The sequence below is a fragment of the Grus americana genome, chromosome 2 (assembly GCF_028858705.1).
Source record: "Grus americana isolate bGruAme1 chromosome 2, bGruAme1.mat, whole genome shotgun sequence".
Classification (NCBI taxonomy): domain Eukaryota; kingdom Metazoa; phylum Chordata; class Aves; order Gruiformes; family Gruidae; genus Grus; species Grus americana.
The window spans coordinates 70375981-70519700 of NC_072853.1; the positions used below are offsets into that span (position 1 = coordinate 70375981).

At 45.8% G+C, this 143720-nt stretch overlaps 3 protein-coding genes and 2 long non-coding RNA genes across 9 annotated transcripts; 2 read left to right on the forward strand and 3 right to left on the reverse strand.

Moving 5' to 3' along the window:
* Positions 1-13437: 13437 nt before the first annotated feature.
* On the forward strand, positions 13438-25178 carry IRX4 (iroquois homeobox 4). Of its 4 annotated transcripts, XM_054817909.1 has the most exons (7): positions 13438-13693; positions 14181-14288; positions 19138-19296; positions 20165-20416; positions 21097-21203; positions 22190-22512; positions 22703-25178. In XM_054817909.1, exons 3-7 carry the CDS (start codon positions 19252-19254, stop codon positions 23467-23469), a joined length of 1494 nt encoding a protein of 497 aa, XP_054673884.1. In that variant the 5' UTR covers positions 13438-13693; positions 14181-14288; positions 19138-19251; the 3' UTR covers positions 23470-25178. The 4 variants fall into 4 exon arrangements, with proteins under 4 accessions (XP_054673884.1, XP_054673883.1, XP_054673885.1 ...); XM_054817908.1 differs by lacking the exon at positions 13438-13693 and having other exon boundaries at positions 14005-14288; XM_054817910.1 differs by lacking the exon at positions 13438-13693 and having other exon boundaries at positions 14159-14288; positions 19231-19296.
* Positions 15032-19247, reverse strand: LOC129203435 (uncharacterized). Its single transcript, XR_008576031.1, has 2 exons — positions 18218-19247; positions 15032-17585 (listed from the first exon to the last, which is right to left on the reverse strand). It is a non-coding gene; the product is annotated as an uncharacterized LOC129203435 (long non-coding RNA).
* Positions 25179-31325: 6147 nt separating the features above from the next.
* Positions 31326-109545, reverse strand: LOC129203436 (uncharacterized). Its single transcript, XR_008576032.1, has 3 exons — positions 109422-109545; positions 47898-48013; positions 31326-32813 (listed from the first exon to the last, which is right to left on the reverse strand). It is a non-coding gene; the product is annotated as an uncharacterized LOC129203436 (long non-coding RNA).
* A 15084-nt stretch (positions 109546-124629) lies between these two features.
* Positions 124630-132076, reverse strand: NDUFS6 (NADH:ubiquinone oxidoreductase subunit S6). Its single transcript, XM_054817633.1, has 4 exons — positions 131889-132076; positions 131028-131081; positions 127000-127122; positions 124630-125073 (listed from the first exon to the last, which is right to left on the reverse strand). Exons 1-4 carry the CDS (start codon positions 132030-132032, stop codon positions 125008-125010), a joined length of 387 nt encoding a protein of 128 aa, XP_054673608.1. The 5' UTR covers positions 132033-132076; the 3' UTR covers positions 124630-125007.
* A 15-nt stretch (positions 132077-132091) lies between these two features.
* MRPL36 (mitochondrial ribosomal protein L36) lies at positions 132092-133080 on the forward strand. Of its 2 annotated transcripts, none has more exons than XM_054817634.1 (2): positions 132092-132211; positions 132306-133080. In XM_054817634.1, exon 2 carries the CDS (start codon positions 132316-132318, stop codon positions 132649-132651), a length of 336 nt encoding a protein of 111 aa, XP_054673609.1. In that variant the 5' UTR covers positions 132092-132211; positions 132306-132315; the 3' UTR covers positions 132652-133080. The 2 variants fall into 2 exon arrangements, with proteins under 2 accessions (XP_054673609.1, XP_054673610.1); XM_054817635.1 differs by having other exon boundaries at positions 132141-132165.
* The last annotated feature ends 10640 nt before the right edge of the window (positions 133081-143720 follow it).

A 143720-nucleotide genomic window follows, 5' to 3' on the forward strand; every position in this document is an offset into this window, starting at 1 on the left:
AAACAGGAGGTAATGACAACAACAAGATGATTAGCAAGCACCGCCTTTTTCAAAAGTTTCTCTTACCTTTCATATTTCAAAAAAACCACAAGTCATGTCTTTCCCATAGCCTGAAACACACATCCAAATAAATTAAAAAAAAATATATATATATCCTTCACATTAAGCTAATACAGCAGTAAGCAGCAAGGCAGTCATATAGAAAGCAAATATCCCCATTATGTAATTAAAAAACGAATTATCTGTAGTATTCCAAACATTTGCTTGAGTGTAAAGCCTTATTCCTCAAATAAAATGTGTATGTTTATAATGTTTATACACATTTTAGCAGCCACCTCGTAAAAGGCTTCACAGAAAGTCTCCTTGGGAGAGAAAAGAAATTTCTCAAAAATATTCTGAAGCAATCATGAAAAAATAAATCTTGTGCTTCAGAACTGTTCCCAGAGAAAGTGAATCCAGGGCAATTTCTAAATGTATTTCACTCTGCTGTTTCGTAACCTAAAATGCAGTATCCTTCATTGAAAAGGAGAAGGGCGTACTCTGAGTCCAACCTAATCCTGACACCTTCAGGCTAAGCAAATGCACATCGTTTGAGCAACTATTGGAGCTTTCACATAGAAGGGAAACTGTCGTCCTTTGTTATTGAGAGGTTGCTGGTCCACAGTGGATTGAAACTCTTGTACATTCTGCTGCAAAGTAAAGTAGCCAAGGCAGAGGCATCACCCCTGTGCTTCCAAGTTGATAATGACAGTGTCTCACTTGTCTAAAAATGCCAGTATCTCAAAATCTGCTTCTTGGTACTCAAAAGACAAGAAGGGACCATAACACATGCTCAACCAAGTGGCCGAAATGCTAGGAAACAGTTTCCAGACTAGTCTTTTCAAATGACGGTAAGAACCTCAGAATTACGACTGAGCCTTCAAAAGAAAGGCCAGATACTGCCTGACCAGGAAGAGAAGGTTACTTCAATGGTTCTTTAGGATTGTAAAGAATCTACAGACCCTGATGAAAGTGAAGTCTTAATTGCAGAGTCTGGTCTGATTGTCAGAGGAGGCAATCTACAGTAACAAAATAGTCCTTAACTGCATGGGGTACAATGTATTGTTCCTATCACAATGGAGAGGGCAGGTTTGGGAACTGTTTATGTCACCCAATGAACAGAGAATTAGTGCCAAAAATTCTGTGGGTTGCTTATCAAAGAATTATTGAACAACTTTCTACTTTTGGTGGTGACATCTCTGGACAAGATAGTAAGCTATATTGCAGTGGTGGAACTGAATGTGCTTTTGCCCAAAAAGGACTGTGTATCCAGCCCAATCCTCAGCTAGATTCTTAGGAGTCAGATATTCTTGGTGTTGAAATGTTGTAAATATAGATGCCATCTGATATTAGGTATCATTAATGAGAATTTCCAAAAAGCAATTATTCATATTTAAATGGATTTAAAGCTACTCAAAGGCTTTTCTTTTCTCTTGCAATTTTAAAGTAAAGTACAGTCTTGCTTTTTGCAAAAGCATTTTAATGCAGCTATTAATAAACTTGCAAAAGATGAAATAGTATGAAAATTACATATGCTGTAATGTAATACATAAAGTTGAAACATATCAGAGTATACAAGAAGGAAATTAAAGAAACAGATAGCCCTGGAAATAAGAATTTCTCTATCTAAAGAAACTGAAATCTGTAAAATGGTATATCTGTGTCTAGAGAAATTAATGTCTAATAGCTACAGACTACATAACCAAATGATCCATAACATGCCTGGGTCAGCAATTGACAGTAAACCTCTACTCCGTTTATACAAATCCTGGGTCAAAGAATATGAGTGTAAGTGAAAGTAGTCAGAAGTGTCCTTTACCTGGTCTATTTGCCAGATTGGCATAGATATATTACATACAGTAATATGACTGATTAAAAAAACCCAAACTAACAAAACAAAAACCCCCAAACTAAATTGCAGTAAGCATTCAAGAGATTTTCTTAACCTCCCTTTTAGGAGTTCTCTGTTATGTCTGAAGTGGGTAAATAGATCTTTGTCTAAAGTATTGGATTCAGATTAACAACAAAGATTTAGAGGATTTAACCGTGGAGGCATCAAGTGTTAGAAGAGACAAGAATCCAATTTCTATTTTTTGGTCTTCTAGTTAGGTGCATATCATTAATCTAATGTAATTTGTTCCCATTCCCAGTTGCTACCAGTAAGTCGTCATTAGGCACTTAAAGATGCAACAGAAGTTTTTATTATTTTTTTTCTTATGGCTACTTACCAGATATTTCTGAGTTTTGAAGCATTTTCAGCTAAATAATGTCAGTTTTTTTAGTAACTGTAAACCAGGTTTGCATCTCTCTTTTTTCAGTTTAGGTCAGACTATATTTTCAAAGAAAGACTAAAATTTTCTGAGAATTTCCATTAAAACTTAATTAATTTAAATTGGTTTTGAATCAGTTACATTCTAAAACTTTTGGACTAGTATTTTCAAAGACGGTGATGAAAAATAGTCTTTCCCTCATATATATATAAAAAGTATATATATATGTGCATATGTACTTATATTTGTTTGAAATCTCTCAATTATGTCTGGATTTGAGAAAGAGAACCTTTCTGCCACACACATCTCCACTCCACCTTTCTTCTGTCTTTGTTCAGGCCCTGTAGATGTCTACAGACTGCTCGTGTGCTCAATATAACTGTTATAAATCGGACATGATTATGCGTATATGTGGATTTAAGTGAAAAGTTCCCTGGAGGGACCAGTTCTGTTCTATTCTCAAGGCTTCTGATATGTTTAAAAAAAAAAATAAAATAAAGGAAATACTGTCAGAATTTCCAATTTGGAATTGAAATCTGAATGTTTTGACTGAGGGACATCATTGACACGTTCAGTCTGACTGACAGAAGGCTTGAGTTCAGGTTCCTATCGTGCTCCTTTAGAGCTGAATCTTTCATCATAAATTGCTCTGACTTAAATGCATCAGGGAACATACTGCAAGAGTTTATTGCTTCTAAATCTACTGCCTTAGTCACAAGATAAGACCAATTCTTACTTTACTTTTTTATCTGTTAAATCTCGAAATGAAATTTCCTTCCTAAACGTGACTTTATGCACCCCTTTCTGCAAATGTTGGCATGAGGAAATGAGTTCCATCCCTTGATACATAAAAGAGTTAAGAGCTTTCTCCAAAAAGTGACCTAGTCGGAGAGATGCTGAGCATCAGCTGTTACTGACCAGAGTGGAAACTGCTGATGCTCAGAAACTCTGAAAAATTTATTTAGGTTCCTAAATATGTATTTTGACTCCTGGTTTGGTTCAACAGCTAAAGAAAGAATTAACACTGACAGATTCCCAAAGAGATATTGCTGCCAGAAGGACAATTTCCTCTAAACTGGTTAACAGAAGTCCACATAAATCTGTCTTCAATGAAAGTTTTAAAAACAAGACCGTGAGTGGTGTGTTGGGGTAAATATCCTCGATAATCTCGGCAGTCAAGAAAGGAGAAAGAAAAACTGAATCTGGAAGAAATATGGGAATGGCTATTCTGAAACAGAACTACAGCCTATCCATCAAGCATCCTATTTCTTACATTGAGCAGTACCATCTGCTGCAGAGAAAGACGAAAAAACCCTCTCTTAAAGCAGCTCAAGTTCAGCAGTTGGCTTATGCCCTAAGACATGATGGTTTATCTCTTTACAAATCTCGGGAAAAGGACGGGATTGAGAGGAAAGATTCTGGGCATTTTATTTACCCGTTGAATTACCCTTTTTTTCTGGAACCCTGCTAAATTAAGCTTCTGAGTACTTAGGTATAACAGCTAGACTGCTATTTATGTGTTTAAAAGTGTTTGGGGACAGGCAGTTTTACCACATCATTTTATTTATTTCACCCATTGCAAACACTATTTATGAAGTTAAATCCAGTAGAGGAAACAAAATCAAATTGGTTGCATACACAGAACCTGTACCACTTCCACAGATCTATATAGTACCAGCATAAACCTTTCCTTCCAAAGGAAAGAAAAATATCAGGCTTACACAGGACCTTTGATGGGATTCAGCTGCGCTGGGACACGGTTCTGCAATGCACATGTAAAAGTGGAAGAGAGAAGTATTTGGTGTGAACGTCCTAGGCCTTCATCTGCCTTGCTTGTTTTCAACATAACCTTTTTTTTTTTTAATCATCTTCTGGGAAACTCCTTCCAAGTTTTATTTCAGCCAAGCTTCTATATTAGACTGCTTTAAGTTTAGTTCCCCTTAGCATTTACTCTGTAGCGTGATCACTACTTGGGAATGCCGTCATTTGCTCGAAGGTAAGTTCTTTGAACTTGATTTTGAAGATAAACAATATTCTTCTCATTCAACTTTCCAGAGCATTTCAAAATAGCTCCCAGATCTGAATTAATGAACAATTACTATCCTTAGTGGAATTCACTAATTGCATGATTCATATGTAACACAAGATTCATTCTTTATTTGTATTGTTACAACTGACTTTATTTTTCCTAGTTCTATCTATAAAATTTTCAATTGTAAATTGTACTATTGAACAAATTTACCTTGGCACATGTACTTCCACGTGAATAAAAAAACTACAAAAAAAGGCAAAGTGTCATTCAAAATAGAAAAATTTTTTATCATTATCCCATTTCTCGATGAGTTTCATGTGGATTTTTTAATGTGACCGAGGCAAGACAAGAGTAAACTCATATGGCTCAGCGAAAGAAAGAAATAAAATGAAAAGGGAATTGGGACTGGGCTCCTGAACTGCAGTTTTAATGACTGCATTTTTATAAATTCATAAAGGTCCCCCCTGCCTGTCTCTTTTGGTAATTCTGAAGTGCCTTCACAAAGCTGGTCTGAGTGATTTTAAGTTCTCTAAACTGCAGGTGAGCAATGCTGGGGTTTATTTAGCTAGCAAGCCACAGCACTTCGTAATTCCAGGGAAAAGACAGGTTAGAGATAAAGGTTAGAGAGCCTTATAAATTTATCAGTGATCACTGAAATACAGATTAAGCTAGGTTTCTTGAAAGCAAATATTTAGCATTAAGCAGGCAAAAAAAAAAAAATTGCCTTTGGTTTTGTTTCTTCTCTCACACAAAGCTCAACCATTACAGTCACATGACTCACAATTTGCTCCAAAAAGGCTATTTAGGGTCATATATCTCAAGGGCCGGCATAACATCAACCAGAGGAACAAGCTGCCCTCCCAGTCTTCCTGCAACCCTCTCTGCTTTCAGGAGTGACTGCGGTATTCCCATCTGCCTTTTCCCAGCGTTGTAATTCACATAAAATATTTTAAATAGGAAAAATTCAGATTCAGAAGTCTTACTTACATTTATGGAGTCTTCTACATCTATCTATAGCTTTTTCTTTTTCAGATCATCTCAGGTTTTACTCCACTCTGCTTTCTGTTTCAAATCATTAAGTTTCATGAACGAGCAGTCAGCTGGGATCGCTGCTTCCAGCAAGTCCTCCTCCCAAATGCTCAGCGAGACTAGAAGGCATTGTCTGAGGCCCAGGAGCTGACAGGGTTAGGAGATCTTTCTTTACATGTTAGTGTGAAGTGGCTAGCTGCCTTTTGGTAAGAAAACCTGATGAAAAACTGCAAGCCAACAACAGTCCCACAGGGAACCACAAAATAGATTTGGCAGCTCAAGGTTTTAATTAGAGGTTAAAGCCTAGAAGTGACAGTGGGGAAAAAGCAAGGGTCCAGCTGAGCTCCTGCTACTGAGCGTGGACAAGCCCAGGGGTTGCCTGCATTTTGGTAATACTGGAAAGCAACAGATTTTCTCATGCTTGTCCCACTCAGACTTCTTTTGGCTGACAGCGGGAATCATGACCGCCTGGCCAAACTTGCAATAGGCGTCCTTCTGCAGCTTGGGTGAGAGCCGGAGTATCTGGAAATGGTTGTGGTGCCACAGGCTGACGTTGACCTTTGGCTCCGTCGTGTCGTTTCAGCTGAAATTTCCTCTAGGTGATGCACAGTCAGACACAGCAACCAGCTTCACCGATGTCATCGCTGGCTCTGCTGCATCCCCGGCCACCCTGGGTTTGAGCGTGGTACTGACATTTTCTTGGTTCCTGGATAAGCAGCTCTTGTCCTGTTCTGCTCCGCTTCCACCTGAAAAATAGGCTGGCATGGGAACGGAGCACAGCTGGGAGCCTTGTGCGAGGCTTGAAATGTCAAACAGGACACGCTCTCTGCGGACACGTGTGGCTGCAGGTGTCTGCTCCTTACCTTTTACCTCCCACGGCTGTCTCTGGATACGGGCAAAGACAAGGAACGGAGTCATCCTCCCAAGAAGGCTCTTCCTTCAACATCAGTGAGGATTTTGCAGAAATCCCTCAGCTCCCACTGACTGTGTCCTTAGGACTGATAGCTTTACCTGCTGTGAAATGAGATGCTTGGGAGAGGAGGAGGAGGAGGAGTGTTAGCTGGAAAATACAATGCAGATGAAACATAGAACCTTATGACAAACATGACTACATTTCATGTCTTGACTGCACGGACTTTTTGCAAACCTAAATATTAGACATGTGAGCATACCTTTTACCATTGTTAATCATATTTAACCTTGCCTTACACGTATTTTCAACGAAATTATTCTACTTTCTAGACAAGTTATCCCAGGTTTACCCAGCTTTAATCTGAAGCCAATATTCTGACTTGTTTTTTACTTCAGCTCTTCTATATTACTGCAGTTCAACCATTTCACCACAGGTTAAAAAAAAAAAAAAATAAGCGTTCAAATATTTATTGATTTTCAAAACAGGAGGGAGAAGAGGGGGAAATGTAGGAATGTCCTACAGTTTCTCAGAATTTATGGGGATATTATATACTCATAAATCCATGTGTTGCTATATTAGACAAACAACCTTTCTGAGATAAATAACCTAACTATTCTGGAAAAAGATTTTTTGACTGCAAAGTCTTCAGAAAAGAAAAGCTTTTAAATGCGTGTGAACAGTGGATTGGAGCAATTGGTGGAATAAACATTTAATAGAAAGCTCAGGCTTTTTTATGCAGAATTGATTTGAACTTGGCTGCAGGTCACAGGTGCTAATTTGGTAGATATGAGTTGGTTGTGAATATTATGGGTATTTGCCCATCAAAATAAATGTATCACACTGTCTTCTACAGTCCGCAGTCCCTGATTAAAAGAGTGTCATGCTTATACTATTGCCCTTATTAAACAGAGTTCTTTGACAAAACCAGAGTCATTGGTGGGTTTAGTCTTGTATTACATTTATTACATGCAATTTAAAAATAACTATTATAGAACATGTGTATTGTCAGCAACTGTATTTTTGCAACTGCAATCTACTGTGGATGTTTCCACTGGCCAGTGACCCTCCCACCCACCTCGTACCTGCGGGGTGCAGAATTACTGCGTGGAGCTATACAAAATTGTTACATTTTCATGACATAACATCAATATCAAATGCTCAAAGATTCTTATGATGTTTATGATTTTGAATGACCAAGGAAAAGAAACAAAAGGGATAAAGATGCATTCATCTCTGCAGCATTATTGTCATTTTTTTTACTGTCTCAATTTAACACATTTTAAACAGAGAAAATGTGAACGTGCTACTAAGAAAATTATCAGTGAGTACTGAAAATAAGTACCTATTGAAAAATATTGTAATTAGTCTTCTATAGAGTATTTTCAGTCTTCTCTTGGAATACAGTCCCTTCATACAGTACAGACACCTCTCTGCATCCTTTCCCCCTGTGTGTGTGTGCGCGTGTGCATGTGTACGTACAAGCACACAGACACAGATGTACATGAATGTGCATCTGCACATAATTCTGGTTCCACTGTTTCTAAACTTTCTGCACTGAGGAATAATATGTATGCAGTTTAATTATTTCTCACCAGTGAATATTTATAATAAGCGGCCATTTTGCAAAGGTTAGAAGTTAACGCTTATCTCCATGGTATGATGACTGTGGGTCTATGATCTGCTTTCATGGCCCGGGTACAATCAGGAGCGTGGGTACAGATTGAGGTTACAGAGGGGAAGGAAGAGCTGCTCGGAACAGAGCACCCCTGCTAGAAAAAAAAATAAAAATGTCTGGTAGCGACAGTTCAGCTTCTACATATTTCTTAACACTTTCCTGCTGTTGAGTCATAAAATCACCTGCGTTATAAAATCACCTTGCAAATCAGAAAATTGTGATGGTTTAAACACTTTTATTTTAAAACATCCTCTGTTACTCATAAACTACAGGCCACATGCCAAGGTGTTTATTCGTAGAGTCGGATCCTACTGAGCACTAGCTGGTATGCTACCTCAGACTACTACCCACAAAAGCTGAAGGCATGCTGTGACTGTTTGAGATGTTCAGCACCTTGCAAAGCCAAGTGGGTGTTCAAATTAGTAAGGTTAGTCCAAGGAGGGGGAAAAAAAAAAAAAAGAAAGAAAGAAACCTGATTTGGCCCACAATCAGATAGCTGGTCCGGTACACAGTTATACACAATACAGGGTGATGTTCTGGTTTGATTGAATTTGATAGAAAAATGCTTACTGGCTTTAAAAAGGACAGATTAAATTCCAGAACCTGAAATATCTCCACAAACCAGTTAAATTTCAGTATAAAATGTCTAAATGTATGTTTTATCAAGCCACTTTTATGTTTTGCTGGCCCCTTTATCTTGTGTCAACCAAAAATTCATAATACCAATTTTGACTGAAGGCTGGCTTTAATTACAATTTCTTTTACAGGTCTCAACTGCTTTTTGTATCCTGGGAAATGAGAGCAATTCTTTCTATCATATTCAGAAAGAAAATGAAAAGGTTGGTAAATGTATAAGTAATTTTAACTGATTCATTGATCTGAATACTTTTAAAGTAATACAGTAAGTATTTCTGTCACACTTTGAAGTTAAGCTTGGAGCTCAGTTACATCCCTTAGGGTTATTTTATAGCCATTAAGAATGTGTACCTTTTATCTGGTGCCTTCAATTAATTGAATTTCAAAAATATTCTCAAATGTTTTTAGAAAATCATTTAGTTCCTGGAGGACATTCCTATGTGATTTATTGTTACAGTAATTAAAAGCAGTGAGTATTACACTGGTCACTGTTGGAACTCCTGTCTGCCTTTGGCTATATTTTGGTTTAAGTTAAAACATATAGTGCACTTGAGAGACTTATGAAGGGAGGCAAGAAAAAAATTAATTCTTTTCAGATTGCTTCAGAATTTTGGCACACTTAGAAATAACCTCTTAAAGTGATCACAGTGATATTTACATGATAATTATATGCAAGCACAATTAAACTTCTATATTAAACAATTAAATAATGCTTTTCCTGCTATGGTAAATTATTCCTGACTACCCATATTAGTATTCTGTAGTTCTAATCAGCGCCATAAATAATTTTCAGTTTTACACATTCTGCTCTGAAGCAATTATTAAGAGCTCTCAGGAAAAGTTAAAACAGCTAATGAAAATAATTAGCAGAAAAAAATGATGGTTCATCCTGCATTGAAAGATAGCCCTAACTGAAAACTACAAACGCTGCTTTAATTGCATCTTTGTTTTCTGAGGCACACACAGTTCTCTTCTGTAATCCCTCTTGTGCAAGAAGTGATCGCTCATTAGTAGCATTTCACGGAACTACTCACTCATGGGAAGATCGGTGAGATTAGACCCGAGGTCTATGTCTCCTTAGTTGTACAACACGGAGGAAGGAGTTTATTCCTGCATGGCTTCCTTGGGGCTGCACCTCAGTAACATTGCTCACCTGGGCAAGGTCTGCAGGCTCAGGCTGCCCTCCCCGCTCAGGCGAAGCTGCACTGCAGGAAGGAGAACTTGGTGCTACTGACTCACTCGGTGTCTTCTGTCTTTTCGGAGTCTTCAAGGAGGGTTCAAACAGCTAAGCTTTTAAGCATTCGAAATTATGCTCTTTTCCTACTAAAAATAATTCTCTCCACCCATCCATATGTTGAGTACCCTAAGAGAGCCTTAGCTGTCTTAGCTGCTCTAACCACATCAACATTTTTTTTCTGCCACAGAGTAAGTATCTTCTCAAAATCATGGGCTCACAAATGGAATTATGGTAACACTTGCTTAGGAAATGATTGAAAAAATAATTATGAGCCTATATCTTTGAGGACTGGAAAAGACCCAGAAAAGACCACACAGAATCTGAAAAGAAATGTTTTATTATATTAGGTGCGCATTTATGAATAAAAGTATAGTTGTACAGATTCTGACCAATGCAGGTCAGTACCACATAAACATTTCACATTTAAATGTACACACTGAAGTCATTGTTCAAAGTAATAACCTATCCTTTTAATAAACCATCCCTTTTACACTGAAATGCCTAAAGGTTTTCTAATGTGTATCAGTCTTTTGAACATCACATAATGAATTTAATGTGAGGAAAGGAAAAGAAATGTGCCTGTATGGATCCCTGCACATTAAGATAAACCTTGCTGCTCTGAGGCTAGTGTAAAACTTGGCACCCAAACCAGATGAGGACAAAAATAGTTTCAGTTAAAATCTGATTTCTATCCATGTATTTACTACATTCTGAATTATATTGGCTTTCCTGTGAAATTATTCCTGTTACGTAAATTGTCTCAGAGGTTTCATAATTAAGCTAATGTGTTTCTAGGACCTTCATTGTGTGCATGAGTTATGAGACAAGCATTACTATATTATTCCTTGACTAGGTGTGATTTAGTAACCTCTACAGGAAAACAAAGGCCAAAAAAGTAAGAGATCAAGTTAGTGTTTTCTCCCATCTGGTCTCTTAGAAAGTAGGTCCTCAAGGAATAGCCATGGTGCTGCAGGAATTGACACTGGCTATTAAATGATATTCCCTTTCTCAGTGGAAATATGTGGTGCTTTCACCAGTGCTGTTTGTCTAATGACATGGAAAATTAAGGGTTTTAACCACTTGGTATCATTTAATGATGGCCTTTTCACAGCAGAGAGGGCATTGATCTAGCTACAAAAATGGGAAAAAAATGCCAAAGAATGCCAGGTTAGACAGGGCCAACACCATTTCTACAGTGACAAGAACACCTTTTAATAGTTTAAACATTTAAAAAGGTTGAAACCTTAGAACTATTGGTCATGTAAAAAAAGACAGGGAGAAGGAGAATCTATAACAACGTTATGAACAACATCAAGCAAAATCTACAAATGCCCTTCCAGCCATTGACTCTGGCCCATGTTCTTTTGCGAGTGCTTCCCAAAAGCTTTTTCTCTGGTTGCAAGCACCTTCACAGATTTACTGGTGACCAGTGTTCCCTCAGTGGTTGTGTCCATCATGCCACTCTGGTTGCCCTGCATACAAGTCTACTGGGATTTCAGCTCTGCTCAGTTTGATTGCCCTCCTGCCTGGCCAGGCCAGCGTTTGTCAGAGAGTCACCGTGCGTTCGGGTGTGTAGGTCAAAGTGGCAATGGGTGGCAAGTTCCAAGGTGTGCAGGTTGGCATGAGCAAACTGGAAAAGACAGACTCAAGAGTCTGCTCGCTTCCTTTAACCACCACTGAAATAAATAAAAAAAAAAGTTGATCTCGAGGAACTGAAGCTGTTATATCACAAAAGATACATATCAATCTACTGTTACTGGTGGTAGGTGTTAATATAAAAAATGATTTTTTTTTTTTTTGTACGATGCGTCCTGCCCTTGAACATTGCAGCAAATTTCAAGGGGGGGACGACGACAGCTGCATCCAGCAGCCCCCCCCCCGCGCCAGCACCTCACCACAGTAGCTCCCCCGCTGCTGCTGCTCTGCCGCCGGGAAAGGCGGGGGCGGCAGCTCCCGGGCACCCCGGGCCGTGGGCACCCCTCGCTCCCGCCGTGCTCCCGGGCTCCGCCGGCAGCGGCTCCGGACCGGGGGGGGGCGACCTGCGAGGTCCCGGTCCCACGAAGCACATTTGGATCGGAGGGGAGATGTCACCTCCGGGGGAGGATGGTGTCACCCCACCCTGCAAAAACACGGGCTCGGCCGGGCGGGCGGCGGGACGGGGTCGGCGGAGAGGTCCCCCCCCCGGGGGGCAGCTCCCCCCGCAGGCACGGCGCTGCCCCCGGGAGCCTCGGCCCCGCTTGGCGCTGGGGCTGCCTGCAGCCGAGCAGCCGGGCTGGGAGGCAGCCCGGGGCAGGAGCCCGGGGGCAGCGCCAGCGGGACAGGCCTCCCCGGGGGAAGGAAGGGCAAGCCCAGATCCGCAGGGACGGGGGCAGCGCACACGCCTCCCGGGCTCCCGGGTGATTTGGGGAGAGCGTAAGAGTCCCACGGGGTGGCTGGGAAGAGGAGCGATGTCCCTGTCCCGAGCCACATACCCCTCGTCTTCCCGGCAAGCAGGCCAGCCCTGGGCGGGCAACCCAGGCATCCACGTCGCTGTGGGTTTGTTACTCTGCTTTAAAATGCAAAGGCTCGCTGCATGATTGGCTTTCTGTTTACAAGTGCAGATGGGGAGAAGGCTCACGTTTTCTTTCTCCGTGTGGTTTCCCCGCCTTGGAAGCTGCAAGGGCAATCCGAGGAGGGAGAAAGGGGAAAGAGAAGAGGATTTCCCAGTTTCAACATTCATCAGATTTACCCTGTCATTGCACTACAAGGTGCAGCGTGTGTCGAACATTACGAGCACGGGTCCATGCAAATGACACAGGCATGAAAGAGCCCTGGCAAGAATAAATCTGTCGATGTACAGATGTTCCCTATTAACGTTATTGTTCAGCCTTGGTGGTTACGGTGGGAAGACACCGGATTAAAAATTCCCATTGCCACCCCACCTCTCCTGAACCTTTCTCCTCACACCTCTTTGTCTTCGCTTAATTAGGTAGGATATAATATTCTCTTTTTCTCCTCCTCTGTCTTATTGAGACGTCTGCCCAGGCTTACGCCTTTAAACAGGAATGATATTGATCCCTCCTCCCCCTTCTGTCAATCCCGATTTGTCCCTTTTCCTGCTGAACAAACAATTAAGAAAAGAAAGTACCGGCTGCTCTGTAAAACTTAGCATACGATAGGCCCCCGCGGGGCTGCCCGGGCGCTGCGAGGTCCCTGGGCAGCGGGCAGGAGCCTGCGGCGGGTCTGGGCGCCCGGGGGGGGGGGGGGGGGAAGCGGGTGGAGGGGGACTGCACACCACGAAAGACATTTTAAGACCGGGAGCTCGCTGCCAGCTCGCCCAGGCTCGGGCCCGAATAACTTCGCAGGAGAGAGAGGCGGCGGCAGCAGCCTGCGGCTGAGACCGGGCGGGACGGACGGACGGACGGGCGGACGCAGGAGGACGGAGAGGATAAGCGGGAGCAAGCGCTCCTGCCCCGACCCCCCTGCGGCTGCCGCCGGCGCCCGGCCCCCCCCGCTCCGCTGCCCCCCTCCCCCCGCCCCCCCGAGGAAGCCCCCGGTGCTCGGTCAGCCCCGGCGGGCTGCGCCCTGGGCGGGCGGTGACGGCGGGGCCGGGCCGGGAGCGGGTCCCCGGAGCCGGGCGCCGCCGCGCCGCCCCCGCTTCGCCCCCTCCCCGCGCCCGGGGGGCGCTGGCCCGCGCAGCCCCCGGCGGCTCCGCGGCGGCCGGCTCCGCCGCGCTGCCCCAGGGCTATGAATAAAGCTAAGGCCGATGGGTGGACAGGTACAGGTGCCCATCTCCTGCGCGCAGGGCTAGCGCTGGCGTCCCAGCCCACCTCCTCAAACGGGAGGGAAACAAAGACGGCGAGAGAGGCAGGGAGAGTTGCCTGTAAGTTTAGCGCCTTTCAGTCGTGACTCGCAGAGATAAATGATAGTTTGGAGGTGCGCGCAGTTAATCAACGCTACGGCTGCCTTACAGCGTGTGCAACCCGCAGATCATTAGGTTAAATGGAGGACATTCGTGTCCTTCCAGAATCAATGCAATTATTGTTGGCAACAAGGACAACAATTGGAGTGGCAGCACTGATTTTACTAACCTGCTATTAATTATGGTGTCCCCCACGCCCCAGACGGCGTTTATAACCCGCGGGAGCAAGCGGTGCTGGCTGCTTCTGTTTTAAAACGGGAAAAGTTGGAAGTGGAGTGCCTGGTCGTGTTGGAAAGTGTTAATCAGTAGGAAAGAGTGTGATCAGTGGAGCTATTCACTTGAACGTCACTCTGGTACAGGGGGTTAGTGAAGTGGTTGTGGCGCCTGGGGACCGAAGGCACTGTACCGCTCCGCTCAGGTATTACACACTGAGAAATGTCTGCGTTAGTTCTTCGTAGCTCCCTGCAAAGTCAGCCAGCGCAGACGAGACGAGAGAAGCCCTGCCATGGCACAGCCATCGCTACGAGGTTTTAGCCGAAGCCTGGCGTGATCGCAGGTAAAAATTTTCTTCTTGTTTTGGTGGTGATGCTTGAGTGTGTCTCTCTCTACGGAAGCAGGGGGTGGGGGGGAGCGGTGGGGATTATTCCCCCCCCCCTTCAGAGTCTGCTTTAGCAGCAAGGCAGCTGAAAACGAACTGCTGGAGGGAAGAGAAACTATCTGTGATGAATCATTTGGCTTTGTGCAATCTTTACCTAGGACAGAGGGCAAATGTATTTTAACATATGTGTGTTATTTCTTGGGAAGGGGGTGTGGATATGATATTCAGCGAGCGCTAAGGTAAGGTATCGAGTCAAACTTTCTGGATTTTAAGGCAAACTTTAAAAGGCGTAGAATTTGACCTTGCAAGTAGGAAAGTTTTATCTTCGCAGGGAAGTATGTTCAAGCTGTCGGCTGCCAGGCAGCTTAAAGGCAGTGGCGTTTGAATGCCTACGAGTCTGCGGCACTGGGGGTACAGGAGCTGGAAAGGGAAACCTTACACAGTCTTTGCTTTGCTAGTGAAAGCGTAGTTGCGATGCTCTGCACCGGGCAGGTAAATGTGGATATGTTGTAGGGTCCATCTAGCCATACAGCAGCTGCCCACGTCGCAGCGTTTGCTTCTCTCGCTGAAAAGTTTTGTGTGTGTGTGCGTGTACGCGCTTGTGTGTGTGTGTGTGCGTGTGTGAGAGAGAGAGCGCGCGTGTGTTGGCTCTAGCTCTTAAGTGTGAAAAGTTAATAAATACAAAGAACAGAATGAGCATGTGAGGCCTTTCTGCTTTAATCTAGATTGTTTGCCAAGAGGATTGAAGCCTTACAAAATGAAAGCATTCAAACGGATAACTTTGAACAACTGATTTTACGTGTAGTTGTAATCTGAGTAAATTAATTAGCGGCTCCTTCTTATGCAACTGTTATGTTTGTCATCATAGCTCTACCGATCACAAGCCATTGCATAGGTTTGTTGCAGGTCGGCAGCATCAGCTTGCTGTCCCTCGATTCAGAATGCAGGAGATGCAATTACACCTCAGATGGGCTCAGGAAAAAAAAAAAAAAAACCACAACAATCGTATTTACTGTCGATAGCGACTTTATGGGAGCTAATCTACTTGAAAATGTTGTAGGCTGCCCTCGGTTCCATGTCAGATCCCAAATGGGCAACATGTAGAGCTTCACAGCGTTTGTCAGGCGGTGTCAAGGTTGCTTTAAATCTGTAACGTGAAAACAAAGCAAAGTCGACTGAAAGAGCGCGGTAAAGTCTGTTTAGCCCATAAGCAAATTCCGTCGCTGAAATATTTCCAGGAGTGGCAATAACCCCTCCAAAAGAGGAGGCGATGAAAATGCAGATAGTAAAAGTGTAGCTGCATTAACTGCCTCTAGATCATGTCCCTGAAGACGTCCATCAAAGCGTTAGTCCTGAAGAGGTTCTCTGTTTTACCTGCTGTGGCCTGTTCCAGCATCACAGCGTTTCCTTCTCGTTTCATGCTTTTATGATAAAACTTGTATGAACGTTGGCTCCAGGTTCTCGGAGAAGAAACACATAAACCCTCGGAGGGGGACTTGCTTGGGCTTTGGCTGTAAAATACCTGCTCGCATGGGTGTGCAGGCTGACTCTTACAAGAGGGGAACTCTCCAGCGTTTCCTATTGATCGCGATGGGTTTACTTGCTCAAACTTTGGCGAAAGCAGCGTGGGTTTCTCTTTCTCGAAAGCTGTTAACTGCTTTGTACGGGAAAGGGGCTTTGACAAGGATCAATTTTTATTGCACAGCAAAGACTTGCATTTTCCAAATGCTTAAGGATATAGCCTGCAGCATTAAGCGTCTTTGCTTGGATTTGAACAGTGTTACGTTGTTTATGTGCAAGAACCACAAAGGTTATTTTAAATCATGATGGGGCTTATTGCATGTTTGTGCGCTGGCACCAAAAATTCAAAATGAAATATAATTGTGTTGAGTTTCTTATCAACAAAGGGCCATTATTTGTAGATTGTAAGTGAAACAAGACATGAACGCTGGAGGAAGATGTAATGTCAGCTTTTGGCGTTCAAGGCTATTAAGTGTTTAAGGTTATTAAGTTTTTTGTTGGTTTGTTTTGGTGGGCTTTTTTTGGTGTTGGTTTGGTTTGTTGGTTTTTTTTCTAATGACTGCTTTCCAGGGAATACATATTGGAACTGGCACAAAGCTGACCGAGGGTGAAGTAGTAGAGCACGCAGGCTGTAAAGAAAAATGACAAATAATTATCATGATTAATACAGGAAAGTTCAGTGCAAAAATGGGCACCAGAGTATTTGCACGGTGCAGTGAAAGACAACTGTGATATATAAATAGACAAGGACTATAAATATTGAATTTCACCTTGTATTTTAAAGTTTAATAGACTCATCTAAATATCAAAACCCGTAGTGTTCTGTGGGCCACTGCGGAGTTGACATCTGCAGTATTATCAAAAGAGGGAAAGGAAGAAAAAAAAAAAGAGAGCGGGGAGGGGGGACACGACACACAAACCCAAACCACAGAACACCAGGACATCTCCCAAACTGTAGTCTGGAAAACTGGGAGGACTTCTCGAGGCAGTTCTCTAGCTCGCCCAGCTAATTATAGTGCTTTACACCGAGCTGCTCTTGAGATAAGTGCAACTGTTTTCTTCCCTAGCACCGGTGAGTTATACTCCAGGGCTTAAATAAACATCCCCCAGCGCAATCAGCGCAGGAGGCAGAGCGAGCAGCACCAAACGCTGCGTGCAGACCATTGTGTAAACACCGGGTGTCTTTTCTTCCCAAACAATGCAATAGCCCGTCAGCACGTCTCATAGAGGGAAGCTGCTTGTAAATAGTAGCTAAAAGTATCATTATATCCTGGCAGCACCGGGGTAGCAGAAGGAATAAAGGCGCGTTTCTGGAACAGAGACCCAATGGCTAAGTTATTAATATTCCCAGAAAGAAGAAGGTATTAGCATTTCAGGTGAGGAAAGAATAGGCACTTTCTTCCCCCCAAAAATCAATACAGAATTCAAACCCTATTATTAATGTCATTTGATTCCTGTCCTTTATACCTTTCTCCCGGCTACAGATACTGAGCTGTCAGGATAATTTGCATGTACTGTATCTGATATCTTTTTATTTGCAAACACTCTAAAGCGCCATAAAACGCCGCTCGTTGTAGTCTAACTCAATCCGAGAACTAGTATTTTCATCTGTAAATTAAAGCAATTACGCAGCAGATATTATATTATGTGTACTGTGGTCTCCAGATAGTCATCAATCACCCTCAATCGAGCTGTCAGTGTGGGCAGATTCGTTTCTGGGAGGCAGTCTTCCAGCTGGGGAGAAGAAGAGAACATCATCATTAATTAGAGTGTGACCCTGGGGCTATTCACATGTCTGAACCCAGGAATCTCTCTGAGCAAGTCTGCACACCACGGAGCAGCGTTCAACTGCACCAGCAGCCGAGCTTCAGCCTCGGAGCTGACTCCTCCGCTTCCTCCACCCGCCCGGCGGCTGCCTGCCCGCCCTACCCCGGTGGTAGCTGGCCGTCGCGGGGGAGATGCTGGGGCTACCGGGTGGCGGAGGGGCCACCTCCTCCGGCCGGTAGCCCCAGCATCTCCCCGCTCGACGGCCGCTACCTCCGGGAGACAGAACGGAGCCCGGTCCCTCCAAAGAGGGATGCTGCCTGCTTGTATGGGGGGGTCCCAAGGTGCCAACCCCCAGAGAGTAGGGAGACTGATGGCAGCGGTGGGTTGGGTTGGAGAGAAGGGGGTGATGGAGTCGAGACTCCTTCCCAGGCCCTCCCTTCACTCAGGGGGTCCAGCCGTAGCCCCGGGGAACCACCTAACCACCGGGAAAAAGATGTTTGCTCTTCGGTGAGAAATAGCACTTGGCACATCTGAGTTGCACCCCCTTCCTAATTCCGCCCCCCCCCCTTCTTTTACCCCCCCACCCCAGCTGTGCGCACCTCGGAGCACAGGCAGGCTGGCTATGGCCCTCCGCCCCGCGAAAGGCTGGCTTTTCCAGCCGAGGTTTGCCATGGGATCAAAGTGGTTTTAACGTGAAAAGTCACGTCCTTTCAATCATTCCCCGCAATACGCTTGTAGGGTTTTCTACCTGTAATCACACGTCTGGAATAAAAGCCGAAAAGAAAAGCAGGATTGCATGTCATGTGCTTTATTGTCAGCGTTAGCGCTAATTTTAACTGTTGATTAAATCTTAAATGAAGATTCAGTCGTGTGTCCCTTCATATGTCTTGTTTGTAATTGAGACTAATTATTACTGTGGGGTGGGAAGAAGCAGCTGCTCATTAATTAATTTCTAATTAAAAGTGCTTACCAGCCTTTCAGTGACGAAGGAGGGTGGGGGGAAATCTTAGCTAATACAACATTGATCCTTCAGATTAAAACCATTCATTTCCTTCCCTTCCCCGCAGAAATATATAGAAATGTTGCAAGCAGGCGTAGCCGCTGCCGGTGAGCTTTCCAAACTTTCACTGAGAGGGATGCTGGACAGTCTATTTTCCATGTCAGGGGAAAGGGTCCCGAAAATGAATGTTAAACTTACAGGCAGGTTAATTTGAATAGGTTTTGCGTGACGTCAGAGACTCGGTTCTTTGAAAACAACGTGCTTCTGAACTGATGTATTTGCATCACTTTTCTTCTCCCCCCCCCCGCTTTATTTTTCCGTGGGTGCAAAGCATGTATTTCTGCCGTCACGTTTGCCAACCTTGGAGCCCACATGCAACAATTATTTCTGTTTGGTAGCTGTAGAGGGGAAGGTGCTAAAATCAGTATACATTCTCTTTTTTTTTCTCGGTTAAAAAAAAAAAAAGTTTAAGATTTCATGTAAACAAATTAAATGTGGTTTTCTGCTTCGTCCTATAAGCATCTAGGGACCTGTGGTTACCAATCAATTGGTACAATAGAGCAGAGCCAGGCTGCAATAGCGTGCAGATCAGACGTCTCGCCTTGTTTCTAGATAACTGGGAGCCTCTGTACCATGTCATATCCTCAGTTTGGCTACCCTTACTCCTCTGCACCCCAGGTAAGACTTTTTGCCTACCAACGTTAATTGATTGAATTTCAGTCCTTATTGATTACTTCCGTCCAGGGCTAAGAGCGGCAGCGATCCTTTCTAGCATGCGGGAGCGGCAAATCGGCTGCTCGCTCCGCATCTTTGCAAGATGCTCAAGTTATATCTCTCGCACATATTTTAAAATGGGAAGGAACACCCGGGATTTAGGGTGTTCGGGGCTGATAACGACGCGTGGAGGAGGATTACAGAGATGAGGGAGTTGAGGAAGGGAGCTAGAGATCCCCCACCCCCCACCCGCTCTCTCCCTTTCAGCGCTTTTTTCTCTTTCCCGATTAAATTCACAGTTTACCAATTAAACACGAAAGTATTGAGGTCCGGACCGTAGAAACATAACGGGATATTCTAAACCAGCAGGTTAATAACGGACGCGTGTGTAGCTGCTACAAAACTGCAGTCAAAATAAATATGCATGAGTGATTTAGAAAAAAGGTTCAAAAACGCAGATGGGAAGCATTGTGCCGCAAGAGGGGAAAACCAGTGTAAACCCAGTCTTGTGAGAACACACCAGAAAAGTTAGGTTTTAAATGCAAAGGGCTGGAACAACGTATTACGGAGGATTAAACGCCCACAGTCACGGGGCGTTTGTTTGTTGTTGTTGTTGTATTGGGGTTTTTTTTAACTGCTAAAATACTTGCACCTTTGGGTTTCTCCAGAGCGTTTTTACCCAGATTGAAGTAAAATACAGAAGGGGAGGGAAGGGGGTGACACCCCAAAGCTGCGACCTGATTAAAAAAAATCCCCCAAACTTGGTTACAGTTTGGGAAGTTTCCCCCCCGCCCCCCGCCCCGGCCCTCAGCGCCGCTCTCTTTCCCCCCAGTTCCTGATGAGCACCAACTCCCTGACGACCTGCTGCGAGTCCAGCGGCCGGACGCTGGCCGAGACGGGGGCGGCCGCCTCCGCCCAGACCCCCGTCTATTGCCCGGTGTACGAGAGCCGCCTGCTCGCCACCGCCCGACACGAACTCAACTCCGCCGCCGCCCTGGGGGTCTACGGCGGCCCCTACGCCGGGCCCCAGGGCTATGGAAACTACGTGACCTACGGCACCGAGGCTCCCGCCTTCTACTCCTTGGTAAGCCGCCCCAGCGGCGGGGGATGCTCCCTCCCTCCCTCCCGTCCGTCCGTCCGTCCGTCCGTCCGTCCTCCGCGCCGCCCGCCGGACCCGCGCTCCCCCCGCGGGCGGTGGCCGGTTGGCGGGACCCCTCCGCGGCGGGGCAGCCCCGGGCGCTGCTGCTGCTCCTCCTCCCGCAGGCCGCTCCCCCGCGCCAGCCCGCTTTTGGTGACCAGCGCGGAGGCGCGGCGCGTCCAACCCCGCGGTCATTAAATATCAATCCCGGCACGGTTCTCACGGTAACGCAATTAAAAGTCGCGCCTGACGAGGTGAAGGCTGAGAGCGGAGGGCCCGGCCGGGGGGGGGGGGTAGTTGGGTAGTTTGGGGTGGCCGAGATCCCAGCTTGCAAAAAATGATGCTCTCTTCCCAGCCAGCCTTTTTTTTTTTTTTTTCTCCCCTCCCCTCTCCCTCCTTTTTTTTCCTCTGGCACCGTAACAGCGCGAGTTAATGTCTCTATTGATCTCGCTGGCCGCCGCGGCCGAGGGGCCTCCGGGAAGGTCCATCGTGCCCCGTCTCCCCCCCGTCCCCCCCCCCCGTCCGCCCCCGCCGAGACCCGGGGGAGCCGGGCGGCGGGGCCGGGTCGGGGGCCCGAGGTCTCCGGGCGGCGGGGGCTGAGGGCGGCGGCGCGGTGTCTCTTGCAGAACAGTTTGGAGGCGAAGGACGGGAGCGGGTCTGCGCATGCGGGCATCGCCCCGGCGGCTGCCTACTACCCCTACGATCACACCCTCAGCCAGTACCAGTACGACAGGTAAGCGCACCCCCCTTCCCCGGACTCGCTCGCCTCTCCCTCCCCCCCCCCCCCCCCGCGTTCCCCCCCCTCCCCCTTCCCGCCCGCCCCGCTGCGGGGCCGAGACGCAGAGCTGCCTCCTCGCCGCCCCGCATCTCCCTCCCGGCCCCAGCGATGCCGCCTCCCCTTCCCCACCGAAACGTCCACCCCCCCCGCAGGCAGACCGGCACGGGGTCCTCTGCCCCCCAGACGGGCGGTGGGAGGGACGGTCCCTCTCGACGGCGGCGGTAATTATCTTTTCCTCCGCGAAGTCAGGCTTAGGCACTCGGGCATCCCTGGTATGTTTATTAGTTTTAAACCAGAGCAAAACCACTTACACACCGGTTCAAGCTTTGAGGCCCATTGGGCGCCGGTGACCTTTCCTGCAGGATGTACATTAAATATTCAGTTGCAGCCCAGTGTCATCTGCGTGAGGTTTCTACAATTTCAGGAACAAAAGGGTAGGAGAGATTACTAATAAAAGGCGTAAGTGGAAATATATTTCTATTAACAGTTACACCCTGGGGTCACCCAGATGTATTCTGTTTGGGGAGGACTAATCAAACAACAGGGAAGCGGGATTTCTGTGCATTTGCAAGCTGCTAGGATTTCCCAGCTGCCCGAAACGTTGACATTGACTGTACCGCAAATAAAGGCAGGCAGTTTCTTCCCCCTTTCCGCCACCACCGCCCCGGCACAGCGGGGATTTGCATTGCCCGGTGCTGCTGCTAGCCGAACCCTTCCTCCTTGCTTTCTTCTTCGGCCTGAATTCTCGAGGCAGGTTGCCCTCTTAAAGCCGAAGTGTCCTCGCCCATCTGCCCGCTCCCTGGTCCAGCCCCCCCCCTCCCCGGAGGGTGCCGCACGCAAGCAGCCGGGCCCAGGGCCGGGGCCCTGGGATCCCGCGTCGGGCAGGTCCGTGGGGGGCGAGGGCGCCGTGTCACGCTGCGGGTGCTCCCCTGTGCCCGCAGGTACGGCACGATGGACGGCGGGACGCGGAGGAAAAACGCCACCCGGGAGACGACCAGCACGCTGAAGGCCTGGCTGCAGGAGCACCGCAAGAACCCCTACCCCACCAAGGGTGAGAAGATCATGCTGGCCATCATCACCAAGATGACCCTCACCCAGGTGTCCACCTGGTTCGCCAACGCCCGCCGGCGGCTCAAGAAGGAGAACAAGATGACGTGGCCCCCGCGGAACAAGTGCTCGGACGAGAAGCGGCCCTACGAGGAAGAGGAGGAGGAGGAAGAGGAGGGTTCGCAGGAAGAGGCGATGAAGAGCGGGAAAGCCGAGGGTACCCTGTTAAAAACAGGCACTTAGTGGTTCGGCCGCGGGGGCTCGGCCGCCAGCTCGCCCCCGGGGCGGACCTCGCTAGTGGGGGCGGCCGCGGGCCTCACTCGTGGGGGCGGCCGCCGGGCAGCGCGGCGCCGCCAGTGACCGTGTGTCTTGTTTTTGCTGTCCCTTCCCCCGCCCCCACCCCGCAGAGCCCACGGGCAAGGAGGAGAAGGAGCTGGAGCTCAGCGACCTGGAGGACTTGGACGCCGCCGAGTCGGAGAGCTCGGAATGCGAGCTGAGGCGGCCCTTCCCGCACCCGCATCCGCTCCCGCACCCGCTCCCGCACCCGGGCGGCAGCCACCCGCCGCGGGCCGCCGAGCCCCCCGCCAAGATGCCGCCGCCGCCCGCCGCCGCCGGGGATGAGGAGGAGGAGGAGGCGGCGGCGGAGCGGGCGCGGAGCTGCCTGAAGACGGCGGCGGCGGAGTGCGGCCCCGACCTGCTCAGCGCCCGGCAGCGCGGCTGCGAGTCCAAAATGTGCTTCCAGCAGGGGCAGCAGCTGCTGGAGGCGAAGCCCAGGATTTGGTCCCTGGCGCACACCGCCACCTCCCTCAACCAGGCCGAGTACCCCTCCTGCATGCTGAAACGGCAGGGGGGCTCGGCCGCCGCCGCCGTCTCCGCCCCGGTCAGTGTCATCGACAGGCACCAGGATTCGCCGGTCACCAACCTCAGGAACTGGGTGGACGGGGTGTTTCACGACCCCCTGTTCAGGCACAGTACTTTGAACCAAGCCCTGAGCAACACGACAGTTTCCTGGGCTACCACCAAAGGAGCCATTCTGGAAACGGGCGCCTTGGGACGCGCGGTGGGGAACGGCGCCAACGTGCTCAAGGGGCAGCTCTCAACCTTGGCCCACCATGACTCTAACAAAGAGTTTCTGGCGTTTCCCAAATCAGGAAGCAAAATGTTTTGTTCCTAACAGGCCCGCCGATGGGGCGAAGGACTTGCTAACGCTTGAAGAGTCAGCTACACTGAAAAGAGACTTGCGAGAGTTTAAATTTAAATATAAAACTTTTTCTTTTCCTTTTTTTGTTTTTTAAACAACAGAAACGAGGATTTAAAGTTCAGTTTGCTCAGTTCAACGGACAGACTTTGCTCACTGCTGTTCTGAAGAATTTCTCCTGGTTGCGACTTTAAGGGATCAATGTCGTGAAAGTTATTTAATTCCATGTCCAAAAAGCACGTGCTATAGCGTAGACCTACTTAAAAAGTTTACATCCGAAAGTTTACAAACGGGAAATTTTAATTCAGATTTAATTTAAGGCATGCCGACATTAGTTATAAAGACTTTTCAAGAGTTTTTCCTCCTGATTTCCTTGTTAGCATATAATTCACAAACAGCACTTCTACTAAGTTTACACCTACTGCACAAATTTATCTTGACAAAATAATAAAAAAAAAGAGAATATGTTAAAAGGTATGTTCACTCCAATAAATTGTCTGTTTCAGAGGTAACACAAGTGGTGGCGTTTTGCATTGCGCAACAAACACGTTTTAAGTTTCAAAATTCCCCCTCTGAGCCGGTCCCGGTAATTCCAAGGACTGTCAACAGGCTACTGGGAGAGCGGAAAAGAGTCTCAGCGGAGCGCTGCCGCGGGAGGATGGATCCGCGGGAGGGATGCTCGGCTGCTCTCCGCGCTTTACCGTGCCCCCCGCGGCTCAGCGCTTGCGGCCCGGCAGCCTCCCGGGACGGCGGGGCGGCAGCGGGGGCGCCGGCTGCCCGCTGAGGCGAGGCGGAGGGGGAGCATTCCCCCCCCTTCATTCCCCCCCCCGACCTGCGGGCGGGCGGGGGTCGGCCCCCAAGGGTCGGGCTCGGCCGCGGCGTCGCCTCCGCAGTGCGCGGAGCAACTGATTCACATGGAAAATTTGATCTTTTAAAGAACCGTTTTAGCTTTCCAGCTCCTCTGCCAGTATGGAGAATCGCTGATCCTCCATGAATATTTCAGCACTTCAGGACAGATGCTTTACCGTTTTGACATTAAATAGAGTGCAGCCAACAAAAAGAGAAAGAGAAAGAGAGCGAGCGCACTCGACGTGTGATTCAGGAGCACTCGCAGCCAATTTACCACTTAGGTAACAGGCGTTTAAAAGATTTCCTTTCTTTCCCCGGAACGGGAACAAACTTTACTGAGCCCCGGACCGGGAGAGAGGCAGAACTGCTGGAAAAGAAACTGCGAGGCAGTAACAGACCTCGGCTTACCCAGACCGGCCTAAAGCCCCGGGCTGCGGCACCCGGCGCTGCGGGGGGAAGAGCAAAAGCGCCCGAAGGACCGAGCTGACACAGGACAAGCAGAAGACTCTTTCTTGCCCATCCCACTCCTGCGGCTCCCCGCCAGCCCCCCACTCTAAATAAATAAATAAACAACTAAGACTACAACGCGGAATATATAGATATATAAAGGCAACAATAAACGCAACCGAGACAGCACCCAGCCAAATGTAACGTACTCCACCCCGCAAAGTTTCTAGCGAGACCTGTTAGTGCAAAGACTGAATAAAGGAATCCGGGTGCGGAGATCAGATCAAGCCCTTCCCCTCTCTGCGAGCAGCCGTAATTGGATTGTATCCAGTCATATTCCCTGTCATTGTATTGACTTTCGCTCTCTTGGATGATATTATCGAGATCACTGAACCCCTCTGCTGATCTGGCTGTCAAAAGGCTCAGACAGGAGCCCCCGGCCTGGAAAACGTGCATCAGCCAAGATAATTTGAAGTGAAATTTTCATTTTGACAGTAAACCCCTCAATTTCTAAAGGCTCTGCACCCGGAGAGCTCGGTGGCAGGGGGAGGCTTTACAGAAAGCCCACGTCTTAAACTGAAAAGGGCAAAAGAACTCGAATTAGTTGTAATAGATAAAAGGGCAAAAATAAAGAGTCAAGGGTACTTGACAGTAATAGCGAAAGTGGAGTCTCCGGGGAGCCGCGATCTCAGCTAAAGGCTGGGCCGGCAGGAATTTTAATGCAGCCGGGGCGGCCGGCGAGCTTTGCCTCTGAAACCCTTTAGACAAAGCAAATTATTTTCAGCCAAACTAAGGAGGTGGGGATGAAGGAGGCGAGAAAGAGGGAAGGGAGCAAAGGCGAGTGTTTAAGCTGCCCTCAAACCATTGGCGGAGGCAAGCGGGATGGGGGGGGGGGGGACACGACACGACCCGCTGCCTGCTGCGATGGTAATTTTAAAGCCGGGAGGTTTGTGTGTGCAAAGCCGGGCTGTGTGTGCAGGGACCGGGAGGGGTGGCACCGGGTCTCCCGGCGGGCTTCAGCTTCCGTGCCACAGAGGCTCTGTGGGGTAGAAGGGGACTTCACTCTTGCCGCCCATACAGCGACAGCCGAGTGTGTGTGTGTGTGACCGTGTGTGTGCAAGGAGAGGGCTCCTCCGCTCAGCAGCCAAAAATGTCCCTCAGCCTTAGAAGTGCCCTGACTTCTGCGGAGCGCCGAGCGGGCGTTTGACAGGTTACACCGCACCCAGCTAGAAATCATCCCTGAGCGGCGTTGGCTCGGTCAGTGGTGCGATTTGGTCAGCTCGTCATTTGGGAAGCAACCCCCTCCGCCCCCTCTCCACCCCCCCCTTCCCGGACTTAGAATGAAGGTGATAAAACCGTGGGCAAAACACAGGCGCACTGAAATATCATAAGCCAAAAGAAAAGCGGATCAAACCTTTATGCCTTCATTTTCGTGTCATTGTCGTTATAAACCAAGTTTGAGTAAGTTTCTGTCATCTAACAAGCCCAGATCCCTCCGGACCGCGGGCCGGGCCGTATATTAAACCCGGTAGGTATGCGGGTGTCTGTATGCCCTCACACACATCAAAACATTACCGATCCGGAGATCAGACTATATAAATTATGGGGGAGGGAAAAATAGTTTCTTGCTTTCGTACACGAACCAAATCTCTAGGTCAGCCATCAAATGCAGTGGTCTTTCAAAAAGGTTGGGTTTGTTGTGGGGGTTTTTTTGTGGTTTGTTTTGGGGGGGGGGGTTGTTTGTTTTTTTAAGGATGAACAAAAGAGTGCGAGAAATTAATTTTGCCATTTGATTCAATGACACAAGTCAAAGATCAGGTTCAGCTGCTTCAGAGGAGGCTACGGGGCTGAAAGGGAAAGCCGTGCAGCTCGTATGGCTGTACAAAGCAGAAATATAAAGGCAGACTGAGAAAGAAAGAGGGGGGGGGGGAAATCATAGAGAAACGGCTTGAAACTGAGAGACTCTAAATCATTCAGCCATGGCAAATTCAAACACACAAAGGAGGGGATGCTAAATTAACAGTGCTTTTTACATAGAGCCCAAATAAAACTGTAATCAGCGACGCGTTACTTTTCATTAAGCGAGTTTGACAGCAGCATATTCAGCCTCGACAAGGGAACAGGAGCGAAGAAATATACGGCTCTCCCAGCCCGAGTCATAAGATAATTCCTTAAGCTCCATTAACAACTCTTAGCCGCAGGAAATGGGCTCCCTGAAAACATCTCCAAATCTAAAAGCTTTATCGACCTCTCAAACCTCTGCTGATGGTTCTATTTTTTTAAAAAAAACTTAGAGGCGAGACGTCCAGCAAGGTAATAGACTTTGACACAACACCTTCTTAACTAGAGAGAGAGAGGCAGGGAAAACGAGACCTTAAATGATATTTAAAAGGCAGCCAATTAAGATTTAAAATGATTGTCTCCTGAGATTATGCATGCGATTTATGTCATCTACTTTTTTTCCCAGACATGCATGCAAAATTGCAATGGGGCATATTGTCTGTTCCTTTAATAATAATAATAATAATAATAATAATAATAATAATAGAAGAAACAGTAGCAATTAACAATCTCAATTGTAAATGCTAATTTAGGAAAGGGCTGGTGTTTAAGTAACGTGATTATAGAGCACCTTGCAACAGCCAGCTTATTTATAGGTGCCTAATTAAAAGACAGACAGGTGAAACGATACACACACTTTCTATTAATGTTTAGGAGCACATTTCTTTTTATCCTGAGTGCATATTTGACTATGAAAGTCATGTAATCAGTTCATAGTCACAGAACCCAGTGTAGCAGCTCCTTCCCATCAGCCACATGAAGAGAGGTGTCCAAGAAGACTTTGTCTTGGCAAGAGTTTGAACATTACGATTTTAAAGATATAATGGTTGAGAAGGAGACTCTGACTTACTACAGTCTTTTTGATACACATTTACCTTTTCCATTTAAATCTGACCTTCAAATAATACGAAGGCTTGAGTGTGCGAAAGTGTATCCAGTTAAATGCCAAGAAAAGAGTTAATGCTCACGTTGTACCATTTCATGCAGAAATCCTGGAAAATACAAGAAAGGATTATAACTCGCTGATTTTGTGACAGATCAGAAACTGTTTCAATGAGTGTGATTTGTAGATGAATGGGGAGGAAAAGGATCATTCAAACACCATTGTGTTTTGGCCAAAGTGTTTAGGTCTGCCCTTAGATGAAGTTAGTACTGGCTACAAAGCGATGAGTTTGGGTCCGAGTCCTCTGTCTCTTGAGGTTTGTGCATGTCACTTTGTACATAAAAAAATGAAGAGTGGAGGGATGTTGTTGGTCAGTTTTTACATTTTTATTTGCCTGATAAAAAATGTAGTAATTGTGCTTCCCCTTAAACAGAAAGCTATTTTTAATGGAATAGGTAATGGCCAAAACACTGAAAAGTGTGACATCTTGCATATGTTACCTCACATTTACTGCCAAAGAGGCTGTGAGGTGCTTAGGACTTGTGGGAAGGGTTCTCTTCACGGTCCTTGTGAAATGGCATCACTGCAGAAAATAATTCCAGATTTGTAGGTCCCCCCAAAAAACAGTTTTAATATACACACAGGTCTGGGGGCAGTTTAATACACAAGCCACCAGTCTCTCATACCATATGACTATATAGAAAAATCTGAATTTGGCTGAGAACTTGAAGATACATTTAACATAACATGAAGAACCGAGGGAAGAGGAAATGTTTGGGAGCAATTCAAAAGCAAAGAATGATAATTGCTTCCCAGTGTCCCCCCACCTCATGGAGAAATGGGACTGGGTTCAGGGAGGAAAGAAAGAAGCCTCCATGCAACCTAGAGAGAACACATATATGCAAGCCCTGCTGATATCCTGCCTTCCACAATGGGGAACGTGGTCCGGGCATAAGAACTGCAGTTGACCTACTTACAAGGCTCAAGAGCTATTTCTTGTCCATCCCATTTTAAGGAGAGCATGAAAATGAAGGAAATATCTTGAAGGAAAGTGTTCTTTCTTAATGTTCTTTTTTTTTCCCTGACACGAATACATGAAAAAAAAATTCTCATTGATTTGACTAGACAAAAATGAGGGCATAAAAATCTTTTTCTTCTCAGTTTTACCTCTATTTCTTTTCTCCAAATCAGCATGTCATTATTTAAATTTTGAAATGGATGGATTTCAGTTGCAGTTGGTGAGTATTTTGTCAGTGGTTTCCATGGGATCATAATCAGGTCATTTTTCAAAGAATACCTCGGAAATCCTTTCTGAAATACTGCCAAGGATGATGGTGGCGATGAAATGGAACCGAGGAAACACCTCCCTCCAACATTATTTCTTTGATTTATATGACTCCTATGGAATGTCAAAAATCAAACAATTAAACAAAAATATAATTGAGATCTCATCAAATACTTTCTTCCATGTATTCTATTGTGAAACAGGATTAAAACACTTGCTAGAAAATAGAACAAAGCTGAATAACCAACACTTAAGCTATGTCCTTATGACGGGAGATGTATTACATCAAAGGCTGATGAGTCTTCCAAGGCTTTGTCCTCTATCATGGTATCTATTGATACCGGCCTTGTAATAATCTGACAAGTTACTCAGACTAAGTTCTGTTGTCCTCAATCTGAAGGTGCTCAGCTAACTGACAGGTTCACTATATTAGTATTTTTGCCATGGAGAAAATAATTGGAAAGGCAGGATAGCGCCCAGGGAATGAGCTGAGGGGAACACTTCCAGGGTAGGAGAAGTGGCCATGAAATGAGTAAAGGGCGGAGTGCTTGGGAACCCTTTGTGAGCAGGGTTCTTCCTTCCTTCCTTCCTTCCTTCCTTCCTTCCTTCCTTCCTTCCTTCCTTCCTGGGAACGGGCAAAATGACCAGGCAGACCCTTACAGAAGGTATACAAAACACGGCATAATGTTTTTCCTTCTGGCCTGGTCAGGTTACAGCACACAAACAAGTGTGCTGTATGTGACAGTGATGTCACGCAAGTTAGCCTGATGACATCAGTTGTTGGTAGCCACGTGAATAGAATGGTTTGGTTTTGAGGCTTCATGTCATTAGGTTGCCCTCTTTCTGAACATACCATCATCTTCTCACCGACCTTGTGATGCAAATGGCTGATGGCATATTAAGCAGAGGAGATAGAAGCTGGGAGCTGTTGCTGTCACTGCAAGTAAAGGTGACAGATAACTTTTAGTCCAATGTCACATCTGTGATCAAGTACAAATAACATTTATTTTTTGAGTCTTATTTGCTACAAAGTCTGGTGTAGACAGCTTAATTCTTTGGTTACAGTCTTCACAGAAAAACAAGTGACAACCTGCTCACTTAAAGGAGTAATCTCATAATCTTACAGGTAAAAGTAAACCAGATCTGAACCAGCCTGGACAGTTTTGTAGTTAGATTACCACAAGTTTGGCCCACACTAGCTGAAACAAACAATCACTAAAAAAAAAAAAAAAAGGTTTTTATGTTGATTTTACTGGACAAATAAAGCAGGAAATTGCCACCATGACTGAAGACTCATTAGTGAAAAAGGAGCAAGGGACAGGTTTCTGTGATATGAATTGAAGCTTTTTGTTAAGTCCATGCATCGACCCAGTACTGATTTCTGCCTTCATTTACACCAGATTTAGTCAGCTATAACTCGGATTAACTTTGTTGGAGCTTCTCCATATTTATGATACCATATCAGAGAGCAGGAAGGATCCTTGTGCATGCAGCTGACTTGGGTAAACCCTCTGCTGACACAGTTCCTGCATGTAAACCTGGGGGTTAGCAACACTCACAAAGTACGTGAAGGAATCTCACGCTATGTAACTGGTTTATATTAAGGGGTTTAGTCACATAGATTGAATGCTTTAGTGAAGCAGGCCAGTTCAAGTTATGTTACTTCTGTATTAAATTGAAGCCAATGGAATCAACAAATGTGGAGGCCAAGAGTCAGATTCCCAAACTTATTGCCAGGTTTACCTTCAAACTATTCCATTAAGCCTCTCCTCTGACAGTCATGCAGGTCAGAGAAACAATAAGTTTTCTCTTCATCTTCCCACCTGGAGGAATGCAAAGCCTCTCTTCGCTGACAGATCTGTGAAGGAAAGACATTTGCTCTTCTTCCATCTGCTGCCACACAACCTAGTCAGGAAAAGTTTTCAGATATAACTATTCTCTTGCTCTGCAATGAATCTTTGCTGCTGCTCTTTCTTTGCCTGAATTTTTCTTTCCTAGGAGAAGTGATGAAAGAAAGAGAAAAATCAGGGAGGAAGGAATGTCCTTCACTTGAACCAGGAGTCACAGATGCAGGCTCATGCCTATCACTGTGGACGGGAGGCATTGTCAGCACAGGACTGAATTCTGCGATTGTGTGCAACCGTGTAATACAAAAGTATTCCTGGAAACAGCCACAACACGCACCTCCATTCTACACATTTAATGAAATAAAACTTTGCCACAATCCTAAAGTAAGACTTTTTAATTAAAATGAAGGACCTAATAAAGTCAAATTATAATGCACTACAAAAAAAAAAAAAAAGCAAGAGAGAGTGCCAATTTTGCAAGTTGACTGAAAACTAAGGAACTTATCATAAGAAAATGCTCAGGTGATTCTGAGAAATGAATCTTGTTCCATAATAAAAGCAAAACACAAGGACATGAACACCAAATCCTGATCCCAAATCATGCATGAACAAAACGCACAAACCAAGTCTGAATCTTCCCCTAATACACAATGTCTCATCTTTTCCTGTTTTGAATCTCTGTTACAAAAAAGAAAAGGTGAAAAGCAAGCAAGCAAACAAACAAGACAGAAACTGAGTTACACATCAAGAAAATAGAATTTCCTCATTGCTGGAAGTGACTGATAGAAGTCTGGGAGAATGGGATTGCGCGCATATAGTATGAGTAGGATGAAAGCAAATGTGATAAGCAAATAATGCTGCAGTCTATTGAAACATGGCCATCAGTGCTTACTGCAAACACCAAATTCCTGCTTTTGGAAAGGTTTTAATTAGCTATACATAGACAATTCCCATGCCATCCTTCTCCAATTAATAACAACCAAACAGACTTGACATGGTGTGTGCACAGCAGTACCATAGGACTAATTTATAGCTGCCACTAATTCAAAACTGTAGTTCCTTAATCCTGAAAAGCATCAGTGGGTCAACTATATCATTGAAAGTGCCCAGTTTTTAATGCAGGCAAACTGTATTATATCAGTCTGGAAACCTGAGTTACAATGCATGGGGAAATCAATTTATTTACTTACTGTCCTCTCTGATCAGCCTCCCATCAGTATTGTTTGGGCTGAATTTGAGCCTGGTGCTCTGCCTTTCAGAGTTGATCTCCCAAGTTGACTACAACCAAGTCAATATCCCAACCCTTCAGAAACAAACACCCCAAGCTCTTCACAACCTAACTTCAGGCTTGGACCTTGAAGACTGAAGAAGTTTGGTATTCCTGACTGTGAAGGACCCATGGGCAGGGGACTACGTGGTGTGTCTTGAAGTCTTCTCAGTGCCGCTCCCAGGACCCCTAGAGAAAGGTTGCAGTCCATTCTTGATCAGCTGTGAGCACCTGCTGACATCCTTCTCTCTCTAATCCCAGCGGTAGGGCAGATAGTGACAGAATGGAATGGGGACATTTTATTTTGTGGTGCATCATTTACAGGAGAGGGGCGACATGCAATGTTCTGTTCACTAAGAGCGTGTTCCCAAATTTGATACAGAGTCAGCTGAGCACAGGAAGAGATTCTGCAGACCAGGAAATAACAGCAGCTCGTTCCCCCGTGAGTGGCTGCTGTGTGAGGCACATGGGAGAGCCACACAGGTTACAGGTGAAGAAGGATTCTTATGAAGACAGCTGCAGAGGTTCCCCTTCTGGGCATAGCTCGTTTCAGCTGGTATGCCCTTGGGGTTGTTATTTTTAAGCAGTCGGGACTCTAAATGGCCAGGAGCATGTGACGAGAAGTATCATTGACCTTGATTGCTGCTGTCACAGAGGTAGCTGACTGGTAGATAGATAGCTCTACAAACAGGACAATGTTAAGAAAAGGATGTAAGGAAGTATTTTATTTTCATTCCACTGCTTTTAACTACTATAAATTCTTCAGACACCGAGTAAGGAGACAAGGTTCTTAGCCTTCATCTTGACTTATCTTGATTAATGCTCTGCCAGGAGGAAGTAACATATTAATTGTTTGTGATCTGGAAAAGGATAAGTCCCTAACGTTGCACATGTAACCAAAAGTCAGTCAGATAATGCAGTTTAAAAGGCAGGCTTTGGCACAGCTCTCACCAGTGAGATTTCCTGAACTAAAGAAGGATGTATGGCCATAATTATCGCATCCAGCTTCAAATAAAGGATACCTCCTTCTTCAAAGCTGGAGCGAAGAGAGTGAATCCACTCCACATGCAGATTCAAGTGTGGGATAAAAATGGAATATACTTCACTGTAGCATACCCTGCATCACCAAGTCTTTCTGTGGAAACAGTAAGCCCATTAGAGTCATAATTTAAGAAATAGACACTGAATATGCTCAGTGACTGCACTCTGCACAGAGACAATATATGTTCTTAATCAGTAACACATTTTCTAACAGCTTCAGCAATGACAGGCTGCCACATGTTTTGGGAGTTTGGAGTAAAGGCTAGGCAATTCTCTGAGAAATGGAGTTAATCACTTTTGACCATTTTGCTACCTTCACTTCAGAGCTGTGTCTGCAGCGCATTTCGCTGTATGCTGCTGATGCACTGTAAAGTGGTTAAGCAGGTCCTTCATCCTTCTAGATCTCAGCCTTAGCACTTGCATAAGTAATAGTATGGGAAAAGCTTTGTTCAGAGTAGACTAGGGCATCCCTTCCCTCCTTTGTTTCTCTGCAAGGTCCTGAAGCTTTTGATTCATGAAACTGGCAATTATGCAAACTGTATCTATATGAAATTTGCTTAAAAAGCCCAGAAGTTCAATATTTTGTTCCTCTTGAAGGCTGATTTCTCCTATCTGTTGTTCCTGCCCACCAGACCTTGGCCCTGCCCTTTTGAAGAGCACAGGAAGAAATAAGGATCACAGAAGCGTCTCTCTATCAAACTGTGACCCATCATACATTTAATTTGCTTTAAATAGCATGGGAATTGAACTTGCCTAACGTGCATACGCAAATGCCAATCATGGTCTATATTGTTTAGCGCAGTTTGCCAATATTAAGACTACAGGCTAGGAAAGAGGTGAGCTAGTAATTCAGGGTGGGATTGTTGTGCACTGGGAAAGCTGCATGATAAACCAGGCACGGTACTTTATATCACTTTATCTAGTTTAAGGATTATCAATTTCTTCATTACCACAATTATTTACATTAGTTATATGAGGAAAAAACCACTTACATAGTCTCAGATATTTGCATGTACATAGCTCTATAAATAGAAATAGAGGTGTTTCTGCTGAACATACTAAAGCTTCAGAAATTTTTTCTCGTTCTTTTAATATAAATATTTGAGCTTAGTCCCTAACACGTACATGTCAGCAAAAACTAAATGAATATCAGCTAGGTAAGCTGCACATTTTAGCTGTGATAAAATTCAGTACATTTCATTTATTTTTAATAAATTTAAGTATGACATAAGATAAAAACTATCTGTATACTTTAATACCTATGGACAGACACATACATTTACAAAGCTTGCTTAAGTAGTCTTCTCATCTTCTTTCAAAGTCCCCAAAGGACTCAAATGACATATGGCAAGAATTCTTTTAAGGTAATCATATAAGAAAAAACTAAGCAGAAGAAAATACATGGTTGTTGACTGTAAGATCAAAGGTCCCCACTGAGTCTGTCGTGAACACCCAGTCCATATGAAATGGGTTTTTATTCTTTCTATAATGCGTTCTCCATTTTGTGCGAGATATGTGCTTTCCATATTAAACTAAATGTGAAGGATGTGCACGTTGAGAGATAAGATTATTGGTTTTGGAAACAGAGTTAAAATTCCAAATTCCAAACTTAGGATCAGGTATTTTAAAATAATACTTATTTTTCTATCAACAACTCTCAAAGTCATAACTGGAATACAATTTGTATTCAGTCTCAATAGCCCTACCCTAAGGCAAAGACATCAGCTACTTCCGCTGAAAGTTGAGGCTCTCACTTTTCACAACTGACTCTCTTCCTCTTTTTAGATTTCTCTGAGGATGGCCTTTGTGGCTGCCCCCTCCCTGGAAGTGTTCAAGGCCAGGCTGGATGGGGCTTTGGGCAACGTGGTCTAGTGGAGGGTGTCCCTGCCCGCAGCAGGGGGGTTGGAACTAGATGGTCTTTGAGGTCCCTTCCAACCCAAACCATTCTATGATTCTGTGATTCTGTATAAAACAATAAAAAAGTGTATGGGCTTTTTGCTGCCATTTCTAGTCATTTTTCATTCTTTACTGGTCATGTTTCAATAATCAGCACAATTCAGACATAGTGATGTTTTTAGTGCTTCTAGGAAAAAGAATATTTACACTAAAAACTTTTAGATAGTTTAATTATAAAGCAAATAATCAAGAAACCATTAAAAATCATATAATTTTCACAGAAAAGCAATTTTACAGTGGACCAGTAATACCAGCAGTTCCACTATTATCATTTAAGGGATTGATAATGCGACACTGTGACCAAAATCTTAAAGATTATTTACTCTTTAGACATTTTCATGTGTATAAGTGATTCATAGCTTGCCTATTTGTCATGACAAGTTTGATTTTCAAAACTGGGCATTCAGTAATCGCCAGCAGTTTTACCAGGAGTTCTGCTGAGCCCTACAACACAACCCTTCACGATGGTGTGGCCATCGGCAGTCAGACTACCATTTTGATTCAACAGAACAATAATCCTCATTAAACAATTTCTTTGTATCCTGGCCTGTCTTTTTACAAGTGGAGCTTGATAAGCTGGAGTATGGCAGTTTGTGAATCCAAGGAACGTGAACATGCAGAGGAATTCAGGATATATAGAAATTAGTCGAATCCTTATATATTGTTGACTTTCCATTACATATGTTGTTGGTATTTGACAGTTACACACTGTACATAATTAATTTAGTTTTCTTTCCCCCATAATGTACATGATCTGATTGTAATTTTCCCAAATTAGATAATTTTTCATAATTATTCATCATATCACTTATATGAACAAATGCCAGACTATGGTTCGTCTACAGATGCACAACTGCATCTTCTGCTATGTATGACTGACCATGTAAATCAGCTCCTCCGCCCCTTCTCCGCATACCGTCAGCTTTATAAATATGAGCAAAGCCAAAAAATATTTCTAAGGCTTTGAAGGGAAAAGCAGAGAGCACTTTAAGCAGAAAAAGGCAGCAGGCACAGGAAATTAAGGCAGCTTATGCTTTCCCTGTCATTATTTGCAAAACTTTCCTTTTCAAAAGGATTCTCTTTGATTACACTCATAGACAGCAGATTAATGAATAGTTTGGAGTTTTTTAGACATGTTGAAATCAATGGAAGCACATGATTTTAAGCATTTCGAATATTTCAGGCTGCTTTTCAGTAACTAAAATGGCAATGTAAGTGTCTCACTCTAAGCCAAAGGAAGTATGTGTCTTACTGCCTGATCTTAGACTCTTATTTTTAAAACTTCAGCTTTTTCATTGTGCCTCACAGAGAACTTGTTCCTGCATAATGAGAAGAGTGGGAAACCCAACTGCAGATGACTAAAAAAATAAGATGTTTCACCTAATAATCTTGAACTCCCTCTATAGCCAGTGGAATGAGATGCTTTCTACGGCAGGTCCTCCAACCTCCAATATCCATGATGGGTTAGAGGAATCCCATTCAGGGTTTTGCTGTGAATTTAGGCAAGTACTTTTCAGGGCTTTCCCCTTCACTGGCTGTTCACTGACTGTTACTGCATCCTAACACATTGGTCGTGAATGCAGGTCTGTTTGACTCTTTTTAATAACACCCTGAAGGAAGTCCCAGGAGCTGACCTGTACAGGAACAGGAGACCTCACCAGCATTTGTTGACATTGAAGCTTTGTCTGAAAGGAGGCAAAAGGCTCGTGCCTTCACTCTCACAGTGCGAGTCCCTTGACTACCCACAGCAGGGGATGGCTGCAACAGATCTTGACTCCCTCCTCGCTTGTTCAGGTTTCCTTCAAGTGCAAAACAGGGTGCACAGAAGAAATGGTGATTACTGGGGATTTGTCTTAGCATTCAGGCAAGAGCAGCCAGTGTGATACCCGAACCTGAGGGCCAGGACACAGCACCATGGGTAACTCAACCTGGCTGGAGCGTCCGTCCTCTCAGCAGTTCCAGCAGCACTATCAAACTTCCTTTAACCCGAACACAGAGCTCTCAGCATTGGTTCAAACAAAATGTCTAGTATGAAATAACCTGGACACACGGTGGCCTCTGCTCTGTCTCTCCCTGAACAGCCCTCTTTTTGTTGAGCTGGTTTGTGTCTTTTGATCTGGACTTTCCACAAAGCAATAGTTAAGAGGGAACAGCATTAATCTTCATAAGTAAAGCTGGGAGCTAAATATCCCCCACACTTGTTGAAATACGGGAGACATTGCTAGCATACCTCTCCATCCTGCACGACTTGCTATCACCACCATGCAAACCTAACTGGCATGCTGCTACTTCTTCCCTTGCCTACTAGCTTGCAAGTACAGTGGCTGCTCAGGCTGCACAATACAGTCTTTGCTTTGATACAGCACAAAAGGCTTCAAAGTGGAACACACCACAGAATTAGGAAGGGTGGATTGGTTTGCTTCCCTGCATCATAACCTGTTTCTTCTCCCCCTTCCCCATGCCTCTTATCACTCATCCTGATTCTGCACTGGCATTGTTCCCACCAGTCCTGCAGTTGTTCTTTCATCCTCTCTCAGTCTCTCACCATTACTGTTCTGCATCCTCTTATATCTAAAGAAACTTCCCTGCCTCAACCTCATTTCCAACTTCTCTTTTTTTCCCCACTCAAATTCTATTCAATCAGAACAGCAGTAGCCATAAATAGCTCCCAAAAGCTCCAAGTGGCTTCTCAGAAATGTCCATTCCCTAAAATGGCCCTGCAATAAGGAAGAAAAAAATGTATTTTATATACACCTACTCTGCTTACCACCTGAGGAAAAGGGATACTTTGAACCTGACATGAGGACATACGAAGGCAAGCAGTAATAAGAAGGAAAATATACTACCAGCTCCTGACTGGCTATGTTCTCTTGTGATAACTTCATGCCTCTCACTCCTCCGGAGTGTGTGAACAGCCATCCTCCGCTACTTATTGTCCACAGGCTGCACTGGTTCTGCACGTGTCTGCACACTGAGGCTTTGGGAGATTGGCTAGAGCTTGTTGTGGGATCTCTGAACGTGAGGAGATCACTTAATTGATCTCTGGGACCTAGATTTGGTTCTTAAATCCATGAGTCCTTGTGTGTTGACTGCCTTGTACCTCCTTCTTGAAATGTAGCGTTTCTTTGTGAGATCAGTTCAAAAGGAACAGAATTTAGATGAATTCTGGGTAGTAATGAACAAAAGCAGAGAGCTGGCAAAAGGCTGTACCAGGGCTGAGCAAGGATCACTGCCAGGGATTTTTACTTTGCAGACCAGAATGGTGTAGGAACCCCAGAGCAGAAATGGTGACGGGAAGATTCCAATTACGGATCATGCACAGTACAACACTGAGACTTGGAAAGCTGGCAGAAATACCTGCTGTCAGAGAAGCCTGAAATTACAGCTCATTGGCTATTGAGGAAAACAGCTCCATCAGCTTCTCAGGTGAATGGTCACTGCATGGGGGGCTGTGATGGATCTGTCCTGACCACCTCCTCTATTTGCATCTACTGCTCTGCTTAAGCAGCAGTGCTGTTATTCTGAATGACTAGTGGCAGGAAGAGCTTAAGTTCAAACACAGTCAAGGATTTTACTCAAAACAAAGGCTGAGCCCATCACCATCCTTCAGGTGATGCAACAGGAGGAGCTGCCAAGCCTTGGTTAGGCAGTAAAAGGACAAGAAGCAGGGAGCACGCTGCCCCAGCCTCTTCTCCCCATTGTGTGGGGAGATAGAAGTGTATTGCCCTAACTCAGCTGTTTCTGTGGGTCAAAGTGCAGAGACAAAGGGAGCCCATCAAATTTAGCCCACCAAAATGGCAAAAAAGTTACTCTTGTGGGAAAAAAGGTGAATAGGTTTTTTTGCTATTCTAGTGAGTTGATGACAATCAGCAAAGGACCCAAGAAGTGCAAGAGCAGACAGAGGTCTGCATCTGGGAGCAGAGACAGGGTGCAGAGGAAGGAGGATAAGAAGCAGGGATAGGGCGTACGAGATTTCTTCCTTTGTCTGCAGTAAGACGCTGTGGGTTCAACTGCCTGTGAAGCTGCAGCGGGGGGGGGAGGTTATATGCTCATTTCAAGCTGACAGAATTGTTCACTGCCTCCTGAAGAAGGAAGTCCTCCCAGCTCCAAGGACCCACCAGCTTTGCTGGAACCTGTTGCACAGTTGCTTGTAACCCATCTCTCCAGTCCTCCTTTCCTGCAGGTTTTCTTGTGGAAGACTCATTTTCAGAATTCAGATTAGAATGAATTTAATAACAGAGACTTCCAGAAAAGTTTTTTTGTGGAGGGTGTAACCTTGTGCACCCAGGGTCAATAATGACTTAATAATTCTGCCTTGTTTCCTTTGCAAGGAACAGACACACTGACAGAAGATGACCGGTAAGGGAATGTGTAGGGGAGTCAGCAGGAAACAGAAAGCCATCACTGACAGAGCAAAAGAAGAGATACTGGGTTTGTGATTTAAATAGAGACAGAGACCTCCACAGTGATGATACAAAGCGGGAATCATACAAACACCATCAAACTCTTTAGGACATCTTTTTGTTTGTCTTTAAATCTGGGTCTCATCTTTGCAATGATGTGGGTATCTGTCTACATTTCACTGCTTTGCAGAAGTCTTTATGCTTTAAGTCTGAAAAGTGAAGGAGCATCAGAAACATATGTCCTGCTCCTACAAAATGCAGTCCATGGCTGTGTGCTTGCTCCTGGTACTGGGCCAGGCTCCCTGATGCCGCCAAGTTCCCAGGGCAGTCAGGGAGCTGGTTATAGTTTCCTGGTTATCTGAGTCAGCTGCTGCAATGTATATATACCAGATGACAATCATCCCACAAGGGACTGTTCCCCTAGCTAAGAATAGCTGGAGCAGTGAAAAGAGGGGACTATAAGGGAGGAAAGCTGTCCCAGCGTCTGTGCTGAATGGACCAGGTTGCAGCTTGTACAGCTTTATCATAATTAATAACAAAAGTGATAGGGCCGACAGGCCTGTAATCTTGGCAGCCCTTCAGCATCTGATCGGCCTCATTCGGTATCTTTAAGTAACTCAGATCTGAAGCACTAGAGCAATCAGGCTCCTGTCAGAGGTGAAAGAGGGTGTTTCTGAGTCGGATCAGATTAAAAAGCTTGGCTCCTTGGAATAATGTCAGTAAACCCACCAACTTCCGAGTACGAAGGGCCCGCCACACCCCCGTGGGTGAGCTCAAAATGAAGGCTCGCGCTGTACCGCCGAAACCCTTGAAAGAAACGTCCCCTCCCCGGGACACAGAGGACAGAGCTCAGGGACATCTGCCCGCACAGCCAGCACTGGCGATGCCTCCTCCTCTGCCAGCCGAGCCAGCACAGGCCACCTCTGCTCCTCCTGCCACCAAATCTGGTTCTCTGGGGTTTTGCTTCAGTGTCAGGAGTAGCTGTTAAAAAGTTCTAATTCTGTTTCATTTAAGTACCTGAAGCAAATATACATTTACATTCAAGCAGCTTTTTGATAAGGATCTCCTTTTTCTTCTTGATCTCTTTTCCCGTGTAATTTAGCTCATTAGAAGAACACGCATCATATTCAACCCTTTGAGTCACACAAGTAAATACTTCTGTGCCTTCTATACTTTAGACAGTACAAAAGGCAATGCTTAGTCTCCAGTGACAATTGTCATTTGGGGATCTGGGCAAGACAAAAACACTGAACTGCCAAAAGGCTACTAGTTAGAAATGGCAAACTTAGAATCATAGAATGGTTTGGGTTGGAAGGGACCTTTAAAGGTCATCTAGTCCAACCCCCTTGCCATGAGCAGGGACATCTTCAACTAGATCGGGTTGCTCAGAGCTCTGTCCAACCTGGCCTTGCACCTTCTGATTTTGCATTCACTAAAATAGATTTGCATGGCCAAAGTCTACTTTGAGCTCTAATTTCATTATGCAATTGTTGTGTGACACATAAAAACTAATTTTCTTTTTCACCATTCTCAAGCTACCAGATGATATACAAGTACTTTGCAAGCCTATCTCCCACTCTTCTTTCCCAGCTAGCAAAGCCATTAACTTTCATGCTGAGGTGCAGCTGAAGTGCATCTATTGCAGACTTTCTAATCCACAATCACCTTTAATTTATTGTGTTACACCAGTAGAATTAGCTGTAGACTAATTTGACATATGGCTATACATGTTCTAAGTCGTCCAAAGTTACAATGACTATTCTGAAGAAATTTATGCCTTTTTACAGTGTATTCTTACAGAATTACTTGTGAAAGACGCAATGTCGCTCTTTAATATGTGAGCAACAAAATAAGCATTTCATAACACATATTCTTACTATAGAGGAGTTGTTCTCCACAAAAGGTGCAAGAAAGAAGTCTAATAAAGACTGTGGTGAATGAGAAAAACAGGTAAGATCTCATCTGAAAGACGGAAAACTTTAGCTCTGAGTGTAGATTCAGGCCTGTGGCCATTTGTAAGCCATTAGAGGCTTGAGGCAGGAATTATGGTCTGGGCTATGAAGCCAGTCATCCCAGAAACCCGGACTGGCCTTCTGGCAGTAAAGTCTGAAAATGTAAGTCAAAATATGTCCTTGTATATGTATTTGAAGTTGGAAATCTGTTTTTCTTCACATATCCTGAAATGACTCATTTCTATTCAGAAGTAGTAGCAGTAACAGATAATCCAGGCTTCAGTTTTATGGCAGCATTACGATTCATTTCTTGGTAAATGCATGCTATATGTATAGTATATTAAATATCTTCAGTAATTTAGGCATGAAACAACATGCTTTATGTTCCTTTGAAATAGCTGTGACTCTTTTTCAATCCTATTCTGATTTGAAGGGAAAAGGGTCTTGTTTTCCCCTTGTTAGCAATCAGCTGGACTGCTCAAATCGTGTCCACTTGCCAAAGTTAATATTTGTGCCCAACCTGATCATTGGACTATCATATAAATAGACTGTCACAGCCATTCCTCAGAAAAGAGGGAAGACTGTGGGCAACATCTGCCAACCTACTGCTCCTTCTGGGAGTGGAATTCTTGATTAGTCAATGGAGTTTTCAGAAGAGATCAGTTATACATATGAATTAAAATCCCTGGCACGTGTTTAAGATAATTGTTACTTGACTTCACTCATAATTCAGACTCTTCTATTTTTTTTCAATAGTTCGTTATATTTTCTTTTACTTTTTCTTTTCAATAGTTAATTATATTTTCTTTTCCTTTGTCTTTTCATGTTTTGGTCTACTTTTCACAGGTTTCCAATTTTGTCATGTTCCAAGTGGAAAGTAAATATAAGGACTTCTTTGTCCTGCCTTGGAATTGCTCAGATGACTCATTAAGATGAGAGCACACTCATTTTCCAAGAGAAAAGAAGACTGCATTTTAGTTTTGATGTTTCCAGCGTAAAAATCTCAAAGTGTCATTAACGGTTCTTCCAAGCTCACAAGCAAGAACTATTAACAAAATTTTGACATTTTTGCATTTTCTTTTGACAATTTCCCAGTTAATTGATCATTAAGGCAGAGATCACACTCATGCTCCATCCTTGTCCCTCACAGACACAGATCCCTCTATGGCACCAGCCCCCCCAAGGCACAGAGACACACACCCCTCCACACACACACACATGCACACACGCACACACGCACATGCACACACGCACGCACACACACGAGGCGTTGCCCTGCCTTCTGCGTGGGAGCCGTTGCATTTGGCAGGGAGAGATGGACCCGCCGAGGTCCACTTGGGTGCTCCGAGCTGGACGCCGCACTCCAGGGCACCAACAGCGGAGGGACTTGAACAAGCACTGGCGCTTGGGCCCTGGCCTCTCCCGGCGTCAGACGAGGAGCCCACGCCATGGCTTGCAGGGTGCTTCTGTCGACAGCGACCGCGTGAACCCTCACAGACAAAGGAGGGGAGGCGATCTGTTTCTTATGCCTGGGTGTGGGGTTGCAGCACCAGCCCATCATGGGACCAAAACATCAGCTTTTTTTTTTTTTTAGGTTACAATGCTTTCTTTCAAGAGAGGGCTACAGTCCCAGTCCCTTTGTGTATCCAGGCTATAGTTTTCAGACTATCCTCCTTGAAGACAGACAAAATTGTTACTGTGTCTTCACCCATCTGAAGGAAAAGCTCAGGGATTAACGGCACAAAATGAGCTTTCTAGCATTTTTCATTTGTGTCATGGTATATTCACGATTTAAAGTTCACAGCCATATAGAGAGCTGTGACAACTGTCATGTCTGAGCGTGGCTGCGGTTCCATTGTCAGCCCAGCTAGTTTGCAGCGGTTAGGATATGGCCCTGTGTTTTGAATGCATTTGTGTTATTTTTCACATGAATGCTTCCTTTTATAACTATTTGCAGGCTCACACAAAAAGCACATGAACATACCTACGTACACACGAGCCAACATGCATATATGTAAACCCCCCAAATACCTAAAAAAAATATGTTTCTTTTAAATAAACTATCATCACTACACAGGAACAGTATTTCCTGCACAGTCGATGAATATAAAATATCAGGTTAATGTGCTGTGTGCTTTATCCATTACCGTGGATTTGACAAATAGGTTATTTCTACTGTTTTTGTTAAAACAACGCAAACCTAGTTTCTCTGAAGTCTGTATTTTTTACATTTAGAAGTAAGTATCCCTTAAAAACAATCGCCTTCTGCAATAATCTATTTTCGTATCTTCTTACAACTCGGTGGGATGAATTGCTCATGCAGCAGGCAGCATTTAGCTTTATGTTTGCATACCCAGCGATGTGGCCAGGTTTCATAATGCTGTGAATACCAAACCATAAAACTGCTTTTCAAAAGCAAATTCATAAATGCACTCATGCATACCTTTTTGAGTTATGAGGTGGCTGCAGATTTGGCAGTGCTGACTTGATGCAGTTTTGACAGGTTAGGTTAAAGGATTAAGTCTAGTCTGTCTTCACTTTGCCCTGGCTCTGACACACTCTAAAAAAAGTTGTAGGCTGGCTCTGTGCCTAGTATGACCTCTACATCTCCTCAGAGTGACAACATTTCCCTTTAAGGCTCTCCAAAGGTCAAGGCAGATAACTTGTTGAGTCTTCCAGATACTTTCTTATCTGCTCTTCCTCCTAACCACACACAGTGGGAGAAATATGCAAAACCTCGGAGAAGAATAAGTCAGGCTTCATAAGGAATAACTTGCATTAGATAAAATACCTCTATCAACCTTTTCTTTACTATACAATCCTTATTTACAACAAACATCCAACATCACAGGTCACTAAAATCAGACACATGTTCCATATGAGGAGATATCACCGCCCTTCTTGGTTTTGCCCTGGCTAATTTGCAATTGAAAACAACTTTCAAGCACTTAAAATGAGAGAGCTGGAGAAATGTTGTTATGATGATAGAGGAGTTCAATGTTACAAAAAAGCCTGTAATATTTGTTTAACAACTGTTCACCTTTGAGAAAAAAATAATGTCAACAAATAATAATGATAAGCACAGCCTTTTATTCTGGCATTATGCCAAAGACTTTTACAGAGAAGCGTTGGTGTATGCAAGATTCATAGAAGTTAATAGATTTTTAAGACCAGAATATCATCTGGTTTTCTGTACGATTTAGCCATTTAATTTCATCTGGTATTGAGTTTAAGAACTTGTGACTGACTGCAAAATATCCTTTAGGAAAGAGAAAAAAACCCAACCATTCAGTTTTGATGTAAAAGTTCAAATAAAAAAATAAATCTTTCTATACGTAGCGTTATCGCTTTATATTCTGATTGCTGGAGTGGGTGCTTTTGTCTTCTGAATTCAAGTGTCCTATTAAATGGCAACACTTTTGGTAGTTAGAGAACTATATGCAGGGGACATACAATTTTTTAAGTTACACTAAAAACTTTAAGCTTCCTGTAGGTTTGGTCATAAGGTGGAATTTCCTGTCTGGAAAATCATTCCTGTAGCTCTTCTCTGAACACTCTCCAAGCTTTTACTATCTTTTTTGAAGAATAGATATCAGACTGCATTTTGGCAACGGTGTCAGTAATTTTGTGGACAGAGATAATACAGCTCTCTCCCCGTCTTCAATGATTTCTTGTTCATAAACCCACAGATTTACACTAATTCTTTTGGCTGTAGCACCAGATGAGAAAATATTTCCATTGAAAAAGCATGACTGCCTTTTTAGGCTCAGTGCTTCTCAAAGTATTGTCTCCCTAATGTTAAATCTTCTACTTTTTATCCCTAGGGGTTTGGCCTTGCATTTGGTTATATTAAAATGTGTGTTATTTCTTCCTGGTTTATCAAACTATGTAGAGAGTCTTGTACAAACAACTTATTGTCATGATTTTTTACCATTCCTTCTGCTTTTGTGACACCTGCAAACCTTACAACAACTATTTTATATTTTCTTATGTGCTTTTGTCAACTATTTATGGCTGCACTGGAGCAAGAACTAGTCTGTGTGAGACCTCAGAGGAAACATGCTTGATTATGATTCTCTAGTAATTACTCTGTTGGATATTTATCATTCGTATATCACATATAATATCATCTTATGATGGTGAGAAATTTGCATGGTAATATGTGGAAAATTGTACAGACGTTCAGCCCGATCAGGCTAATAAAGGCACCTTTAATCAACCTTTCATCTCTTAAGAAAGGAAATGAGGCCAGCAAGAACTATTTTATGTAAAAAAATATAAAAAATGTCAACTGAAATTAATTATATTCTCATCCTTTATTTTTCATATCAGTTATCCCATTATTTTGGTAGGCTCAGTGTCATCTTTACAGGTTTATTCTAATGATTGTTTTAAAATACAAATTTACTTGCCATCCTTTAGACCTGCCCTGCCATTATGAAATTTTAAAATGTTACCAGGAACAACTCTCACAATTATTTCAAAACTCTTGGATTCAAGTGATCAGGACTCTACTTCTTTGTAAAAAACCCCCTTATTATAGTTGTTTAACTTCTTTCTGATGCCTGTTTAGTTCTAGGAGTGAAAATGACTTTGTGACCACCTTTTTTCTGGTAAAGAGCACCCGAAGTAAGACGTTATAAACCCAGTTACCGACGTATAACGTAGCTATACACTAGATTACTGACGTATTGAATTCCCCCTATATTTCTTTGAAGCTACAAATGAGCGACCTCAGTCTCAGGCCAGTTTGGGGCTGGTTTTCCATCCCTTTTTTGAAGAAGAAATGTAAGCAGGAGAGGGGGAATAAAAAAAAAAAATCCCATGAGGTTCGAGGTTCACCATCCGCAGTTTTGTTTGATTTTATTTTCTTTTCTTTTTTTTTTTTTTTTAAAGTATTTCCAAGGATGATGGGTGCTTCATGGGCTGAAGGAGTGTGGGGCCAAGAAGGTGTCGGCCAGGGCAGGGTGCTGGGACAAGCACGGCCCCGTCCCCCCGCGGGGCAGGGACACCTGCGCGCCCCATTCACAGCGAGACTGGGAGCCGGGCTGCCTCCGCCTGCTCCTCACAAAGGGGTGCAGCCCAAAACGTGCAACATCCGCAAATTCAACTGTGTGTGTTTATCCTTGCATATTCAACTTAATTATTTTCTCCTACCTCCATGAATAAAACCAGGCCCTTCTTCCTTTTTAGTGCCAAAAACATACGGTTTGTCATCTTTGGCAGCACGTGAGAAGATTTTGCACCAAAAGGCAAACCAAGACACTCCAGTGGCTTTGCCACAGCACCCTGCCCCATGTGAGCATATGTCCCGAATAAGAGCGTACAGCACCGTACGCAGACTGCCCTCACGGTGCAGAGTGCTTCCTTTATAGTCACTACCTAGCAGGTACACAGGCATTTAGTGAAGCTCTGAGGTTCGATACCGTATTTTCTGCTCTTCAGTCTACACCCAGAAAGATTAAGAACGTGAGATTTAAATTTTCTTTGTAAAGATCTTACGCATCCTTAAAGCTTATTTTCCTATGGACCTGAAAAACAATTTGATGAACTTAAGTACCCCTCGATTGTGATTCTAGAGTAGTTTTAAGCAGGCCAATTCCTACACGGAGTTATTATCCAGCGCGCATTGCTGAGTGTAAAGAGGACAATGGTTCAACAAGCAATAAAACCGAATTTCATGTTTTAACATTAGAGAGAGTAAAGAAGATCATGTATTAATTAAATAAAAGACTAAACAGGACAAACCTTTGGAACAACAGACATAACATTTAAGAATAAAATCAACATGGCAGGGTAAAGGTCGGAGAAGATCAAGTAAGACGCTAATAGTTGTGCTTTTTCCATTTTCTTATCGATCAATATTATGTTTTTCCCAGTGAAAATGCAACAGCAGAGTTATTGCTGACCTTTTCCTCACCCTTCCATTGTGTATAAAATCACAGCAAAATAACAAACAACTTCATAAGCTGCAGAGTTTTTCGAGCCAAAAAGCATATGTTCAGAAAATAATTGTTTAAAACATGCAGAGAAAAAAACATTTTTTTTAATGGTAAAAAGTAATCTACTTCTCCCCTAACTACACATGTGAAAAACTTTGTGCCAGCTTAAAAGTCAATAGTTACACATCTTTTCTGCAAAATTCAGCAATAAACTTTGTTAGCATTTTAAATAATTGACAGGTCAAATATACACTCTCAGTAACAAGAATAGGAATCAAGTCTATATTTCAATAAGGAATAAAACTGGACATGTACATTTCAGTTATTATCATATTTTTTCTGATTTTTAGTTTCTTCCTTTTCACTTTAATGCATTATGGATCAAAATTTTATTTATTAATAATTATTACCTATATTGCCATTTTAAAAACTAAGAAAAAGCTTTTGTAAGAACTTTACAACATTACTTACTAATAAGGACATGGATGACCGCAGTGAGCAATTCAATAAGAAAATTGTGTTTTCTGTTCCTGCAAAATGACGCTTTCCATTTTCTGCCACTGCCACTAGGAAGAATGACACAGAAACTGAGGAAAAGAATATAAGACATTAAAAAAAATTAGGAAACAAATAATTTACAGTGATTTCACAGACTCTAGAACAAATGAAGTGAGTATTTTAGCCCTTTTTATATTTTTATTTTGATCAGTTAAAATAAGATTAGGAACAGAATAAGAGTTTACATATGGAAAGCTGAACTGATTCATCGTTGTGAGTGTCAGCACAAAACACAGAGATGTTATGACACACCATAAAGAAACACTACTTTCAAGGCAAGGCAGAAATGTTTATATCTTTCTACTGTAAATAGTATTCGCAGCTCCATGTAGTAGCAATAATAAAAAATAGCTAACTCATTTATTGAAAAATATTCACAGTTGTCCTTTCAAAAATATATGCTGAAAACACCATCAAAAGTTAATAGCTGCCTAGTAAAAAGTTTATTGCCATTTCAAATGTGCATGTAGTGAAGATATAATTGCTTCACATACAAATTAGACAATCACAGGATTACCGACATAAAAGTGTAGCTGGATAAAATGTATAGTCTGGTGCTCAATGGTACAGTAAGGATACGTTTTCTTGCAGAGCGTTATGCGCTCACTAGATGTCCCTTTATGTGACATACAGGGTGTGGTGACTTGTAGACAAAGGAAGCTTCTTTGTCTTCATAAAAGTTATAGCTATTTCCCTTATTAAAAGCCACCAAAGAACAGAAGCATGTAAGGGAAATTAAGCATCCATGAAAATCTTGGTATTGCATCTCAGATTTCAAAACCTGGACATTGACTACAAAATATCCAAGATACATACACACAACAAACGCTTTGCAGGAGATTAGAAACCTTGCCAGCTCCCACAGCTTTCTCCGGAGCAGTGACATAGTTGAAATGTACTCGGAAGCCACGACCTGCAAAGATCACTGGGGAATCTCCACTTCTGTTCAGAAAAGCAGGTTGCAGCCAACCTGGCTGCATGAAGACGCTTGAAAACGGGACCTCACTGTATTCCAGGAGTCCCCAGATGCATTATTTATTATCAAGTCTCATAATTCATTTAATGATTTAATTGTTTTACAGGCCCGAGTCATCGCTTGTGAATATCTGAGTGTAGTGACACAGAAACTAACCTAATAAAATGTCACCGTCGTGCTTTACTGTGCCACGGCAATTACCGTAGGCAGTATGCAGCTCTCCTCCTGTTCGCTGGCCTTACCTTCTGCACTCAATTGAAACTAACGCCGCTGGAAGTTACAGAAAACAACCTGCAACAAGAAAGAGGGCGTTTTCCTTTCTGTTAGCCCAGTAGTTACGGCATTCCCTTGAAACACTGGAAACACACTGGAAACTCACCCGAAACTCTGGAACTCCAGACCGGTTCCAGTAAGGTCTGCGCAGAAAAGACGACATCTGAATACAATAAAACACCGTGGTGGAGGCATGGGAAAATGCAGAACCTTCCGCACTCCTTTTCCGCTGTTTCTTGCTGTAGAGTTACTGCTTCAACCCCATTTTTACATGCTTTTAACAACCGCTAGTGCCCCACAACAATTCCAAGCTGAAATGAAAAGCACGTCACAACTCTCTCTGTCTGGTGGGACGCTGGCTTTGCAGAGGCTGTTGCTGCTAGGATTATCAAATGCCCAAGGTAAGCATTTCCTGTCAGGAGGCTTCATACCAGTTCCAAAAAATGGCTTTTTTGTCCCCTCACAAAGGTTGTTGTTTAGGGACACTGCTCCTGGGGTGCTATGGCTTTGGAATAAGCATACTTCTTGTTCTACTGACCAAGACACACAGAAAGGTATTTCCACAGCAAGGAACTGCCGTATTTCTGTTGCAGCGGAGGACCTTCGGGTGCCACAAGACTGCATGGGTTGCAGCTCATTGCGCTTCCTCTCCACTGCATCTTCTCTTATCTTTTAGAGGGTTTTTAACTTCCATTCCCTTTCCTCTTCCTTCTCAATTTCCTCACGTGGGTCCCCTCTCTGCTTCTATGCTCTTCTGCTTGATTGCCTCTCAAGCCATCATTTTTTTTCATCCATCCTCCCTCCACTTTTTTCCCTGAGCTTGCCATAATGTTACCACAAATGTGGTGATACAAAACTAATTTTAAAAGTGTCTCAGACTTGTGGGTCACACTTTTCCCTTACTCAAATCACTTGTTCTCCCATAATTTTCTGTGGGACTCAGACTCAAGAACGTCCATGTGGCAGCGACTGCATTTTCTCTACACTTTTTGGTGACACCGCAGATCTCAGCTGTACATAAGAGAAAATGTTTGGGTTTTCTAAGTGGAAGAAGAACACGGGAGAAAGAAAACTATGTCTCAAGATATTTAAGCAATAGAACCCCAGAAACAATGGCAAAGATAGGAGAAGTACGCACAGGGTATTGTTTGTCCTCTACCTATTTCAAAGATGTGGCAGCTGGACTGTGTATCCAGAAGTCTTCACAGGACATGGACAGTAATCACAGAATTGATCTTTGGTGACAGGAGAGGGGAAGGCAGAGCATCACTTGAGCCTGTGAAGCCGGCCCAGGTGACCACACATCAGGCCAGACCCAGCTGGGACAGACCAGCTTACTTTCAATACTCATTTTTCTCCCTGCAGATTAATTACATTTGTGAACACAGTAGAAGGGGATATGAGAACTGTGCAGTTAAAACGAGTCTTGGCCCTAACCAAATCATGAATTTGCTAAGTGGCCCTCCAATAGCTTTGCACATTTGCTTTTTTCCAATTTTCTATTATTTTTGTGTAATTTTATAGTTATGTGGGTTTTTTCCCCAATACATGTATGTGATTTTAAATTTTCATGGAATTCCCACCACTTGGCAGATAAATGCCTGCCTATGAAGATCACCAGGAGATTTAAATCCCCAAATTCTGAAGCGAACAAGCTTTACTGGGACCCTGAACCAAGCATTTTATTTTGAAATGGATCGCTTGAAATAATTGCCAACTCTAGCTCTTATTACTGCTGGTGGTTTCTGCCAGAAGGGCTAATGTTTGGAAGAGGAAAGATACAAAATGTATCTTGTATTTAAACCTCAAGAATAAAGAATAAAAACTCATATCCTGGGAAAAAAAAAAAAGAAAAGAAAAAACATTTTCCAAGAGCAGAAAATGCAACGTAGCTGTTTGTGGGCGAGAAATCTAGCACAATTGCTGTGTGCCCATCAAGCGGTGGCTGAGGTGAACCCATTTGTAAAAGTTAATAGAGCAAAGTGTGATGAAAGACAAATTGGTGTTATTAGTCTAAAGTTTATGGTTCAATTAAACTAATAATATGCAGTAAAGCAAAAAGAATAATTAGAAATTATGATAAATATACATGGGTTTGTAAAAATATTACAAAACTTTACATATTTTGTTCTTCTGTTTCAATATGCTATCTTTTTGATAGCTTTATACACAGTTGCCTTGGGGCATACAAGGAAACTGCAACAGTAAGATTTTAAACAGATAATTACTGAAACCAAATAGTATTAAATATGCAACATAAAATTTACAGTGGGAATTATCCTGAGAGCTGTACCAATTTGATATTTTAAAAAATAAAAGGACATTTTAAATTGGTTTTATGAAATTACTTGTTTATCAGCTTTATAAATAGATAAATTATAAATGTTTTATAGCTAAGGATTATTATTCCGTTCTCTGAACCCTCTAATATTTACAAAATACATATGATAATCTCATCTATCTACCATGAACCAAACCTTTTATGTCCTGAATACTTCTCTTTCCGGAAATGCATCAAGGAAAAAGAGTCCTTGTCACTCGGCTAGCGCTCAGCACTGTCGCTCCCCTCCTTGCAGCGTGACACCAGGAAGAGCAAGGAAACTTTTACCCTCTTTTCCCCAGAAAACCAGGTAGAGAGGTAGGAAGCCAAGCCAGGAGACTTGCTAACGGTTTGAACTGGCTTCTTCCCTGACCCATCTCAGAAGCGTCCAGAGAATTGACATGATCCTGCCAAGCCTTTTGGCTCTATCAGGCTTTTCCAACAAGGCACGGCTCCGGCAGCAAGTACTCGGTTAGCCTGGGGATGCACTGCTCCGTTCTGCAAAACGATGGTCTCCTCAGCTCAGGAAAACACTACTCAGACATCCGTATCTTCGACAAGAGGGCAGATTGCGTGCTATGGCCACGAGCACAGACTGCACAGACGTGGCTGGAGTCAGCAGGAGCAGCTCAAGTTGTGACTTAGATTGAGAGGCTGAAACTTCATAAACATCAGCCCGATTGATGTTACGCTTAGCCTCTCAGCCTCCAAGTTTACCATACAATTTTTTTAAATTTTTTTTTTTTAAAGGTTATTGGGATGCCAGCAATGTATTTTGGCCATTGAAAGATGGCTGGGGAATTTGCATAAGGAGAATCAAACACAAATCGTACAGAAACAATCCCAATTTTAAAATACACGTTTCATCTATATCTGACTCAATCTGCAGTGGGTGGAACATCAGCCTTTCTTCTGTCTGAATGAGGAAGCACAATATTGGAAAGCTGCAGCAGAAAGGAAAGTGGAAAATATGACAGTAAAAATTTCAGGCCCATAAGAGGACAAAAGTAATTTTTGAAATGTGGTGTGAACATTCCTGTGGGATTTTGTTAAACAGACAATGAAACTAAAGAGAACTTAACAGGAAAGTGATTAAACTAAGTAAAAAAAAAAACCCAAGAACAAAGGATTAATTCAAAATTTTCTGAATAAAACAAGCAAGTCCAAGCCTGTTCAACAAGATATTTTGATATCTTTTATAGGCTTTGAGCACAGAAAAGACCATCATATCATCTTCTTGGGCAAGCTAAATTTCACACATCCTTAATCAATCAAATACCTTCCCTCAAGCCCTGAGGCTGTGACATTTCAGTTAGTCAAAGACAGAGGACAGCAGAGACCAAGACACTTCCAGGATGGGAACCTGATTAGATGTGTACTCAACAAATGCTCCGTTACCCTCACAGCAAAGAAACAGTATTGTATTTCAGGAAATTATGTTTAGCTTTGGTGGGATCTCTGGATACTTTTGTCAAAAAGATTGTAATCCCCTGCTGTCAGAGCTTTTTTCCACTATGAAATTCCTGTTGCCAGTGATCAAGTTATATCTCGAGCTTCCTTCCAAATAAGTTGAGCAAGATGAGCTCTGAAAGCTTCATACCATGGGGCTCAAATATTTTGATCTCACATGGCCAAATATTTTGAAAGAGAATGTCCCAAAAAATTTTCACACTTTTTGCAAAAAAACCCCCTAAATATAAAAAACATAACTTCCATGAAAATTGCTTTAGACAAGATACTTTTTACCACAATTTAGCCTAGAAAGAAGCAAAATGTCGCGAGGCTCTTACAACTTTTATTCAGCTTTTCCATTTCCTTGCCTTTTAGTTGGGTAAATTAATTGCAACAACTCGATCCCTACTTATATTCAGAAACTGTCTTTTTTTTTTTTTTGTATGTTTACAATTTGAAATTTTATAACAGATTGCTTAGGCAAAATTATTTCAACCTATAAAGTAACACTTACCTACTGCAATCATTGATTCAAATATTGTCTCACTCAAACTTCTAATTTCCATCTATGATTGATTACTTAAATATGAGAAGATGTTTGGGTATTTTTCCCCTTCCTATTAGTCGAAAGACTCTCAAATTTACAAAGAGCTTCCTGGAATAATTTCAGTTAGAACTGAGCAAATAGTCTCCACCTAACAATTCAGGAAATGCATTATTATCTTCCTTCTTGCTAACTCTCTGGGGGAAAATCCTCAAATAAAACCGATGTGTTGCTATCAGGAGTTGTTCTTCCCCTTCTTCCCACATTCATAAATACAGTTTACAGATTGCATACAGTTCCCTAGAATATTTAATATTCAAAATTCAAAGTATTTTGGATGTTCTCACCCATTTTCACAGCTGTACTAATAAGCTAAATTGGTTGAACACAATGGCCAGTAGGGCCTGCACAACCAAAAATCTCATGGCATGCAGAGCTTTTCCCTCTTTCTATTTTCTACACTTGCACAGCAGCAGAGCTTGAGGAGCACATGTTTGAGATGACACCTGTCATTCTCTCTAATACAAGGCAAAGCACTTTTCATGCCAAACTTGTTCTAAGGGATGACGGTCACGTTGGACACCAGGGTGAGAAAGAAAAGCAAGGGAAGAAATGAAAGCAATCTCTTTGTCTGCTGAGGCTTGGACAACACAAAAAGTTCTGCCTTGCCCATTCCCAGCTGAAAAATGATCCATGTCCCCAGACTGTCACTCTGTTTCTGCCCTCGCTCATAGTCCTTTACTGTGTCCTCTGTGCTCCCATTTACTCAAGCTACAGAGGATCACCTTTGTGGGAGAAACACTAACCATAGTGCAGAGGTAAGGATAACGCGAGCAATAGACATGTGGGAAGGGGAAAATCGAGCCTGGAGAGATGGAGCTTCCCTGAAACAGTTTTTCCTGCAAGAAGCACCAGCTGTGGTTTTCCTCTGAATTCATTCATTTTAATGAGATTTCGATTCTGCCTTGGAAGTTCTCTTCCCCTTCCCACATTATCTCTTGGAGAATCTGAGTACCATCTTAAGATCAGGTCTCGGGTGCCTTTGTTAGAATAACAAAGTTATTATGGTAGAAAATCAAATGAATAGGAGATGAGCAAATTAATATGACTATTAACACCTTCTTCAAAAGGTTTGCAGAGAGCATTTCTAGAGGCAGAGAAAAAGCTTTCTGCTTTGTGAGTTTTTATTTGCAGTTAGGGGAGTCAAAATTACAGTCCTCAACCCCTTACTCATCTGAGACAATGCAGGCACACCTGCCTTAGCCTAGGAGCACCTGGAAGTCCACAGGCATCTCATTCACATCTCTAACTCTATCCCCACTGCCACTTGTATCTAAGAAAGCTCCCAGGACTTGCTTGGGGATCTCTGAGAGCCCTGAAGCTCCTTTGTGCTATACAGAGGAGTTCCTCCACCAAACTTGTGCAGGACCAGGTCCACCTTCTGTTTGCACAGCAGGGAGAGCTCACTGGTGGTGGGAAAGACCAGCTCTCAGTGATGACTTCCTCTCAGCTACTGGGCAGCTTCCTAAACACCAGGCTCGGGGCTACACTGGAGAAAAAACAACCTGACTTCGTGCCTGTAGAAGGGGTCAAAATTTGCATGGTGGTATCATTAAATCCGAATTAAGACACAGAGGTTGGTGTGAGTGTAACAGCCTAGCCTAGTAGTCAGAACAGTTGGTGGGCAGAAAGGAACTCCTGGAGTATATTTAATGGCTGTTTGACTATTTAAAATGTTTATTCAAGCAGAAGCTTTAAACCATGCCTTCTCTCTCCTTGCCGAGTGCCCCAGCTCACAGGCTCAGGAATATGCCTGGGCCTTCACACGCCTTTTCCATCTGATGCAGCGGACTTCTTTTTTGTACAACGCTCAGCACCAGAGCGTAAGCAAGAAGGTACGGGCTGTGCTACCCTCTGCTCAGCCTCCTGCTGAGGGCTCTCAGGTGCCAGCTTTGATTTTCTACAGGCAGAGGAAGGGCTTCACGCCAGGCGCCCTGAAGACTCGGTCCCCAGTCACGCCAGAAACTGTCAGAAAATCCTAGCTTGAACTAGATGGAAAGGAGTGTTTGACAGGCAAGGAAAAACCACATTACATTTCCACAGCCGTTCCTGCTGGATGCCCCTGGCAGGTCCCTGATCTGTGCTCTGGCTGCTCGGAGTCCCCTTCTGTGGCACGTACCCTTCCCCTTGGTCGTGCAGGAGGCTCAGGGACTTGCCCAACCTCAGATACAGCTACAAAGTACAGCTGTGGCATATAGCTGCTCGGGACTGCATTGTACCGCTTGAAGAAACAGAACTTCAGCCCATGCCGAAATGCTTTCCAGCCTCGGAGAGTCAGTCGCTGCTTTCCGAATCAGCAAGTGTCCTGAAGTCTGTGGGAAGCCAGTGTAAACGCATCAACATGGTATTTCTGAAGTGGCCACAAAGCTAAATCAGCTGAGGAAACAGTGGGCGTGCCTTGAAGCTGGGCATAAAAACATATTTTGTAAGGGCTAATCTTCACGTTGTCTTGCACTTCATTCCCTATTCCTTTTCCGCATTTGAGCCAGAACCTGATGCGTATGTCTTTTCAAACAAACCACAATTCTCCCTCTTGAATTTGTTTGCCATTGTAGTGACACTATTTTACAGCGCACAAAGAATTTCCTGAGCTTTTTTAATACTATAACAATATCTCAGTTTTAATTACTTGAACAAAAAGGTTTCAAGTCCATCAGAGTGCCTTTCAAGGCCTGCGAAGATATTAACTGATTCCATAACCAATTACCTACATTTTCCTTTACTTATTGCAAATGTGACCTTTTGTTAGAATTTGATTGCGAGTTTCCTGCTGTGAGTATATAACTATCTGTGTGCCTGAGAACAGCTACCCTCCACTCATGTGATGACTGCTGTTAATTTTAATACACTTTGATGGCTGGAGAACAAATAAGTGTCTGTGACACAGAGCAGAGACATTTGAAGGTGGATAAACTACCACTTTAATGAGTAGAAATCAGCAAGTAAAGGGGCCTTCCAGTGACAAACCAGAAGACCTTCAACCTAAGCAAAGCAAAGTATTTTTCAGTCTAGAGGGGATTAAAAAAAATATCCCACTTTCCACATAGAGGTAAAATAACAAAACATCCCATAAAAATTACGCAAATTATAGAAAAGAGGAATACATAAATAAATGCTCTCAAGAGATAATCTATTTCTCTTATAAATAAAACTACGTGGGAGAAAATATTTCAGAGAAACTATTGCAGCTGTATGTTTTTATTACCTGTTGAGAGTAATTCTCTGAGATACAAAAAAAAAGGTTTGTAGACCTGTTTTATCCATACCGGCATGGTGTTATTGTTTGGGTTTTTTCTTCTTTTCTTGACTCCAAAGACAATCCTCAGGCTAGAATTCTACCTCTGAAGAAAAATATACTCACAGATTTGTTGGAGTCCAGAGGAGAGCAAGAATGAAAATTAGGAAGCTGAAAGGATTCACTTGCAAGACAAGATTAAAAAAAGTTACTCTAAGTAATAATCAAGGTGAAACATATTAATTCTTTATAAATATTTAAATAGTATGAATCGTTAACAGTGAGATTAATTGATTAACAATAGGTAAAGGAGTAATGGGATATTAGAAAGGTTGTAAATTGTCTAAAAATATGTAGACTGGATTATCTATTGTACAGAAAAAATACACAAATTCTTCAAAGAAAATGAAGAAAAAATATTGCCTGCTTATGTAAAATTATATTGGGCTAAAGTTTGGCTCTTGAAGCTGCATTCTTTTCTTTACTGTTATTTACACTAAAAATGCACAATTGCACAGACAGGTTCCATTGTGCAAAACCAGGAGACAAACAGAAAAGCTTTGCACCCAGGCTCTTCTTTTCTTCCTTTTCTAGTTTTCCTTCACAGTTTGTGAGTGTATTCTGAAACCTAAATACTGACTTGTTATCACTAGTGGAAGAATTTGCAGAGCACAGCAATGTCTCTGATTACATGTAAAAAAGGAGGAGCAAGCAGAATATATTCTTTCCTATTCAATCACTATTGAATGGTTCTCCAAACTGATGAAATGATCAATTATTAGCCTACAGAATTATCTTTCCTTGTGTTCCAAATCACTGATTAAAGAGTATAATTTATTTTCAGAAAAAATCAGTTTTTATCTTGTTGCTCCCCTGAAAGAAATCCCATCTTCACACTGGCTCCAAAGTGAGCCAATATTTGGGGGAGACACCTTCCTTCACCTTCCCCTTCTTCTCCAGGCTAATTGCAACAGCTCTTGAGAATGCTGAATATCCTTGGGATGTTCAGACCAGCATGCTTCTACTGCTAGGTCTCCTGAGTGTGGTTCAGGTCTTGTTTAGGGTTAAACAACTATTTAAGAATACCATCCAGAGATCAACCCCTGCGACAGGCACTGCGGCTACTCCAACCCATGCAACAGGCACTGGCAGCTACTCCAACCCATGCAACAGGCACTGTGGCTACTCAAACTCCAGTGACAGGCACTGTGGTTACTCCAACCCCCCCGACAAGCACTGCGGCTACTCAAACCCTGGCAATAGGCACTGTGGTTACTGAAATCCCATTAATAAGCACTGTAGCTGAACCAGAGAACCAACCCATACCACTATCAATCACCCCTATACATAAGAAGAAATGGACATGAAAGTCAACTCATTTAGTAAAGGATGATGAAACAGGGCCATCACAAGAACAGGAGGAAGAGGCAGAACCAGAAATAACCACCCGATCCCTGTCCTTGAGTGAGCTGCGAGATATGCGAAAAAATTTCAGTTGTTGATTAGGCGACCAACTTATCACCTGGCTGCTCCGATGCTGGGATAGTGGGGCCAGTAGCCTGGAATTAGAGGCCATGGAAAGACTGTCCAAAAACCTGTTTAAGAACCTGTCCTGGGAGGTCTGGCAACTCAAAGAAGTCCAATTCCCTGCTTGTACGGACCAGTATCTCAGCTAGTAGGAGTAAGTGTTGCTCTGCTCAAGAAAAGATATAGAGGATACACACCAAAAGGCACCCTGTGGTTTTACTTGCATGACCATGGAGAGGACATGAGGAAGTGGGATGGAAAACCCATCTTGACCCTAGAGGCACGGATATGTGAATTGCAAGAAAAGTCAATCTCAAATGGGGATTCTTCCAGGAAAATTGCTGCTTTAGTCTCCAGTGGGCAGTTCACCGGACAGAGTAGGAGGACTGATCTTACTTCTGATCTTATAGAAGGAGCTTGTGATTTGCATTTACAGGAAGTGAATAACAGCGATGAGATTTGAACACGTGTGCCACATGAACCCATTCATCAGTAACCAATACTATGACTAGAACTAGATGGGTCTTGCCTCCAGCCCAGTGGTGGAAAGGGACAACCAGATTTACTGGACTGTGTGGATTCGATGGCCTGGCACATCAGACTCCAAGGGGTATAAGGCTCTAGCGGACACTGGTGCACAGTATACCCTAATGCCGTCAAGCCATGAAGGGGTAGAACCCATCTGTATTTCTGGAGTGACAGAGGGATCCCAACAGTTGACTCTCCTGGAGGCTGAAGTGAGTCTAACCGGGAATGACTGGGAAAAACATCCCATTGTGCCTGGCCCAGAGGCTCTGTGCATCTTTGGCATAGACTACCTCCGGAGAGGGTATTTCGAGGACCCAAAAGGGTACCAGTGGCTTTTGGCATAGCTGCCTTGGAGATGGAGGAAATTAAACAACTGTCTACCTTGCCTGGTCTCTCGGAGGACCCTTCTGCTGTGGGGTTCCTGAGGGCTGAAGAACAACAGGTGCCAATCGGCATCACAACAGCGCACCAACGGCAATACCGCACCAACCAAGACTCCCTGATTCCCATCCACAAGCTGATTCATCAATTGGAGAGGCAGGGAGTGATCAGCAGAACCCGCTCACCCTTTAACAGTCCCATATGGCCAGGGCGGAAGTCCAATGGAGAGTGGAGACTGACAGTAATCATGGCCTGAATGAAGTCACGCCACCGATGAGTGCTGCTGTGCCAGACGTGCCGGAACTTCAATACAAACTAGAGTCAAAGGCAGCCCAGTGGTACACCACAACTGATACCGCAAATGTGTGTTTCTCAATCCCTTTGGCAGCAGAGTGCAGGCCACAGTTTTCCTTCACTTGGAGGGGCGTCCTGTACACCTGGAACTGACTGCCCCAGGGGTGGAAACAGCCTCGCTGTTTGTCATGGACTGATCCAGACTGCACTGGAACAGAAGGAAGCTCTGGAGCACCTGAAATACATTGACATCATCATCATGTGGGGCAACACAGCAGCAGCAGTTTTTGAGAAAGGGAAGAAAAGAATCCAAATTCTTCTGAAAGCCAGTTTTGCCATAAAACAAAGTAAGGTCAAGGGACCTGCACAGGAGACCCAGGTTTTAGGAATAAAATGGCAAGATGGGCATCGTCAGATCCCAGTGGATGTGATCAACAAAATAGCAGCTCTGTCTCCACTGACTAGCACAAAGGAAACACAAGCTTTCTCAGGTGCTGTGGGTTTCCGGAGAATGCATATCCCAAAAATGCAGTCTGATAGTAAGCCCTCTCTACCACGTAACCCGGAAGAAGAATGATTTCAAATGGTGCCTTGAGCAATGACAAGCCTTTGAACAAATTAAACAGGAAATAGTTCATGCGGTGGCCCTTGGGCCAGCCCAGGCAGGACCAGATGTACACAAGGTGCTCTACACGGCAGGCAGGGAGAACGGCCCTACCTGGAGTCTCTGGCAGAAAGCACCAGGGGAGACTCGAGGCCGAACCCTGGGGTTTTGGAGTCGGGGATACAGAGGATCTGAGGCCCGCTACGCTCCAACTGTAAAATAGATATTGGCAGCATATGAAGGGGTTCGAGCTGCTTCAGAGGTGGTTGGTACTGAAGCACAGCTCCTCCTGGCACCCCGACTGCCAGTGCTGGGCTGGATGTCCAAAAGGAGGGTCCCCTCTACACATCATGCAACCGGTGCTACGTGGAGTCAGTGGGTCACACTGATCACACAATGAGCTAGAACAGGAAACCCCAATCACCCAGGAATTCTGGAAGTGATCACGGACTGGCCAGAAGGCAAAGATTTTCATAGTATCACTGGAAGAGGAGGTGACGCGTGCTGAAGAGGCCCCAATGTATAATAAACTGCCAGAAAATGAGAAACGATGTGCCGTGTTCACTGATGGGTCCTGTTGCATTGTGGGAAAGCATCAGAAGTGGAAGGCTGCTGTACGGCGTCCTACACGACAAATCGCAGACACTGCTGAAGGAGGTGAATTGAGCCGGTTTGCAGAAGTGAAAGCCATCCAGCTGGTTTTAGATGTTGCTGAATGAGAAAAGTGGCCGATGCCCTGCCTCTATACTGACTCATGGATGGTGGCCAATGCCCTGTGGGGTGGCTGCAGCAATGAAAGCAGCGTAACTGGCAGAACAGAGGCAAACCCATCTGGGCTGCCCCACTGTGGCAAGATACTGCTGGCCAGCTAGAGAAGCTGGTTGTAAAAGTATGTCATGTAGATGCCCATGTACCCAAGAGTTGGGTCACTGAGGAACATCAAAACAACCAGCAGGTGGATCAGGCTGCTAAGATTGAAGTGGCTCAGGTAGATCTGGACTGGCAACACAAGGAAGGGTGAATTGTTTGTAGCTCAGTGGACCATGACACCTCGGGAAGGGATGCAACATATAAATGGGCTTGTGATCTACGGGTGGGCTTAACCATGGATGCTATTTCAAAAGTCATCCATGAATGTGAAACATGCTCTACAATCAAACAAGCCAAGCAGTTAAAGCTTGGAGGACAATAGCTGAAATATAAATATAAATATGGGGAGGCCTGGCAGATTGATTATATGACATGTGGATCATGGAGCATGGACCACTCCAGATACATCAGCTAAGAGCTCCAGATGCAGCATGCAACAATCCAACAGCACACACCATGTCCCCTGCCCTAAGAGATGATTATGACAGATGGAGCCTCAAAGTCATGGACTAAACAAACTCAACATTTAGAGGCATGGCCCATAGACTAAGGGAATGATATCTGTGTGTACACATCAAAAGACAGGAAAAAGTGATGGTGATTAATTGGATTGTATTGGGAAGTATAGGACCTTGGCATGATGTAGATGGTATGGAATAAGGGGTAGACACTGCCCAGCTTCTCACGCCCTGCCTGGTGCACAAGAAGCTGGGAGAGCACAGCCAGGACAGCTGGCCCAGGCTGGCCAAAGGGATATTCCCTGCCATACAATATCATGCTCTGTATGTAATCAGGGAAACTAGCCGGGAAGTGGAATCACTGCTCAGAAACAGAATGGGAATTGGGGGTTTTTTTCCCTTCCGCATGTGGTGAGCAATTGCATTTGTGCATCACTTGTTTTTATTTATACATATAAAAAAATTGTTGTTGTTGTTAATATTATTATCTTCCTTTCTTATCCTATTAAACTGTCTTTATCTCAACACAGGAGGTTGCGTTTTTTAATTCTCCTCCCCTCCTTGGCGGGGCGGGGGGGGCAGGGGTGAGCAAGCAGCTGCGTGCTGCTTAGTTAATGGCCAGGGTTAAACCATGACATGCAGCTACCAGCTCCCACCAAGCTCTTTTATTCTACTGACCCCAGGAGTGGCCAGCAATCATCCATAATCCACCACTATTATCTTGCCAACTAGTCAAAGAGCTTTCTAAGCCTTCTGCCTTGCATATAGGTTCTCCGCTAGCAGTAAAGTTCTGTATCAGAAAATGTTTTTTCAAGACTTTAATGAATACTCTCTTTCCTTTAGTGTACCAGTCTGGACCCCTCTAGATACCTGGTGCACACATGGCTGTTTGGGCAAGAAAGCCAGTTTCCAAAGCACCACTGTAATGGTAAGAGTGTGAGGGTAGGCAAGGCTTGAGCTGTCAGAGCTATACTGACCGTAGGTCAGCGTTGCCAGCTTGTATCCAGAACTGGCCTCCTTCTGCAGTGCAACTAGCTGACACACTACATAGCATTTTGGAATACAAATTGTCACAGAAGGGTTGAAAATGATCCTGAGGAGAATAAGCAAGGTTTATGCTCAGCAATAGCCTCAGACTGGAACCAGCTCATCAGCCAACAAACACAGTCAAAAGATATCTGGCACATGAGTCCAAGGGCTTGGGTGGCATTTCCAAGAGGAATGACTGGTAACAAGTAGTTTCACACAACTTCTTAAAAAATCAATGTTGAATCCATGTTCACACTGAATAGAAACTATCTGTTATACAGAGCACTTTGTAGAACATTGTTCACAAAAAGGTTCAGTCAGTCTTGCCTTTTTCTATCAGCGTGACCTGTGATTTTTTTTTTTTTTTTGGTTCTCAGGAAGTATTACTAACGCAAGCAGGAGGGAGGAAGTGCCTATATTACAATGGATATTTTTTTAATAAAATGTAATTCATAGCCAGATGTATGTCACTCAAGTTCATGAATCCTAGACTGTGAAACCCAGTGAAATAGCAAATCTTACTAAATCTACTCATATTAAGGGCAAAGAGCATTTCAAATATAAGACAATCGAGATGAATTAGAATTCAGAATGATACAAGATGCAATGCTGCATGTCTTTGAGAACTGAAACTGCTTGCTTTTGGCGCACACTGTTTTTACATAACATCTTGCAAAATGTGCCCGATCTGTATCTTTCCCCATTATCATCTTCTTGTCTTGTTCTTACTATTTTCCAATGGGAAGTTATTTATACATTTCGGTCTTTTTTGATCTCTTAGAACTGAATTTGCCTTTTTTTTTTTTCTTTTTTACTACATCATAACCCCCTAAAATTAATTACAAAAATATTGATAAAAATGGTAAGGAAAATACTAATAGCAAAGCAAATGAAGCATTTCCAACACACACCTATTAAAATGCAGTCAGTCTTTACAAATCACATCTTAAAAGTCGTACTGTAGACTGTGAAGTTTCTTTATAAGCAATAAAAAGGAAAGTGTAATGCTTTGTATCAGTGAAAAAGTGTTACTGGACCAGCTAGGCGATGACAAGGTTTTCCAATTGATTTATTTTTTGCTCCTTCCTCTGCAACAACAGAACAATTTTAACCACTGTGTAGATTGAGATAGATTGTCACATTAGTAGCCACTGGTCTTGCTGGTGAAGCAGAATGCCAAGAGGAATTGCACTACTTTCAGATTGAGTGGGATTCAGTTTCCTAAACATTGTCACCTCATGCTATCTGAGATGCCCCGGGGCAGCCACAACATCTGCATGGGGCTGGCAGGTCTGAGGTAGGACTACAGGGAGATCCACTTCCTTGAAAAACAGCAAGGGGAGGCCAGGAAGGCTTAAAATGTCAGAGCCAATAGCAAAAGTTATACTTGACACTCCTGTTTAGACAACTGAATCTTCACCTCCTCCTTCAGTATTCATTAGCTTTACCTCGTTGGAGCACCTGGGGCTGTAGCTTCCCTTTCACTCCATTCCTACTAGAAAATGGAATTTCTCCAGATATTTCATTGAAACTGAACCTTGCACCCCAAGATTTTGATTCCCCAGTTATTCAGCTGGGAAAAGATTGAAAAGATTTTCTGTCTGTTTCTTTTCTTTCTCTTTAGGACTTCACAGAAATTATGGGATGCACTACCTGGGTCCTTGCACCTCACTTCTGGCCACCATGGCGGAACACAAGGGAACCTCTCCTGGAGGTGTCAGGGTTTGCTAAAAATCTTCAACCTCTTTTCAAATTAAATGCCTGAGACACATGAACTCTCACAAAATAAATAAAAGTTACTCAAATCTTTGCCATTTTATACCACTGTTCAGTGGTGAGTGCTCTCAGTTAGGAGGTGAAAGATCTGCTCTGAGATACCTATTAATTTGGAAACAAGGAGCTCAATCCAGTTCTACTGGCCAGAAGACCGCCTGCAGCAGAAAACCATTGAAGAATTGCAGGTGCAGCCTTCCCAGGCTTGACAGAGCTGTTCCATCTCATGTTAATAATTAAATATTCATTGGAGCATGGACCAGAACCTGACTCTCCCACTTCCCAGGTGATAGGCCTAATTACATGCCTATGTCATCAATCTCTGTCTCTGCTGTAATGAATTGTCATTATTTGTATATACTGGAAGAATTTTAACAGGAGACAGCTCCCCTCCCTCTTCCCCTCCCCGATGAATATCTGACAGCCAAGAGGTTGCAGCACTCTTTCTGGCACAGATGAAGAGCTGGGTTCAAGTCTTTCCTCTGAATTACAGGGAGTGATGCATCTGAGAAAAGGTGCATGGAGAATAGCCATAGTCACTGCAAGGCAGCCCTTGAAGACTATTCCTTTGGCTAAGCCGAGGGAGACTGAATCTGGTAGGAACTTGACTGATGTCATTATGAAGAAGGATCCTGACCAGGTTGGTTGTGGGTATGCATTTGTGCATGCCCATTAGCCACTGAACTACAGCTTTTGCAATCTTGCTAGTTCCTTCAGACTAAAGTTATGCACCAGAAGGAATACATGGATGCTTAAGTCTCTTCACGCATCTAGCCCTTGTTATCTACAGGATTACCCACAGAGGCATACATTGCTTCAAATAGTTTTCTAATGAAAGACAATATCAATAATCAATATACTGGCTATATGCTCCTCTGCCTTCAGGTGTCATTACACAGCCCTTGCCACTGAGTCAAACAGCATAAAGATTTCACATTAAGACTCACACAAAAGATCCTTCAGACTCTATAATCACATATTGCTTCTCCAGGGCATTTTCTACAATGCAATACCATATTTTCATATCCATTACTCACATTCACTGTAATACTTTCAGCACTAACACTGTTGAAATTACTTGTGCAGGCTTTAAATAGGCTGTTTTTACTACACTAAGTAGGTGTTTCCCCAGAGTTTTCCATAGCTAGATGCTTCCTGAAATGCAGTGCAAGAAAATTCGTTTATCACAAGTTAAGAGTCTGTTAATGCTTACCTTTTCTTTAGGAAAACAACTGAGATTAGAACTGATACACTTAGCACTATTTATAACAGACTCACTAGTTCTGTGCACCCTCTGTGTGTGCAGAATTACTAACTATAGTGTAGAAAAGCTTTTTCTATTACACTCCAGTCAAAAGACAGCATGGATTTTTTTTTTTTACATGACATCTTTACACATTAGCCTCTTTAATATTGTAGCCTTTCTCTTCAGTGTTTGAGTGCTTTGCCAAGTCAAGCTGCAGCAGGGGCCAACGCAGTCCCCACGTGACTGGGAGAGGCGAGGGACAGAAGATGAGCTTTACCCCTTGCACACCTGATCACATACTGGGGCATGATCCTTCTTGCCCCACCACACACTAGCCAGGACAAGGCTCCCACTTGCCAGCTGCTGCCTGGTGTTACAGATCCCCTTCAGCGCTCTGCATCTGCCTCCCGTGACCAAGACGCCAAGGAGAAATTGCAATGCTGTGCTGTGGATACCCAGGCTCCCAGTGCTGCCGCAAGGAGCTGGAGATGGGACCACTGTGCCTTTATCCCTTTCTGTAAATCTGCACCTGCAGATATCGACTGAATTCTATTGCAGGTAACATGCCCATAGCCAGTCTATACCCATACCATCTATCTTTGGTTCTCCATGTTGCATCTATCATGTTTGTTTTGAAAGTAATTATTATGTAAGGCAGCAGTAATTAAAACATTGCTTTATAAAATCCATTCAAAACTGTAATTTTGAAAATGGTCCCATGTAAATCTTTTGCACTCCAATTGTGCTTTTGCTAACAGCAGTTACAACAGTGTCAGCCCAGTGAGTTATTTGGAATTACTCTTAATTTCACCCTAACAGAAGTGGCAGGAGAATCAGGCTTTCTGAATCAGGCTTTAACATGCTCAGAGGGAGAAAAACATTGAAGGCAAAACTGAATTTTTGCTTTGTTAATTCCAGCATTCAAACATCATGCCCTCACCCCAGCATGGTCTTTGTGAAGCCAGGGCAGTGTACATTCATTCACGAGGTCTTATAGGACGAAGGAGAAAGTTTCACCTGCAGTCGGGTATGAGGGAGGGAATGGCACACTACTAGATCATAGCATTTCTGCAGCAGGAAAGATGGGAAAAGCAGTGAGAACATCTATTAGGACTCAAATGTGCTTTCTGAAATACAGCTGCAAACACAATTGATTTCACTTCCTTTCATCCATACAGGAGAAAAACAAACTTTACCTCTGCTTATCATTGCTTTAATAATTAAGAAACTAAAAGCCTACTTGTGATCTCCCATATATAAGTAAGAAAACATGATGGAAAGTAGGAAGAAAAAGGGAAGGGAATAATGTTGGCTGAGCAGTTGACTTGACTACTGTGCAGAACATACTAGTACATCTGCCTTATCACATTATTATTATTATTGTCGTGGCTTGCCATGCCATCTAGCAGGGACTCAGGGAACTACCAGTTCTGGGGAAGTGAAAAGGCAACACAAAAGCAAGACAAGGAAAAAAGTTCTGCATTATATATTTAACAAGAGTAAATATATAAGCATTTGCATTTTTCAGATAAAACAATTTCTGAATGAAGAGTAGCTTCTACAAAAACTCTTTTACCTTTAATTCTGTAATACAGACTGAGCACTTTCACAAGTTCACTATACATTGTGTATGAAAATATTTTTCTTCTACTTCTAAATGTCTCATGTTTGTCCATTTTTTCTAATATTAACAAAGAAAATACGCAACTTGTTTTCCACATATCATGCAGCATATATTTCACCCCTATTGTGTTCATTTTGTTAATCCCTTCTCCGAATTATTTTTCTGATGCTTCTTTGAGTTGAACCCCTCATGCTTCTAGACCAATACTGAGACTGTGCTCACAGTGGTTTGTGAACATCACTGATGACCAGATAAACTACACACCAATATCTGTCTAATGTAGTTGCACTTTACTCCTTACTGGCATGCAAAAATGTCTTATTAGACTTTTTTTTAAAGGAGTAATATGCCATTTTTTTAAGTTGAAGTAATTTCCCATCCAAGAAATCACTAATCCCCACCAAATATACCAAATCAAAACAGTGCATTAAGGCAAACTTCATCACTTCAGCTTCCTACTTGAAGACTGTATTTTATATTCCATGGACAAAATCATTTTTCTGTTCTCTTTTTAAGCATTTTCTGAAGCAGGAAAGTTAAATGAAATACATTTTATTTGTACTTAATATAAAGCTACAGTCATTCTGTCACTTGGCCACACAGGCAAAGCCTTTCCCAACCTGTACATATACCAGTAGCATGTTTGCCCCAAGCAACTCTTAAAAGGACACAAGAATGCCCCTACTGCTGCCCCTCTGCCTCTCACTGGGAGCCCAAGCCTCTGTCATTCTATAGACATTGATAACTTTGACATTTGTCCTTCATTTTCCCTCCCTCTTCCTCAATTTCTACTGTATCTATCTTCCCTCTCTAGCATGAATGCCTTACACTCCACACCTTTATCCCATATGCCTTTTCTCCTCACTCCAGCAGTTTTCTTCTGCTTTCTCTCTTGCAACACATAGCAGATCCCACCGAATTGTGGTTATTGACATCTCCTGCAAACAGAAGTACTTTGGCTGCATTCTCCTCATTGCAGCTACCAGGATCACCACCACCACCACCACAGACAGTTCAGAGAAAAAATTTGGACAAGCCAAGATCTGCTATTGACTCCACCACTGTGCTTCCTTCCGTCCTCTCATCTGGAAGAATGAGCTCATGGGGAAAACAAGGACACAAGCTCTGGCTAAAAGACGCGGCACATGACTCCAGCCTCAACCAGCCCTGCTGTTGGCCATTGGCTGTGAACACAGGGGCATCAGTCCTTAGAATGTGCATCAAGTGTGTCATGTTGCTGCCCAGCAGAGCCCATATCTGCAGCCACATCTCTTGGCATATCGTCTAGAAATGCCAGGTTCTCTACCTGTCCTGACGCTCAGCTGTGATCTCCTGGTTGCCAGTCCATCCCATTTGAAAATGTACATATGGGAATGGCTGCAGCAATGGCTGGATGGTCGCACTCAAAGGATTGTGGTCAATGGCTCAATGTCCAAGTGGAGACCAGTGATGAGTGGTGTTCCTCAGGGGTCAGTACTGGGACTGGCACTGTTTAACATCTTCATCAGTGACATGGACAGCGGGATTGAGTGCACCCTCAGCAAGTTTGCCGACGACACCAAGCTGTGTGGTGTGGTTGACAAGCTGGAGGGAAGGGTGCCATCCAGAGGGACCTTGACAGGCTGGAGAGGTGGGCCCGTGCGAACAGCATGAAGTTCAACAAGGCCAAGTGCAAGGTCCTGCACGTGGATCAGTACAATCCCAAGTACAACTATAGGCTGGGTGAGGAATGGATTGAAAGCAGCCCTGAGGAGAAGGACTTGGGAGTGTCGATTGACAAAAACCTCAACATGAGCCAGCGATGTGCGCTTGCAGCCCAGAAAGCCAACTGTGTCCTGGGCTGCATCAAAAGAGGTGTGATCAGCAGGTCGAGGGAGGTGATCCTGTCCCTCTACTCCGCTCTGGTGAGACCCCACCTGGAGTACTGCGTCCAGCTCTGGGGGCCCCAGTACAGGAGAGACATGGAGCTGTTGGAGCGAGTCCAGAGGAGGGCCACGAAGCTGATCAGAGGGCTGGAGCACCTCTCCTATGAGGACAGGCTGAGAGAGTTGGGGTTGTTCAGCCTGGAGAAAAGAAGGCTCCAGGGAGACCTTATAGCAGCCTTCCAGTACCTGAAGGGGCCTACAGGAAAGATGGTGAGGGACTGTTTATGAGGGAGTGTAGTGACAGGACAAGGGGTAATGGGTTTAAATTGAAGGAGGGTCGATTTAGATTAGATGTTAGAAAGAAATTCTTTACTGTTAGAGTGGTGAGGCACTGGAACAGGTTGCCCAGAGAGGTTGTGGAGGCCCCGCATCCCTGGAAGTGTTTAAGACCAGGTTGGATGAGGCTTTGGGCAATGTGGTCAAGTGGAGGGTGTCCCTGCCCGCAGCAGGGGGGTTGGAACTGGATGATCTTTGAGGTCCCTTCCAACCCAAACCATTCTATGATTCTATGACTCTTGGCTGTGGCAACACTCTCCAAGAGACAGAGAAATACGGCTTTCTCCCTGGCACTGAAGGAACCCTGCTAAACATGAGGGAGGAGGGGAATCCACTTGTTGGGTCATCTTTGTCCCTTTCAGCTTATGGGAAATTTTTAAATCCTACACCCCATCTGCCCCAGGATACTTATCTCCCAGCCCAACCCTCCCATTGGACTGTACCAACCTCACTCTCTGCTACCTGTTCTTCTGCCATTAAAAGTTACAGACAACATACCGGTTCGAACACGGTGTCAGAGGGTCTGAGTCTTCACTGACAATACCAGGACTCCCTCTACCAGCTGCATTATTCCACTGAAAAATACAGTGATTTTCTTCTAAATCCTAGGGCACATTTGGAGGAACTGGTTTTGGTCCAGGGGGAAGGCCAGACTTGCAAAGGACTTTCGCCCCTTTCTTTCATGACACTAGCTAACAAGTCAGTGAGGTACTGGCTCATGTTTCCTGGCAAAGCACCACTGAACAGCATCTGTTGCCTCCTTGGACAATTACAGTGTGCCAGGCACTGCCAGGAGGACTTCACCGGTATCCATCTGTTTATTTCCTTTGCACTTTTTAGCCTTGTTTCCATCCCTCCTTTTTCAGTTATCTGCCATTACAATCAGTTTACTGTTGTCTTCTTCAGCCCTATATCATCTTCTCTCTCAGTCATCTTTCTTCCAAGCCAAAAGAGTCGCAGTCTGTTTAGTTTTGCTTCATGCAGAACTTCTGTACTGCTGACCACTGCTGCTGTGAGACACCCTGATACAGGATTCTGCAGATGCTGTAAGTTTACGCAGGTTCAAAAATGGATTGAACAAAGCGAGAAAAAAAATTTGTCTAGTGCCACTAATTACAAAGATATGACACTAGGAAATCCCTGAGCTATGTGAGTGAAGCACAGCCTAACATCTTTGTTGGGCATCCACTGTTCCCACTGTCAGAGACAGGTTACTAGTCTTTGGTCTGACTCATGAGGCACTTCGTCCATTTTTATGTCTTACTCTCTACTTTCTCTACTTTTATTACACCTATTCAGAGGGGAATGGAAAGTAACAATAATTGCTGGCAGTACTCCACAGTCAAGTGCAATATATTTTATATGGGGACATAAAGATTGCTCAGTTTTCTTTCCTAGTCCTTCATTAATCATTTTTAGATTTACCTATGTAGCATCACTAAGCACATAATAAACTTTTTAACAGAATTATCAACAAATTCAATGTTCTTCCTTGCAAAGATTCATGCCTCATCTGTATTATTTTACACTTACTGGTATTGACCTAAACCATTTTATAACTAAGTTAATCTGTATGTTGAAATCGTACTATGATTCTTAATTATTACTGTCCTCAATAATTTTATATTACATTTTTTAACAATAGTGTTTATCTTCTTTTCCAGATGATACATGCATACACTGAATACTATTACAGACTCCTGATGTATCCTGTAACAAAAACTGACCTCTTGTAAACGTAACTCTTCCATACTCTCCTGGACAGTTACTAATACACAAGAGGAACACACGACAAATGCATTACTCGAGAGGCCTGTAGTGACAGAAGCAATTTTTTTATTATACCTTCCAGAACTTTTCTATATAGACTACTGATTTAAATTTCATCAGATTTCCAACAGAATACACTGAAGCAAAGAACCTTCCTGAAAATGAAGACAGGTTCTACAGAATACACAGAAGTTGCACGTAAAAACAGACAAATAATTTAATCAGTGTATAGGAGCTCATATTTAATTTTGATATATTTCTTCACTTTTTAGGCAGCAACATCAATCCACCATCGCTTCACGGTGTGCTGGCAGACCTTGCGCAGCCCGGCTGGGCCTCCCTTTCCCACCCCGCCGGTGGGATGTCCGGATGCTTTGCCCCCTCTCAACCACTGTCGAGCGCGGGGGGCTGTGCCACTTGCAGGGCACCGGGTCAGTGGCAGGTCGCTGAGGACCCTCGACCCTCCGGGAACATGGCTGCCACCGTCTCGTCGAAGGGACCCCAGGCACGGCATGCGGAGGGGGCTGGAGCCCAGGGGCTCAGGAGGGGAGGTGGAGGGCAGTCCCCGTGCCCAGGGGGCAGCCTTTCTCTTGGGCAAGCAATATGGCAGGCGGGAGCCAGCCCCAGGAAAGGGGCCCTCAGCCCCTGCCACCCTCCTCCTTCTCCCGCATTTGGGCATCTTTCAGGCCACAGGCCCCCCACGCCCAAAAACGCCATCTTTGGCCACACGTATCGGCCACCGTCCCAGTCGCCATCACAGTGGCAGCCTGCTGCCCGGGACCCAAAAAAAGAGGGGCCCCTGCAGCTGGCCCACAGTTCGCCGAGCTTCGAGGCCCTCGGATGCCAAGCATGCTTGGAAGGAAGAGGACCCGCAGCAGCAAGGCGGATGGCTGCCCGCCTTGGAGTGGGACGCCACAGAGCCCCTTCCCGCAACCACGCAGGAGCAACACGCCTCCCAGGAGCACGCATCAGAGGCAGCAGAGCAGGAGGAACCAAATCGCCCATCGCGCCACAAGCATGACCGACCTCCTCGCTCCGCTCATCAACGGCATGCAGCACATGGCTGCAGGCCCACCAGTCAATGCCGTGCAGCTGAAGCGTGTCTGCCTGCCGGGGAGCAGCCAGGCGGGTGGCTGCCCACCTCTGCGTCGCACAGCGCAGAGACGCTTCCCGCAACCGCGCAGGAGGAACGCGCCTCCCAGGAGGAGGAGGAACCAAACCGCCCCTCGTGCCACAAGCACGACCAACCTCCTCGCTCCGCTCATCAATGGCATGCAGCACATGGCTGCAGGCCCAACAGGGAACGCCACGGAGGCCAAGCGGGTCTGCCTGCCAGGCAGCAGCCGGAGCAGCCAGGCGGGTGGCTGCCCACCTCTGCGTGGGACAGCACAGAGATGCTTCCCGCAGCCGCCAAGGAGGAAGGCACCTCCCAGGAGCCATCTTCAGATGGCAAAGCAGTGGAGGAGGAGGAGGAACATCACCCCTCGTGCCATGAGGGCCAGCGCACGCGCTCACGCGACCGACGTCGGCCACCGCGCAGCTGGGGGCACACAAGGCAACAGCCTGGGGCCCTGGCGTGCCTATCTGCTGAGGCACGGCGTCAGGCCCAGGCGTGACTGCCCACCAAAGGAAGACGTGGAGCCCATGGAGGTGGATCCACCAGAGCACGGCGTGGGGCCAGCGGCTGTTAATCCATCAGACGACAGCGTGGAGCCCATGGAGGTGGATCCACCTCAATAAGCAGCATCCATGGCAGTGGGTCCGCCTGCCACAGGGGTCACCTGGCAGTACCCCAACCATCCAGGCTCCTTTGCGTCAGACGGCGCCAACAGCGTTGCAGGAGTGCCCGGCCGGATCCCTACCGGCGGCTCAGCCTCCGCACCTTCACGGCTGGACAATAAAAACGACAAAGGAAACAAAAAAGGCTTTTGTCCTCTCTTATTTGGCACTTTGGTGGCTGCGTCTGCACGCCTATGTCCCCTCCCGGTCTCTGCCTTTGAGCAGGAGGCTCCTTTGGGAAACTTTCCGTTTCCATGCCCACCTTCGTGCTTTGGCGGGGCCTTGCGTTCTGGGTCTTTTTAGGCGGCAACATCAATCATTTCATAACGTTTTTTTAAATGGAGTACAAGTATCATCGGAAAAGCCACTGAAGCCTAGGAACTTCCGGTTCCCAAAGATATTAAGCTGTTAAGAGATCGCAATTGCGGTGTTTAAAAACAAAGTGGGTTGCATAGGAAACACCACGTAAAAATACACTGTTCTCCTGCCTGGACCTGTAAGTACCCAACTTTAGACAAAAAATTTAAATCATCCTTTAAATGATCTGCAACGATCGCTCTACCTTTTCAGCACGTAGCTGATACTATGCTTTCGTACCTTGTATCTGTGGTGTTCCACATTTCCGACCGTTCCCAAAGAGGAGGCACAGACACATTCCAATGCACTTCACAGGAGGTTTTCATCATTTTGATACGCTCCAAGACTCTGCCTTGACGAGTAAGATTGACTAAGCCCAGGTCAGGCTTAGGGACCAGGGCTCAGTTAGGCCAACCGAAAGGGAACGTTTTTGCTCAGAAGACATGTAGATCTTCCTGTCTCCAGACTAATGAACAGGCAGCGTGAGGAATACAGAGGAGGAGCTAAGACGCTAAGTCCCAAAGCTAAGATGACACCATTGGCACAAGCGAAGCCTGGTGGGATGAGTCCTGTGACGGACGGTGACAGGCTCTGCAGGAGGGAGAGGCAGGGCAGGCGAGGCTGGGGGGGCTGCGCTGGAGGTCAGGGAGGGCTTGGGTTGTATGGCGCTTGCACTTGGCGACAACGCGGCTCCTTGGAGATCCTCTGGGTAAGGATGAAGGGGAAAGCAAACAAAGCGGATGTTGCTGTGGGAGTCTACTCTCGACCACCCAGCCAGGACGACGACACCCATGAATTCTTCCCTAAGGAATTAAGGGATACCCCTAGATCGGCTGCCCTGGTCCGTCCTCATGGGTGATGTGAACTTCCCAGGCGTGAACCGGGAGCCTCGGATGGCGGGCACAAACAGGTCCAGGACGTTGCTGCAGCACGGTGAAGGTAACTCTTTGGTGCAGGTGCTAAGGGAGCCGACTGGGAAAGGTGCCCCCCTAGGTTTGTTGTTTGTAAACAGAGAGGGCCTCGCAGGCAAAGTGGCGATTGGTGGCCGTCTCGATCACAGTCACCACCAAGCAGCTGAGTTTCAAGTCGTTGGCGACAGGAGAAAAACTGCCAGCAAAACTTCCACCCTGGACCTGGGAAGAGCAGACTTCGGGCTGCCGGAGGAACTAGCTCGTAAGGGCCCCGGGGAAACGTGCTTTTCAAGGTACTGGGCTCCATGAATGCTGGTGGCTTTTGAAGAGCCATCTCTTAAGAACGCAGCAGCAGGCAATCCCAAAGTGCGGGAAGTCAAGCAAGCGGGGCAGAAGGCTGGCTTGCCTGAGCAGGGACCTTCTTCTAGAACTTAGGCGCAAAACAAAAGCGTGGGGACGTTGGAAGCTAGGACCGGCGACACGGGAGGACTAGAGAGATGCTGTTCGCCACGGTGGGGAGCAAATGTGTGCACCCAAGGCTCGGTTAGAGTCCAAGCTGGCCAGGACTGTGAAGGACAAGAGAAAGGCCTGTTTGAAATATGTTACCAGCAACAGGAGGATCAGAGGGAACAGCGGTCCGTTGCTTGACGACGTCGGTCACTCACAAGTAGGGGCGTAGACAAAGCAGAGACGGTTAACGCCGCCTTCGCTTCTGTCTTTAGCTCTGATGATGGGCCCTGGGTCCCTGGAGCCCCGTGCTGGAAGAGCGTGACTGGGGGGGATGATAAACTCCCAGCTGATTCGCAACGTCTTCCAGCCTTGCTGCTCCAGCTGGATACACCTAAGGCTACGGGGCCCCTTGGGATTTGTCCCAGGATACGGAAAGAGCTGGCCGACGCTATCGCGGGACCTCTCTCCATTAGTTTTCAACCGTCTTGGGAGTCTGGAGAGCTCCCAGTCGACTGGAAGCTGGCCAATGTTGTCCCAGTTTTCAAGAAGGGTAGGAAGGAAGACCCTGGTAATTGCAGGCCTGCCAGTCTCGCTTCAGTGCCAGCTAAAATTATGAAGAAGGTCATTCTGGGAGTTACTGAAAAACACTTGAGAGACGACGCAGTCATTGGTCGTAGCCAGCACGGGTTCACGAGGGGAAAGTCCTGCTTAACTAACTTCACGGCCTTTTATGACAAGGTCACCCATCTAGTTGACCAAGGGAAGCCGGTAGACGTGGGGCTTTTCTGGATTTTAGCAAAGCTTTTGCTACCGCCTCTCACAGTAGCCTTCTGGACAAAACGTCCCGCATGCAGCTAGGCAAGGCCACGATACGTTCAGGGGAGCAACTGGCTGACGGGTCGGGCTCAAAGAGTTACAGTAAATGGGGTTACATCAGGCTGGTGGCCAGTCACCAGTGGGGTTCCCCAGGGCTCCATTTTAGGGCCAGTGCTCTTTTTAACGTTGCCATCAACGATCTGGAGGCAGCAGTCGAATGTACAGGCCCTCTCCTCCCCTCTCCCTCAGGGCTCCGCGCAGAAGACACAATGGCACCTCTCCACGCTCCAGGGGAAGGGCCGGGCGACGGCATAGGAAAGAAGGGCTCACACCACGCTTGGCAATCCACCACCGCTTTACGGAGTGCTGGCAGACCTTGCGCAGCCCGGCTGGGCCTCCCTTTCCCACCCCGCCGGTGGGATGTCCGGATGCTTTGCCCCCTCTCAACCACTGTCGAGCGCGGGGGGCTGTGCCACTTGCAGGGCGCCGGGTCAGTGGCAGGTCGCTGAGGACCCTCGACCCTCCGGGAACATGGCTGCCACCGTCTCGTCGAAGGGACCCCAGGCACGGCATGCGGAGGGGGCTGGAGCCCAGGGGCTCAGGAGGGGAGGTGGAGGGCAGTCCCCGTGCCCAGGGGGCAGCCTTTCTCTTGGGCAAGCAATATGGCAGGTGGGAGCCAGCCCCAGGAAAGGGGCCCTCAGCCCCTGCCACCCTCCTCCTTCTCCCGCATTTGGGCATCTTTCAGGCCACAGGCCCCCCACGCCCAAAAACGCCATCTTTGGCCACACGTATCGGCCACCGTCCCAGTCGCCATCACAGTGGCAGCCTGCTGCCCGGGACCCAAAAAAAGAGGGGCCCCTGCAGCTGGCCCACAGTTCGCCGAGCTTCGAGGCCCTCGGATGCCAAGCATGCTTGGAAGGAAGAGGACCCGCAGCAGCAAGGCGGATGGCTGCCCGCCTTGGAGTGGGACGCCACAGAGCCCCTTCCCGCAACCACGCAGGAGCAACACGCCTCCCAGGAGCACGCATCAGAGGCAGCAGAGCAGGAGGAACCAAATCGCCCATCGCGCCACAAGCATGACCGACCTCCTCGCTCCGCTCATCAACGGCATGCAGCACATGGCTGCAGGCCCACCAGTCAATGCCGTGCAGCTGAAGCGTGTCTGCCTGCCGGGGAGCAGCCAGGCGGGTGGCTGCCCACCTCTGCGTCGCACAGCGCAGAGACGCTTCCCGCAACCGCGCAGGAGGAACGCGCCTCCCAGGAGGAGGAGGAACCAAACCGCCCCTCGTGCCACAAGCACGACCAACCTCCTCGCTCCGCTCATCAATGGCATGCAGCACATGGCTGCAGGCCCAACAGGGAACGCCACGGAGGCCAAGCGGGTCTGCCTGCCAGGCAGCAGCCGGAGCAGCCAGGCGGGTGGCTGCCCACCTCTGCGTGGGACAGCACAGAGATGCTTCCCGCAACCGCCAAGGAGGAAGGCACCTCCCAGGAGCCATCTTCAGATGGCAAAGCAGTGGAGGAGGAGGAGGAACATCACCCCTCGTGCCATGAGGGACAGCGCACGCGCTCACGCGACCGACGTCGGCCACCGCGCAGCTGGGGGCACACAAGGCAACAGCCTGGGGCCCTGGCGTGCCTATCTGCTGAGGCACGGCGTCAGGCCCAGGCGTGACTGCCCACCAAAGGACGACGTGGAGCCCATGGAGGTGGATCCACCAGAGCACGGCGTGGGGCCAGCGGCTGTTAATCCATCAGACGACAGCGTGGAGCCCATGGAGGTGGATCCACCTCAATAAGCAGCATCCATGGCAGTGGGTCCGCCTGCCACAGGGGTCACCTGGCAGTACCCCAACCATCCAGGCTCCTTTGCGTCAGACGGCGCCAACAGCGTTGCAGGAGTGCCCGGCCAGATCCCTACCGGCGGCTCAGCCTCCACACCTTCACGGCTGGACAATAAAAACGACAAAGGGAACAAAAAAGGCTTTTGTCCTCTCTTATTTGGCACTTTGGTGGCTGCATCTGCACGCCTATGTCCCCTCCCGGTCTCTGCCTTTGAGCAGGAGGCTCCTTTGGGAAACTTTCCGTTTCCATGCCCACCTTCGTGCTTTGGCGGGGCCTTGCGTTCTGGGTCTTTTTAGGCGGCAACATCAATCATTTCATAACGTTTTTTTAAATGGAGTACAAGTATCATCGGAAAAGCCACTGAAGCCTAGGAACTTCCGGTTCCCAAAGATATTAAGCTGTTAAGAGATCGCAATTGCGGTGTTTAAAAACAAAGTGGGTTGCATAGGAAACACCACGTAAAAATACACTGTTCTCCTGCCTGGACCTGTAAGTACCCAACTTTAGACAAAAAATTTAAATCATCCTTTAAATGATCTGCAACGATCGCTCTACCTTTTCAGCACGTAGCTGATACTATGCTTTCGTACCTTGTATCTGTGGTGTTCCACATTTCCGACCGTTCCCAAAGAGGAGGCACAGACACATTCCAATGCACTTCACAGGAGGTTTTCATCATTTTGATACGCTCCAAGACTCTGCCTTGACGAGTAAGATTGACTAAGCCCAGGTCAGGCTTAGGGACCGGGGCTCAGTTAGGCCAACCGAAAGGGAACGTTTTTGCTCAGAAGACATGTAGATCTTCCTGTCTCCAGACTAATGAACAGGCAGCGTGAGGAATACAGAGGAGGAGCTAAGACGCTAAGTCCCAAAGCTAAGATGACACCATTGGCACAAGCGAAGCCTGGTGGGATGAGTCCTGTGACGGACGGTGACAGGCTCTGCAGGAGGGAGAGGCAGGGCAGGCGAGGCTGGGGGGGCTGCGCTGGAGGTCAGGGAGGGCTTGGGTTGTATGGCGCTTGCACTTGGCGACAACGCGGCTCCTTGGAGATCCTCTGGGTAAGGATGAAGGGGAAAGCAAACAAAGCGGATGTTGCTGTGGGAGTCTACTCTCGACCACCCAGCCAGGACGACGACACCCATGAATTCTTCCCTAAGGAATTAAGGGATACCCCTAGATCGGCTGCCCTGGTCCGTCCTCATGGGTGATGTGAACTTCCCAGGCGTGAACCGGGAGCCTCGGATGGCGGGCACAAACAGGTCCAGGACGTTGCTGCAGCACGGTGAAGGTAACTCTTTGGTGCAGGTGCTAAGGGAGCCGACTGGGAAAGGTGCCCCCCTAGGTTTGTTGTTTGTAAACAGAGAGGGCCTCGCAGGCAAAGTGGCGATTGGTGGCCGTCTCGATCACAGTCACCACCAAGCAGCTGAGTTTCAAGTCGTTGGCGACAGGAGAAAAACTGCCAGCAAAACTTCCACCCTGGACCTGGGAAGAGCAGACTTCGGGCTGCCGGAGGAACTAGCTCGTAAGGGCCCCGGGGAAACGTGCTTTTCAAGGCACTGGGCTCCATGAATGCTGGTGGCTTTTGAAGAGCCATCTCTTAAGAACGCAGCAGCAGGCAATCCCAAAGTGCGGGAAGTCAAGCAAGCGGGGCAGAAGGCTGGCTTGCCTGAGCAGGGACCTTCTTCTAGAACTTAGGCGCAAAACAAAAGCGTGGGGACGTTGGAAGCTAGGACCGGCGACACGGGAGGACTAGAGAGATGCTGTTCGCCACGGTGGGGAGCAAATGTGTGCACCCAAGGCTCGGTTAGAGTCCAAGCTGGCCAGGACTGTGAAGGACAAGAGAAAGGCCTGTTTGAAATATGTTACCAGCAACAGGAGGATCAGAGGGAACAGCGGTCCGTTGCTTGACGACGTCGGTCACTCACAAGTAGGGGCGTAGACAAAGCAGAGACGGTTAACGCCGCCTTCGCTTCTGTCTTTAGCTCTGATGATGGGCCCTGGGTCCCTGGAGCCCCGTGCTGGAAGAGCGTGACTGGGGGGGATGATAAACTCCCAGCTGATTCGCAACGTCTTCCAGCCTTGCTGCTCCAGCTGGATACACCTAAGGCTACGGGGCCCCTTGGGATTTGTCCCAGGATACGGAAAGAGCTGGCCGACGCTATCGCGGGACCTCTCTCCATTAGTTTTCAACCATCTTGGGAGTCTGGAGAGCTCCCAGTCGACTGGAAGCTGGCCAATGTTGTCCCAGTTTTCAAGAAGGGTAGGAAGGAAGACCCTGGTAATTGCAGGCCTGCCAGTCTCGCTTCAGTGCCAGCTAAAATTATGAAGAAGGTCATTCTGGGAGTTACTGAAAAACACTTGAGAGACGACGCAGTCATTGGTCGTAGCCAGCACGGGTTCACGAGGGGAAAGTCCTGCTTAACTAACTTCACGGCCTTTTATGACAAGGTCACCCATCTAGTTGACCAAGGGAAGCCGGTAGACGTGGGGCTTTTCTGGATTTTAGCAAAGCTTTTGCTACCGCCTCTCACAGTAGCCTTCTGGACAAAACGTCCCGCATGCAGCTAGGCAAGGCCACGATACGTTCAGGGGAGCAACTGGCTGACGGGTCGGGCTCAAAGAGTTACAGTAAATGGGGTTACATCAGGCTGGTGGCCAGTCACCAGTGGGGTTCCCCAGGGCTCCATTTTAGGGCCAGTGCTCTTTTTAACGTTGCCATCAACGATCTGGAGGCAGCAGTCGAATGTACAGGCCCTCTCCTCCCCTCTCCCTCAGGGCTCCGCGCAGAAGACACGATGGCACCTCTCCACGCTCCAGGGGAAGGGCCGGGCGACGGCATAGGAAAGAAGGGCTCACACCACGCTTGGCAATCCACCACCGCTTTACGGAGTGCTGGCAGACCTTGCGCAGCCCGGCTGGGCCTCCCTTTCCCACCCCGCCGGTGGGATGTCCGGATGCTTTGCCCCCTCTCAACCACTGTCGAGCGCGGGGGGCTGTGCCACTTGCAGGGCGCCGGGTCAGTGGCAGGTCGCTGAGGACCCTCGACCCTCCGGGAACATGGCTGCCACCGTCTCGTCGAAGGGACCCCAGGCACGGCATGCGGAGGGGGCTGGAGCCCAGGGGCTCAGGAGGGGAGGTGGAGGGCAGTCCCCGTGCCCAGGGGGCAGCCTTTCTCTTGGGCAAGCAATATGGCAGGCGGGAGCCAGCCCCAGGAAAGGGGCCCTCAGCCCCTGCCACCCTCCTCCTTCTCCCGCATTTGGGCATCTTTCAGGCCACAGGCCCCCCACGCCCAAAAACGCCATCTTTGGCCACACGTATCGGCCACCGTCCCAGTCGCCATCACAGTGGCAGCCTGCTGCCCGGGACCCAAAAAAAGAGGGGCCCCTGCAGCTGGCCCACAGTTCGCCGAGCTTCGAGGCCCTCGGATGCCAAGCATGCTTGGAAGGAAGAGGACCCGCAGCAGCAAGGCGGATGGCTGCCCGCCTTGGAGTGGGACGCCACAGAGCCCCTTCCCGCAACCGCGCAGGAGCAACACGCCTCCCAGGAGCACGCATCAGAGGCAGCAGAGCAGGAGGAACCAAATCGCCCATCGCGCCACAAGCATGACCGACCTCCTCGCTCCGCTCATCAACGGCATGCAGCACATGGCTGCAGGCCCACCAGTCAATGCCGTGCAGCTGAAGCGTGTCTGCCTGCCGGGGAGCAGCCAGGCGGGTGGCTGCCCACCTCTGCGTCGCACAGCGCAGAGACGCTTCCCGCAACCGCGCAGGAGGAACGCGCCTCCCAGGAGGAGGAGGAACCAAACCGCCCCTCGTGCCACAAGCACGACCAACCTCCTCGCTCCGCTCATCAATGGCATGCAGCACATGGCTGCAGGCCCAACAGGGAACGCCACGGAGGCCAAGCGGGTCTGCCTGCCAGGCAGCAGCCGGAGCAGCCAGGCGGGTGGCTGCCCACCTCTGCGTGGGACAGCACAGAGATGCTTCCCGCAGCCGCCAAGGAGGAAGGCACCTCCCAGGAGCCATCTTCAGATGGCAAAGCAGTGGAGGAGGAGGAGGAACATCACCCCTCGTGCCATGAGGGCCAGCGCACGCGCTCACGCGACCGACGTCGGCCACCGCGCAGCTGGGGGCACACAAGGCAACAGCCTGGGGCCCTGGCGTGCCTATCTGCTGAGGCACGGCGTCAGGCCCAGGCGTGACTGCCCACCAAAGGAAGACGTGGAGCCCATGGAGGTGGATCCACCAGAGCACGGCGTGGGGCCAGCGGCTGTTAATCCATCAGACGACAGCGTGGAGCCCATGGAGGTGGATCCACCTCAATAAGCAGCATCCATGGCAGTGGGTCCGCCTGCCACAGGGGTCACCTGGCAGTACCCCAACCATCCAGGCTCCTTTGCGTCAGACGGCGCCAACAGCGTTGCAGGAGTGCCCGGCCGGATCCCTACCGGCGGCTCAGCCTCCGCACCTTCACAGCTGGACAATAAAAACGACAAAGGAAACAAAAAAGGCTTTTGTCCTCTCTTATTTGGCACTTTGGTGGCTGCGTCTGCACGCCTATGTCCCCTCCCGGTCTCTGCCTTTGAGCAGGAGGCTCCTTTGGGAAACTTTCCGTTTCCATGCCCACCTTCGTGCTTTGGCGGGGCCTTGCGTTCTGGGTCTTTTTAGGCGGCAACATCAATCATTTCATAACGTTTTTTTAAATGGAGTACAAGTATCATCGGAAAAGCCACTGAAGCCTAGGAACTTCCGGTTCCCAAAGATATTAAGCTGTTAAGAGATCGCAATTGCGGTGTTTAAAAACAAAGTGGGTTGCATAGGAAACACCACGTAAAAATACACTGTTCTCCTGCCTGGACCTGTAAGTACCCAACTTTAGACAAAAAATTTAAATCATCCTTTAAATGATCTGCAACGATCGCTCTACCTTTTCAGCACGTAGCTGATACTATGCTTTCGTACCTTGTATCTGTGGTTTTCCACATTTCCGACCGTTCCCAAAGAGGAGGCACAGACACATTCCAATGCACTTCACAGGAGGTTTTCATCATTTTGATACGCTCCAAGACTCTGCCTTGACGAGTAAGATTGACTAAGCCCAGGTCAGGCTTAGGGACCAGGGCTCAGTTAGGCCAACCGAAAGGGAACGTTTTTGCTCAGAAGACATGTAGATCTTCCTGTCTCCAGACTAATGAACAGGCAGCGTGAGGAATACAGAGGAGGAGCTAAGACGCTAAGTCCCAAAGCTAAGATGACACCATTGGCACAAGCGAAGCCTGGTGGGATGAGTCCTGTGACGGACGGTGACAGGCTCTGCAGGAGGGAGAGGCAGGGCAGGCGAGGCTGGGGGGGCTGCGCTGGAGGTCAGGGAGGGCTTGGGTTGTATGGCGCTTGCACTTGGCGACAACGCGGCTCCTTGGAGATCCTCTGGGTAAGGATGAAGGGGAAAGCAAACAAAGCGGATGTTGCTGTGGGAGTCTACTCTCGACCACCCAGCCAGGACGACGACACCCATGAATTCTTCCCTAAGGAATTAAGGGACACCCCTAGATCGGCTGCCCTGGTCCGTCCTCATGGGTGATGTGAACTTCCCAGGCGTGAACCGGGAGCATCGGATGGCGGGCACAAACAGGTCCAGGACGTTGCTGCAGCACGGTGAAGGTAACTCTTTGGTGCAGGTGCTAAGGGAGCCGACTGGGAAAGGTGCCCCCCTAGGTTTGTTGTTTGTAAACAGAGAGGGCCTCGCAGGCAAAGTGGCGATTGGTGGCCGTCTCGATCACAGTCACCACCAAGCAGCTGAGTTTCAAGTCGTTGGCGACAGGAGAAAAACTGCCAGCAAAACTTCCACCCTGGACCTGGGAAGAGCAGACTTCGGGCTGCCGGAGGAACTAGCTCGTAAGGGCCCCGGGGAAACGTGCTTTTCAAGGTACTGGGCTCCATGAATGCTGGTGGCTTTTGAAGAGCCATCTCTTAAGAACGCAGCAGCAGGCAATCCCAAAGTGCGGGAAGTCAAGCAAGCGGGGCAGAAGGCTGGCTTGCCTGAGCAGGGACCTTCTTCTAGAACTTAGGCGCAAAACAAAAGCGTGGGGACGTTGGAAGCTAGGACCGGCGACACGGGAGGACTAGAGAGATGCTGTTCGCCACGGTGGGGAGCAAATGTGTGCACCCAAGGCTCGGTTAGAGTCCAAGCTGGCCAGGACTGTGAAGGACAAGAGAAAGGCCTGTTTGAAATATGTTACCAGCAACAGGAGGATCAGAGGGAACAGCGGTCCGTTGCTTGACGACGTCGGTCACTCACAAGTAGGGGCGTAGACAAAGCAGAGACGGTTAACGCCGCCTTCGCTTCTGTCTTTAGCTCTGATGATGGGCCCTGGGTCCCTGGAGCCCCGTGCTGGAAGAGCGTGACTGGGGGGGATGATAAACTCCCAGCTGATTCGCAACGTCTTCCAGCCTTGCTGCTCCAGCTGGATACACCTAAGGCTACGGGGCCCCTTGGGATTTGTCCCAGGATACGGAAAGAGCTGGCCGACGCTATCGCGGGACCTCTCTCCATTAGTTTTCAACCGTCTTGGGAGTCTGGAGAGCTCCCAGTCGACTGGAAGCTGGCCAATGTTGTCCCAGTTTTCAAGAAGGGTAGGAAGGAAGACCCTGGTAATTGCAGGCCTGCCAGTCTCGCTTCAGTGCCAGCTAAAATTATGAAGAAGGTCATTCTGGGAGTTACTGAAAAACACTTGAGAGACGACGCAGTCATTGGTCGTAGCCAGCACGGGTTCACGAGGGGAAAGTCCTGCTTAACTAACTTCACGGCCTTTTATGACAAGGTCACCCATCTAGTTGACCAAGGGAAGCCGGTAGACGTGGGGCTTTTCTGGATTTTAGCAAAGCTTTTGCTACCGCCTCTCACAGTAGCCTTCTGGACAAAACGTCCCGCATGCAGCTAGGCAAGGCCACGATACGTTCAGGGGAGCAACTGGCTGACGGGTCGGGCTCAAAGAGTTACAGTAAATGGGGTTACATCAGGCTGGTGGCCAGTCACCAGTGGGGTTCCCCAGGGCTCCATTTTAGGGCCAGTGCTCTTTTTAACGTTGCCATCAACGATCTGGAGGCAGCAGTCGAATGTACAGGCCCTCTCCTCCCCTCTCCCTCAGGGCTCCGCGCAGAAGACACGATGGCACCTCTCCACGCTCCAGGGGCAGGGCCGGGCGACGGCAAAGGAAAGAAGGGCTCACACCACGCTTGGCAATCCACCACCGCTTTACGGAGTGCTGGCAGACCTTGCGCAGCCCGGCTGGGCCTCCCTTTCCCACCCCGCCGGTGGGATGTCCGGATGCTTTGCCCCCTCTCAACCACTGTCGAGCGCGGGGGGCTGTGCCACTTGCAGGGCGCCGGGTCAGTGGCAGGTCGCTGAGGACCCTCGACCCTCCGGGAACATGGCTGCCACCGTCTCGTCGAAGGGACCCCAGGCACGGCATGCGGAGGGGGCTGGAGCCCAGGGGCTCAGGAGGGGAGGTGGAGGGCAGTCCCCGTGCCCAGGGGGCAGCCTTTCTCTTGGGCAAGCAATATGGCAGGCGGGAGCCAGCCCCAGGAAAGGGGCCCTCAGCCCCTGCCACCCTCCTCCTTCTCCCGCATTTGGGCATCTTTCAGGCCACAGGCCCCCCACGCCCAAAAACGCCATCTTTGGCCACACGTATCGGCCACCGTCCCAGTCGCCATCACAGTGGCAGCCTGCTGCCCGGGACCCAAAAAAAGAGGGGCCCCTGCAGCTGGCCCACAGTTCGCCGAGCTTCGAGGCCCTCGGATGCCAAGCATGCTTGGAAGGAAGAGGACCCGCAGCAGCAAGGCGGATGGCTGCCCGCCTTGGAGTGGGACGCCACAGAGCCCCTTCCCGCAACCACGCAGGAGCAACACGCCTCCCAGGAGCACGCATCAGAGGCAGCAGAGCAGGAGGAACCAAATCGCCCATCGCGCCACAAGCATGACCGACCTCCTCGCTCCGCTCATCAACGGCATGCAGCACATGGCTGCAGGCCCACCAGTCAATGCCGTGCAGCTGAAGCGTGTCTGCCTGCCGGGGAGCAGCCAGGCGGGTGGCTGCCCACCTCTGCGTCGCACAGCGCAGAGACGCTTCCCGCAACCGCGCAGGAGGAACGCGCCTCCCAGGAGGAGGAGGAACCAAACCGCCCCTCGTGCCACAAGCACGACCAACCTCCTCGCTCCGCTCATCAATGGCATGCAGCACATGGCTGCAGGCCCAACAGGGAACGCCACGGAGGCCAAGCGGGTCTGCCTGCCAGGCAGCAGCCGGAGCAGCCAGGCGGGTGGCTGCCCACCTCTGCGTGGGACAGCACAGAGATGCTTCCCGCAACCGCCAAGGAGGAAGGCACCTCCCAGGAGCCATCTTCAGATGGCAAAGCAGTGGAGGAGGAGGAGGAACATCACCCCTCGTGCCATGAGGGCCAGCGCACGCGCTCACGCGACCGACGTCGGCCACCGCGCAGCTGGGGGCACACAAGGCAACAGCCTGGGGCCCTGGCGTGCCTATCTGCTGAGGCACGGCGTCAGGCCCAGGCGTGACTGCCCACCAAAGGACGACGTGGAGCCCATGGAGGTGGATCCACCAGAGCACGGCGTGGGGCCAGCGGCTGTTAATCCATCAGACGACAGCGTGGAGCCCATGGAGGTGGATCCACCTCAATAAGCAGCATCCATGGCAGTGGGTCCGCCTGCCACAGGGGTCACCTGGCAGTACCCCAACCATCCAGGCTCCTTTGCGTCAGACGGCGCCAACAGCGTTGCAGGAGTGCCCGGCCGGATCCCTACCGGCGGCTCAGCCTCCGCACCTTCACAGCTGGACAATAAAAACGACAAAGGAAACAAAAAAGGCTTTTGTCCTCTCTTATTTGGCACTTTGGTGGCTGCGTCTGCACGCCTATGTCCCCTCCCGGTCTCTGCCTTTGAGCAGGAGGCTCCTTTGGGAAACTTTCCGTTTCCATGCCCACCTTCGTGCTTTGGCGGGGCCTTGCGTTCTGGGTCTTTTTAGGCGGCAACATCAATCATTTCATAACGTTTTTTTAAATGGAGTACAAGTATCATCGGAAAAGCCACTGAAGCCTAGGAACTTCCGGTTCCCAAAGATATTAAGCTGTTAAGAGATCGCAATTGCGGTGTTTAAAAACAAAGTGGGTTGCATAGGAAACACCACGTAAAAATACACTGTTCTCCTGCCTGGACCTGTAAGTACCCAACTTTAGACAAAAAATTTAAATCATCCTTTAAATGATCTGCAACGATCGCTCTACCTTTTCAGCACGTAGCTGATACTATGCTTTCGTACCTTGTATCTGTGGTTTTCCACATTTCCGACCGTTCCCAAAGAGGAGGCACAGACACATTCCAATGCACTTCACAGGAGGTTTTCATCATTTTGATACGCTCCAAGACTCTGCCTTGACGAGTAAGATTGACTAAGCCCAGGTCAGGCTTAGGGACCAGGGCTCAGTTAGGCCAACCGAAAGGGAACGTTTTTGCTCAGAAGACATGTAGATCTTCCTGTCTCCAGACTAATGAACAGGCAGCGTGAGGAATACAGAGGAGGAGCTAAGACGCTAAGTCCCAAAGCTAAGATGACACCATTGGCACAAGCGAAGCCTGGTGGGATGAGTCCTGTGACGGACGGTGACAGGCTCTGCAGGAGGGAGAGGCAGGGCAGGCGAGGCTGGGGGGGCTGCGCTGGAGGTCAGGGAGGGCTTGGGTTGTATGGCGCTTGCACTTGGCGACAACGCGGCTCCTTGGAGATCCTCTGGGTAAGGATGAAGGGGAAAGCAAACAAAGCGGATGTTGCTGTGGGAGTCTACTCTCGACCACCCAGCCAGGACGACGACACCCATGAATTCTTCCCTAAGGAATTAAGGGACACCCCTAGATCGGCTGCCCTGGTCCGTCCTCATGGGTGATGTGAACTTCCCAGGCGTGAACCGGGAGCATCGGATGGCGGGCACAAACAGGTCCAGGACGTTGCTGCAGCACGGTGAAGGTAACTCTTTGGTGCAGGTGCTAAGGGAGCCGACTGGGAAAGGTGCCCCCCTAGGTTTGTTGTTTGTAAACAGAGAGGGCCTCGCAGGCAAAGTGGCGATTGGTGGCCGTCTCGATCACAGTCACCACCAAGCAGCTGAGTTTCAAGTCGTTGGCGACAGGAGAAAAACTGCCAGCAAAACTTCCACCCTGGACCTGGGAAGAGCAGACTTCGGGCTGCCGGAGGAACTAGCTCGTAAGGGCCCCGGGGAAACGTGCTTTTCAAGGTACTGGGCTCCATGAATGCTGGTGGCTTTTGAAGAGCCATCTCTTAAGAACGCAGCAGCAGGCAATCCCAAAGTGCGGGAAGTCAAGCAAGCGGGGCAGAAGGCTGGCTTGCCTGAGCAGGGACCTTCTTCTAGAACTTAGGCGCAAAACAAAAGCGTGGGGACGTTGGAAGCTAGGACCGGCGACACGGGAGGACTAGAGAGATGCTGTTCGCCACGGTGGGGAGCAAATGTGTGCACCCAAGGCTCGGTTAGAGTCCAAGCTGGCCAGGACTGTGAAGGACAAGAGAAAGGCCTGTTTGAAATATGTTACCAGCAACAGGAGGATCAGAGGGAACAGCGGTCCGTTGCTTGACGACGTCGGTCACTCACAAGTAGGGGCGTAGACAAAGCAGAGACGGTTAACGCCGCCTTCGCTTCTGTCTTTAGCTCTGATGATGGGCCCTGGGTCCCTGGAGCCCCGTGCTGGAAGAGCGTGACTGGGGGGGATGATAAACTCCCAGCTGATTCGCAACGTCTTCCAGCCTTGCTGCTCCAGCTGGATACACCTAAGGCTACGGGGCCCCTTGGGATTTGTCCCAGGATACGGAAAGAGCTGGCCGACGCTATCGCGGGACCTCTCTCCATTAGTTTTCAACCGTCTTGGGAGTCTGGAGAGCTCCCAGTCGACTGGAAGCTGGCCAATGTTGTCCCAGTTTTCAAGAAGGGTAGGAAGGAAGACCCTGGTAATTGCAGGCCTGCCAGTCTCGCTTCAGTGCCAGCTAAAATTATGAAGAAGGTCATTCTGGGAGTTACTGAAAAACACTTGAGAGACGACGCAGTCATTGGTCGTAGCCAGCACGGGTTCACGAGGGGAAAGTCCTGCTTAACTAACTTCACGGCCTTTTATGACAAGGTCACCCATCTAGTTGACCAAGGGAAGCCGGTAGACGTGGGGCTTTTCTGGATTTTAGCAAAGCTTTTGCTACCGCCTCTCACAGTAGCCTTCTGGACAAAACGTCCCGCATGCAGCTAGGCAAGGCCACGATACGTTCAGGGGAGCAACTGGCTGACGGGTCGGGCTCAAAGAGTTACAGTAAATGGGGTTACATCAGGCTGGTGGCCAGTCACCAGTGGGGTTCCCCAGGGCTCCATTTTAGGGCCAGTGCTCTTTTTAACGTTGCCATCAACGATCTGGAGGCAGCAGTCGAATGTACAGGCCCTCTCCTCCCCTCTCCCTCAGGGCTCCGCGCAGAAGACACGATGGCACCTCTCCACGCTCCAGGGGCAGGGCCGGGCGACGGCAAAGGAAAGAAGGGCTCACACCACGCTTGGCAATCCACCACCGCTTTACGGAGTGCTGGCAGACCTTGCGCAGCCCGGCTGGGCCTCCCTTTCCCACCCCGCCGGTGGGATGTCCGGATGCTTTGCCCCCTCTCAACCACTGTCGAGCGCGGGGGGCTGTGCCACTTGCAGGGCGCCGGGTCAGTGGCAGGTCGCTGAGGACCCTCGACCCTCCGGGAACATGGCTGCCACCGTCTCGTCGAAGGGACCCCAGGCACGGCATGCGGAGGGGGCTGGAGCCCAGGGGCTCAGGAGGGGAGGTGGAGGGCAGTCCCCGTGCCCAGGGGGCAGCCTTTCTCTTGGGCAAGCAATATGGCAGGCGGGAGCCAGCCCCAGGAAAGGGGCCCTCAGCCCCTGCCACCCTCCTCCTTCTCCCGCATTTGGGCATCTTTCAGGCCACAGGCCCCCCACGCCCAAAAACGCCATCTTTGGCCACACGTATCGGCCACCGTCCCAGTCGCCATCACAGTGGCAGCCTGCTGCCTGGGACCCAAAAAAAGAGGGGCCCCTGCAGCTGGCCCACAGTTCGCCGAGCTTCGAGGCCCTCGGATGCCAAGCATGCTTGGAAGGAAGAGGACCTGCAGCAGCAAGGCGGATGGCTGCCCGCCTTGGAGTGGGACGCCACAGAGCCCCTTCCCGCAACCGCGCAGGAGCAACACGCCTCCCAGGAGCACGCATCAGAGGCAGCAGAGCAGGAGGAACCAAATCGCCCATCACGCCACAAGCATGACCGACCTCCTCGCTCCGCTCATCAACGGCATGCAGCACATGGCTGCAGGCCCACCAGTCAATGCCGTGCAGCTGAAGCGTGTCTGCCTGCCGGGGAGCAGCCAGGCGGGTGGCTGCCCACCTCTGCGTCGCACAGCGCAGAGACGCTTCCCGCAACCGCGCAGGAGGAACGCGCCTCCCAGGAGGAGGAGGAACCAAACCGCCCCTCGTGCCACAAGCACGACCAACCTCCTCGCTCCGCTCATCAATGGCATGCAGCACATGGCTGCAGGCCCAACAGGGAACGCCACGGAGGCCAAGCGGGTCTGCCTGCCAGGCAGCAGCCGGAGCAGCCAGGCGGGTGGCTGCCCACCTCTGCGTGGGACAGCACAGAGATGCTTCCCGCAACCGCCAAGGAGGAAGGCACCTCCCAGGAGCCATCTTCAGATGGCAAAGCAGTGGAGGAGGAGGAGGAACATCACCCCTCGTGCCATGAGGGACAGCGCACGCGCTCACGCGACCGACGTTGGCCACCGCGCAGCTGGGGGCACACAAGGCAACAGCCTGGGGCCCTGGCGTGCCTATCTGCTGAGGCACGGCGTCAGGCCCAGGCGTGACTGCCCACCAAAGGACGACGTGGAGCCCATGGAGGTGGATCCACCAGAGCACGGCGTGGGGCCAGCGGCTGTTAATCCATCAGACGACAGCGTGGAGCCCATGGAGGTGGATCCACCTCAATAAGCAGCATCCATGGCAGTGGGTCTGCCTGCCACAGGGGTCACCTGGCAGTACCCCAACCATCCAGGCTCCTTTGCGTCAGACGGCGCCAACAGCATTGCAGGAGTGCCCGGCCGGATCCCTACCGGCGGCTCAGCCTCCGCACCTTCACAGCTGGACAATAAAAACGACAAAGGAAACAAAAAAGGCTTTTGTCCTCTCTTATTTGGCACTTTGGTGGCTGCATCTGCACGCCTATGTCCCCTCCCGGTCTCTGCCTTTGAGCAGGAGGCTCCTTTGGGAAACTTTCCGTTTCCATGCCCACCTTCGTGCTTTGGCGGGGCCTTGCGTTCTGGGTCTTTTTAGGCGGCAACATCAATCATTTCATAACGTTTTTTTAAATGGAGTACAAGTATCATCGGAAAAGCCACTGAAGCCTAGGAACTTCCGGTTCCCAAAGATATTAAGCTGTTAAGAGATCGCAATTGCGGTGTTTAAAAACAAAGTGGGTTGCATAGGAAACACCACGTAAAAATACACTGTTCTCCTGCCTGGACCTGTAAGTACCCAACTTTAGACAAAAAATTTAAATCATCCTTTAAATGATCTGCAACGATCGCTCTACCTTTTCAGCACGTAGCTGATACTATGCTTTCGTACCTTGTATCTGTGGTTTTCCACATTTCCGACCGTTCCCAAAGAGGAGGCACAGACACATTCCAATGCACTTCACAGGAGGTTTTCATCATTTTGATACGCTCCAAGACTCTGCCTTGACGAGTAAGATTGACTAAGCCCAGGTCAGGCTTAGGGACCAGGGCTCAGTTAGGCCAACCGAAAGGGAACGTTTTTGCTCAGAAGACATGTAGATCTTCCTGTCTCCAGACTAATGAACAGGCAGCGTGAGGAATACAGAGGAGGAGCTAAGACGCTAAGTCCCAAAGCTAAGATGACACCATTGGCACAAGCGAAGCCTGGTGGGATGAGTCCTGTGACGGACGGTGACAGGCTCTGCAGGAGGGAGAGGCAGGGCAGGCGAGGCTGGGGGGGCTGCGCTGGAGGTCAGGGAGGGCTTGGGTTGTATGGCGCTTGCACTTGGCGACAACGCGGCTCCTTGGAGATCCTCTGGGTAAGGATGAAGGGGAAAGCAAACAAAGCGGATGTTGCTGTGGGAGTCTACTCTCGACCACCCAGCCAGGACGACGACACCCATGAATTCTTCCCTAAGGAATTAAGGGACACCCCTAGATCGGCTGCCCTGGTCCGTCCTCATGGGTGATGTGAACTTCCCAGGCGTGAACCGGGAGCATCGGATGGCGGGCACAAACAGGTCCAGGACGTTGCTGCAGCACGGTGAAGGTAACTCTTTGGTGCAGGTGCTAAGGGAGCCGACTGGGAAAGGTGCCCCCCTAGGTTTGTTGTTTGTAAACAGAGAGGGCCTCGCAGGCAAAGTGGCGATTGGTGGCCGTCTCGATCACAGTCACCACCAAGCAGCTGAGTTTCAAGTCGTTGGCGACAGGAGAAAAACTGCCAGCAAAACTTCCACCCTGGACCTGGGAAGAGCAGACTTCGGGCTGCCGGAGGAACTAGCTCGTAAGGGCCCCGGGGAAACGTGCTTTTCAAGGTACTGGGCTCCATGAATGCTGGTGGCTTTTGAAGAGCCATCTCTTAAGAACGCAGCAGCAGGCAATCCCAAAGTGCGGGAAGTCAAGCAAGCGGGGCAGAAGGCTGGCTTGCCTGAGCAGGGACCTTCTTCTAGAACTTAGGCGCAAAACAAAAGCGTGGGGACGTTGGAAGCTAGGACCGGCGACACGGGAGGACTAGAGAGATGCTGTTCGCCACGGTGGGGAGCAAATGTGTGCACCCAAGGCTCGGTTAGAGTCCAAGCTGGCCAGGACTGTGAAGGACAAGAGAAAGGCCTGTTTGAAATATGTTACCAGCAACAGGAGGATCAGAGGGAACAGCGGTCCGTTGCTTGATGACATCGGTCACTCACAAGTAGGGGCGTAGACAAAGCAGAGACGGTTAACGCCGCCTTCGCTTCTGTCTTTAGCTCTGATGATGGGCCCTGGGTCCCTGGAGCCCCGTGCTGGAAGAGCGTGACTGGGGGGGATGATAAACTCCCAGCTGATTCGCAACGTCTTCCAGCCTTGCTGCTCCAGCTGGATACACCTAAGGCTACGGGGCCCCTTGGGATTTGTCCCAGGATACGGAAAGAGCTGGCCGACGCTATCGCGGGACCTCTCTCCATTAGTTTTCAACCGTCTTGGGAGTCTGGAGAGCTCCCAGTCGACTGGAAGCTGGCCAATGTTGTCCCAGTTTTCAAGAAGGGTAGGAAGGAAGACCCTGGTAATTGCAGGCCTGCCAGTCTCGCTTCAGTGCCAGCTAAAATTATGAAGAAGGTCATTCTGGGAGTTACTGAAAAACACTTGAGAGACGACGCAGTCATTGGTCGTAGCCAGCACGGGTTCACGAGGGGAAAGTCCTGCTTAACTAACTTCACGGCCTTTTATGACAAGGTCACCCATCTAGTTGACCAAGGGAAGCCGGTAGACGTGGGGCTTTTCTGGATTTTAGCAAAGCTTTTGCTACCGCCTCTCACAGTAGCCTTCTGGACAAAACGTCCCGCATGCAGCTAGGCAAGGCCACGATACGTTCAGGGGAGCAACTGGCTGACGGGTCGGGCTCAAAGAGTTACAGTAAATGGGGTTACATCAGGCTGGTGGCCAGTCACCAGTGGGGTTCCCCAGGGCTCCATTTTAGGGCCAGTGCTCTTTTTAACGTTGCCATCAACGATCTGGAGGCAGCAGTCGAATGTACAGGCCCTCTCCTCCCCTCTCCCTCAGGGCTCCACGCAGAAGACACGATGGCACCTCTCCACGCTCCAGGGGCAGGGCCGGGCGACGGCAAAGGAAAGAAGGGCTCACACCACGCTTGGCAATCCACCACCGCTTTACGGAGTGCTGGCAGACCTTGCGCAGCCCGGCTGGGCCTCCCTTTCCCACCCCGCCGGTGGGATGTCCGGATGCTTTGCCCCCTCTCAACCACTGTCGAGCGCGGGGGGCTGTGCCACTTGCAGGGCGCCGGGTCAGTGGCAGGTCGCTGAGGACCCTCGACCCTCCGGGAACATGGCTGCCACCGTCTCGTCGAAGGGACCCCAGGCACGGCATGCGGAGGGGGCTGGAGCCCAGGGGCTCAGGAGGGGAGGTGGAGGGCAGTCCCCGTGCCCAGGGGGCAGCCTTTCTCTTGGGCAAGCAATATGGCAGGCGGGAGCCAGCCCCAGGAAAGGGGCCCTCAGCCCCTGCCACCCTCCTCCTTCTCCCGCATTTGGGCATCTTTCAGGCCACAGGCCCCCCACGCCCAAAAACGCCATCTTTGGCCACACGTATCGGCCACCGTCCCAGTCGCCATCACAGTGGCAGCCTGCTGCCCGGGACCCAAAAAAAGAGGGGCCCCTGCAGCTGGCCCACAGTTCGCCGAGCTTCGAGGCCCTCGGATGCCAAGCATGCTTGGAAGGAAGAGGACCTGCAGCAGCAAGGCGGATGGCTGCCCGCCTTGGAGTGGGACGCCACAGAGCCCCTTCCCGCAACCGCGCAGGAGCAACACGCCTCCCAGGAGCACGCATCAGAGGCAGCAGAGCAGGAGGAACCAAATCGCCCATCGCGCCACAAGCATGACCGACCTCCTCGCTCCGCTCATCAACGGCATGCAGCACATGGCTGCAGGCCCACCAGTCAATGCCGTGCAGCTGAAGCGTGTCTGCCTGCCGGGGAGCAGCCAGGCGGGTGGCTGCCCACCTCTGCGTCGCACGGCGCAGAGACGCTTCCCACAACCGCGCAGGAGGAACGCGCCTCCCAGGAGGAGGAGGAACCAAACCGCCCCTCGTGCCACAAGCACGACCAACCTCCTCGCTCCGCTCATCAATGGCATGCAGCACATGGCTGCAGGCCCAACAGGGAACGCCACGGAGGCCAAGCGGGTCTGCCTGCCAGGCAGCAGCCGGAGCAGCCAGGCGGGTGGCTGCCCACCTCTGCGTGGGACAGCACAGAGATGCTTCCCGCAACCGCCAAGGAGGAAGGCACCTCCCAGGAGCCATCTTCAGATGGCAAAGCAGTGGAGGAGGAGGAGGAACATCACCCCTCGTGCCATGAGGGCCAGCGCACGCGCTCACGCGACCGACGTCGGCCACCGCGCAGCTGGGGGCACACAAGGCAACAGCCTGGGGCCCTGGCGTGCCTATCTGCTGAGGCACGGCGTCAGGCCCAGGCGTGACTGCCCACCAAAGGACGACGTGGAGCCCATGGAGGTGGATCCACCAGAGCACGGCGTGGGGCCAGTGGCTGTTAATCCATCAGACGACAGCGTGGAGCCCATGGAGGTGGATCCACCTCAATAAGCAGCATCCATGGCAGTGGGTCCGCCTGCCACAGGGGTCACCTGGCAGTACCCCAACCATCCAGGCTCCTTTGCGTCAGACGGCGCCAACAGCGTTGCAGGAGTGCCCGGCTGGATCCCTACCGCAGTACAAGACCTGGGCCTGTTAGAACAACGGCAAATGATGGCCACGAAAAAATTCAGAGTGCTGGAACATCTCTCCTATGAAGAAAGGGTGAGAGAGGTGGGGTTGTTCAGCTTGGAGAAGACTCCAGGGAGACCTTATTGTGGCCTTACAATACTTAAAGAGTGCTTATAAGAAAGACGGAGAGATAGACTGGTGGAGCCAAGCTCTGCCCTCCCTGAAGCAGAAAGAGGGACAGCCACCAGATTAAAGCAAAAGTGAAGGGGACCCTGTATCCTCCCCTCGCCAGGCAGAAGGCAGCAGCCTCAAAGAGGGGAGCGAGTGGAAACAAGTTCGTGCGCGGCACGGCAGGCGGCGAACCTTCTCCTCCTCGCCCACCTCGCCATCCCACGTACCCCTGTGCAATAGGTACAAGGCTCTGGCTGTGGAAGGCCACTCGAGCGAGGATACGGATGACAGTCAAGCTACTCCAGAGGTAGCACCCATGCCTTGGGTCGTGACCACGCCAACAAAGAAGAAAAGGAGAGTTATAGTTGTAGGGTACTCCCATCTGAAGGGTACAGAGGGCCCGATATGCAGGGCAGACCTTCCTTTCAGTGAAGTCTGCTGCCTCCCCGGGGCCCATGTCAAGGACATCGCTAGGAAACTCCCCAGCCTGGTACAGCCCTCTGACTATTACCTACTGCTGCTCCTACACATGGGTGGAGATGAAGCAGAGGCATGCACCACAAAAGTGATCAAAAGGGACTTCAGGCTCTTAGGGCAGTCACTGAAGGATTCGGGAGCACAGGTAATATTCTCCTCCCTACTTCCAGTTGAGGGCAGAAATGGTGGGTGGAACAGGCGGACGCAGTCCATAAATGCATGGCTCCGTGGCTGGTGTCAGCGCCACAACTTTGGGTTCTTTGACAATGGGGCGGCCTACACGGCACCAGGCCTGATGAACCCCGATGGGATTCATCTCTCTGAAAGGGGGAAGAGGATCTTTGCACAGGAACTAGCGGGGCTCATCGACAGGGCTTTAAACTAGGCTCGAAGGGGGAAGGGGATAACATCGGGCTTGCCAGCGACATGCTGTGGGACAACGTGCCCAGGTTGGAGGGACAGGGCGATGGCAAGGGCCCTTGGCCTACTGCTCAGAGACGTGCTGGACGCACTACAGCACGCTCGAAGCCTAGAGGAGATGAGCCAGGGGCCCTGGATGCAACAGGAACCAACAGGGTAACACTGGGAAGATACATCAAAAGAATCCCAGCCACCCCAGTCAATAAGTCAGCCTCATCGGGGGCACAAATGAAATGCCTCTATGCAAACGCACGGAGCATGGGGAACAAACAAGAGGAGCTGGAGACATGTTTGTGCCTGCAAGGCTATGACATTATTGACATTACAGAGATGTGGTGGGATAGCTCCTATGACTGGAGTGTTGGGATGGAAGGGTACAGGCTCTTTAGGAAGGACAGGCAGGGCAGACGAGGAGGGGGCGTCACCCTCTATGTCAATGACCAGCTGGAGTGCATGGAGCTCCACCTGGGGATGGATGAGGAGCCCACCGAGAGCCTATGGGTCAGGATTAAAGGGAGCACTGGGGCAGGGGACATCATAGCGGGGGTCTGCTACAGGCCACCTGACCAGGGGGATCGAGCAGATGAAGCCCTCTATAGGCAGATAGGAGCAGCCTCACGCTCACAAGCCCTGGTCCTTATGGGGGACTTCAGCCACCCTGACATATGCTGGAGGGACAACACAGCTGAGCATAAGCAATCCAGGAAGTTCCTGGAAGGTGTTGATGACAACCTTCTCCTCCAAGTGATAGAGGAGCCCATGAGGAGAGGTGCCATGCTGGACCTTATTCTCACCAATAAGGAAGGCCTGGTAGGGGACGTGAAGCTCAAGGGTAGCCTTGGCTGCAGTGACCATGAAATGGTGGAATTCAGGATCCTCAGGGCAGCGAGGAGAGCACTCAGCAAGCTCGCTACCCTGGACTTCAGCAGAGCAGACTTTGGCCTCTTCAGGGATCTGCTTGGTAGAATACTATGGGACAAAGCCCTGGAAGGAAGAGGAGCCCAAGACAGCTGGCTAATATTCAAGGGTCACCTCCTCCAAGCTCAGGAGTGATGTATCCCAACGAAGAGGAAGTCAAGCAAAAACACAAAGAGGCCCCCATGGATGAACAAGATGCTCCTGGGCAAAGTCAAACAAGAAAAGGAAGCCTACAGAGGGTGGAAGCAAGGGCAGGTAGCCTGGGAAGAATACAGAGAAACTGTCTGAGCAGCCAAGGAGCAGGTTAGGAAAGCCAATGCCCTGATAGAAATTAGTCTGCCCAGGGAGGTCAAGGACAACAAGAAAAGCTTCTATAGGTGTGTCAGTGAGAAAAGGAGGATGAGGGAAAATGTGGGTTCCCTCCGGAATGAAACGGGTGACCTGGTTACCCAGGATATGGAGAAGGCTGAGGTACTCAATGACTTCTTTGCCTCAGTCTTCACTGGCAAATGCTTGAGCCACACTGCCCAGGGCACAGAAGGCAGGGACTGGGAGAATGCAGAATCGCCTGCTGTAGAAGATCAGGTTCGAGAATATCTAAGGAACTTGAAGGTGCACAAGTCCATGGGACCTGATGAGCTGCATCCGTGGGTCTTGAGGGAACTGGTGGATGAAGTGGCCAGGCCACTCACCATCATATTTGAGAAGTCATGGAAGTCTGGCAAAGTTCCCACTGACTAACCCCCATTTTTAAGAAGGGTAAAAAGGAAGACCCAGGGAACTACAGGCCGGTCAGTCTCACCTCCGTGCCTGGCAAGATTATGGAGCAGACCCTCCTGGAGACTATGCTCAGGCACACGGAAAATAAGGAGGTTATTGGTAACAGCCAACACAGCTTCACTAAGGGCAAATCGTGCCTGACTGTGTTGGGTTTTGTGTGGCAAGGTTTTGGTAGCGGGAGGGGCTACAGGGGTGGCTTCTGTGAGAAGCTGCTAGAAGCTTCCCCTGTGTCTGATAGAGCCAATGCCAGCCGGCTCCAAGATGGATCCGCCCCTGGCCAAGGCCAAGCCAATCAGCGCCTCTGTGGTAACATATTTAAGAAGGAAAACAAAAGAGTTAAAAAAGCTTTTGCAACCAGAGAGAGGAGTGAGATGTAAGAAACTCTGCAGACACCAAGGTCAGTGAGGAAGGAGGGGGAGGAGGTGCTCCAGACACCAGAGCAGAGATCCCCCTGCAGCCCGTGGTGAAGACCATGGTGAAGCAGGCTGGTCCCCTGCAGCCCATGGAGGAAGGATGAGGGGGTGTAGAGATTCCACCTGCAGCCCGTGGAGGACCCCACACTGGAGCAGGTGGAGGCACCTGAAGGAGGCTGTGGCCCGTGGGAAGCCCACGCTGGAGCAAGTCCAGGCCGGACCGGTAGACCCGTGAAGAGGGGAGCCCACGCCAGAGCAGGTTTGCTGGCAGGACTTGTGACCCTGTGGGAGAGACCCCACGCTGGAGCAGTTTGCTCCTGAAGGTCTGCACCACGTGGAAGAGACTATGCTGGAGTGGTTCGTGAAGGACTGTAGCCCGTGGGAGAGACTCCATGTTGGAGCAGGGGAATGTTGAGAGGAGTCCTCCCCCTGAGGACAAAGAAGCGGCAGAGACAATGTGTGCTGAACTGACCGCAACCCCCATTCCCTGCCCCCTTGTGCCGCTGAAGGGGGAGGAGGTTGAAGCCGGGAGTGAAGTTGAGCCCGAGAAGATGGGAGGGGTGGGGGGAGGTGTTTTAAGACTTGATTGTATTTTCTCATTGCTGTACTCTGTTTTGCCTAGTAATAAATTAGATGAATCTCCTCTCTACATTCAGCCTGTTTTGCTCGTGACGGTAATTAGTGAGTGATCTCTCCCTGTCCTTATCTCGACCCAAGCCTTTTGTTATACTTCTCCTCTCCTATCCCGCTGGGGGAGGGGTGAGTGAGCGGCCGCGTGGCACCCAGCTACCGGCTGGGCCTAAACCACGACACTGACAAACTTGGTGGCCTTCTATGATGGGGTTACAGCGTCCGTGGATAAGGGAAGGGCAACTGATGTCATCTACCTGGACTTGTGCAAGGCATTTGACACTGTCCCGCACAACATCCTTGTCTCTAAATTGGAGAGACATGGATTTGATGGATGGACCACGCGGTGGATAAAGAATTGGCTGGATGGTCGCACTTAAAGAGTTGTGGTCAACAGCTCAATGTCCAAGTGGAGAACAGTGACGAGTGGTGTTCCTCAGGGGTCGGTACTGGGACGGGCACTGTTCAACATCTTTGTCGGCGACATGGACAGTAGGATCGAGTGCACCCTCAGCAAGTTTGCTGACGACACCAAGCTGTGTGGTGTGGTCGACACGCTGGAGGGAAGGGTGCCATCCAGAGGGACCCTGACAGGCTGGAGAGGTGGGCCCGTGCGAACAGCATGAAGTTCAACAAGGCCAAGTGCAAGGTCCTGCACATGGGTCGGTACAATCCCAAGCACAACTATAGGCTGGGTGAGGAATGGATTGAAAGCAGCCCTGAGGAGAAGGACTTGGGAGTGTCGATTGACAAAAACCTCAACATGAGCCAGCGATGTGCGCTTGCAGCCCAGAAAGCCAACTGTGTCCTGGGCTGCATCAAAAGAGGTGTGACCAGCAGGTCCAGGGAGGTGATCCTGTCCCTCTACTCTGCTCTGGTGAGACCCCACCTGGAGTACTGCATCCAGCTCTGGGGGCCCCAGGTCAAGAGAGACATGGAGCTGTTGGAGCGAGTCCAGAGGAGGGCCACAAAGCTGATTGGAGGGCTGGAGCACCTCTCCTATGAGGACAGGCTGAGAGAGTTGGGGTTGTTCAGCCTGGAGAAAAGAAGGTTCCGGGGAGATCTAATTGCGGCTTACCAGTACCTGAAGGGGCCTACAGGAAAGCTGGAGAGGGACTGTTTATGAGGGAGTGTAGTGACAGAACAAGGGGTAATGGGTTTAAGCTGAAGGAGGGTCGATTTAGATTAGATGTTAGAACGAAATTCTTTACTGTGAGAGTGGTGAGGCACTGGAACAGGTTGCCCAGAGAGGTTGTGGAGGCCCCGCATCCCTGGAAGTGTTTAAGACCAGGTTGGATGAGACTTTGGGCAATGATGTGGTCTAGTGGAGGGTGTCCCTGCCCGCAGCAGGGGGGTTGGAACTGGATGGTCTTTGAGGTCCCTTCCAACCCTAACCATTCTATGATTCCATGATTCTATGGAGAGAGACTTTTTACCAGGGCCTGTAGTGAAGTACAAGGGCTAATTGTTTCAAATTGAAAAACTGTAGGTTTAGATTAGATATAAGGAAGAAATTTTTTATTATTAGGTTGGTGAGACACTGAAACAGGTTGCCCAGAGAAGCTGTGGATGCCCCGTCCCTGGAAGTGTTCAAGGTCATGTTGGATGGGGCTTTAAGCAACCTAATCTACCGGAAGATGTCCCTGCCCTTGGCAGCACTGGAACTACATGATCTTTAAAGGTTCCTTCCAACCCAAACCAGTCCATGATTCCATAACAGGAATCACTAACCTTAGCAAACAGATGCATAAAGAGGGAGGCATAATTAACCACATTGTTACATAAAAGGGACTACATCAGGAGGTTGTTACCAAACAGTGAAATACTTAAAAAGGAATTCTACTGTTTCTCACACAACCAGTTTTCAGCCCCTTGATGTTTCTACTCTGGACTATAAATGAGGCAAGATTAACGAGAGGAAAAATTGCAGATGACCATGCAAATTCAGAATCAGAATGCAGATGCAGAAAAGAGACACAGGAAGCACGTGCAGACAATTGTAAGCTCCGTTCTAGATTTTGAGTGCTGAAAATTACAACAGAAATATTCTTCTAATATAATTCTTAAAAAAAAAAAAAGTAAATTCTTAAGAGTGATTCGTTTGTTTGCTTGAATCTTGAAGAAAACAACCACCAAAATTTGACAGTACTCTGTACAACTGTAGCAGCAGAAGCCACTATCTCTAAGCTCGGCATTTTCAGAACAGAAACAGCCACTGTGGTTGCAGTTTTGGCCACTGCAGCAGCATCTGTTATTGCCTTGGCAGTAGCACAACCTGAATTGTTCAGATTTTCATCAGTTTTTTTACAGACTGGATATTCCTAAGAAGGGCAAAGGAAAGGGAAATCCAAATTTTACCACTATATAGGAATGAAATTTTCCAGGGTAATTTTAAAGGCACTTCTAGAACCCAAGGCCTTTACACTTGAAAAATACCAAAAGCTATATTTCACACACACAATAGCAGTGTGTAATTTTTCAAGAGAAACACTTAAAAGCATCCTTTAAAATGTCAGGAAATAGATATCCTAAAATATAGGATATTTATCAGTTCTCCTTTGCATTGTAAAGGATATACAGAAGATCTATCAGGATCTTCTACCCTTCACAGCAAGGCAGTCAAGAAATGTAAAAATGGAAAATGCAATCCTCCAAAAAAGATCTTTTCCCCATAAAATGTGGGTGGTCTGGGGAACGCACTGCTGCAACTGTTTGAAGACTTTCAAGGTCTTAGCAAGTTTCCAGGAAGCATATAGAAATAACAGGAGGATCTAGAACTATAAATGTTAGTTAACAAAAAATATATTGAATATAAGATAATAATCTTATTCTTTGTTTTTTTAACATGGATTTAAGACATGATAAGAAAATCTTGTGGGGTGAGGGGCACTGATTATCCCTACACAGCACCTAAATAGTTTCACAGCTTTAAATTCAACTACTCCTTGGCATTACTTCTATGAAAAGGACAAAAGAAGGGAAATCACTGAGGGTTTGATTCTGTGGTTCTTTTTTAGGCTGTGCAAAATGCTCAGTGAGATGAGGTTCACCTGTCAATAGAGTTCTGGAGTCTTCATATGCGTTGTAGTTTAACCCAGCTGGCAGCTAAAACAACCACACAGCTGTTCACTCACTATCCCCCTCCCAGTGGGATGGGGAAGAGAACTGAACATGGAAAGGAAGTTAAACATGTGGGTTGAGATAACGACAGTTTAATAGGACAGAAAAGGATAATAATAATAAACAAGTGATGCACAGAATCATTTCTCACTACCTGAAGCCAATGACCAGCTAGTTCCTGAGCTGCCCTGCCTCCCAGCCCACCTCCCCAGTTATATATGGAGCATGACATCATATGATATAGAATAACCCTTTGGTCAGTTTGGGTCAGCTGTCCTGGCTATGTCCCCTCCCAACTCTTGGGCACACCTCGCCTTCTCTTTGGCAGGCCAGTACGAGAAGCTGAAAAGTCCTTGACTGCTTGGCAACAACTAAAAACATCAGCCTGTTATCAGCATTATTCTCATTCTAAATCCAAAACACAGAACTAACCAGCTGCTAGGAGGAAAATTAACTCTATCCCTGCTGAAACCAGGACAATCTGGTAACAATAAAAAAAACATTTGGAAACAAAAGATAGTTCCAGGCAACCTGCCTCTTTCAGTACTTTCAGTAGCTAGTGCAAAAGGAGTTGGGCTGACATCCAGAAGTGGCCACACTGCTAGAGAGGAACGACGGATCTCTGAACACCTATGAATTTTCACACCCAACACTTATATTCTTCATTAAGTTTGATACATCATCTAACCAAGATCAAGAAGTAAAGATCAGCATTTCTGTATGCCATTATCTGTTATTGGGGGAAGTGAAAGTGGTAATAGAACAAGGTATGTAGCAGAAAATGAGAAATAAAAAAAAAAATCCAAAACCACTTCCCCCCCCACCCCTCCTTCATCCTGGGCTCAGCTTCCCTCCTGAATTTTCTACCTACTCCTCCCAAGTGGCACAGGGGGACTAGAAATAGGGGTCACGGTCAGTTCATCATGTTATCTTTGCTGCTCCTCCCTCCTTACGCTCCTCCCCTGCTCCAGCATGGGGTCCCTTCCACAGGAGACAGTCCTCCATGAACTTCTGCAACATAGGTCCTTCCCACGGGCTGCAGTTCTTCATGAAATGCTCCAGCGTGGGTCCTTTCCACGGCGTGCAGTCCTTCAGGAGCAGACTGCTCCAGCGTGGGTCCCCCACAGGGTCAGAAGCCCTGCCAGCAAACCTCCTCCAGTGTGGGCTCCTCTCTTTCCACGGGTCCACAGGTCCTGCCAGGAGTCTGCTCCAGTGCAGGCTTCCCACAGGCCCACAGCGTCCTTTCGGCACATCCATCTGCTCCAGCATTGGGTGCTCCATGGGCTGCTGGTGGATATCTGCTCTACCATCATCTTCCATGGGCTGCAAGGGGGACAGCCTGCCTCACCATGGTCTTCACCACGGGCTGCAGGGGAATCTCTGCTCCAGCACCTGGAGCACCTCCTCCCCCTCCTTCTTCACCTTGGTGTCTGCAGAGTTCCTGTCACATATTCTCACTCCTCTCTCCCAGCTGCTGTTGCCCAGCAGTTTTTATCCTTTCTTATAACTGTGTTATCCTAGAGGCGCTACCACCATTGCTGATGGGCTCAGCCTTGGCCAGCAGTGAGTCCATTTTGAAGCCAGCTGGCATTGGCTCTATCAGACATAGGGGAAGCTTCTGGCATCTTCTCACAGAAGCCATCTCTGTAGCGCCCCCTACCCTACCCCCAGCTACCAAAACCTAGCCCTGCAAACCCAATACACTGTATCAAAAATTCCAGAGATTCTTCCAAGCACATGGGTTTTTACTCAAATTCTCTTATATTTTATCATTTGTTATCCTAAGGACTGTACTAACACAATAACATTATAAAGGAACTAAGATACAGCTTTGTAGACAGATGAGCTGCCCATTGACTACATGTGTGAAAAAGCAAATTAAAGTGCACAAGTGGAAACTGCTATGACATTAACGAAAACAGTGGTTAAATGGCCTCAAAAAAGAAGGAACTGGATGCAGTACTAAAAATAATACTAATAGTAATTTTGATCCCATTCTTCTCCTTGAACACCTAGACTGCTTTGTGGGTAACTGCCTATGGTACACAGAGTTGGAGCATACACAATGCATCTGCATAGTAAAGCTCCTTGAGTTTCTCATGGACTACCTGTCCTGGTTTCAGCTGAGAGGGTTCATTTTCTTCACAGTAGCTAGTATGGGGCTATGTTTTGGATTTGTGCTGGAAATAGCGTTGATTATATAGAGATGTTTTTGTTATATGGACCTGTTGTTGTTGAACAGTGCTTACAGAGAGACAAGGCCTTTTCTGCTCCTCACACCGCCCTGCCAGTGGGATGGCTGGGGGTGCACAAGGAGTTGGGAGGGGACACTGACAGGACAGGTGACCCAAACTAGCCAAAGGGGGTATTCCATACCATGTGACATCATGCTTAGTATTAAAGGGCGGGGGGGGGGGAAGGCGGGGAGTCAGGGAGGGGCAGCAGCAGTTCCAGAACACGTGGCTCGGGGACGGTCCAGTTTCAGGACGGGTCCAAGCGCGCAGCCTGAGTTGTACAGTCCTTGGGTGAGAAACTGCATTGTGTATCACCAGTTTTGTATATTCTGTTAAGTACTGTTTTGTTTTGTTTTTCCTTTTCCCCTCTCCCTTTGCTATCCCAGCAAACTGTCCTTATATCAACCCACAAGGTTTTGCCTTTTCCTTCTCATTCTCCTCCCCATCCCACTGGGGGGGGGTCGGGGGGGGGGGGGGTGGGAAGGGGGAGGGAGCGAGCGGCTTCGTGGTGCTCAGCTGCCGGCTGGGGCTAAACCACAACACTACCCAAAACCTGAGTTTAAGTGGCCAGATTGGTCGCAAAGAGCACTGGCAAAGAGGAGGTTGAAAACCAAGAGGTATGGAACCTTCCTGTGGCCTGGAATGGATCTCTACTCAGCACCTAATCATGAGCCTTACTTCTCTGCTCATTCTTAAAAGAAAGGCCCAATCTCCTCTTACTCCCACTCTCTGCCCTAACTTTATGTACTTTATAATATTGTTAGCTTTTATCTGTCTTGCCTAAAATGTATGAGAATGTGGCTGCTCTGCCCCACTTTCTTTTTTTCCCCACCCTGGCTGAAGAGCCAATATTCAAGATTATTCTGCGATTGCCTCCACAATAACTAAGGAATGGCCTGCTAAGAAAGTGAAGGCATCTGCACATCCATTTTCCTAGAAATAAGAAAATAATCCTCCCCTACTTTAATATTGTGCATCACTGCAGTGCCACAAACTGGTACTTCCATCTCCTCACTAGAGTGTTCTTTTTCCCATGGTCTGTTCAGAAGATACCTCTTTGGACATGCACGTCTGTAAGAGGCCATAGCAGTACATTTTGTTTCATTTCATCTAAACCAAGTAAACTTACACGTGGGCAGTTATAATACAAGGTTAGAACAAATAGTGCCTTCAAAATGCTTTGAGGATAAAATATTGGAAGAAGTCTTCAAGAAATATTTTACACCTGAGTAAACATGGCTACATTGCATGAAGATTTCAGTAAGAGATTTTGGTACAGATACAGCAATTATAGAAATTTTCAGTGAACAGTCTGGCCCATGAAAGGATTTACACAGGAAGTGGTATTAGGGGTGCACAATGAAAAATGAATATAAAGCAACAGCATAAACATGTCAAGAGAGCATCAGAAAGATAAGGCACAAAGTAAGATATGGTTAACAATGAACATTAAAGGCAACAACAAGCAGTTCTATAGCTATGCTGAAAAAAAATCAGAAAGTTAAAGGGATGTTTTGGGTCATAGATAGGAAAAAGCAGCAGCTAGCTGAGAACACAGTTAAGTCTGAAGAAACCACTCATTTCCTTTTTTGTGAAGAATCCAGCAAAGAAAACTTGTGACCACACATTTAATGAGGCCAGCCTTAATAAGGTGACAGAGATGCAAACTAGAATATGGAAAGAATGTATTATAAATTCTTTTAAAGGAAACTGATATGGTCAAGCCAGTATGGTCTAAGGAAATTCATCCCAGGAACTGACGAAAGGAATCTGCTAAGCATTAGCAATTATCCTGGGAACTCAAAGGACAAGAGAGGTCCTAGAGGACTCTCTTGACAAACAGTCTCTCTCTGCATTTACTTTTTTTAAATAAATAAATAAATAAATAAATAAGACCACTTAAGGAATTACATTTGAATCTTCTTTACAGTAATCCCTGGAAATATTAGGCAGTATGCTTCAATCACAGAGAATGAAGTAATTTAAAAAACCCAAACCACCACACACGAAACAATCCATATAGTTTTGTCAACAGCTCATCGTATTAACTTCCTTTCTTAGCAGGCTAATTACGCTACTTCTCCCCCCTTATCTTCTAGGCTACATATCACTGTTAACAGGGCTGCACACATTATTTCACACAATATGCCTAAAGCAAGCTAAGGCAGGCAGCCATGAGATGGTAACAGATCTCCACACAACGACCATCTTTTTCTTTCTACTTAGTGTACTAACAACCAATTGACAGATCCGACATGTGAATCTGACCGATTCAACCCACAGTGCTCTCTCTGACCATGTGTGGAGAATTTTAGGATGTTGTCCCAGCTGGGAAAAACATGAGACCTGCAAGACAAATTCATGCTGTGATGTCTACCAGTGAGCAGAAGAAACAAACTCAAAATTTCTCTCCAAGACCACCGCACGTCCCTTGAGGCCAAATGTGTATTTTAATGAGATTCACATCACAGCTCAGCTAAAATTGCTTTGACCATGGACCAATACTGCCTGCTCCAGGAGGAGGCCTGGGCAGCTTTGCATTTGACAGTCATGGATTGCTGTAAGAAATCAGGCAGATTGCAAGAATCAGTCTGACTGTGCAGTACTACAAGGCAGGGTAGCTCATAGCTTTTTCCAACCTGTTCACATTTTTGTGCCTAGCAAAAGCCTAACTTTGTTTTTAAAATCCTTTCATCTAAATTCTTTCTTAACATTTTCGTGTCATGGCCTCTTCATTAAGCCTGTGTCCTGTCAGTAACCATAACTGCAGGGGTGGTTGGGTATGACAGAGCAGGTTCTGAGAGCTCAAAGCTGAAGGCAGCTATGGGCTGGAACACTCCAAAAATCAGAAGTCAGTTGTTAAGAGGTCTCCCAGCCCACTGCAAAAGCATTATTCCCTGGATTTACAAATTTGCCAAAATCTGAAGACATGCTTTTGCGAGAGAGAACAAGATCCCTCTTTCTCTGACAGTGTTGTCTTGCCAAAGACCAAGAATTTTTAAAGAGCAAGCTATTTGTTAATAGTGGCAGAATTATTTTTTGGCAAATTCACAGCTAGACTTTTGTGTTCAAGCCCTCATTGTTAAAATAAAGTAGTTTATATATTTAAAACAGATGGTAGAAGGTTAGAAATGTATAGGCTCCAAGAAGAGCAGCTTCAAAGCAAATTCACTCTGTTTTTGTTTTGGTGTTTTTTTTTAAAAATGTAAATAGGATGCTTCCTTTAGTATTCTGTGAGAATGGTTCATGTCTTAAAGGGAGAGGAGTACAAGAGGAGAACATCAGTCTTACAGTCAGGTTCTGGGTCGCATTTGAGAAATGCTGCAGTACCTCCTGCTCTGCCTCTAGCAGCTGCCGGATACCTCTCCCATTCACTGCTCTTAATAGGTAGACCACAAAATGCTAATAAATAGGTTTCATTTTGCTTGGCTAATTAAAAACCAAAAGCTAGGAAAGAGTTACTTAACAGATATTTGCTATTTGCCACCTTATGTATGTTTTGCCTGGATTTACTTCCTTTTGTCAGACTTGTATTTAATCTCTTAACATAGTTATACCAAAGTCTTACAGAAAGGAACTATTAACTCTATTATACTTGATCACAGCCCAGGACACCACTATCCTTGAACTTGCCACTTTTTCTATATCTGATGTAACTGCAATTTACCTAAGAAAGGGTTTTTTTCTGGGCAAATTCTATTTACATAAAATGTTCATTTTGACTGTTCATTTATCTTTTGTGATAATGTAATTTAAAAGATGTATGAAGAATGAATACAATTATCCTTCTAGGCAGTTCTGAGGCATTTTATTTTTAAACAGAGTTTCCAAGTTCTTCTATTTGTACCTGGTGTTGAATGTTTTCTAAAAATTCCTACATGTAACATGCATAGATAGTTTCAATATTAGCAAAAAAAAAAAAACTAGACAAAAATTTAGACCAGAGTTTACTGCCTCTGAATTCCCCTCTCTTTCCCAAATACTTACTAGCTCTCATCTCTTCTTAACTACTTTTTTTCCCTACCCCAGTAAGTCCCACTGCCTCTAATTCTCCTTTGTTTCTGCTTTTATGCCACTTATCAGTGGCTTATGTCAACACTTAAGTGCTTTTAAAATGGCATAGATTATAATGGGGTACAGATTATATAATTTAAAATACTTTTTCCTTGTTGTTATTGTAAAAAGCCACAGAGTATACAGAAGATATATAGGAGCCATAGATGTACATACAAGATGTATGTATCTGTAAGTCTTTCATATACCCAGACATGCACACACATTTTTCTTGGTATTTTGTATTCAAAAGTAATAAAGTTGGACAGAAAATATTTCACAGGTGACCTGCTGCCAAGAAGAATTTGAATTATTTTTGGTTATTTTGAGTTATGAGGTCTCAAGATAAAAGAAAAGAACATTAAGAATAAGCCATTAAGTCACTTAACCAAACAGTCCTAAAGGAGTTTACTGCTAAAGTGAACCACATTTTACTGTTTCTCTACCTGCTGTAATGAATGATACATGAAGCACTTCAGATAGTGCCATGGGGTTCAGAGTAATGAGCTGACAATGTGACTTTCCTTGGCTTCACTGGCAAGCCACCAAAAAAAAGTATTAAATCATTATGCGTTTGGTTGTCGTGTGTCATGTCCCCCCCCCCAACTTTTTCCAACTGCCTAATACACACGTACATATTTTTACTGGGATGACATAAGGCTCTTTTCACACACCCTTCATAATTAAGGAAGTATTGCATCATGTTTGCTTTGTAGCTAAGTTAAGATTTACCAACATGGAATGCTATCCATATATTTGTAAATATGTTTTGCATATATCTATATAGTGAAATCCTCATACAATGAATATGACTCAGTGAAGACAATACAGAAATTAAAAAGTAGGGATAAAAAGAAAATAATCTAAGCTTATACTCTCATACTTACCAGTTTGGTTTTGTTAAATACAATCCAGCTCCACCTTTTAAATGATACCAAGCAGTCATAAAGGAAAAGAAGAAAGGAAGATTATTCTATACTTTAACATAAGACCTTATTTGGAAAACTAGGCCAGGATACAGAGTTCCCACTTCATTTAGCATTAATTTGCTTATGGGGTTCTGTTGCAGGTGAATTAAGAGAAGTTATCATTACTGGGTTAACTCAAAGGCATTTATTAATGATCAAACCATGATCAAATAGTAATTAATCAATGACTGTATGAAAATCAAATGGTAATAAAATGGTGATTAAGCAATAACTGAAAGTAAATTAGTGATTTAGACACCTGCCAAACAGTCTACTACTTACTACACTTCTAGTAAATTATAGCTACAAATATATAAATGTCACTAGCGTACAATATACTTTTAGGTCTAATGTAAAATATTGCTTACCTTGTTACAGATGTCAGATGCTGGGTCAGAGGTGTCTCAGCCTCAGGGTGCAACCTTGAGAGGCATCCCTGCTGAGAGGAAAATAGGCACTGTGCGGCCTACTGCCCTGCAGGAGAGATCTGTGGCCTCGGGGAGGGGAGCTACAAATTTTTATAGCATAAAGTGATTGACTCATAGTCAACCTCCCCCTTTGGTGTATGTGCAGGTGTAGCAGTTTTAGTTTTGCCTAGTCCAAGCTCGAGTTGGCAATGTGAGCTCCTGATAAGAGGCTATCCAGGCTCTTTGCTGCCTGAGGAGGCGCGGCCTAGCACAGCCCACACAGGCAGCACAGCAGGGCTGGTAGCAGTCAGGCCTTCTCATGGACAATGCCTGAACCAACCTGCCCCTCACTCACCCAGGGCGGGGGCACCTGCCACAAGCTCCCAGACACCAGCAAAGCCCCAGGTTATTCAAAATAAATCTGAGAGGTGAAAGGTAAACCATTACATATTATTTGCATACATGGAATTGTATGGATTGGCCCCTCTTCAGCATGTGTCACCTCCTCCTCTGGCAATATTCCAAAATCTTTGCCTTCTGGCCAGTCCGTGATCACTTCCAGAATTCCTGGGTGATTGGGGTTTCCTGTTCTAGCTCATTGTGTGATCAGTGTGACCCACTGACTCCATGTAGCACCGGTTGCATGATGTGTAGAGGGGACCCTCCCTTTGGACATCCAGCCCAGCACTGGCAGTCGGGGTGCCAGGAGGAGCTGTGCTTCAGTACCAACCACCTCTGAAGCAGCTCGAACCCCTTCATATGCTGCCAATATCTATTCTACAGTTGGAGCGTAGCGGGCCTCAGATCCTCTGTATCCCCGACTCCAAAACCCCAGGGTTCGGCCTCGAGTCTCCCCTGGTGCTTTCTGCCAGAGACTCCAGGTAGGGCCGTTCTCCCTGCCTGCCGTGTAGAGCACCTTGTGTACATCTGGTCCTGCCTGGGCTGGCCCAAGGGCCACCGCATGAACTATTTCCTGTTTAATTTGTTCAAAGGCTTGTCATTGCTCAAGGCACCATTTGAAATCATTCTTCTTCCGGGTTACGTGGTAGAGAGGGCTTACTATCAGACTGCATTTTTGGGATATGCATTCTCCGGAAACCCACAGCACCTGAGAAAGCTTGTGTTTCCTTTGTGCTAGTCAGTGGAGACAGAGCTGCTATTTTGTTGATCACATCCACTGGGATCTGACGATGCCCATCTTGCCATTTTATTCCTAAAACCTGGGTCTCCTGTGCAGGTCCCTTGACCTTACTTTGTTTTATGGCAAAACTGGCTTTCAGAAGAATTTGGATTCTTTTCTTCCCTTTCTCAAAAACTGCTGCTGCTGTGTTGCCCCACATGATGATGATGTCAATGTATTTCAGGTGCTCCAGAGCTTCCTTCTGTTCCAGTGCAGTCTGGATCAGTCCATGACAAACAGCGAGGCTGTTTCCACCCCTGGGGCAGTCAGTTCCAGGTGTACAGGACGCCCCTCCAAGTGAAGGAAAACTGTGGCCTGCACTCTGCTGCCAAAGGGATTGAGAAACACACATTTGCGGTATCAGTTGTGGTGTACCACTGGGCTGCCTTTGACTCTAGTTTGTATTGAAGTTCCGGCACGTCTGGCACAGCAGCACTCATCGGTGGCGTGACTTCATTCAGGCCATGATTACTGTCAGTCTCCACTCTCCATTGGACTTCCGCCCTGGCCATATGGGACTGTTAAAGGGTGAGCAGGTTCTGCTGATCACTCCCTGCCTCTCCAATTGATGAATCAGCTTGTGGATGGGAATCAGGGAGTCTTGGTTGGTGCGGTATTGCTGTTGGTGCGCTGTTGTGATGCCGATTGGCACCTGTTGTTCTTCAGCCCTCAGGAACCCCACAGCAGAAGGGTCCTCCGAGAGACCAGGCAAGGTAGACAGTTGTTTAATTTCCTCCATCTCCAAGGCAGCTATGCCAAAAGCCACTGGTACCCTTTTGGTTTAGCCGCAGTGCCTGTTGCTGGGGTTGGAGTGGCTGCGGTTGGAGCAGCCACAGTGCCTGTCATTTTGTTGTCAGATCCAGAGACCTTCTCTTCCCTTTAAGGGTCCTGAATAGTGTTGAACAGAGCTCAGTAGGCATGGGCCAGGCCCCAGCACATTGCAATGATTTGTGTCTGTCTGGAATTGCCAGGGTGACAGCATACTTTTTCCAAATATTCTACTAGCTTTTCAGGATTCTGCACTTGTTCAGGGGTGAATTTCCAAAACATTGGGGGTGCCCACTGCCCTAGACATTTGCCCGTGCTACCCCACACACCCTGCTGCTCATAACTATCCAGCCTTAAGGCAGATCTGTGGGTGATATTTATAAATAGTTCTTTAACCCTAAACAAGACCTGAAACACATTCAGGAAATGTAGCAATAGGAACATGCAGGTCTGAATATCCCAAGGATATTCAAAATTCTCAAGAGCTATTGTAACTAACCTGAATGAGAAAGGGAAGGTGAAGGTGTTCCCCCTTCTTCCCTGTAGCTTGGTTCTTCATGGAAAAAAGATAGATTGTGATTAACAATAATAATAATTAAAAGTCCCTGAGGTACAGAATTGGCAGCAATGCTGAATACACAGACCAAATCATTCTTATGGCCAATAATTTTATCATAAGCAAGTAGTGCACAGTGCAGCAAAAGGAACATTCTCATCCAGCTCCCAGAGGTGATAAACAGCACTGTAGGAAATACAATTAAGGACTTACATGACAGAACCATGCAAACAAATAATACAACATTGTGTCCAGCATCTATTAAACTAATATAATGAATGCATACAATTTTTTTTTTAACATGCTCTGGTCAGATCTGTTATCATCTCACCCCTTCATGCCCCACATTGGGCACCAAAAGGACTGTCATGATTTAACCCAGCTGGCAGCTAAAACAACCACACAGCCATTTGCTCACTCTCTCCCCCTCCCAGTGGGATAAGGGAAGAGAATCAAAAAGGGAAAAAAAAAAAAAAACAAAACAAAAACAAACCCCCTCATGGGTTGAGATAAAGACAGTTTAATAGGACAGAAAAGGAAAATAATAATATAATATACAAGTGATGAACAGCACAATTTCTTACCACCTGAGGCCGATGCTCATCTAGTTCCTGAGCTGCCCTGCCTCCCAGCCAACCCCCAGTTATATATGGAGCATGACATCATATGGTACAGAATATCCCTTTGGCCAGTTTGGGTCAGCTGTCCTGGCTGTGTCCCAGTTTACCCTCTCCCCCACCTCCTCATTGGCAGGCCAGTATGAGAAGCTGAAAAGTCCTCGACTGCTTGGCAACAACTAAAAACATCAGCCTGTTATCAACATTATTTTCATTCTAAATCCAAAAGACTATACCAGCTGCTAGGAAGAAAATTAACTCTATCCCTGCCAAAACCAGGACAGGAGGTAAGCAAGCAAATGGAGTCTGTGAAATACTTTTTACAGATGTGTAGAAAAAAGTATTCTAAATCTAGTGTGATCTTGTGGTGGGTTGACCCTGGCTGGGGGCCAGGTGCCCACCAGAGCCGCTCTCTCACTCCCCTCATTCACTAGACAGGGGAGAAAAAGTATAACGAAATGCTTGTGGGTCGAGATAAGGACAGGGAGAGATCACTCACTAATTATCGTCACGAGCAAAACCAACTGAACTTAGAGAGAAAATTCATCTAATTTATTATTAAGCAAAACACAGTAGAGGAATGAGAAATAAAATCAACTCTTAAAACACCTCCCCCCACCCCTCCCATCTTCCCAGGCTCAACTTCACTCCCGGCTTCAACCTCCTCCCCCCACAGCGGTACAGGGGGACGGGGAATGGGGGTTACGGTCAGTTCATCTCACGGTGTTTCTGCCGCTTCTTCATCCTCAGGGGGAGGACTCCTCTCATCGTTCCCCTGCTCCAACATGGAGTCCCTCTCAGGGGAGACAGTCCTTCACAAACTTCTCCAACGTGAGTCTCTCCCACGGGCTACAGTCCTTCACGAACTGCTCCAACATGGGTCTCTTCCATGGGGTGCAGACCTTCAGGAGCAAACCGCTCCAGCGTGGGTCCCCCACGGGGTCACAAGTCCTGCCAGCAAACCTGCCCTGGCATGGGCTTCTCTCTCCACGGGTCCACAGGTCCGGCCAGGAGCTTGCTCCAGTGCAGGCTTCCCACGGGGCCACAGGTCCGGCCAGGAGCTTGCTCCAGCGTGGGCTTCCCACGGGGCCACAGCCTCCTTCAGGTGCCTCCACCTGCTCCGGTGTGGGGTCCTCCATGGGCTGCAGGTAGAATCTCTACACCCCCTCATCCTTCCTCCACGGGCTGCAGGTGGAATCTCTACACCCCCTCATCCTTCCTCCATGAGCTGCAGGGGGACAGCCTGCTTCACCGTGGTCTTCACCACGGGCTGCTGCAGGGGGATCTCTGCTCCGGCGCCTGGAGCACCTCCTGCCCCTCCTTCTGCACTGACCTTGGTGTCTGCAGAGTTTCTTACATCTTCTCACTCCTCTCTCCGGCTGCAAAAGCTCTCTCTGGTTTTTTTTTCTCCTTCTTCAGTATGTTATCACAGAGGCACTGATTGGCTTGGCCTTGGCCAGTGGTGGGTCCGTCTTGGAGCCGGCTGGCATTGGCTCTGTCAGACACAGGGGAAGCTTCTAGCAGCTTCTCACAGAAGCCACCCCTGTAGCCCCCCTGCTACCAAAACCTTGCCATGCAAACCCAACACAGATCTGAATACTATCAACTTCTTTTCAGTTTCTAAATATACTGATTTTTATCAGGTTATGTGAAAAAAATTAAAAAAAAAAAAAAAAAGATGATGGTATACAACATGGGAGAACAAAATGGAAATTCCCTAAAATACCAATAAGCTACCTGACAAGAAACTGTCATAGGCTAATAAGATGATGTTTCATCAACATGAATTTGAGCATTAAGTATGAAGGTTTGTTTCCTCTTAGAATTGAGAAGAAAGCTTTGCATAGATTATGAGCACATAGGTCATCAGAAGTCAGGTTATTCAAATTCTGACCCTGGATGAAGTATTAGGCAAATTCAAGACAGCAAGTTTGACATGCTTCGTCCTCTTTGACTTGAATGGGTACAGCATAGACAACCAGGTTTCTTGATTCACATATTTTATATCGAAGTATTTTTTTTTCCGTTCCAGTAGCAATACAGTAAATTACACAGTTCATAAGAACAACTTCAAATATGCAAGTGATTAACTTCACTTTCACTTGTCATGAATTAAAAAAAAAATAAAAATTCTAGTTTGGGTATTTCCCCACAAACACATACATCCCAATATTTGCAAAGAAAACAATCAGAGAAAAAAATTATTATGAAATTTTCATCACTTTTCAGTCAGTTAATAACTTCAGGTAAGAGCCTGCTTTATGAGGGAATAGCTGATCATAGTCACAAATAACTACAGAAACTATTGATGCATATGATCATAACAAAACAATTGCAATAAAAGATAAAAACCAGTGAAAAATAGGGAATACAGAATATGCTCTACAGAAGTTAACCAAAACTTAGAGAACTAAGGTGTGCTGGTTTTGGCTGGGGTAGAGTGAATTTTCTTCATAGTAGCTGGTACAGGGCTGTGTTTTGGATTTGTGCTGGAAACAGCGTTGGTAACCCAGGGATGTTTTCGTTACTGCTGAGCAGTGCTTACACAGAGCCAAGGCCTTTTCTGCTCCTCACACCACCCCACCAGCGAGTAGACTGGGGGTGCACAAGGAATTGGGAGGGGACACAGCCAGGACAGCTGACCCCAACTCAGCAAAGGAATGTTCCATACCATATGGTGTCATGCTCAGCGTATACAGCTGGGGGAAGAAGAAGGAAAGGGGTGATGGCATTTGTCTTCCCAAGTCACTGTTACACATGATGGAGCCCTGCTTTCCTGGAGATGGCTGAACACCTGCCTGCCCATGGGAAGTGGGGAATGAATTCCTTGCTTTGCTTTGCTTGCGTGCGCGGCTTTTGCTTTACCTGTTAAACTGTCTTTGTCTCAACCCACGAGTTTTCTCACTTTTACTCTTCTGATTCTTTCCCCCATTCTGCTGGAGGGGAGTGAGCGAGCAGCTGCATCGAGCTTAGCTGTCAGTTGAGGTTAAACCATGACATGAGGACACAAGTTAAAATCCATATTGTAAAATATGTAAGGCCAGTAAATGTTTTGAGTACATTAGGAAAAGTTTTACACTCTTGTTATATTTCTATAATTAGATGAAATTAGAAATAGCTAGGTGGCAGATTTCAAAAAGTTGTTCCAAATGAGGAAATCCGTGTCAGACAATGGTATTTCTCATTAGGGAAGGCCTGACACCAAGCAAAACTGTTATCCAGAATTAGAAAGAAAAATAAAACCATGTCTGATTATGCAAATATTTGCAGATTAAAAAAAAGACAGAGATAGAAATGCTTACAAAGTGATTTGAACCACTCAGCTGAGCACATCTAAGCTCAATGAAATTTTATACAATCTAGTGCAAGGTCACACATTCAGGAACAAAACTATTATACAGAACAAATCTATAGCTTACGAGTGAACCGCAATGAGTGAGCATCTAGGGAGCACAGTGGACAACCAAGTCTGCATAAGCTTCCAGCACCATGCTATCCAAGAAAGTGAATATTTTCCCTTGTATACAAAGGGATTCCCTCCCCGCTATTTTATTTCTGCATGCAGCAGCAACGTGCTTAATGCTAAGTTATTACATTCACTGTAGCTAATCATATTTTTAATGTGTTGAAAAACTGCTGAGTGTTGAGTCACCAAAAACCAACAACCCCAAAGCAAATAAAAACAACCCACATCTCATTCGGTGCATGTTAGCAAAAGAAAACAAAGGTTGTAGGATACAGTATATAAAATCCTTCCTGGCGTTAAAATACCAGACACTAATCACTCTTTCTTCTAATGGAGCAGGAAACAATAAGAATGAGCAGGAACATGCTGCCCTCAACAGCACCTTTAAATATTACCATATTAGATTTCTTGCAGTTTTCTGAAGGCTTACTTGTGTTCCAAGAGGTTAGCTCTGTCAATATCAGTGACAGCAAAAGCTCTTCACCCAATTTTTTCAATGTTACCCAGTCCTGCAAATATGGTGACCTTTAGAAGCCAGGATTTAAGTTTGAATGGAAACAATCCTTTTAATTTTAATCACAAAAAGTAATGCAGATTTCACATATGTTCTCTTAACTGAGAAAGTAAGAGCAGATATGAAGTCCTCTAATTGCCAGTGTCCTAAAGCTCTGACTTTTTTTTTTAATTTTAGTTTGTCTGGCTTTGTTAGGCACCAACCAGATGATGACAATTCCTCATCACAATAAACCTCAGGATTTGAGGTCTGGTCTTTTTCCACGTTGCTACAAAGCCAGAGACTCTTGCAACAGCAGAGTTCAAGTCCCCATCCCTCAGACTACTAGAGTATTTTTGTGGCAAAACAAAGTTCAAGTCCTTCTTGTGCCTTGTTCAGAACAAGGTCTGGAAGACATTTTTAACAGCGCAACTGTTCAATTGAACCAGTCTCTGGCCTGATGCGTATTTAATTTCTACAGATTGAGAATGGACCACTGCAATGATCTAATTACCTTTATAACAGGGACCATAATTGTTTCCAGATTCCAGCCTTGTTTCAATTAATACACATTTTAGAAAATGCTAACATTAAAAAGAGACTCAGCAATGCTGCAGAATCTACTGCACTCCTTGGCGAATCACACTCACTGTGAAGCCTCCTTTCCCCTGGTCTGAATCTGCTTGCCTATAGCTGCCAGCCACTAGATCTTACCCTTTTTAGCCAGACTAGAGAGCCCATTATCAAGGTTTTGTTCCTTGCATTTGTATTGGTAGACCCTGATCAAGTCATTCCTTAACCTCATTTATGAGGCAGTGCAAAGATGAAGCTTGTTAGATCTTTCACTACACAACACATTTTCTACTCTTGTAATTAGTGCCATGGCTTTCTCTGAACTTTCTCTAATTCATCCACATTAATTAATGAACCGTAGACCTCAAACTGAACACAGTATTCAAGTAACAAATGCACTTGTGCCAAATTCAGAAAGATATGCCTACTCAATACATCTCTATTCCTCCAAAGTTCATAAAAGTTATTTAAAACACAGAATTGAACTGGAAATTCATAGCGATCTGATGATCAACAGACTCCTCCAGTCAAATGCAATAGTCAGTGTTTCCTGTTACCTGAAGTCATTGAGGCTGCTATTCACACAGAATAAATCGCAACTCAGGCTGTTACAGTTATCACTTCACAGAAATACATTTTTTTTTTATAAATATGAACAGCATTTTATTTTTCCTGTGCAGTTCATTGCACTGAAACACATTCAGCTTTGTGTCAGCTTTGGCTGGGTAAGTGGCAGCAAACGATATCACTGCTGAATCCTCTTCCTTACTTAACAATGCTTCATTCTTTCAACCATCAGTAGCTATTTCATGGGTTTTTAGGACACTGATAAGAAGCTAAAGTGCCATGGGGTTGAGAAAGGATGCCATCAAGATTCCAGGAAGAATGCCTCCTTTCAGTGATGAGTCTCATTTTACACTGACATTGTCACACCTAAGAATTAGCTGCTCTTTAATACATGTAAAACATGTGAAGTGTTGCTCATTGATTACAGAACTTTCACTTCTGAATCACAGTATCATGGACTACTACTAAGTCTAATCTTCACAGAAATCAGAGGACATTACATTAACACTTTCAGCTTTATCAACCACTACTTCTAATTTCATCAAAAATACATCATGCTAGCTTGACATGGTCTCATTTTCCTATAACTCATGTTGATTGGCACTAATTATACAACACTTCTTTAATTCATTATTAATTAGGTCCCTTATTATTTTGCCCAGAAGTGATGTCAAGCTGACAGACATGTAATTATCCAGGTCATGCCTTTTACTCTCTTTGAATGTTGGCACATTAGCTATTTTTGTGCACTTTCTCCAGTATTTCAAACCTTATAAAAAAAAAAACCCACACCAACATTAATGATCCAGGAAACTCATTGGACAGCCCTGTTGAAACTAATTATCTGGGCACGCCAATTTAAAAATGTCTAAATTTAGCAGCTACTAAAAAGCAACCCCTTGAGTACCTATTACTGGAAATTATTTCATTGACTCCCTATTATACAATTACATAACAGATACATCTTTTATTTTTCCTATCTTTTTACATCACTTAACAATTTCACCACATCTCTCTCACATTAGACCAATACATCTGTTAAGACTCTTTCTGATTCTAAAGTAATTCAATGCCTCTTACCAGCCTTAGTTTTGTTCACCTTCGATTTTCTTCATTTTCCTTCAGCCTTTTACAATATACATATGACAATTTTATAGCTCTACTAGCTGTCCTCTGAACATGGGGAGAACTTTTTAATCCATGTGGCCTCCTTTAGTCCTTGCTCTAAGCCAACAAGTAAAATTTCCATATAGCACACCCAAATTTATTTTTAAAAAACTTTTTCTTTATAACCTGACTAAATACTCCCAAAAGAATCAGCTTATCATTATTTTCTGGCTTTTACAAATATCTGTGATTTGGCCTTTAAAACAGTTAATCCACATTTTTCCTACCATTTAGGATTTTGTAGACCTCTATCATAATCCTAAACAGACTAAGAGAGTCCCAGATGACTAAACCTGTCCTTCCTTCTACAGAAAACTTGACCTTGTTTGCCCTTCTCTAAGCTTTTTCCCATTCTAATACACTTTTTTTTTAATAGGACTAGAACTGTACGGAAAAAAAAAATACCAAAAAAAGTGGGTAAAAAAATTAGTTTAGGCAGCAGCATAACCATTTTCTATTTCACACTATTCTTTTAACAGTAATTCCTAATAGACTTGATTTTGTGACTGCTACTGAGATTTGAGCTGATTTTTTTAAAAAATGCAAATATGATAATCCTAGAGTCTCACTCCTGTCTGATTCAGCTCAGATAATAGTTGATAACAGATTCATAACTTTTATGTGAAACTAAGCTCACATGCCACACTTTACATTTATCTACACCACATTTCAGTTGCTTGGGGATGGGTGGGGGGTGTTGCCCAGTCTAAAAAAGGTCCTTTGGTAATTCTTCATAATAACTTTCTCTTTACTATCTCAAATAAACTGATAAGGAAGATTTGCCATGACTTTTCAGCTCCCTTTCCAGGCTTTCTACAGATAAGTTGAACAGTCTTTTACTGGCACAACTTTTATTACACACAAAGAAATGACAATAATTTCTGGCTACGCTACCAGTAGCTGTTGCTGTGACTCAGGAACCAGACCTGCAGGGCTACTTCTCTGCCACGGGACTTGGCTTCCCAGACTCCAAGGCCCTGACCACAAAACAAGCTGCAAGATCCAGCTGTACATGTACATTTTTTCTCCTGACCCTACACTTCTCCTTTGCTTTGGTTACAAGAGTCATCGAGAAGCATAAGCCATACAAAATAAACCCAAAAACATGTGTTCTGGCTTGACATCCAGTGTTCGTAACTGGAGACCACAGCTGTGGAGTATGTTGCAACATACACCTGTACAGATAAAGTCAGTAATCCTTCTGCTGTCAGTAATCCTTCTGCTATAAGGCTGTAGGAATAAAAATAGTCAGCTCAAATACCTCACCATTCCTTCCCAAAAACTCAAGCAACCCATCCTCATCAAGTACAGAGCCAACTTGAACTCCTGTCCAGAAATCTAGGAAACTCAGTTACCAGATCTGAAAATATCAGATTTCACCACATCCAATTCATAGGTACTGAGGCCAAGTATTTGAAACTTCCAGAAACATACCTGTGCAGAAGGAACAAGAATCAAAATAAACTTAAGAAAGTTTATAAATCAACTATATTAGGTAAGAATCTTCTCCCACGTGTAGACAGCCATTAGCCTCGTTCCTGACCCTCATGGTTATGAGGGACTAGTAGACAGTACATTCAAACATTAGCCCCTGTATCACTCCTCTGCGTGTCACTAGGGTTGTTTTTCAGGGTTGGCACAAACTGAACTTGGAGCAGGTCCCGTTTGCACCCTAGATGTGCCGCTTCTGCAGGCGGTCTGCAAGAGGCCACAGCTGATGATGCAGATTTACAGCTCTGGAGCTGATCAAGAGGGCAACTGCTACAATCCCTCTGCCAACGTCAGCCCTTAAAATGGCTCATTTCAAATCCATCCATGCCCTCTCCCTTCAGAGAGGGACCTGGGCTGTTGGGGAAAAAAAGTGGAAGTCTTGCCACACAGAATATGTTTATGGAAGAAAACTTTTTCCAACTTCCCTTACGCCCAGGCACTCCAGATTACAATTACATCAACCCAATCCCATTCTTCAGTCACACTGCTGTACTTCCAACGGGCCTTCATTACACAAAAGGGATAATGGCATTCTATTATCTTAAACTTTAAAATTGAAAGCAACTTTATATTAACCAAGATGTCTATCCTTAACACCTACTCAGTACGTTTTCCATATTTACTCATATGCTGCCAAAGAAGTTATTTTTTGTACAGCCTCACTACCCACACAAAGCACTCAAAAAACCCAACCCAACCAGACAACACCTCACAGTTGTTTACCAAAAGGCACCAAAAGAAAGTCCCTGTCCTTACTGTTTCAAGTCAGAATTCAGGACATAATTTAATAGATTATCTTAACAGTTAAGATTCAAATCTGCAGTACCCATCAGTCACATGAGAATTCTCCAATACAACACTACCTTTTTCACTACAGATAATGAACAGATTAGCTTAGGCTAATGATCTTTTCTATCACCATTTGAGGTTTTCTGCTACAGTCACTGTTACCCCAATTTGTGTATAAATCCATTTTTTAGTATCTAAAACACATTGCAGATTTCCTTTCAGCAGCTGATGCTCAAGAACCAGGTTTTACATTGTGTAAAGGTGGAAAGCTTCCGAAGAGCCCTGCACAGTCCAAAGATTAAGGTACTTTTCTAAGTCTAATTAGGTACTAAATCAGGTCTGCTACCAATTGCAGATTATTTAGAGAGGAGGGAGAAGATGCATCTTGTGCTCTTTTCTCTTTCCCTTAATCAACAATTCCTTCCTGGAAACAAAGATCCACCTTACTTGAAATTTTCTTGAAACTGACTCTTTACTACAACAAATCAATGTTTAGTAGAAGAATGTATATGGCCAGAAAAATATTTAATTAATTTTTGTGTGTACAAAAAACAAACACCCCACCCCCACCCCCCCAAAACCTAGAAACATTCTGTCCCAAGTAAATATACTACACCAGGCTTCCAGGCTAATTTTCCCCTCTTCTTTATATCTCCAATAGAGAAAAAAAATTCAGTCTTAGAAAGTTATTCATGCCAATGAAAGTCAGTTACGTCAATATTTAGACAAGGTTAGCACAAATGGAAATGACTTGCTATCAAGACAAATCATATGTGAAGACTACTAGAGTTTATGCAATATTTTACCAGGTTGCTATGCTATAAAGTCTTGAATTTCCTCTTAGATCTTTCTCCTACATTTGTAATTAGTCCAAATAATAAGATCTCATTTTAATCATTAATGACTGTGGTGAAAACAGTTTTGATTTCTTGATCCACGCAACTTTAAGAGAAAATCTAGTCAAATGACTGCCTACTTGAATTACTTTAATTCATGTTTTAGACCAAGTGACAGAGTTTCAGAAAGAACAGGCTTTTGAGTTAGGCACTCTTACTGAAGTAGAAGGTAAGCATTAGAGGCTGTTCCAAAGAGAGTGCTTTATTTTAATAGAATAATTCCTTTGCCAAAGACCTAGTTCTTCATAAAGGGACTAGGGGTGGGAGGGGAGCAACAGAAACATGTAAGACAACAGGAATGAAAACAGGAAGTTAAAAATGTAAAGGAGAATCTACATCCAAAGTTGAATGTTTAAAAAAGGTGGAAAAATACCTGCAAAGCTGCAACTAGTTTTATAACTTTCGTAATGTTTAAATATATTTTAATTTCATGACTGGATTCACACTGCTTAGGGATAAGAACTTTTTGCTTGAATTCTAGCGCTCACTAAAATGACATCTCCACTAGAAAGTGCTGTTGATAGCATTTGTCCTGGCATACAGTTGCCAGTACGTCAATAAAAACGCGTGCATCTTTGCTTTGATACTTACGTGTTTTAGTCTGTCCTCATAGATCCATTTTCACAGGTATCTACTTGTCACCATCACAGTAAAAGTTTCTGCTTTTCATCACTTCTTTTCCCTGAAGATCAAGGCTGGCCTTTCCACTGATAGATGGATGGTGTGGCTCAAAGCTCGAAGTGCAAGGCTTCATATAAACAGCCATTCACAAGATACACAAATGTAGCACATAGGAAACAATAAGGAGCAAAGTCTGAGGTTTTCCTATGAAGATCACCAGAGCGAAGTAGAGACCTTCTTTGTTTCACTGGTGTCAACAGCTTCATGTATCACAAGTACTTTAGGGAGAATATCCAAGAACAACATTCCATAGTTGAGACCAGTGGGATGGGATTTGTCTGGGTCCTCAGCAGATGCCGTGCCAATTTAAACATTGTTAATTTATTATGAGCAGCAGTGATCCAAGTGGATATATTATTTATAAGAAAATCAAAGGCCCAAGGAAGAGGGCCACATATGATTACTTGTTTCAGGTCTCTTTGCAGAAATGCACCATGAGAAAACTGTGCCAGCCAAGACACTCTACAAACTGGTGGAGAGCCAGACTAAAAAGCAACCAGATTTATGCTTAAAGACAGACACTGCAAGTTCAAGTAATTGTTTTACATTTAGAGCATGAGATGAACTTAACAGAGGACCATTTATGTCACATTTATGCTCAGCTGACAGACCATTTGCATGAGGTCAGATAGGCTGAATGCAAGTTACTGAGTTCTATAAAAGGATCCTTTGCCATCTTTGTATACGCTCAGGTGCAACTCACAACATAAAATCATCTTGAACTTGGCCACTGCACTAAGATTACAAAACTACAACTACCATAACAGCCATCTAGTCTCACTCAGACCCTGGGCTTATAGTCAGTGCCCAGTAACCTACACTGAATTTACAATGAACTCATAATGCATGACTTCAATATTACTTCCTAAATGTAGGTAACTACAAAGAATGAATTGAAGGTTGGTCAGATGATCACTGAAAACAGCAGCAATGGAAAGAAGAAAAAGGAGAGGGAAGGAGGAAGAAGAGGAAGAGACAAAAGGGACTTAAGCTCTTATAGGTGGAATGAATGAAAAAAAAAAAAAGGAGGGGTGTACATGCATGTGACTGATTGCAGTATAGCCTCTAAACACAGAACTTCTACAGACAGAATAGTTCAGACCTTGCTTTATGCCTGACTCTGTTGGTTCAACTTCATCTATAAATTGACACAAGCAAGTTAAGCAGCTGCAGGCCCACATAATTTGGTTCAACTTGATATCACCACATCAATTCAACTAAAGCGATATAAACAGCAGGTTTAGAATCATGTCCTGTTAAACTTTGGTCAAAGCAGCAGTTGCTACCTGGGACCATGCTCCATCACCAGCACTAAAAAAAAAAAGTCACTTACTGACAACAGATTAAAATGCTCTTTGGCGCGCAGACCAAAGCTCGTATCTTCCTTCTCCAGGCAGACACTCTGTTTGAGAGTCATGCTTATATGATGGAATGCTACATAAGTGAAATTAAACGAGAAGGTAGATGATGTCCTACAACCAGTCTCATACGGCCTAGGTAGTGTTACACATAGGTGGATGCTCGCATTATCAGATTATCTGTATTAAAGGAGCAGAAGCTGCTACCTGTAATAGAGCAATCCCTACTTTAAGTCTGACAAGACCCAGTTCCTAAAGAGGTTTCCAGGGTGTGAATCCCAAGCAGAATCAGCTATTTACACTCTGATCCTCTCAACTGGAGGACAAATGCTTATGTCCTCACCTTTCACATGTGCCAGCTTAGGTAGTTCTCCAGCTCATACGATTACCGTTCTAAGGCATTGACTGTGTCTTTTAAACAAGGAGCAAGTATAGCTACTTAATTCAGGGATGACAATCTTGCTTCCAGTTTTAAGTGCCATAATGCTGAATATTGTAATATCTCTGTGCTTCCATTTGTGAATCTAGCTATAGATACTAGGTCATAAACAAATAAAGAGTGTCAAATAGTGCCAAAAGACAAACACCTAGGATAATTAATCCCCCAGTAAATATTTACATCCAATTCAGTGTTGAAAAGAATAAAAATCTACCCAGTACAAACAAAACTTACGCTGCAGCCAAGGGCCACTTCCAAGCCTGTGAGAAGTCTGCCAAACAAGGCAGGACATTTCTTCCATGAAAACCAAATTAAGCACAAAGCAGATATTGTAATATCATCCAGCTCTCAAATAACTGACAAGCTAGGTTTTAAAAAGGTACAGACTGGACTTTCCATAGTTAAGATAAACACAAACGTTAATCTTGGGTTTCTAATTATATTGTTTATTTATAGTTAAACGTTAACATCTGAACAGAAATCTGCAAGCACGCAGGGATATTCTTTCAGTGATGTTTCTGTTTAAACTGAAGTCCACAGTAGCCACATGTTCCAGTCTTTGTATCTTTGTCCTGCAAAAATATAAAATACAACAGCTGCTAGTTTCACCTTATAGAACTTTTAGAAATTACAAATATTCTCTTACTTACATGTGCCATCTTAAAATCAATCAATATAGCGGAAGTACAGCATTTAATCTTATTTGAAACACTGGAAGTAAGAATGATGGTATGACGTTCATGCTTGATTTCTGCATCCTACACAGCTTCCCTTCTGCCAGCCTTTAACTACCAATATAATTTTAACATCAAGCCAAGTGATACCTCTTCAGCAATAAAGGATCCTTTTACCAAACTGGACATCTTAAGTCAGTTCGGTCATATCTGTTCCAATGTTCTGAAAAGATTATTTCATAATTATTTTAATACAGAATATGATTTGGCATTTCCAAGTTATATCTAGGCAGGAATTTTGCCCAGTAATGTAAGCTGACAGAGTTAGTTGCAGGAAGGAGGAAATTTCAGTAGAGTTCTGGGAGAAATTCTGAAAGAAAACATTTTAGAGAGAAGTTGCAGTTACCACTGTATAAAATTTTATTCTTCTCTCCAAAAGATACAAATATTTTTTCAAATTTAGAAGCGTGACTGACTGCGAGCTGTTATTGCAGTCCTTCCTAACATAATAAAACACAAGACACTTAAATAAACATTCAGGGACTCTGTTTTTTAGCAACATAACTACTTGCAGTGATGAAACAAAGTAAACTCATGGTTCCCCTTCCTTAACACACAATTAGAAATGAAGAATCCAGACTATCCTCCATACCTGAAAGCCTGGATTTCATTTATTAGGGCTAGGGGAAACAAGCTACTCTAATACCATTCTCTCTGCAGACATTACCTTTCAAGAACTGAACCACAGACATCTCGCAATTTGGTTGTTAACACAAAAAGATCTCAAAATTCACAAAAACTAAAGCATTCTTCCAAAAGAGCATGGTCCAGGTCAAACAAATCAACATAAATGCAACGGGTCAGCAGTGTGTTACAGAAGTTAATGTAAGACTGAAGAACGCAAGCTTCCTAAGTGTTAGGAATTAGAACCTCCGAGCATTTGACTTTGAACCAAGAACTTTGTAATGATTCATTTTACATGATTCAAAATATAAATACTTATGTTTATAGTTAAGAGTCACAACAACACTGACACCAAAGGACACCAGCTCTCCCCACCATTCTTTTGGGTATTAAGCAAACGTCAAAGTTGAGGTGAGCAAGCAAAGATTTTAAGACGTTTGCAGTCAGGGTCTAACTGAGTATGGTACCTAAGCAACACATCATCATTGATTCCACTGAGGTCATATAACAGCAGCCTCAATATTTTTACTCTGTAGAATAAGAATACACTGGAAACTATAACTGCTGTCAATAGGAGGATAAGACAACATTTGTTCTTCACTAATTCTCTGACCATGATTGAAACGTTCAATCTGCAGATCTACCAATATTCCCAAAGACTGAAAGAGGGGTTTGTTTGTTTGTTGGGTTTGGGTTTTTTTCCCTCTTGTTTTCCTTGAACTTGCAAGATTCAGAATAAACTACATATTCCTAATAATATTACAAATGTATTGTCAATCTACATGGTGGCATTTAAATAATTACAGTGTCTCAAAACACAGCATGTTATTTTTTGCTCCCAAGGCACTGCTTGTTCATATTACTTCAGTTAAATTTTTTTCAAAAAAAAAAAAAAAAAAAAGAAAATTACTGTCCTATCAAACAAATCAAAATTTCAAAAAGAAATTTCTGTAACTTCAAGTGGAAGCCCTGTAACTCTTCAGATTAGAAATCTTAATTTTATATTAGGCACCAAATAAAAAGAGCATCTCGAGCGGTTACTCCTTTTACTTTGTTAAACTAACACGCCAAAAAGTAGATAATCTTACAAACAAGAATTTACAGGCAAAACATACTATACATGCAGAACAAAGATATTACCAAGTTTATGTATACTTTAGGATGTCCCAAAGCTCCACCACCACCATCGCATGATATCACTCTGCTTTCAACTTCACTCACAGGCTGTTCTGCTATCAAATCAATCGCAAAATTCTTGTTCACCTGTAAGAGAAAAAGGAAGCTTTCAGATACCTTCCCCACTCAGACAAAGCAATTGCCATTTACTACCTCCCCAAGCAGTTCCACTACAGTCATCTTGAGAAGTTCCTGCATAGGTTTCCTCTCACCTCCTACACCAACTCTCAGGCTGTGGTATAAGCCAGATCAGTGAACTATGCATATTAAACTCTGCAAAAGTAATCCCCTTCCCCTGATATACAGGCCACATCAGTGCTCAGGTTTACAACATGACCTAAGCAGATTCAGAGGAGAGGTGAGCAGGAACAGAAGATATTTAACTGACATTGCTTTTGTATTATGCTTTAGCGACTACATGATAAAACTGCAAAAGACTCACTGCTGATAAACTCAAAACTAATAGTAGGACAAGTAAGGTCAGGAGTGAGATAAAACAACTGCTGGTAATTTAGAGCCTCTTACCACGCACCTTATTCTATCACTGCACAGGAATCTCAGGAAAACATGAGCATGGTACATAACAAGGCAAACTGTTCAGCATTAAAAAAAACCCCAACCTCTAAATGACACTATGCCACTCTGTAAATCCATCTTATACACTTCCTGAATATGCACATCACTGACAAGTAGAGTTTTTTCCTAGAGCATACCTGAGTGGCCTGGCAAACGTGTCCACCTTTGGACAGCCCTGTGACACAGCAGCTTGTGCCTCAGCAGGACCTACAGCACCCAGCCACAGCACTGGCTTTACTCTCTCGCCCACACCAGCTTCTTTCCACCCGGTCTGCGCCAGCACTGAGCGGACAACCAACCCTACCCCTCAGGGAAATGTGCACCAGGAGGGGCCAGCTTTTTCAAAGGCGATGTTATACATGCACAAATACAAAATGATATGCATGCCCAAAGAAGGCACTACCTACTGCTCTGTGTACAGGGTTCATAAACATGTTGGTATTTGAATGAAGATGAGATTCTTAGGAAAAAGATAGCTAAGCGTCCATTAAATGAGTCCCTAAGAACTACAATGGTATTTTTACGTAGTCCTAGTACATAACAACTTAGGACCTTTCACCAAGCCTCCAATTAAATCTTCCCAAAATTTGCATTTTTGGTACAGCAGTGGAAAAGTCAGTTTTTGCCAACAACTGAATTTTCTTTATCTAAAGAAGATGATAGCTAAATAAAGTTAAAAAAATTAACTTTCAGTAATGAAACAAATTGGTAACATCAAGAACCTCACTGCCTGGGGGCTGTGTCAGCAAGTCATATATAAACTTTGCCAACTGCTGCTTTTAATAATACTCAAAATTGTGCATCCTTCATTTAACACTAAAGAAGGAGGGATATAGCACCATGGTACACCTCTGCTTCAGAAGCAGAACTCCACTCTTCCAAACATTTCTTAACTACAAAGGTACTTGTAGGGAAAGGGAGGAAGCAAGAACCACCACAGAGCTATGATTTGTCTGTGGTTCAGACTGCCAAAAAACGTCTAGGAATTTGTATGGAGAACATACCAGGGGAAAGGAAAAAAAACCCAAAACCCAAAAATCACCTGAGCAAAAAACTGTGAAGGGGGGAAAGTGGTTTCAGTTACATCATGTCCCTTCAATTAAAGCACAGAGGTAGTTAGCAGGAAGGGGCTGTTTCCCTCAGCACATCCAAACGCTGCTTGCCCAATGCATAATTCCATGAGTAATTTTTTTTCCTGCCCGTAGTGCCACTTTGACAATCCCATTGCTGCTTCTTTCCACCTACTCGCCTGTGCCAATACATGGTGCAGGAGGCCAAGAGATAAAACCAAACTCAGAACAGACCCAGGTCCAAAGATCCAGAGGGAAGGGGGAGGTTATATTTAAACCGCACCAGCTCTGAAGTCAGTTCTCCTCACAGCTTCAGCGGCTGCACCAGCCCAAGAGAAAGGGAAGAGCCGAAGCGGGACTGGCGGTGCTGAATTAGGCCCTGTGGTACCTCAGGGATTGTACAAGGGCAGGATGACCCTAGTCGGACTGCAGCAGATGCAGTTTAGCAGCTGCCATGCTCAGTCCTCTCACAGCTGCTTGCTTTAGGCCCTTGCCAGAGAGCACTAATCCCTCGGTTCTGCATGTCCAGCACAGAGAACAATGGTTTTAGCTAAAATGCATGGATTTCATTAACAATTAGGCTGGCAGAACTGAGGGGACAATACACACATACTCTGGGCCATGTCCCCGGGCCTGGCCACCTGCAGCACCCCAGCGTGGGCCCAGACATCCTCGCTGAGGGCACCCGTGTCCAGAGGCCACGTCCCGCAACAGGAAGGCTGCCATGGCCAGATTGGGCTGGTCACACGCCAGGCTCCACCACCCGGAGTGTACCAAAGGCGAAGAGAAGAAGCATCCGAGAAAGTACAATCACCAACTTCGCAGGCTAGCTTTAGCTTCAGAAACAAGACAAAGTTTGGATTACAGACACGGCTGGGAAACCCTAACGCTTGCAGCTGAAACACACTGGGGGATAATAGCGAAGCCCCTAAAGAGAGATCCCCTTAATAAGGCACAGATGAGGACCTTTTTAGCATTTAACATGTAAATTTTGTTCCAATTTCACAATTAAAACCTAGCATTAAACCTTGCTCAGCAGACTTAAACCTTGTCTTTTGCCAGAGAAGGAGGAGGAACCAGGCTGAACTGAAAACCCTGGGTGTTCCTCACCACAGAGTCTGAAATGCACTGCTGGCAGAGGCACATCGGAGGGACCTGCGCCCCATGGACACTTAGGCTTAGGGAGCGTTTCTTACAAAACTACAGAAATAGCACAGAAACAGGCATTGCATTTGAGAGAGACCTACTTTGCCACTATCCTCCCAGAAGAAAGTACTTCAGCATTTTAAGTGACATTTTCATTTAACTACCTCCCATGTAGAATCCCTATTTTTGCCACACAGCACGAGTTAAATTGTATCCATGATACAATGAGGTAAATTCAATACGAAAACTCAGAAATCAGTGTAATTAGTTCAGGTTAATTTAGGAAGGGAATAATTATACACGACTACATTAAAAAACTACCACACCTTATATTCAATGCCTCTACTATACATACATATTTCTAGCATTAACACTAAGGCACTAATCAGATGCTCAGGCATCGAGGAATACAATTTAGCTGAAACACTCTATTTCTCTCCCAAAGGCCAGCAGATCCCTCATGGAGCTGTGCTGCTCGATCATTAGAGAGAACTTGGTGCTAAAGGACTTACAATTTCACATACCCACTCTATTGATGAGCAGCAGCAACAGGCCCACAAGATAACTTCACAGTAGTACATTTGGCTGGTGCTACTAGACTTTACCTTAGAGGCTTTGTTATTTCAGAATACTCCAAATTTTAGTTTCAGCAAATGCTTCCCAGGGTCTGAAAATGAAGTGCCCTCATTAAAAACTCAGTTTGGGTAAAGATCAAGATTTTAACTATGCAGAAGCAAATTAAGCTTCAAAACACACATTTAAACAGATAATTAGATGCATAATTTAGCAGAGCATTTAATTGTGTGATTTTTCTGAATACAAATGGCACTAAAAACATGCTTAATTTTTTTTTTAAATACATGCTTAAAACAAAGTGTTCCAAGTGCAAGATGCTCAAATGCTGACAACATCCACAGCCTAGATGTAAGCACTTAACAGGTGTAGGAAAAGTCTTGAATCTTCCAAATTTACCACTAGTAGGGAGGTATACAAAAGTTACTATAAGCTGTAGTAAAAAACCACCGAAACCCAAAATCCAGAAGTTTTGTTTGGTTGGTTGGTTTTGGTTGTGATTTTGTGTTTGGTTGATTTGTTGTGTAGGGTTTTTTTAATGACAATCAAGCTGAGGACATCAATATCAGGTATAAAAAAACCCCACAAACCACCTCCTCTCCCATGAGTAAAAGTAGAATGAGTTACCTCCTTTTGTCGTCCAACAAATCTAACTCTTCTATAATCCTTTTCTTCATACACCTGAAGTATAAAATAAACTTGATCTTATTTAAAAAGCAATGACCATAAATAAAGAACACAAAGGCTTACAACACTGTCAAGACTAAATAGTTTAAATTGTTTCCTCAGTTTTAAGTATTGCCATCATCTTACAAGCATGTACTGCACAGAAATATTAAGTTGGAAAGCAAAAAGGAAAAGGAGGTGGGGGTTAAAGCCGGTAAACAGAAGTTTTAGCTCTGACCATAGGGACAAACAGAAGATTTATTATTTATGATGCTGTTCCTTGATCCCACACTGCCATCTGGAAGGTGAAGTAAACTAGGACATTCAAGTTTTATATTTATTTATGTTCGAGTCCAGTAGCCGGAGTGAGAACCTTCCTAAGTTAGCCTCACCAGCCGTGCCCCCTCACGTCTCCACAAGCTGTTACCAAGCCTCCCCGCGCTCAGTTTTTACGTTAAAGAGCAGATAAAGCGAAGTGAGGCGGCACTGGCAAAAGGGTACCTCCTGCCTACCAACCCTCCAGCTGTGTCAAAGGTTGCATCCAGACCACCACGCTTAGTAATGGCTAATGACCCCGCTCCTAACTAACAGCCTTTTTTTGAAACCGCACATACCTTTTGCCTATCATCCGAGAGCATTAATTTCCACAGCGCGTACTAAAGGAAGCAGCCCACCAGCGTGCCGCTCGCAGCCCCGGGACTATTTTCCCGCAGGCGCCAGCACGGCGGGGGACGCGGCCCGGACGCGCCCACCCTCCCCGGACAGCGGAGGAGCAGCGCCGACCCACGGACCGCTCTCTTCACCGCGGCCCCGCGCACTCACCTGCCCCGTGTGCGTCACCAGCTCGCCGGTACCGGAGGCCCGCACCCCGTAAGGCCGAACAGCGGCAGCAGCCGACGCCGGGCGGAACCGCAGCAAACGGCTCAGCGGCAGCAAGCGGCGGAAGGTCGCGCCGGGCGCCGCCATCTTGAGCTGGCCACGTGACCTCCCCGCTCGAGCGGACGCAGGCGCAGCAGCAGCTCTTGCTCCGCCCCTCACTGGCCCCCGCGCTCTTCCGCCGGCCGCGGCGCGCGCGCATGCGCGGGGTTGTCTGAGGGGGGTGAGCAGTGGGCTGTGGTCTGGAGAGGGGAGCAGCGGTGGTGTCGGTCAGTGCCCGGTGCCTTCCCTTAGGGGCGGGTGGTGGTGGGGGAAGAGGAGGGGAGCAGGGCGGGTGTCCTCACCGGTGCGCTGTCCTTGCAGGGCGCGGAGCATGCTGTCCCTCCTGGCCAGAGTCGCCGCCGGGCCTCTCCGCTCGCTGGGTCGCTCGCCGGGCCGCTCGCCTTTTAGTTCCCTGGCCCCGTGGTGGCCGGCGGCGGCGCTGCCCGCGCTGGTGAGCCGGGCCCAGCCGCTGTGGTGCGGGGCGGCCGCCCCCCGCGGCCTGCTGGCCCTACCGCCGCCGCCCGGGCTGCTGCCGCCGCTCCTTGCGGGGCTGAAGACGAAAACCTCGTTGAAGAGGCGCTGCAAGGACTGCTTCATCGTCCGGCGGCGGGGCCGGCTGTACGTCTGCTGCAAGACCAACCCCCGGCACAAGCAGCGGAAGCTGTAGCCCCGCGGCCGGCAACCTCTCTCGGCTGGGAGCGCTGGTGCGGGACCCCGGAGGGGAGAGACAACGCGGTGTTCGCCTGTGGGGCCTCGAGTCCTGCTCTCTGCCTCCCGCGCTGCCCGGTGACTTCCGAGAGCTGACGGCCGGGGACACAAATCGCAAAATGGAGGAGGCGACGATGTTTCATCGTAACGCTAACGTAGAACGAGTTTAAGTTCTTGGCGGCCCTTGCCGTCACGTCAGACCGTGGATGCCGAGAACTGAAGTGGAAAGCCACAACTTTCAGGGCTTCTCGTCGCCTTAACCTTGAAGCCTTACTTACAGTCACCTCAGTGTTAAGCTACGAAGAGCAATGCTGAATCATCAGGCTCTTGAGTTGCATTTGTGTTTAATTAAAGCAAGATGAAAATAAACACTGCTGATTGTGCATTATTACAAGGTCCTATGAATTTTTCTTAAGGAAAACACACCTTGGAGTTGAAAGCTGTGATAACAGAACTAATAGTGTCAAACTCAAACGGGCTGTTAAGTGGCAAATAATATTAAATATGTTACATTGAAAGATGATGTTTTAGTTTTTGGCTTTGCTCATAGGAGAGGGTAAAAATTTTAACTATGGAGTTACAGTAGGCATAATCTCATCTTGTTTCAGTGGTGCCACAATAAATAACCCTTGCTATCTAACATTGTGGGTTTCATGGGGAGATGGTAGTATTTTTATTAGTGTAATGTGAGGACTTAATTATAGTTTTAGTGTCTAAAGTCATCATTTAATGATATATTGACCATTCACAGTGTATTTGGAGGTGTTCTTAGCCTCCTCTTCAGAGTTTCTGGTGTACTTGCTGTTCTACTAGTAAACAGTTTCCTGAACTCTTAACAGAACTAGAAAGACAATATCTAGGAATTGTTGCCTTGTGGGTGGAGTTTGTAAACCATTTATTTTTCTTTTAGGTGTCTACACAAGATAAAAATAGTAGTTTCAGATTCCAGGTAATTTGCCTTAATTTTCTGCAAAGCTTTAAGTTCAGTGACATAACTCAGTGAGGCTCTATTTATTTTTAATAGGACTTTTCCTGTATTCCTTGAAGCAACCCTCTCCTAATGGAAGTATGGGGAGGATAACTGGGAACAGTAACACCTCAGAAGTCACATAGCCAAGCATACCATTGAACGTAAACTCTAGTGGACTGGTACCCATGGGTTACAATTAAACAGCCAAAATTGTTGCAGTCACCAAAGGTGTTCCTCATACTTCTGAATATGGCTATGCTTGAGGCGGGAGTGTTTGATCTTCCTGTGAACTTTAAGTTCTCAACACAAGATACCAAACGAAACTTTTGGACACCTATCAAATAACTGCAAGTTTGCCAGAGTACTGTGAGAGAGTGTCCCCAGCTTAGAAGAGGTGAAATTGGTTGAATGCTGTGTTTGAGGTTGCTGTAACATTGGGTAGTATGATGTCTTGAAGAACTTTTCTGCCCAGTTATAATCCTGTAACTTTAAAATTGCAGTAACTGTTACAATTGCATATTTTTTTTTTTTTTTTACTAGGTGCTTGGTGGACAACGAGAAGCTAAGCCTGGAAAGCTGTGCATAAGCAACCCAGAGGCAATAGTTACTGACTCATTGCCATGTGTTGAACACACTGTCTTTTCACTCATCTATCTCATCACTGGAAATGTGGGTTTGGAGAGAAAGGAGCAGGTTAGTTAACATACACATCCATCTTAAGGGATATCAAACAAGTTCATGGCAATGAAAGGGAAGAGAAATGACTAGCATCATCTAACTAATGAGAGACAGACTGATTCAAAACGTAAAAGCTTCCTCAAAACCAAAGAACCTTGAAGTAGTGGAAAACTTGCTGTACTTCAAAAGGTTTAGTTGAAATTTAGGCACTCACAAATAAGAACTACTTTCTAAATACCTGTAGCTTGTGCATGTAAATAAAAAGCAGACAAATTTCTTGCAAAAGTTTTACACCTTTAACACACTTTGCCAATTAAACAGTCTAAGCAACTGGAGATTTTAAAAGCTCTAATTCTTAGAGTAAATGGTACACATTTCTAGGTGTGTGCTGTGTATTTTGCTCTGGCAGAAGGAAAGGCCGATATGCTGTGAACCCCCATGATACCTTGTGAGTGTAGCTGTTAGTACACCTTTAAGGTAAACAGTGTCTGTATGTCCAGAAAACCCAGTGATTTCTAAGCCCACCCACCTTCCCAGAGGATGATGAGGACTGTGCAAGGACTGGGCTGTGGATTGAATGAGTTGGCCATCAGATGAAGTGAGGGTCTGCAGGTTTTGGGTTTTTTTTATGAAAGATAATTGGCAGCTGGTCTTACTGCCTCCCAAACTGTTCATCTGGCCCCTTGGTTCTGTCAGAAAAAAAGGGCAGCTCTCTGGTACAAGACAAATTGTGCTGGTGGGTTGCTGGGGGAGGTGTTCAAACCAGGGCTCGCTTGCCAAGAGCAATGTCAGATGGTGAAGATAGAGAGACCTGCGAGTACGAGTTGCCGGGACTCAGAGTAGCAGTTGATCCCTGGCCAGACTTTTTGAATGCAGTAGTGTGTGGGACTCAAGGACAGATTTACTCATGCCAGGCTGGTGTCCGTTAAATAGAATCATAGAATCGTTTTGGTTGGAAAAGACCTTTAAGATCATTAAGTCCAACTGTTAAATACAGTCTACACTCAGCAACAGGGAGTGAAACTTAGGGATAGGATTACTGTACAGCAGAGGGGCACAAATTACTGTATTTTCATCTCTCCCTTTAGCGTAAGACTTAAGTTTCTATACTCAGCAGCCTGTTTCAGCAACTTATAATTAGGAAAAATTGTTTCACAATTAAAGCCATTGAATTTAGTGCTGATAGTCAGAAACTTGACGTGAAGTAATTTGAATTCAGATGTTTAATATGGCTGTAAATTATTCATGTGTCATCATCTGAATGGTCAGTTTGTGATATCTGGGGTGGAGCATTCAAAAGAATGGAGCATTCACGGCCATCACTGGAACAGCGTATTTGGTCGTGTTAATAGATTTTGGAAAGAGGATTATAGGATTAGAAACTAGAAGGCTCTGAACTGTAATTGTACTCTGCCATTGACTTGCTGTATAATTTGGAAAAAGTAATTTTGTCTCATTTTCTCCATCTGTTAGGCAGGAGTACTGAATCTCACACTTCTAAGTACCTTTTTTTAGTTGATGTCCACAAACTGTTACAGAGGTGTTCTAAAAAACATCAGATTCTATAGGTTTCTGTAATTTGGAGGACATGAGGAAGGTGACTGGAGCTGGTGGTGATGCATGTTTATTTTAGGTTTGTTTACAACAACTACAAAATGAGAAGCTGAAATAATGTCAGCCAGTGGCCTAGTTGTTGGTATCTAAGGGTTCACATCCTTCATTACAGACTTTCTGAATGTTGTGCTACTTTAACTGCTGTTTGCAAAGGAGAAGGTACACAACTGCTACTTAAGCTACCTAGGCCAAAAATTTAGTCCTGGAATACTAAAAATACCAATCTATATTAGTTCCGTAATTGTATGTGTTTTCTTTTTTATTTCTCCCCCCTCCACAGATGTTGTGTGGTCAGAAGATGAAAGGGAGGGAATGATAAGGAGAGCGCAGCTAGAACGTAAAACGGTTTAGGGGGGAAATAGGACCCAATAACACAGGAGGAAGAATCCATGCACTGAAAACTGAAATAAGACTCAGGCTCCAATTACATTTTCAGCTTCTGGTTTCCTGCTGGTTTTGTGTCTAGGTTACCCCTTCCAGAAATTCTTCATTCTTCTTTAAATCCCCACAGTGGAGTAGGAGCATGACTAGTGATGTCTCCTGTGACTCTCTCCATCATAGAGTTACGAAAATCAATTGCAGTTGTGAGTGACTGAACTTGCTTAACTCCTCAGAACTGTTCTAGGGAGTGAGACTGTCAGATTCCTGATGCGCAACAGGTGGAGATGTATTTAGGTCAACTGGAGGATAAATCTTACAGCTCATGTATATTAATGACTGCCAGACTTAATCTATGATTGTGTGTATGGGAACTGCAGTATTGGTTGCTGAATTCAGGACAATAGCTCTTCAACAATGACAGGTGAGGGAGAAGTCTTTGGGAACTGTAGTAGTGGGGGAGCCACGTCTGCTCGCATCAAGGGGGTATACACCGAGGTTAGCTGACTGACAGGTGACTTTTCCAGATTCTGACACCACCAAAGTAAGTTTCCCGGACTCAGTTAAAATGATAGCTAGTTTTTGTCTCTGTAGACACCGTGTTGCTTTTCCGATTATTTTATCATACCATGTACATAAGCAAAAAAAAAAAAAGCGCAAGAAAGCAAACTTTAAGAGCAATTGCTAATGCCTTTGCAAAGTATTAACAATTAGAAACTTTTATTTATTTGTAGAGGTGAAGTAGATGGGTCTTCTGTAATATCCATGAGTCTATGACTAGGCAAAGGAAAATTAAAAGTTGGAAGTATTATTTTACAAGAAAAAATAAAATGAAAACATACTCTTAAACAAGGAAAAGAAAGGGAGAAGCAGGCTATTCTCTCTTAGTTGTTCAGCAGTGCAAATGGACACAATGTGCTATTGCAGGCACTGTTCAGAATATCTTCTGTGTAACGCCACAGTCTTTCTGTGGTTTCAGTGAACTCCATGCACCTGATATTAGAGAGGTTTCATTACCAAAGCTAGTTTGCATCTATCTGCAGTGTCACCATATTCTAAAGTTCTGAATCAGCAAGGGCAGACACTGCTGAAAACTATCAAATTACTTTTAAGATGCAAATTAAGGATACGGTAGTCCTGTTTGGTTTAAGAAGGCTGATTATACATTTAAATACTTGCATTCATTCCATTGCAGTGGATCAGATTATTAACTTGGATCTTGAAATCTGTACCAGAGGCTGAGAAGGGGCTGGGTTCTTTCCGACTAACCAGGACAGTTTAACTCACCACACCTGTGAGGGGTCATGCCCCCTTCTGACCTGTCTCCCCTGCTCTCCAGGACTAGATTTTTGTTCCTGTAGGAACTGCCTACAAAGCTGCTATTGAACTGTCACAGTTTACAGCCCAGTTTATTTAGTTAAGTGGTGGTGTTTTATTTCTATACCTCTGGGAGATAAACTGCAGCAGTTTCGTTATTGCTCCGTATCCTACTCGTAGTGGAGGCAGCAATCTTTATAAGAGCTTCATCACAGTGAAGACACTGAACCTGATCTAAAAATGATGAAAGTGGGTACGGGGAGAATATTGGCACCCAAGATGAAGCTGTCACTTGCTGGAGTTATCCACTTGCCTCCAGAAATGGAAAATTCACCATTTCACCTAGAAGCTTGTGCATCAGACTTTGAAATCTGTTGTCTGTAAATGTGAATACAGTGTTAAGAGCAGTATTTTTCAAGAAGCCACCTGTTTTTATGTGCCACACCATGCAAAAAGGAAAAAAAAAGTGAACTCTGTGAAGTTGTTTGATCTAAAAATACATTAATTCCATTTAGTAGTTGAAAGTAAGCAAAGAAACAGGCAGGGAATAATATAAGCCTCTCTGTTGTACATGATTGAAGATTGGTAATGAACAGTGCCTAAATGAGGAAAAGGCTGGGAACAAGCAGTCTCACAGTCTCTACAGTTTAAAAAGGGACTCATAACTATGAAGGAAATAACCTAGGAAGCTACTCTTTGTAGAAGCAATGACTGAGTTACCTAAAATAGATAACTTTCATAGGAAGTGCAGACATTGGTAAGAATCACGTAGATGGTGTGCCAAGTACTTTGGTTTTGCTTTGAGTGCTCGTCCTGCTATTAAATAACAGGTTGGTTTTAAGAAAGTTGTCTGTTCATTCATCCTGATCACCAACCAATTGCATAGTCACAAAAAGGAATTTATTTGATGTATTTAAGTGAATGACGGTACAGTAAATAAGAAATGGTAAGCCGGGACTCGGTCCAACGGCTGAAGAATTCTGTCCTACCAGAGGTAAAGGCATCAGGGCTGCAGCCAGAGACCATGTAGTGGATAGGCAAGCAGCCAGTCATGCAACTACGGGTCCATTCCAAAACACTGTCACTTCACTGTTAAAAATGTGAACTCATTTGCTTTAATTTGCAGTTACTGAATTTTGTTATGCCTTTCATTTTTAGAGTCCTGTATATTTTTTGTCAGAAGGTACAGAGTCACTAAATTCAAGTCCCTCTTTAGTCTTTTGATAAGCAAATCAGATTAATCATATTAGATTCCTCACTATAAAATATTTTTCTAGCCTTTGAATATTTCTATTTTCTGTACTCTCCCCCCATTTCTTTTTTAAAAATACAAACCCAGGAACTGTAGACAGAATCAACCTTAGTGATGCTGAACACTGAGGTTAAAACGCTCCTGAATTTTGCACTCACCAATCTTCTGCTTCCTTCATCTGAAGATCACATTATTGCTACAGCTTTCTATAAAGAGTTTGTGTGTGTTCTCAGTTTTCTATCACCAGTAAAGGCTTTACACTGCTTAACACTTTACAGCCCTCTGTTCTGCAGGTGTAGCTGCAATGCCTGCTTGCTAGATGTAAGAGTTTGCTTTTCAATGTAACAGAACAAAATTGTTTTGAGTAGGTTCAGTGTGTTGAGCAGCATAAAATTTCCCCTGTGACTTCCCTATCATTATTGCCTCTGTGCTGATTTTTATTTTATTGGTGCTTGATCTACATCACTCCTGAATCACTAATAAAAACACAGGGTATCTATCATTTGTCCTAATACCTCTGAAACCACAGTGAAAGACATTCAGATTTCATGATGGCTCCCACTTGCAGTTACATTTTGGCATGTTACTCAAGTAGTTGTTAATTCATACACATGTATTAGGGTTTTTGTAGAGTTTTGAAACATAAGACATCTCATGAGTCAGTTTGAATCACTCTGGTTTTGTTCCTGCATCTTGTTCACTTGATCATTTGCCCTGCGCATCCATGATGGCCAGCTTCCAGGATGCTTTCATTCCTCAGACAAAACTCAGCAAAAGTTCAGTGTCTAGACTGGTTTGGCTTATTCTCATATACAGCATGGGTGGTTCCTCCAGCCTGTCCCACGTCTCTGGTAAAGTTCCAGGCAGCCTTGATGTCTCACGTAACTTCTTACTGTGCCCTTCTGCTCATTCAGCATTTGGAGTCTCATTGAGTATTACGTAGTTGTAGTGTCTCCAGGCACTTTAAAAGATGCTGCCTATGAGTGGTATGGTCACAGTCAGCTCCAGGCCAGTTCGTTGGGAGGATGGGGATCACTGGGAAAAGTCATAAAGGCAGTAAGTACATGAACTCCAACTTGTGCTATTCCAGCAACTTCTTAATATAGTTCTTTAAATAAATTCATTAAGTTCTGCAGTGAAAATTGTCTTTTTGCTAACACCACTCTTTGAAAGATAGTCTAGAACTTCCCTCTTCTGTTCTTCTAACTTCACTTTACATTTATTCAGGACTCGTTTATACTTACGGGAACATTATCTTTTATGTTAAATAGCACTTCTGTTCCTGGGGAATTTACCTGCTCGATATTTATTTCTAGACAGTTATCATGTCCTTTCTCAGTCTTTGTTTTCCTAAGCTAAACAAGTCATTTTAGTCTTTTCTCATGAAGCAGACTTTCTGCTCCTCTCATCAGCCTAACAGCCCTTTTGTGTAACTTTTGAATTTGTGAGATAAGGTTTGTAAGGAGAGATAATATATTTTATTAGATCACTGATAGAGAAAATAGGAAAGCTTTTGGGTATACAAGTAATTTTCAGATATGCCCAAAGCTTACCAGCTTTTTCTCCAACTGTCTCAATTGTCTAATAAAAGATATTGCCTCTGCCTACAAGCATTTCCTCTCATACATTCTTAGACATTATTGGCTACACCATACATCTTTCCTGAAATACTCTATTTAATTCTGTCCTCCCAAATATTTCCGGTTTTGCAAATAATGACAGATGAAATTCTACCTCTGTGTTTCTTGGAAACACACCTCACCCTAGAAATTTTAGGATTTCCTTTGAACAACTCATGGGTTAGCTTACACTGGTGCCTCAGCATCTTTACTTGAGATACCGGTATGCACAGGGGTTTGTTCTACAAGTAACCTACTTTCCTTCAGTTCTTGGGTGATTTTACTCTTTCTATATGGTATTCCCATTTTCCCCCATATTGGTTTCCTGTTGCTACCTTGCCTGCACATTTGATTGAGCATCCCACTTTTTGTGCTAGGTCAGAAGGGGCACACCACTAGGTTCTCAGTAAAAGTTTGGGGGTTTTGGCACACCCATCTAACATCTCTCTTTTAGTCACTTCCTTACCAAGTTTAAAAACCATTAGGTTTAGGATTAGGTAATCCTTCTTTTCTCTGTTTTAATTAAGTACATAGATGAACTGTCACGTGTTTTATTGAAGTTCAGATAGATTAGATTTACTGTATTTTCCTCTTTCAGAAAAAAGTCAAAGATACTTTCATTTGACATGAGGTACACATGCTACATCGTGTTTCATTTTATCCTGTTTTCTGTTTATTTTCATGTCATTACTTTTGTTCCGTATCAAAACCCTTTTACACTGCAGAATTTAGCTTGCAAGCTTGTGGTACTTACTTTCAACTGATGGTATTTCAGTATTTTAAAAAATATATGAAATCAACAGGCCAAAAATATCCTGAGCCAGCTTTTTAAAGTCCCCTCCCTGGTTATAAGTTATCTGGACCAGCTGCTGTAATGTATTTATGCCTAGATACACACTAATTGTTGTCTCTCATCAAGTGGTTTGATTGCATAAGGCTACCAAAAGACTGAACAGCAGCTTGATTGTATTTTATTTTTTGCTTTGAAACATCAAGTAAGAACAAAGGCTATTTTGCTCTCTTCCTCCCCCACTATGTTTAGATATATATAAGGGGCCATATTTTCACGAGGGAAAACAACATGCCCTTAAAATGCTAGCCAACGTGTACTCAATTCCTCATGAGGACAAGAAAAGTTTAGTTTCAACGCATACTGTCAGGGGTGTCAAAAACTCCAGGTATATCTTAGCCGCCCAACGCATATGCCGTAGAAATCTCTGTGCTTACTCAAGAGTTTTTATATCCTTCAAGTAGTATGTATGACACAGTAAAAAGAACCCTTCATTACCGTTCAAAAGGTGCATGTACAGGAATTTCGATACTGAAACACATTAATATTTGAAAATAAATATTGCACACTTTTTTTTTTTTAAATATTTTAGAATTTCAGTAAAATAGCACAGGCCTGATCTAAACCCCACTGAAGTAAGTGGGAAGAAGCTGAGTGACTTCAAGGAGTAAGATGCCATGTATATGTTCTCCGCAGAGCACACCCGGTCAGGTGAAGAGGGGATACAGTGGGAGCTGGGATGTGTGAAACCTGTCCAGTGATTCATGCCTGTGTAAAACAGCTGATCTAAGGGCTTGGAGAGTCCCTCAAGGACACGCAAGCTGCATTTCTAATACAATTTTGAGTGAAGAGGGTTTCCTTTCCAAAAGTCGTCTTATTCTCAGCTCCAAATAATAGATGATCCTACCAAAATTGTATAAAAATTAGATGTCTTATAAAGATGAATGGTATGCTTTGTAGGATATCAAGTGTACTCCTCTTAAACAGTCTATTTTTAGTGATTTCTTAAGAAATTTTACGCATGTTTGTATATGTGAAGGTTTGACTGGACTCACCAATCTACTTTTTTTTAATAAACCAGCATAAAGTAGAATTTATTTACATAATGCAATGATCCATGAAGGTTACCATAACATTAAGGGACCATATTAACCGCTTGAATGGAATTCATTAGAAATTAACTACCACTTAAATTAATTTTCCCACATTCACAAGGCTGTAATGGTGGAAAAAGGAACCGTCCATCAGCATGTACTGACAGGAGAGCTGTCACTGCTTTTATTTATAGGTGAATACGTTAACCCATGAAGCAGCCTTTTCAGTCCAAATCTTGAGCTTCTGTACAAATAAGCTCCTTCAGAAGACTTTTCTTTTAATAAGTAATCCAGCTTCAGTTAAACAGGAACACATACTGCCTAGCGCTTTGGCCACTGGCAGCCTTTTCATAAAAACAGTAGAAAAATTTGCTCCTTAAAAATCCAGACTTCGCACTGTGCCTAGTTTATTTTCAATGGATAATATTATTGATTGATCTCATTTCAGTGATACTGTGTTATCAGTATTGGTAAAACTATACAAACAAAAGATTGTCCATTGATTTTTCTTCTTTTGTAGGTTGTTACATTGCTTGAATTTTTTAACTCTCTCACAAATGAATGTGTGTGCATGATGGAAGTCAATGATACTTGCACTCGTCTGTGATCTGGGTATACTTTGGGCAAATTTACTGTGGTACATTGCGGTAATCAATTTTAATAAGCTACAATAGGAAGGAGCTTTGTGGCACCTGTTAGATGACCACAGTTATCACAAACCAATACAGCATTAGAGGGGGGTGTCTTTTATCTGTGTCAACCTCATAGATGAAATGATCTTAGGACAATTTCCTGTACAGTTTAATCCAAACAATTTTTTTTATTAATAATTATAACTCAGAGCTAAGAGCTGGCACTTACCAATCAATAACACTTTTCATTTTCTTTTTAATAAAGTTCTGTAAGAATATGATAGGATTGTTAGCTTTTAAGAAATGCCCCTATCTCTCTCTCTTAATATTAAAATTATGAAATAAGATCAATTTTACATATTTTTCCATTGAAACCTACCATATCTAATAAACAGTGGTGACACAGCAGCATCAAATGAGCATGTGTGCCAACAATATTGCTCACAGAAGTGTTTCACTCTCATTGCTGTCCAGAAAGGGAAAATACGAAAGTTATGGTGACTCTGATAATGTTGTGAACACTTTCTCTGATGCTCCTCCATGATTTCCATAGCAGTGTCAGAGGAAGCTTCGCCACACAGTTGCTTGTATGAGGGATCTGGAGAGCAAGTGGTCTTCTTGGGTATTTCTATGAGTTTATTGCTGTGTTCAGACATGGCAGGCATAGCAATTGTATATATATGA

Excerpts from the sequence above, each read along its gene's own strand:
- IRX4 (XM_054817909.1), top strand. The coding sequence starts at position 19,252 with ATGTCATATCCTCAGTTTGGCTACCCTTACTCCTCTGCACCCCAG. Across the intron at positions 19,297-20,164 it reads CTTACTCCTCTGCACCCCAG|TTCCTGATGAGCACCAACTC; the intron begins GTAAGACTTTTT and ends CTTTCCCCCCAG. Across the intron at positions 20,417-21,096 it reads CTCCCGCCTTCTACTCCTTG|AACAGTTTGGAGGCGAAGGA; the intron begins GTAAGCCGCCCC and ends TGTCTCTTGCAG.
- NDUFS6 (XM_054817633.1), bottom strand. The coding sequence starts at position 132,032 with ATGGCGGCGCCCGGCGCGACCTTCCGCCGCTTGCTGCCGCTGAGCCGT. Across the intron at positions 127,123-131,027 it reads TTGTTGGACGACAAAAGGAG|GTGAACAAGAATTTTGCGAT; the intron begins GTAACTCATTCT and ends TTTCTCTTACAG. Across the intron at positions 125,074-126,999 it reads CTAAAGTATACATAAACTTG|GACAAAGATACAAAGACTGG; the intron begins GTAATATCTTTG and ends ATATTTTTGCAG.
- MRPL36 (XM_054817634.1), top strand. The coding sequence starts at position 132,316 with ATGCTGTCCCTCCTGGCCAGAGTCGCCGCCGGGCCTCTCCGCTCGCTG.